General features: G+C 46.2%; 2 protein-coding genes and 1 pseudogene across 9 annotated transcripts in view; 2 read left to right on the plus strand and 1 right to left on the minus strand.

Annotated features, from left to right (window-relative positions):
- The first annotated feature begins 1,686 nt into the window (after window positions 1–1,686).
- On the plus strand, window positions 1,687–106,517 carry NUP93 (nucleoporin 93). Of its 2 annotated transcripts, XM_040498062.1 has the most exons (22): window positions 1,687–1,779; window positions 21,188–21,380; window positions 31,334–31,451; window positions 70,321–70,383; window positions 75,758–75,886; window positions 84,417–84,491; window positions 86,535–86,624; window positions 88,356–88,495; window positions 92,194–92,326; window positions 94,013–94,170; window positions 95,329–95,494; window positions 95,764–95,857; window positions 96,628–96,819; window positions 97,415–97,541; window positions 97,655–97,727; window positions 98,037–98,081; window positions 99,714–99,830; window positions 100,602–100,720; window positions 101,600–101,717; window positions 102,162–102,245; window positions 103,684–103,812; window positions 106,266–106,517. In XM_040498062.1, exons 2-22 carry the CDS (start codon window positions 21,202–21,204, stop codon window positions 106,374–106,376), a joined length of 2,460 nt encoding a protein of 819 aa, XP_040353996.1. In that variant the 5' UTR covers window positions 1,687–1,779; window positions 21,188–21,201; the 3' UTR covers window positions 106,377–106,517. The 2 variants fall into 2 exon arrangements, with proteins under 2 accessions (XP_040353996.1, XP_040353997.1); XM_040498063.1 differs by lacking the exons at window positions 1,687–1,779; window positions 21,188–21,380; window positions 31,334–31,451 and adding an exon at window positions 55,413–55,809.
- A 15,297-nt stretch (window positions 106,518–121,814) lies between these two features.
- The window catches only part of SLC12A3 (solute carrier family 12 member 3), a 39,624-nt gene continuing 19,299 nt past the window's right edge, over window positions 121,815–142,139 (plus strand). For 2 of the 7 annotated variants that reach the window (XM_040498064.1, XM_040498067.1), the window contains exons 1-18: window positions 121,815–122,139; window positions 122,576–122,722; window positions 124,030–124,105; window positions 125,067–125,162; window positions 125,468–125,607; window positions 125,949–126,059; window positions 127,063–127,174; window positions 127,375–127,505; window positions 132,557–132,641; window positions 133,615–133,769; window positions 134,062–134,169; window positions 134,863–134,986; window positions 136,960–137,061; window positions 137,956–138,111; window positions 138,811–138,910; window positions 139,626–139,737; window positions 140,153–140,293; window positions 141,660–141,766. In XM_040498064.1, the coding sequence (XP_040353998.1) occupies window positions 121,858–122,139; window positions 122,576–122,722; window positions 124,030–124,105; window positions 125,067–125,162; window positions 125,468–125,607; window positions 125,949–126,059; window positions 127,063–127,174; window positions 127,375–127,505; window positions 132,557–132,641; window positions 133,615–133,769; window positions 134,062–134,169; window positions 134,863–134,986; window positions 136,960–137,061; window positions 137,956–138,111; window positions 138,811–138,910; window positions 139,626–139,737; window positions 140,153–140,293; window positions 141,660–141,766 (2,285 nt within the window). In that variant the 5' untranslated portion in view covers window positions 121,815–121,857. The remainder of the gene's footprint in view (window positions 122,140–122,575; window positions 122,723–124,029; window positions 124,106–125,066; window positions 125,163–125,467; window positions 125,608–125,948; window positions 126,060–127,062; window positions 127,175–127,374; window positions 127,506–132,556; window positions 132,642–133,614; window positions 133,770–134,061; window positions 134,170–134,862; window positions 134,987–136,959; window positions 137,062–137,955; window positions 138,112–138,810; window positions 138,911–139,625; window positions 139,738–140,152; window positions 140,294–141,659; window positions 141,767–142,139) is intronic. The other 5 variants (XM_040498066.1, XM_040498068.1, XM_040498069.1 and 2 more) reach the window with 5 other exon arrangements.
- LOC121010088 (uncharacterized) lies at window positions 141,205–141,328 on the minus strand (annotated as a pseudogene).

Consider the following 142,139-nt stretch of genomic DNA (forward strand, 5'->3'; position numbering starts at 1 on the left):
GACGCGGGGCTCGAACTCACGGACCGCGAGATCGTGACCTGAAGTGAAGTCGGACGCTTAACCGACTGAGCCACCCAGGCGTCCCAGGTCTGGTTCTTTTTTACCATTATGCCTGTGAGATTCATTCATGTTCACTCTCTTAGTTACTGCAGTATTTTGTTATGTATCTGCACCATAATTTATCCATTCTTCTGTTAATGGACATTTTGGCTGTTTCCGCTTTTGGGTTAGGGTGCTATCAACTTTGTTGTGTATGGCGTTTGGTAAAAATATGTACACATTTATGCTGGAACTAGAAAGATGGATCCCATGAACATACATATATACACATGTAAAATTGTTGGGTCCTGGAGGACGTGTGTATTTAGCTTTCATATATTTTGTGAGTTTTCCAAAGCGGTTGTCCCTGTTTCCAACCCTTCAGTAATATATGATGGTCCCAGGTGCTCCACAGCCTTTCAAAAATTTTTATTCTCGTGTTAAAGACCCGTAACATAAAAAATATACCGTCTTAACCATTTTCAAGTGTACAGTTGAGGGATATTAAATATTTTCATAATGTGCAACCGTCACTACCATCCATCTCCATAACTCTTCACTTCATAAAACTGAAACTACTCATGAAACAAGAACCCACTATTTTCCTCCCCTTCCATCCAGTGCCTGGCAACCACCCTATCCTTCCTTCTCTCTATAATTTTGGCTACTCTAAGTACTATAAGTATAAATAGAATCATAGCATTACTTTTTTTGCAATTGGCTTGTATCAATTAGTGTGTCCTCAAATTTTATCTATGTTGTAGAATATGTCAGAATTTTCATCCTTTTTAAGGCTGAATAATATTTCATTGTATGTATATACCTCATTTGATTATCTATTCATCTGTCGCTGGACACTTGAGTTGCTTCCATGTTTTGTTTGTTGTAAATCATGCTGGCTGCTATGAATATGGGTGTACATATACCTCTTCGAGACCTTCAGTTCTTTTGGGAATGTACCCAGAGGTGGACCTGCTGGATTCTATGGAAATTCTATTTTTAATTTTTTAGGAACTTCCATACTCTTTTCCAAAGGGGCTGTACCATTTTACATTCCTGTTCTTCACACAACAAGCTTGTTTACCCATGGAGCTTTCACTCTTGTTCGTCTGCTTGGAGTGCTCTGCAGCCAAGACTTTGCAAGACTAGCCCTTCCTCATCATTGCGTTTCAGCTCGGACAGCACCTCTTCAGAGAGGCCTTGGGACGGAACAGGCATTCTCATTCTCATTACCCTGCTTTTTTTTTTTTTTTTTTTTTTTTTTTTTGTCATAGCCCTCCTTACAAACTGGCAGGTATTTATTGTAATTTTGTTTCTCCCACCAACTCCATTAGAGCAACTCCATTAGAGCAAGGATCTTGTCTGTCGTGGTCACCACTGTGCTCCCAGCGCCACTGTGCCCCCAGTACCTGGCACTAGGATGGTGCTCAATAAATGGTTAGAAACCCGCGCTAGAGATTGTGCATTCGCTCTCAGCCAACTCTAACCAGGAGGCAAGGCTGAGGGCCAAGGCTACGGGCTAGGGGGGCGTGGCAGCTCAGCCGGAGGCCCCGGCCACAGCCCCGCCCGTGTCCTTGTTCTCCTCCGCGGGTCTCCATAAAGTTTATTTGGCTGCGCGCCGCGCGAGGGCTTCTGGGAGGGCCGACTTCGGCCAATCAGGTAGCGCGGGCGAGCGGCGCGAGAAGCGGCGGCCGCGTTCTCCCGCCGGGACCTGAGCTGCTGAGACTCCTGCAGTGTCAGGTAAGGTTGTCGGTGTCTATGTCCTTCCCACTCGGGGCTTGTCCTTGAACCAACCCGGGGCCCCGAGGCTGGGCGGAGTCCGGTCCGCACGCTCGGAGCCACGTTGCTCTCACTTCCCGTTCGCCGTCTGGCAGCCGAGCACGCTTGACGCCGGCGACTCATCTCCCTGTCGAACTGTCCCCATTATAGTGTCTGGCAGCGTCCTGGGAGTGCCTTCTATCCGCTCTCTTTTTGAACACGGAGCTTTGGCCTCCTGACTCCCCTCCTCCCTTACTGCGGCGCTCTGCCGCGGCGCGTCACGCCCACACCCGCACCCCCACCCCCACCCTGTGCACAGCGAACCCACTCTGGGTTGGGGCGGCGCCCCTCTCCGCCACAGCACTCCGCCTGCGTGCTCGCCCCTGGGGATGTACCCTGTCCTCCCTCCAAGGGCGGGGGTGTCGACCCTGTTAGCCTTTCCCCACCCTTGGCCTGTCTGCTGTACCCGCATCCAGGGGAATGCTGCTCCGCACGTAGGGACACGCAAGAGATTAGAACCTGGAGATGGCCTGCACTTTCTTGGCCCTCGCTGCAATGCCTGAGTTTACTGGGTTTCTTTAAAAAATTGCGGGACGGACCCCAGGGATCTTCGGTCAGAGTTTGGACCACCCTTTCACAGATCCGATGGTTTGCCCTTGTCAAGTGAGAAGGAGATTTGGGTTTTTTGTTGTTGTTTGTTTTGGCCGAATTGCTTTTCATCATGAGCAAGGATCACCTTTTGTATTCTGTCTGCGGAACCTCAGAGGGTGTCCTTGGGCATCATAGATTTTCTTTCTTTCAGCTGTTCTTTGTGCATTTGTATTTGGGACATTTGAGTTTCCATTCATGATGAATTTCTGTTCAAGGCTCATAGTTTTAAATACTTACGTATTAGGTTAACAGATCCTCTGTTTGTATCTCCAGTGGGGGCTTCTCCCTCGACATCCACCCAGCTACCTATTTTCTATCCCTACCGAGATGGATGTTAGTGAACTCAGACTGCACCTGTCAAGAGAGGCCTAGCAAGCTTCCCATCATCTCCCCTCCCAAACTGCTCTTCTTTTTGTTTCTGTTTTTGTTTTCTATCTCGGTAATATAAAAGATCTAGACCATAACCTTTGAGTCACCCTTGACTGGTCTTTTTCTTTCCCATTCCACATCCAGTGCTTACCACCCTGGGCCAAGTCACCACCACCTCTCACCTGGATTATTGAAATAGTCTCCCAGCTGGTCTCCCTGCTTCTGCCCTTGCATTCATGCCCCATTTTTCAGCACAGCAGCTAGAAGGATCCTTTTGAAACGCAGGTCAGATCATATCACTGCTTTGCACAAAAACCCTCCGGTGAGTTTCCGTCTTATTTAAAGACAGATGCCTCCTAGTGAGCCATAAGGCTTTACATAATCTGACCCACTGTTACTTTCCCACTCTCACTTTCTGCTGTTCTCCCTTTCCAGATGTCAGACATGCTTTGACCTCAGGGCCTTTCTGCTAGGGGTTCAATATCCATGTGGTTGGCTCCCTCACTTTTTTCAGGTTTTTACTCAGGGATCATGTAGTGAGGCTTTCCCCAGTTTCTGTCTTCATTTCTGCTTCACTTGTTCTTCTTAGCAATTATATTTTAGTTATTCACCTTGTGTATTGTCTTTCCCTTCCAGAATGTGAAGGGCAGAGTGTTTTTATCTGTTTTGTTCCCTGATAATCTTCAGCACCTAGATCTGGCACGCAGTAGGTGCTCAATAAATGCTAAATAAACGAATGTTCCTGGCACCTTTAGAGACTTGGAATACAGTGATGAATTAAACAGTCCTGCCCTTGTTGGACTGATGTTCCTATGGAGGACACCGCCAGCAATAAACAAACAAATATAGAGTGTAGTATCAGACTATTTTTAAAAGGAGGACAAGGATTTCTGAACAGATTGAAATGAGAGAGCAAGTGATGGGAATATCTGGGGCGAGAGCATTCCTGGAAGGGGAATACCAAGCGCCAAGACCCTGAGGTGGGAACAGTTGCAGAAGTGGTGAGCTTGAGTGTCTGAATCTGTTTCTTGATGGACTGAAGTAGAACATAAGGTAGAAATACAGATGTTCCAAAGAGGGGGAGAGGTCAGCAGAGACCCAGAGGTGAGGGTCCAAGGGGTATTCAGGGAACAAGCCACTTTAATTCATCAAACATGTATTTGGTACCTAGTTAATGCTAAACTTGGCTGCTGAGGGTTCAGAGTTGAGCAGTCTGCCTTACAGGAATTTGCCATGTAGAGGAGACAAACATGGGAAGAAATAATTACAACTATTTCACCAGAGAAGAACAGTAACAGAAGGTTCAGAATAGTGTGGGAGGGGTGTGGGATGGGGAGGACTGCCCTAGCTGACTTTGCAGGATACATAGGAGTTCCCCATGTGACAGTGTAGGCTTGGGATGTGTTATAGCAGAATATGCAGCTGCATATGCAGGAGTACGAAGGGAGGAAACAGCGAGAATCACCCCCAAGAGTAGAGACTTACTAGGGTATCTTTGGGGGAAGGGGAGTGAGAGATGTGGATGGTAAAAGTGACAGTGTCAGAATGCATGCATTTCCTCCTGGAGAGGATGGAAGGTGTCCCTGGTGAGATTAAGGCAGGGGAGCATTTCAGAAAGACTTCTTGCTAAGGGGAGGGTGACTTAGAGGAACAAGAGGTGGTCAGGAGAAAAGCTTGAGGGTCAGACGGGGGGCGAGAGAGATGAGGATTGCCTTTCGCAAAAGGTTTGAGAGGTAGACCTGGATATTGGCTGGATGTTCAGGAGCAGAGGAAGGCGACCCTCATGTGATTCCCTGGCTGACTTGCTGGATGCTAATAGTTTTACCGAGAGACTGGGAGCCCAGGAGGAGAAATTGGTGGTGTTGGTAGCTAAGAGGAGAGAGAAGTGATGAGTTTGGTTTGGGACATGTGTAGTTTGAGGCACCCATGGGTCATCCAGGTGCAGATGTCAGGTGGACAGTTGGAGGTACTAGTTCAGGGGAGAGAGCTGGCCTGGACATAGAATAATTTCTACCAAACCCTTGTTTTGATAAATTAGGTTTCTTATCTGGGCCCAGATAGTCCTCAGGGGTCTTTGGGTGGCCTTTTGGAGGAGGGGTCCTACGAGCCTCCTGCCATTGTATCTTCAAGAGTGTGTGTGTGGTTCTGTTATGTGCACATGTGTACACGAACATTAGACTCACAGATGTCTGTGGCCATTCGAAATATTAATAATCACTGGTAGGGGTTCTAGTTGAAGCCATGGCCAAAGGTGGATCTTATCCAGAGAAATACACAGTGTGGGAAGAGGAGGTCCAAGGATAGAAGCTTGGCATTTAAGGGATGGATAGATGTAGAAGCCACAGCAGAGGAGGCTGAGGGAGGGAAAAGCTGGGAGAGCAGGAGGCGAACCAGGGAAAGGTGGCGTCTTCAAGTCAAGGGAGGAGAGTGTTTCAGGAAGAAAGGAATGGTCAGGGTGTCAGAGGCTGAGACGAAGGGTTGAAAGTCCATTGGACTTAGCAGTTAGGTCAGTGGTGGCTGCAGAGAAATGGGGAAAACAGTGAGGCAAGCAGAAGTTAGGTTGCAGCGGGTGATGTGTGGATGAGGCATGACAAAGGATGGCCATCTTTTTTTGAAGAGAGAGTGAGAGCTGGAGGAACGTGTGGGATTGAGGATTTGTTTGTTTTTATGTTTGTTTATTTTTTGAGAGAGAGAGCAAGAGCGCATGTGCACACGCATGAGTAGGGGAGGGGCAGAGAGAGAGAGAGAGGGAGACACAGAGTCCGAAGCAGGCTCTAGGCCCTGAGCTGTCAGCACAGAGCCCAGTGCGGGGCTCAAACACATGGACCACCAGATCATGACCTGAGCTGAAGTCGGATGCTTAACTGACTGAGTCACGCAGGCACCCCAAGGAATTGTTTTTAATCTTTTATTTTTTTTTTTTTTAATTTTTTTTTTTCAACGTTTATTTATTTTTGGGACAGAGAGAGACAGAGCATGAACGGGGGAGGGGCAGAGAGAGAGGGAGACACAGAATCGGAAACAGGCTCCAGGCTCTGAGCCATCAGCCCAGAGCCTGACGCAGGGCTCGAACTCACGGACCGCGAGATCGTGACCTGGCTGAAGTCGGACGCTCAACCGACTGCGCCACCCAGGCGCCCTGTTTTTAATCTTTTAATTTTAGAATAATTTTAGATTTACAGAAAATATGTAAGATTAGTACAGAGTTCTCTGTACCCCTCACCCAGTTTCCCCTACTGATGAGGAATTATCTTAGGAGAGGAGACACCTGAACTCTAGGAGAAGCCGCCAAAGACAACCATCATTTCCTGAGCTCTGGCTGTGTGCAAGTCCCCGCCACGGGCTTTGCCTGCATAATCTAACGTCATCCTCACAACGGCTCTCTGATGTCTAAATCTGTTCCCTTCCTGGTCTTTCTCATTTCAGTAAGTGGCACATTCATGCTCCTGAGTTACTTACTTAGGCCTAAAACCTCGGCATCGTGTTCGACTTCTTTTCTCTCACGCTCTACATAAGTGATTCATATTTACGCGAAATCTATTCTTAAAATGTATACGTGAGTCAGTCTCTTCCGCCACTACCATCCTGGTCCATACCACTCTCCTGTATCACATCTGGGTAGTAAGAGCAGCCTCCTGACTGGTCTCCCTGTTTTTACTTTGTGCCCTTCCTCCCTGCAGTCTGTTCTCCGTGCAGGAGTGGGAATGAGCCTTTGAAAAGGCTTAACCCTTTGGTAGTTCCCATCACACACAGACGAAAATCAGACGCTCTTATTACCATGTGCTGTGAAACCTACACCACGGAGCCCCTGCCGTAACTCCTCTCCCACCACTTTTCCCTGTCATGTTGCGCTTCAGTCATGTGGCCTCCTGTTCTTCTTCACATAGGCTAAATTTGCTTTTGCCTTGAAGCTTTTGCAGTCGCCGTTTCCTTTGCAAGAAGATTCTTCCAGATATCAGTATAGCTCACTCCTTTATTTCATTTAGGTCTTTGTTCAAGTTTCCTTTTTTTAAAAGTGTTTATTTATTTACTCTGAGAGAGAGAGGAGAGTGCAGGTGAGGGAGGGAGGGGCAGAGAGGATGAGAGAGATTCCCAAGCAGGCTCAGCAGCTGTCTGCGCAGAGCCCAACACGAGGCTTGAACTCACGAACCATGAGATCATGACCTGAGCCAAAACCAAGAGTCGGACGCTTAACCGACTGATTGACCTAGGCCCCCCCCGGAGGTTTCCTTTTTAAAGAAGCTTTGCAGAACACGCCAGCTAAAGCAGTCCCACTGTTCATTCTGCCACATTTCCCTGTTTTATCTCCTTGTGAGCACTTACCAATACCTGGCATCATTTGTCTATTTGTTTATTTTAACTGTCTGTCTCCTAACAGACACAAGTGTTTTGAGTCCCAGAACCTTGTCTGGTTTTTCCACAGCTCCATCCCCAGTGCCTTGAACAGATAGTACCTAGTGCATGGGAGATGCTTAATAAATATTTGTTACATGAAGGAAGATGGGGCTGTGACTTTGGTGGACCCAACAAGGTCAGCATAGGAATTTAAACAATAGGAGTCAGGCTGGCTGGGTCCAGGGACCCAGAGGAGGTCCCACAGGACCAGCCAAGAGGATTCTTGTCTTTCCATCAGATAGAAATCAAACATGAGCCGAGAGGACGTGAGAGCAGAGTTTCCTGAAGACTCAGAGTGCAGATACAAACGGAGCATCTGGGAGACTCAGAAAGGAAAGACGAGGGAGTGTCATCTATGCTGGGGGGCTGGGGTTCTTACTGAGGATTGTGATCCGTTCGTTGTAAGTGCTTCTTTAGGCATCTGGGAACTGGTTAAAATGGACAAGTATTTAGGTGTCCTCTATCAGCCGCTTATGCCCTGGGGCCAAGGGTCTTGGTAAGTCAGTGGTCTGGAAAACATACATAACAGCCTCGCTGGTCACTCCTTAGATGTTGTCTCTTGTGCTGGAAGACTCCAAAGAAATCATTAACTCAAGAATCATTAAATCAAGAAATCATTCACAAGGAGGACATGCACTGTCTGTACTATAAGACGTGTGTAAGGCGGGGGCTCAGGTCTTAGCAAGAATGAAGGCAGCAAAAACGCAGTCTTTCATGGGGTCCCTTCTGTTTCCCTAATCTCAGTTAGATATTCTTGGCAAAGTTTGTGGAAGTTTATTCTGTCAGTCAGTGACTGTGTTGGGGAATCTAGCTGCTGTTCAAGGACATTGTCGGAGTTAAGAAAAGTAAAGCTACAGAATGCTTTAAACTTTAGGCTTTTTGGAAGAGATGGAGAGTCTTGATATAAATAGACAATAACATAAAACAAATGAAGGAGAGTGATATCAGCACAATGGCAAGCTAAGAGGTCCTGATGCCTGTCTCTGCATAAAAACAACAGAACAACTAACAAAAACCACATATTGACAAAAATAGGTCTGTGAGAGCTCCACAGTGACACAAGGCAGCTGCAGACACCCTGTGGAGCACCAAAACTGAGGACTGGCTACATGGAAATCTGTAAGGCAGATAAATGAACAGAATTTAGGTGAGAGGAGATTTTTGTGGGATGGATATTTAGGAAAACCATTTGGTAGGTAGGACTTGAATTGGTGGTAAAAATAATAGCTGAGGATTATTGCGTGGTTATTATGTGGCCTGTGAAGAAGATATAGCTCTTTTTCCATTTCACAGATGGGGCCTAGCAAGAGTAATTAACTTGCCCAAAGGCGCCTCACCGGAGAGTGGAGGGGCTGGCTGGAGCTCAGGGGTACAGTGGAAGGTGGGGAAAATGGCATGAGCAGGGCGTACGTAAGGATGGTTAGGAGCAGAGTAAATCGGGTAACTGGTACATAGGGTTTAATCAAAAGCAGTGCCTCGTCTGCATCCCTGTGAGTGGAAGGCATTGAGGCTTTTGAGCAGGAGCAACATAGGGAAAGTGATGGTGGAAAGATTGAGGCAGCCACAGCAAGCAGAGTGACGTGGGAGTGGAGTGGGAGGGGCTCGAAGACATCCTAGTGTCTCTCCAGAACTTGGATTTAAAAGGGTGGAAGTCTGGCCTCCTGTAATGGTGAATAAGATAGAAGCAGCAGTTAGACTAACTTCATTGTGGTCGTCATCTCCCAATATGGGCAGAGATACGCATGTTACATTGTAGATCTTCAACTTACCCGTTGTTCTGTATCAGTTATATCTGAATAAAGCTGGGGGAGGAAGGCAAGTACCTTTTGCTATCTAAATCTGTTAAGTAATGAGAGTTGGGATAGCAGATTTGGAGAGTGAAGGCTATCTTGTCATCTGAATCTAAAGTATTCGGTTTCCTGAGTTCTTGTTAGGGAGGAACAGTGGTTTGGATAGTGAGAAATACCTGTCTGCTTTCTCTCAAAAAATATATCTGCATCTCTTTGGTTTCTGAGTCTGGAAGTCAGAGAGTACCTGTATATAAACCATCTGAAGTCATGCGCAGATGTAAAGGAGAAGGGCGAGTTAAAACCAGAGAGAGAGGGAGTGAGAGCGAGAGAGAAGCCAGGGGACAGAGTGAAGGAGATGAGGAGGGCATGTCTTGGGCGGGGGGAGCTGGGGGGGGGGGCCGGTTACTGCATTTTGAGATGTGCCAGATGTGACAGTTACGTGCTCGAGTGGAAATGCGTAGGCAGTGCCTGGAAACTCTGGGTTGCAGTGTGAGTGCAGGGCACAGAGTGGGAGTGTGGATTTGATAGTCATTGCCATCGAGGACTCAGGGCCACTGGTGAGACAGACGCTCCGAAGTAGGGGATGTACAGCAATTTAGAAATGAACGAGTTGTTGGGGCACCTGGGTGGCTCAGTGAGTTAAGCAGTTAAGTGTCTTACTTGATCTCAAGGCTCGTGGGTTTGAGCCCTGTGTCGGGCGGGCTCTGAGCCTGGAGCCAGCTTTGGATTCTTGTCTCCCTCTCTCTCTGCCCCTGCCCCACTTTCTCTCTCTCTCTCTCTCTCTCTCTCTCTCTCTCTCTCAAAAAGAAATAAACATTAAAAATTAAAAAAAAATTAACAAGTTGTTTGAAGTTAGACAAGGTCACATATAGCCATGGAAAAGAATTCAGACTGACAGAGGTATAAGATGGAAAATCCCAACTCTTCCCTTTGCTTTCTGGAGGTAATGCTAAGGTACATTTCTTGCTATGTAATGTTTCTTTTCTGTGAATTTTCTGTGAATTATCTTAAGTGTATAGCTCAGTGAATTTTTACGTATTTATCCAATCATGTGACCACTAACCATATTGAGATATGGAACATTTACAACGTGAGCTGCCATAATAAAATACCATAAACTGGGTGGCTTAAATAGCAGAAGTTTATTTTGTCACAGTTCTGGAGGCTGGGAGTCTGAGATCAGAGTGCCAGCGTGGTCGGGTCCTGGCGAAGACCTGCTTCCTGGTTGTTAGATGGCTGCTATCTCACTGTGTGCTCACATGTTCTTTCCTGGTTGAATTTGGTGGTGGGGTGGGTAGGAAGCAAGCTCCCTGGTGTCCTTTAGTAAGACACTAATCCCTTCATAAGGGCCCCATCTTCATGACCTCATCTGAACCTAATTCCCTTCCAAAGGTCCCTTCTCCAAATACCATCACATTGGGTCTTAAGGCTTCAACATAGGAATTTTGGAGGGGCACTTTATAGTCGATAGCACCCGGAAAGTTTTGTTCTCCTTTCCAATCGGTTACTCCCGTGCCCCCACCCTAGAAGAGCCAGTGTTCCGATTTCTACCACCATAGATTTAGTTTTTTCTGTTCTTAAAATCCATTTAAATGCAATCGTGCAGTATGTGTTTTTTCTTTAAAATAAATCTGGCTGCTTTAGTTAACCACCGTGTCGGCAAAATGTATCCACATTCCACATAGCTGTAGTTCAGTCTTTCCTGTTGCTGTGTGGTATACCAGGGTATGAATATGCTGCCATAAAAATCTCAAATGCGATAATTCTTTTTTTTTTTAATTTTTTTTTTCAACGTTTATTTATTTTTGGGACAGAGAGAGACAGAGCATGAACGGGCGAGGGGCAGAGAGAGAGGGAGACACAGAATCGGAAACAGGCTCCAGGCTCTGAGCCATCAGCCCAGAGCCCGACATGGGGCTCGAACTCACGGACCGTGAGATCGTGACCTGGTTGAAATCGGACGCTTAACCGACTGCGCCACCCAGGCGCCCCTCAAATGTGATAATTCTGTCAACACAATGGTGTTTTTCGTTGTTCATTTGTTTTGTGTGCGTTTTGTTTTTTTAAAGTGACATAGCATTTATTCAACTTTATTTTATTTATTTATTTTTTTATGTATAATTTATTGTCAAATTGGTTTCCATACAACACCCAGGGCTCATCCCAACAGGTGCCCTCCTCTGTGTTTTAAGATTATTTGGTGGTGGTGGAGGGCTCAGACTTTTATTAGAATCTGGTAAAAGCTGTAGTGCTTTTCTTATATTAAGAAAAACAGAATACATGTATTTCCTGGGTTTCCTAGTGACTTTGATGTCGGTGTCATGGCCTTCAGGACAATAAGCTTTCCTTGGTTTACAGCAGGGTTTCTCAGCCTCGGCATTATGTTTGAGCCATATAATTCTTTGTTGTGGAGGCTGTGCTAGGCATTGTGGTATGTTTAGCTCCACCCTCGACCTGTACCCTCTAGATGTCAGTGGTATGTGGTCTGTCTCCCTGAATTGTGACAACCAGAAATGTCTCTAGATATTGCCAGTGACCTCTGGGGAGGCAAAATTGCCCTCAGTTGGGAAACATTGGTTTAGAGAAAAAAGCCAGAGCCAAAGACCTTTTAGAGGCTGATTTGGTAATCTTCCCTGCTTATGCCAGTTGTGAGATGTGGCCGGTGTCATTAATTTCCATCACCACTCAAATGAGGCTGCTCCTTCTAAGGACACATTAAGTGAGTTTAGAGACTGACTAAAGGGGCGCCTGGGTGGCTCAGTCAGTTAAGCATCTGACTTCGACTAAGGTCATGATCTCACGGTTCCTGAGTTTGAGCCCTGCATCAGGCTCTGTGGTGACAGAGTGGAGCCTGCTTGGGATCTTTTATCTCCCTCTCTCTCACTGCCTCTCCCCTGCTTGTGTGCTTTCTCTCTCTCTCTCTTAAAAATAAACATTAAAAAAAAAAAAAGACTGACTTAAAATCTCTACATTTGTAGGAGCAGTCTCTTAGGAATTACCTGAGCCAACCCCATCACCTCAGTGGTGATGAGACTGCAATCCAGAGAGGGGGAAGGGCCAGCCCCAGGGCCAGAGACTGATGTGGGGCAGAGCCAGTGCACAGTTCTTCCATTCCAGGCCCAGCTTCTACTCTGCTATTGCACTGGACAGCCCACTGGACTGCTGAGAGTTTATCAGAAACTTCCCTGGGAGATACTTGATGTTTTTATATGATGCCAGGTTGCTCCTCTTTGCTCACTGGATATGAAACAATACAAGGGGCATTTTATGTATCAGGAAAGCTGATACTGTGCCTTCTTTACTGCAAACACCGAGTCACCCAGGCCAGTGCTAGTCCCGAATCACCCAGCTCTTTCATTTCACTCTGTCTAGGGTGATTTGTTTTAGCTCTTTGTTTTCTCCAGAAGTCTACCTTCTGAGTAATGATCAGATCCAAGTCTCTTTTACTTAGTCTCATGGGACTAGAAAGAATTATCTAACAACAGATTTTTTTCATCCTTTTCCTAAAGGCATCTGAAACAATAGTATCTGTTAAGATGCAGTTTTTCTCTTTGGTGGTTGTTGTAATTGACAGCTGACAGATACTGCAAAAAGTGGAATGATAACCAAGGTTTACATTTTCAAAAGAAGGGAGGAAAGCAGCACCAGTCTTAAACTTTTGATACCTCGGGTGAGGCTTTACTCATTAATCTTTGGTGCTGAATATGGAACACACTTCTCTTTCGTTTTAATCCTATTAAGCCCAATTAATAAGAAGGTTTGAGGGCAAGATTTCTTCTTGAAATTAAATGCTAGATTTCTTTTGAATCACACCTTCATTGTGGAAACTTGAAGTTCTAATAAAAACCACATTTGATAGCAGGTAATATACATTTAAAAATTGTAACTGTCTATCAGAAGGTCTTACTGAATGATAATGAAGTTGTGCTTAAGTAAGTTATAATTTAGTATCAAATATTTACTAGAAGATTTTTTTGAAGCAGAGATGTTTATAATTAAATGACAAAATGTTGCCAAATTGGCAACTTTGGAATAAAAGCTAAAATAACATTTTACAATGATGTAAATCAGTAGAGTTTATAAAATCCTTTCTGTGTATCATCAACCCCTTGAAGTAGTTAGGGATTATCATCCTCTTTTTATAGATGAGGAAATTGAGAGGAAAGATTTGGATTTTATCCCAGGGGTAAATCGACCTACTTTAAGCCAGTAAGTGAACATTGTAGATTCAAACGAGGTGCTTCAGAGTCCACTCTTCTCCTGTCTACCCATTCTGTTTTAAATATGTATATGTATGTTTTTACTTATTTTACTGTCACATTAAAACTTTTAAAAATAATTTTCAAAAAGGAGTAACATTGTTAATTGTATATTTTGAAGAGAAGAAAAGAGGTGTAAGTAGCACCAGTTATTTCCTCTGAAGTATACAAAAAACCCTCCCCCCCCCAAAGCATCTGCAAAATAGAGCAGGCTAAAAGTGCATTTTTTAGATTCCAAGATCTTTGTAGTTGAAAGAGATAATATTTGGGTGTGTGGTAAGATTAGAATTTCACAGTGAGTACTTAGAAGTACTGCTTGAGTGTATTGACCTTCTGCAGGGAAAAGAGTTGGGGTCATTTCCCTGTGCAGTCACCGAACTGAGAGAGATTCCTTTAAGACTGAAGGAAAGACAGAGGCCCTTGCTTTGTCTTTTCATCTCTTTGTTACCCCTTCATATTCCTTGGATAACTGTTCTGTTTGGATTGTGGGTGATAAGGAAAAGGGAAAATGCACATGGGTTTGATATGTTGCCCTGTCCTTGAAAAGGGCAGGGAGTTCCCTCTAGTTCCCTCTAGCATTCTGTGCGTTAGGTCAGAAGAACACTTTCTGGATAGATTTCATCATTTACAAAACGGATTTACAAAGCAGATTTCCCCCAAATCTGCTGTCTAAATAAACACCTTATTTAGGGAAGGAGGATGACAACAGGCCTGTTGTGTTAATCTTTACACGGTCGTGTTTTCACTGCTAGTGAGGGAGCTGTGCCAGAGGCATATAGCCAGTAAGCGTTGAACCTGGATTTACTTACCAAGTCTCGCTCAGATTTACCTAGGCAAAATAGGGGTTGGCAAACTATAACGTGTAGGCCTGAGAAGCTAAAAAGGGTTTTTACATCTTTAAATTGTTGGGAAAAAAATCCAAAGAAGAATATTTTATGACAAGTGAAAATTATATGAAATTCATATTTGAGTGGTCATGATTAAAATTTTATCGGAGCACAGCCATGCTCATTTGTTTACCTATCATTCAGTTTCAAGCCCAGCTGTGCAGGTGCAACAGAGAATGGCCCACAAAGCCTAAAATGATTTGCTGTCTGGCCCGTTACAGAAGAAGCTTGCTGACCCTTGCCCTAGCATACCAGTCTCAAAGACTAGAAACTGGAAAAGAGTTTGGTAGACAGGATGGATGGCTATGAGGCTCTTTCACTCTTTCCTTTGTTTTCGGTCAGCTTTGAGGTACTAGAGGTGCTCATTTATGGAAATATATCCTATAAGTATAATGGGTTCACAGCCACCTCTGAGATGACCCAGTGGTTTTTAAACCGTGGTTCCCCAGCTTGGGGGTCCACAAAGCCCTGGGAAAGTGGGAAGGCACATTCTACTTGTGGCTGATGCTTTAGAAGAAAAGACACTAATGAACTAATAATTAATACCAGAAAACAGATGTGTAGACATTTCAATACAATAAGCATGAATACTGTAAGAAACTGAGAATCAGACCATCTGCAGAATCCTGAAGGGGCCACTCTGAGAATACTGATTTAAAATGGTCTAGAAGTGTTGAGCAGTTTGAATATTTAATATCCATTTGGAAGGGAAAAATACCCTTCGTGTGTTTCCTTCACTGTCACACTACTCTACTTCACCACCACAGCGCTTCACTTTTGACACCCAGTGTGTGGGTTTTCCACACATCAGGCAATTTTCAGATTGCCTGCGCACCAGCTGGCTGTTACAGTTTAACTCACTTCTGGCACCGTGTACCTGGAGATAGCGGCAGATCCCACCAGTTAAGGGTCCAGTCCCACAGAACCGTGCCCACCCCCCACCCCCTCTTTCGGAAGCCAGTTGCAAAGCCAGGTTGCTACATGTGCTTCTGACCTACCGGCTCTAGAGCTGGGGTTCCCGCAACCCTCTCCTCAGGTTCGACTAATTTGCCAGAGGGGCTCACAGAGCTCAGAGAAACATTTACTTACGTGTTTACGAGTTTATTATAAAGGATACGGATGGACACCCTGATAGATACTTAGGGTGGGGTCTGGAAAGGGCCCCTGAGCACAGGAGCTTCTGTCCCTATGGAACTGGCAGGCACCACCCTCCAAGCATGTGGTCACCAACCCAGAAGCTCAGCAGATCTCATCATTCAAGAGTTTTTGTAGAGTGGCCGGGGCTGAGAGTTCCAGCCCTCTCTAATCGTTTGGTCTTTCTGGTGACTGGCCCCATCCCAAGACTGTCCAGGATGCCCCATCCCCAAGTCACCTCATTAACATAAGCTCAAGTGTGTTCAGGTGGAGCTCCTTGTGAGTTGCAAAAGACTCCCAATCTCAGGATATTCCAAGGGTTTTAGGAGCTTTGTGCCAGGAACTGAGACAAAGACCAAATAAATTAAAAAAAAAATTTTTTTTTTCAACGTTTATTTATTTTTGGGACAGAGAGAGACAGAGCATGAATGGGGGAGGGGCAGAGAGAGGGAGACACAGAATCGGAAACAGGCTCCAGGCTCTGAGCCATCAGCCCAGAGCCCGACGCGGGGCTCGAACTCACAGACCGCGAGATCGTGACCTGGCTGAAGTCGGACGCTTAACCGACTGCGCCACCCAGGCGCCCCTCAAATAAATTTTTTATTATACTACACTACTCTTTTCTGGCTTGATTAAATATTTAACATGGCTATATTGCGATTGTAAAAATCACCATATTTTTCATAATTAAGACACATCTTAGTAGCAAATAAACTGAAATTATTTGATGCATTTTTGCTCTGCCTTTTTATTTAGTTCATCTCATCCTGTAAGCAATTTGGGGATTTTTTTTTTTCCCTCTCGCTAAAGGATGTGTATGTGTCCAGAACGGGACAGTTTTTGGGCAGCGAGTGACAGGTGAGTGCTGACTAATTTGAGGAGATGGAAGTCCGCTCAGCCCTTGATTTCACCTGTAGGGAAGAGCTGTCTATAAAGCTGTGGGCTCTAATTTTTCCTCTGCTTAATTTTCTCAGCATCCTCTAGGTGTGGTGAAGAGATCTGGATTACAGGGACTTTGCACTAAGAGCATTCTTCTAATATAGTGGGGTGCCCTACTGTGGCCTCTGAAAAACCTTGGGTTATTGTCTTTCCTTTTGGGAGTAACTTTTTTATTGAAATATGATACACAGTCTGAAAAGTACACGAATCATGAGTCCAGCTCAGTGAATTTTCTCAAAGTGAATACACTGTTAAGCAGCACTCAGCTTAAAAAAACCAGAAAATTAGTCCCTCAGAAGCCTCCCTTCTGTCTCCCCCCCCCCCCCCCAAGAGTAACCAGTCTTGCTTTCTAATAGCAGTGATAAGGTAGCCTTTCATTTTAAAACTTTTGGTTGCCGGTGTCTGAGGAGGTCTGTGGAGACTCAGGAAGACTTCTGCTACGAAGCATGGGAGAGGTTTGATGCTCAGGGCCCTGGTATCCTGCGATGCTTTCTGAAGCACCTGTCAGTGCTTCCAAATTCCTCTCCTGATCAGGCTCAGTCATTGCTGACAGAGGAGCCCTGGTGTTGCGGCTTTGTCCTTGCTGGCCGTTTCCCATCCAGCCCCAATTTTGCTGCCTTGACTGTTCGACGTTCCACTTCCATGGGTCCTCTGTGTGGCATTTTCCTGTCTCCCTCTTCCATACCTCACCAAGGATACAGCTGGCATCCAGTCTCTGCATGTGTCTTGGCCAGATTTTCCAACATAAAGCTTGGACTTTGTCCCTTCCTACCGCCAGTTCTCTCTTGGACAAGGTTAGTAAGGTTATTTGCTTGATCATCGTTCAGTATCTTGAGTCAAAATGGATATTTGGTTGGTTTAACCCACTTATTTTATGGCTAACTTGATATTTATTTTGTGGAAGAGATAAAGTTTTTCTTATATTTATGATATTAATTGTGAATTAAAAATTTTTAATGAAATGGGATGGGATGATGACTACATCGCAGTATAGATTTGGAAGCCCTCATAACGTTTTTATAAATTAATGTCCACTGGTTGAGTTATAATGCAGGATAGATCCAGTTTTTCCCAAATATGGCATTAAATATATAGGTCTTTTCTCTCAGACAGACGTGGAACAAGCTTATTTTCAACTCTGAAGTTGAATAATGATATTTTTTCTATATATTTATTCTTCTGGTTTGGAATTCTGTTCACCTGAAAACTGAGCTGTTTCTTCTAAAATTCCACTGGTTTTTGTCTGGGTATTTAGAGGGAAAGTACCAGTCTGGACCAAGTGTGATCTGAATTCCTGGCATTTGTACTGTCACTGCCTTATGCTGTGCAGCCTCAGAAATGTTAAGTATCAGTTGGTAGTCGGAAGGGAATGTTTTTGCTCTGGTCTTTGCTTGCCAGTGGGTGCTGATTTGGCAGGAGAGTGCAGGAAGCCTTCAAGAAGAACAGACTCTCCACAAATGGAAGAATAAAACTATTCATTCCACAAATGAGCACCTACTATGTGCCAGGTGCTGTTCTAGAAGCTTGGGATCCATTAGAGAACAAAACACACAGAATCCCTGTCCTTGTGCAGCTTACGTTCTAGCAGGGGTGACAGTCAGATGGGGGAGTGCTAGGGACAGTTGCAGCTTGCGCTCCTAAATATTTTGTTCCAGGTTGGCATCAAAGGCCAGGTGACAATTGAGCTGAAACAGAGAGACAGGGAGTCAGTCAGGAGTGAATCTGGGAGAGGAGCATTCTAGATAGAGGAAACAAGGGGTAGAAAGGCTCTAGGGCAGGAATGTGCTTGACCCGTTGGGGGAGTAGCACAGGGGCCCCAGGGGGACTGGAGCCCAGGAAAGGAAAGGGGGACAGGGCTGGAGATAAGTCTGGAAGGTAAGAGGAAGGGAGGCTGCTTCTGTAGGGCTTCATTTTGTACAAAAGGTTTAAGCAAAGGAAGGATGTGGCCTGACTTTGAAAGGATCAACTAGACTGTAGGAGGCAAGGGCTGAAGCAGGGAGGCCAGGGAAGAGGTGATAGTGACTTGAATGGGTGCGGGTGGTGGGATGAGGTAGATTCTGGGTGCATTTTGTGGGTAGACTTGCAAGGCTTTGTTGGCCTGGATGAGTCATGGAGGCCTTCAAAGATTTTGGCCCAAGCAGCTGAGTAGTGGTGGCTCCACACAGAGAAGGCCAAGGAGCGCGTTTTGTTGACAAGAGATTAGAGCTCAGCTTTAGACATATTAAGTTTAAGATGGTGTTTTTAGAGATTCAGCTTTTAGTTTATCATGGTCAAATAATTCTGTTAACTTTTAAAAGTCTTATTTTTGGGGCCATATTAAAGTAAAATGTGACTTTTATTTTGCATTTATTATTTACACTCATATCCATCATTCTACGTCTTTGTAGGGGCACGTCATTTGAGAAGTTGAGCGTTTCCTTTGTCTGAATTTGTCTGACGTGGATGCAAAATGTTAGATGTATTTTTCCTGTTTTTTTTTTCCTTTTTTATTCGTTTCTTTTAAAATATTTATTCATTTTCTGAGAGAGAGAGAGAGCGAACACAAGCAGAGGAGGGAGAGAGAGAAAGAGAGGCAGACACAGAATCTGAAGGAGGCTCCAGGCTCTGGGCTGTCAGTATAGAGCCTGACTGCAAGATCATGACCTGAGCTGAAATAGGACACTTAACCAGCTGAGCCACCCAGGTACCCCTTTTCCTTCTGTTTTAAACTTAGAAAAGTTTGTTTCATTCAGTTCTTTATTAAAGGAGCTACAAGATTTTCCTTATGAAAGAAAAAAAGTATTTCCTACTCCTTGGCTCTGTTAGACGAATTATTTTTATCTTAGAGTAAAAAGGGGTGGGGGGAATTGGCGGCATATTACTTCTCTTTTCCCTTTCTGGTGAGCGACCATGTTTCTGCTAGTTAGTAGAATGTCATTGGCCCTGTTGGTTTCTGAGGGAAAACATTTCTCTATCAGACAGGAGCCGTTGTTTAAAAATACTCGTTTCAGGGGCACCTGGGTGGCTCAGTCGATTAAGTGTCTGACTCTTGATTTCAGCTCAGGTCATGATCTCAACGATTCGTGAAATTGAGCCCCAGCATAGGCTCTGTGCTGACAGTGCGGAGCCTGCTTGGGATTCTCTCTCCCTCTGTCTGCCCCCCCCCCCCAAATAAATAAATATATATTAAAAAAAAAATACTCTTGTTTCTTTCTTCTGTCCCCGAGAACAGAAGAAAGTTCTGCCATCCCCATTTTCCCACAGGTAGAGATGGCCAATTACAGCCTCACTTCATTGGTTCAAAACAAAACAATGGTTATCTAGAAACTTTAGGAAAAAGAATTAGCATGTATATGACTTTTTGCCTAAAGATTAAAAAATACCGAAGTGTTTTTATGTTTACCCCAACTGAGCCATATTTGTTTTAACCTTGTGCCTTTGCCTATAAATTTAATATCCTTTAATGTCCATTTAAGAAAGAAATGCTCATTTTCCTCCTGTGGATTTATGGTGATAACCATGCCTTTTTAACATTCACCTGTGCTTCATAGCTTAGATATAATTACATATTACGTTACTGTTGTAACTACCATTCTAGACTAGTGGCATTTCAAAGGTGCAGTGAAAGCCACGGGTTTAAAACAAAGAAGAAAAGTATGATCAACAAGGGCTACTGTTTAAAGATTGAAAAAAAATTTTTTTAACGTTTATTCATTTTTGAGAGACAGAGAGAGACAGAGCATGAGTGGGGGAGGAGCAGAGAGAGAGGGAGACACAGAATCCGAAGCAGGCTGTAGGCTCCGAGCTGTCAGTGCAGAGCCCATGTGGGGCTCAAACTCACGGACTGCGAGACCATGACCTGAGCTGAAGTTGGATGCCCAACCGACCGAGCCCCCCAGGCGCCCCTAAAGATATTTTCTAATAAATAATTTTGTCAGTCTTTTAGCAGTGTAAGTTTTTTTTTAATGATAGTGATACTGTTTACGTTCTGTTGATACAAATAGCGGTAGGAGTTAAAAACATGCTCTTGTTCAAGAATCTTACGCAAGGGGTGTACAGTATGTATAAGATTCATAAAGGTGTAACATCCATTAAATAGTAACACTGTTCATAGGACTTTTTCTCTGTCAACTGCTGGACAAACAGGTGGTCTTGTTAATAATATTTGTGATCTAGAAGCCAGCTGCTATTTATATTAACACAATTATTAGTAACAGTGGCATTTCTAAAAGTAGTAGGTACTGTAACAATGGAGTCTAATATCCTGAATATCATCTATCACCAGCAGACATGGATCTCTGCTCTCAGTAACCTCGTAAGTGAAAGAATGTGTGAATGGACTCTTGAACATGAATTTTAAGACTGTCTTTTAGGTTAGTGGAGGAACAGATGTGTGAGAATGACACGGGATTAGTCAGGAGACCTGTGTTGCTGTGTTCGTCCAGCCACACTGCAGCTGAGAGTGCTCATGAGCTCTGTGTGGACTGGCCTTGCTTCTCCTGTCTACTCAGGAGCCTCGTAGAGTTGTTGAGAGTCATATGACATAAGGGCCTCATTATTTGCCCTGCCGTCTGTGGGTGGTGGGGTTTTTCTGAGACAGGTGGAGGAATAGGAGGTGCCAGGGTGATTGTTCTTTAGCCTTCCCAGCGGGGGCCACCGTGGTTCCATTTCCTTGTTGGCTTTGAGTCTGTGGAAGGAGGCAGGAATTCTGTTCTGTAGCTCGGTATCTTTGCATTTGTTCTCGTGTTAGAAATCAATCTTGGGGCTGTCAATATGCACAGAAATGATCTATTTCTTCACAGTCTGACTCATTTTCTCTGTCAGGCCTGTTCTTGGGCTCTGTTCAGGAACAAATCCTGCTTGTTGATGAGCTGTCTCCTTGTCTGTTTACAAAAAGTCCTCGTGTTCCCTTTAGCTTGTAACAGACTCAGGCAGCATTCGAAGCCTGTCTTTCCCTTGATTTAGGTCTCTTTCCTCCCCCATCTAGGATCTGCATCTCCAATGGATACTGAGGGGTTTGGTGAGCTCCTTCAGCAAGCTGAACAGCTTGCCGCGGAGACTGAGGGCATCTCAGAGCTTCCCCATGTGGAACGGAACCTCCAGGAGATCCAGCAGGCGGGCGAGCGCCTGCGTTCCCGCACCCTCACACGCACGTCCCAGGAGACAGCAGATGTCAAGGCGTGAGTACTGGTGGGGAGGCAGCACAGCTACTGGGTGGCTCAGGGGCAGGATCCGATTCTTTCCTTCCTTGAATTAGGATGCAGTCTGTAAACGACAGACACAAGCCAGATTCTTGGGAATTCAAGAGGTTTTGTAAACAAGTCAGCAGCCTTGCTCTGTCTCCCTGCCCCAGGTTTTCCAGCCTGTCTGCCTGACCAAGCCATGGTCCTGTATCACAGGCAGAGATGATTAGGATGGGAAAAGGTGAAGAGTTTTATCACACAGAAGCCCGTTACAGTAGTTCCTGATTGGGTTTGCTGACCACAGGGTCGTATTTATGACCGGCTCCCGTAGCTGTATTAGTAAATGCCGTTACACAGATAAGTGTTCCCTTCAAAGCCAGGGAGCACTCCGAGATGAGCAGACTTTTTGAGAGCACTCAGAAGAAATTGATGGGCTGTCAGTGACAAAAAGCCATTCAAGTGAGGGGTGATTCTTTCTGGTCATTGTTGGCACCCCCAACAGCTGCTTCTGCAAGGCCTTGCACGTGCAGTGCCTGCCAGTTGCCCATAGAACAGGAAAGTAGGTGGGCCCAAGAGAGTGCAGCTGAAGAAAAGTGCTGACTGGCTGTCCAGCCAGTGGCTCCTGCTGCCACACGGCATCCGCCAGGCTGTTGATTGCACAGTCGGGGGTTGGGGCACCACCAGCCAGTCCCGGGCCACTTCTGGCGCTACAGCCATGAATTAGATGTGGTTCTTGCCCTCAAGGAGCTTGTAATTTGGGGAGACAGGAAAAACAAAACAAAACAAAACTTTGCTGCTTTCCATAAGTACTGTGATTTCCTGATTACTTGTGTCAGAAATTTTACTTAATCCTCTCAACGAATATTAGGGCTCTTGTCCCCTCATTACAGTTGAGCAGCTAGGGCTCAGAGAGGGCAGGTAACTGTCAGTTCACAGACCTGGTGAGTGTTGAGCCAGGATTCAAATCCAGTAAGGCTGACTCCAGAGCCTTGATGGAAGGGCCGTGGGGGGATGGAGGGGTGCTATTACTTGTGACCTTGGTGGGTCTGGAAAATCACTGAGATTCTGTGTGGGCGATGTGGGAAATCGTTAATCGTCTGTTCAGTCTTCATTGTTTGAACTTGAGAAAGACCCAAGTACTGATGTTTCCATGAGGATGTTATTTTGGGTTTGTAACAAATGTCACAGGAGTGAGTATAAGTGCTACATTCTTCTCCCAACTAATCTTGAAAGCTGAGTGCTTTGGCTGCTCCGCTGAGTTAGTAAGGACTTTGTGGAGATTCTGTAGGTCTCCCCAGAATTTTTATTTAAAATGCTGGTTAGTTTTGATTCCATTGGTTTTGGTAAAGGCAAGTCAGAAGGACGGTGGCAGGAATATCTTACCATCCAGCCAGGTGCTCTTCTGCACTGTTTGCCAACACCCCCGCCAGCCTTTCGACAGATCTGCTTACTTGCCCTCCTCACAGGCTCCTTACTGTTGCTGCCGATCGCCTGCCGTTACCCTCAGTCTTGAGCACGCAGGCTCTGTGCTTGTGTGCAGGGATGCTGCGGGAGCGAAAAGACCGTGATGCCAGCTGAGTTGCTATAGTTATAATTTAATTGCATCAGCTTTACAGCCTATTAAGAGCAAAAAGGGAAAATGTTTTCTTGGTAACAATTATCAGTCATGCTCTCTTTCTTGTAAATTTCCATTCTTCCTCATCTCTTTCTACCTTAAATTCATTATTTTAGGGAGGAGGAAGTTGGAACATTGAAAGAATGGGTATAGGGTGGGGCAGGTGCTTAAAAAGAAACCAAAGGGCTGATGACTGTATTTTTCCACCTTGATAGGCAGACATAAAGTGTGATGTGAATATTTTAGTACAGGGTGAAGGCAGAGAAGAGAACTGAGTAGGAAACATTTTCTTACATGAAATAAATTTTGAAAGAAAATGTGTCTTTAAGATTTTAGTTCAGATTAAATTGTAGATTTAAGATTGAATTGTTCTGTGCTGAATTCATTTGTTTAAATATACTTTGTTGGATTTTTCATTTCAGGGAACAGATTTGAAAGCTTTTTTGCATGTGTGTTTGATATTTTTAAATTGTTAAATTTCTTCACACACAAAGAATATGCATAACATACATAAAGGTGTAAATCAGGGGTTGTCAGCCTGTGATCCATGAGCCAGATCCAGCCCGCTGCCTGTTAAAGTCTTATTGGAACATGGCCACACTTATTTATGTATTGTCTGTGCTGCTTTTGTGCTACAATAGCAGAGTTGAGTGGTTATGACAGAGACCGTATGGCCTGCAGAGCCTGAAATATTTACTGTCTGCCTTTTACAGGATAAGTTTGCTGACTCCTCGTGTAAATAATAATAAAATGAATTGCACGTTGCACAGTGAAGACATAGATATCGTCAGTATCTGTGAAGCCCTCCCTGGGTACCCATTTTCAATCTCATCCCCCCTCCTTTCCCATCAGAGATGCCTCACTGGATTTTTCCAGTCAGATTCAGAAGCCAAACAACTTAGAGTTGTACAAAGAGAAAGCCAGCAATCACTCTCTGTCCTTAACTTTATCCCCAGAGTAACCAGGGTTATTAATTTGCATATTCTTTCACACTTGTCTCCATGTTCATGCAAAGCATAGATGCACATTTATGTGCCCACAGTTTCTCAGTAAATTATAAATTTACTTGAGGTAATACCACTAAGCAACCTTTTTGAGCACTTGCTCTTTGTCAGGCATTGTGCCAACCACTTTACATGCGTTATATAATTTCTTCTTAAAATAGCCCTGTGAAATAAGTGTTTATTATCTCTGTTTTATAATTGAGAAACGTCAGATAGCAAGGGCCAAGCCAGAATTCAAATGCAGCTTGGTCAGTACGAATCTCTCCCATTCCTGTGGCACTTTTCAGTTCCCAAAGAATTGTCATAGGCGTTCTCCTGGCTGATGGTCACGAGCCTGAGAGGTGAGAGAGGCAGAGATTTGTCTTGACGTTTGACAGGAAGAAAATGAAGCTTGGAAAACTGATGTGTCTAAGATTTTCAGGCAGTAGTGACAGGTAAAACTTGAACCCAGGCCTCCTGACTTTGTTTCTATTCCCCGTGTGCTCCTAGAACACCTTTTGTCCTCCTCTTCTGGGACTAGAGTGTTTGACTCCAGCCTCTGTGGTTCTTTGCTCAGGAGAAGCTGCCTGGTTTGCAGAAATTGGGGCAGGTATAAGGCAGGGAGCCTTTGGATTTTCTAGCCTTACAAGCTAGAAGTTTCTGGTACAGCCTTTATTTGTAAAGCCGCTTGTTACCCTAGATTCCCTGCTCCTTTCCTCAGTTTTCAGTCATCTCCCTTTCCCCATCAAGGCTTCTGCCTGTGACTGGACAGTTCCTGTGGGTGCTACCCTCTCAGATGGGACCTTTCTCTTTGGACTGTTCTGATAGCTAGGTTTTCCATGTCAAGGCTGTCAACCCTTGTACACCTTAAAATTGCCTAGGCATTGGGCACATTCCCACATACCACGGGTGGAGATATGGCACTTGTGGGACAGAATTTGGCAGTCCCTCTTCCAGCAGTCCACCTTCCAGGGTCCATCCCAAAGATACACTGGCAAAACTATGAAAGACGTGTGCCCAGCAATATTCATTGTGGCATTATTTGTGATAGCAAAAATTGGAAATGACTGAAGCATCTGTGCATAGGGAACTGGTTGGATAGATGTGGTATGTCTTCGTAAGGGAGTACTTTTCAGTAGTACAGAAGGATGAGAGTGTACACTACTATGGAATGACTCCAGGAGATATTGCCAAGTAAAATAGAAAATAAGGTGGAGAAATATGTACAGTACTCTTACTTATTTAAGAAAGCAGGTAAAAGACACCCAGTGTTCATGAATTGGAAGACTTAATATTATTAAGATGTTAATACTTTCAAAATTGATCTGCAGATTCAGTGCAGTCCTTATCAGAATCCCAGCTGGCTTTTTTTTGCAGAAATTGACAAGTTGATCCTGTAATCCATGTGGAAATACAAGAGACCTAGAGTGGCCAGATTTTTAAAAGGCAGAAGAAAGTTGGAAGGCTTATAGTTTCAATTTTGTAACTTCAGACAAAACTACCGTAATCGACACCATGTGGTACTGGCATTAAGGACAGACAGTTGAATAGAATTATGAATCCAGAAATAAACCCATGTGTCTATGATCAGCTGATGTTCAACAAGAGTGCCAAGAGCATCTAGTGTTTTTTTCAACAAATAATGCTGGGACAACTGAGTATCTATATATATAAAAGAATGAAATTGGACACCTTAACTCTAAATGGAATACAGACCTAAATGTAAAGAGCTAAAGCTTTAAAACTCTTAGAGGGAAACATAGGTCTAAATCTTTCTGACCCTAGGTTAGGCAGAATCTTGTTAGATAGGAAACCAAAAGCACAAGCGACCGATTAAAAAATAGGTAAATTGAGCTTCATCAAAATTAAAAAATTTTGTACTTCAAAGGACACAAGAAAGAAAACCCACAGAATGGGAGAAAATATTTGCAAATTATTTATCTGACAAGGGACTTGTATCCAGAATATTGTTAAAAACTTACAACACAATACAAACACAACCCAATTTAAAAATGAACAGAAGATCTGAATAGCTGTATCTCCAGAGACGATGTACAGTCAACAAGCAAATGAAGATATGTTCAACATCACCAGCCATCAGGGAAACGCGAATCAAAACCACAACATACTGGGGCGCCTGGGTGGCTCCGTCGGTTAAGCGTCTGACTTCAGCTCAGGTCATGTTCTCACGGTTTGTGAGTTCAAGCCCCATGTTGGGCTCTGTGCTGACAGCTTGGAGCCTGGAGCCTGCTTTGGATTCTGTGTCTCCCTCTCTCTCTGCTCTTCCCCCACTCATGCTCTCTCTCCTTGAAAAATAAATAAACATTAAAAAAAAAAACACACAACATACCACTTCACACACACATTAGGATGGCTATCATTCAAAGACAGACCATAGTACGTGTTGAGCATGTGGAAAAAGTTCAAACTGCCCTATACTGTTGGTGGGATGATTAGTGGCCCAGTAGAGGTGGTGAGGTATTGACTCTGGACTCATTAGTTCACGTTTGAAATTTGCGCTCATGGTCTCTTGGAATTTGCTAACCTTGGGAGGGGCCGTCCTTCCGATGTCAGCAAGGCTCCAGTTGTGAGAGCATCAGATACAGAAAATAAAAAGGCATGATTAATACAAAAAGTAAACAAACAAAAGGTTACTTACTGGAAAGGGAGGGAATAAAGTAGAGAAAACAGGGACTTTTTTTTTTTTAAATAAATTTGACTTGGGAATTGTGTAAATATTTTACATTATTATAAGACAAAATTAAATTTCAAAAAAGGAGTTCCTAAAAAAGGAAAGTAAATGCTTAATCCAGTTGGTGACATAACCACACATAAAGGAGCAGTTCCAAGTGATATCATAATCTGTCTTCAGTCATCATGTCGGAGGTGTTGTTACTGCTGTTTTGGGACTGTTGTGTGTATAGTATAGGATAAAGCAAATAAGTAGTTAGGGTGGTGATGTTGAGAACTGGAACTTTTAGTGTGGGAGATGCAGATAGAAAATCTGTGAAGTTAACCCCAAACTTTGTGTTTTAAATTTTAAATTGGAAGCATCAGTATAAACTCATGATGTAATCTATCTTAAGAAAATTGAAACAGAAGTAAAAACTTCATGTCTAGCTCTGCTTATGGAAAAGGCCTAGAAAGAGTGTAGCAGTGAGCAGGCCTAGTGCCTCTGAAATCTATTTTTTTTTTGTTTGTTTATTTATTTTGAGATAAACCAAGCGTGAGCAGGGGAGGGCCAGAGAGACAGGAGAGGGAGAATGCCAAGCAGGCTCCACACGGTCAGTGTGCAGAGCCCCACTTGGTGCTCAAACCCATGAAACTGTGAGATTATGATGTGAGCTGAAATCAAGAGTCGGACAGATGCTTAACTGACTGAGCCACTCAGGTGCCCCTAAAATCCATTTTTTTTTTTCAACGTTTTTTATTTATTTTTGGGACAGAGAGAGACAGAGCATGAACAGGGGAGGGGCAGAGAGAGAGGGAGACACAGAATCGGAAACAGGCTCCAGGCTCTGAGCCATCAGCCCAGAGCCCGACGCGGGGCTCAAACTCACGGACCGCGAGATCGTGACCTGGCTGAAGTCGGCCGCTTAACCGACTGCGCCACCCAGGCGCCCCTTAAAATCCATTTTTTAATAAAAGCAGCTGGGGCTCTTTGGAGAGTTAGCTGACTCCAGGTCTGGGGCAGGTCTGTGTAAGATGAACATGAGACACCTCGTCATATCAAACAGAGGGAAGTTATGAAGGTCTACCTGAGTCGTGTCAAAAGAACTCAGAAACCATCTTCAGAAGGTCTCTACTGGCTAAAGAGACAATTTGAGCATCATAAGGGTAGAACTACAATGGATTGAAACACATCAATAAGTGTTTAATATATTCCGGTTCATATATCTATGAGTATCTATGAGTTCATAATGACATTAAAACGAAACTCATCAGTCACTTTGAGGGTGCTGGAGAACGATCTCCTAATTCAGAGTAACCATAGTGGATGAAGAGAGTTTCTCTGAAAGGAAATATTCTAGCTGATAAAAATAGAATACCACCATTTTGCAACCCCTTGGGAATTAATGACTCTCAGCAGTGATCACCAGTATCTGCCTACATTCCGAAAGAAATAACCAGACATTGCAGACTTCTTGATCAAAATCTCAAGTAATCTAAGCAAAAAATAATGCCACCCAAATCCAATCAGACCTTTAGAGCTTATTTTCAATCTAAAGGAAACACAGAGGCTGGAGGAACATGTTAAACAGCATGTGGGGTTGCAGTCAGTAAAACCTGTTACGGGAGAAACTACGCCCTTGCTACTTTTAGTGTAGTCCCATAGGTAAACAGGATTGCGAGCTTTTTAGAAATGGAGAATCTCACGCCCCATCCCGGACCTACCGAATCAGAGTCTACATTTTAATATGCTTTGCAGGTGATTCACATGTACAGTTCAAGTCTGAGTTGTACTGCTCTACAGGACAAATAATCCAGAGTCTCCAATAAAGAAATTGTAAGAAAAAAAATGAGATGGGGGAGCAACCTGTAGATTAAAAAGGATTTAGGAAGCATATCGTCATTCACAAGCAGAGACCCTTATTTGTATCCCATTCCAAAAAAGCCACACATTTTTAAATTATGAAATAATTGGGGAGTATTTTAGATCTACTTCAGAATAATCTGGGTGGTGGAAAGAGGAAGGTAGGTAGGGATTCACATGAAACGGAGTAGGCTATGACATGTTAATTGTTGAAGCTGGATAATAGGTACAAGGAAGTTTACTATTTTAATTTTGTATTTAAAATTATTTTTCTATAAGTTAAAAAAATTTTTTTAACATTTATTTATTTTTGAGAGACAGAAAGTGCGAGTAGTGGAGGGGAAGAGAGAGAGGGAGACTCAGAATCTGAAGCAGTCTCCAGGCTCTGAGCTGTTAGCAGAACCTGATGCAGGGCTCGAACCCACGAACTGTGAGATCATGACCTGAGCCGAAGTTGGACACTTAACCAACTAAGCCACCCAGGTGCCCCGTGTTTTTCTATAAGGGTTTAAAAAGGAGGGCCCACTAAGATGACTATATTCAAAAAGGTAATAAATATTGGTGAGGTTGTACAAAAAATTGGAACCCTTGTACATCGCTGATGGGAATATGAAATGGTATAACTGCTTTGGAAAACCATCTGGCAGTTCTTCAGAAGGTTAAACAGAGAATTATTGTATGATCTAGCAATTCTACTTCAAGGTATATGTATCCAAGAAAAATGAAAACATATATTCACACAGAAACTTGTACTTGAATGTTCATGGCAGCATTTTTCATGATAGCCCCAAAGTGGAAACAGCCCAAATGTCTTATCAACTGATGAATGGATACATACATAAATATAAAATGTGATGTATCCATATAATGGAATACTGTTCAGTTATAAGAAGAAATAAAGTGCTGATACAGGTTACAACATGGATGAATCTTGAAAAAGTGTTATGCTAAATGAAAGAAGCTAGTCGCAAAAGGGATGTATTGTATGATTTCATTTAGATGAAATGTCCAGAATAGGGCAGATCTGTAGAGACAGAAAATAGATGAACGGTTGCCAAGTGTTGTGGGGAGTTTGGGAAGGGACATGAGGAATGACTGCTGGTGGCTAGGGTTTTGGAGGGTGATGAAAATGTTCTAAAATTGTGGTGATGGTTGTACAACTCTATGAATACACTAAAACCCATTGAATTGTATGGTATGTGAATTATATTGGAGTAAAGCTATTATAAAAGGAAGGAGGGTGTTAACGCTGATAGCCATGCTCCAGGCTTCACCCAGCACTACTCAGAATCATTGGGAGGAAAGTTGCCTGGGTGATTCTAATGTGTAGCCAGGGCTGGGGACTGCTGTATTAGAAAGTTAGCTATTACGGATTATTAGAAGAGAGCTAAGATTGCCTATCTGACATGGTAGCCTGGAGGAGAAACCTCAGAGATGGCATTCTAGTTAACCCCTCTAACATGGAAGAGACAAAAATCTACAGTGGGGAGCCCTCTGGGTGCACACCATCTATTTCTGTAGTACTTAGAAGAATAGAGATAAACACGGAGTCCTTTCTCTTCTCCAGTAAGTCTGTTAGTTCAGGACTGGAAATCTTAGGTGTCACCCCTATAAGTGTTAGGGTTATTTGTGCCGCCAAGGGGTCTAGCTTCTTCTCTGTTAGAAGGGACATGAACTTTGTCGGTGGGATTTTGGATACTAAATCATCATCCAGGAGAAATGGTCTAAGCATCCAATTCTAAGTTTCTTTCTTCCAGAGAGTGTTCTAGATATTAGAAAGACTGTGATTTATAAAAAACAAACAAACAACAAACAACTTTTCCATTGTTACATTGCCCCAGGTGAGTAGAAGTGAAACCAGCCATATTTTTCCCATCTCTCTTCAAAAGCATTTATTAGGTGACAGGCTCCTGTATTATTGGACTGGGCAACAGAAGATGTGATAGATATGACGTTTGGCATTTATTTATTTATTTAATACTTATTTTGAGAGCGAGTGTGTGCTCGCACCTGCACAGGAATAGGAAAGGAGCAAAGAGGGAATCCCAAGCAGGCTCCGTGCCGTCAGCACAGAGCCTGATGTGGGGCTCTGTCCCACGAAGCATGAGATCAAGACCTGAGCCAAAATCAAGAGTCGATTGTTCAACCGACTGAGCCTCCCAGGTGTCCCTTGTGTTTGGCTTTTAAAGAGAAGCCATGGGGAACCAGCCTTGGATTTGGGTTTGACTGCACTTTGCAAATCATTGATGGCCCCAGACTTCGTTTTCTCAGCTGATGAATAAAGTTTCTACTGGGTTACTCCTGAAGCTTCTAAAATTTGTGGTTCACTATAATCTGTCTTTACAGACACTGTGAATACAGGATGGCGATAAGAGTTTGTGCTCTGGAGCCTGATGACCTGGCTCTGCCGTTTCCTGGCTCTGTGACTTTGGATAAGTCAGTCAACCTCTTTGCGCTTTAGTTCCCCCATCTGTATGTAAAATGGGGATTGAGAATAGCATTTACCTCATGATTTACTTTGCTGTAAAATGTTTGTAGTAGTCTAGCCTATCATTTTATTGATATTCTATCATTTTATTTAGGCAAGTTCTTTAGTGTAATTCAGGCATGATCAGAACTATCGCTTATTACCAGATACAATACCGTGTCTGTTATTCCATGTGATAGATCTTTATGGAAAGGCATAAAAAAAACCATATAAAAGTGTCTGGGCTGTACATAGGAGGTTTTGAATAAAAAAATTACTCTCTAATGTCTTATGAAGCATATTAGATGTCCTAATCCTGCTTTTTTCTCCCTGCCCTGTATGCTCATGTAGGTCAGTTCTCCTCGGGTCTCGGGGACTTGACATATCCCACATCTCCCAGCGTTTGGAGAGTCTCAGTGCAGCCACCACCTTTGAGCCTCTTGAGCCTGTGAAGGATACAGACATTCAGGTAAGAGCTGCCAGGTGCCAGGTCTGGTGCGGGTGGAACCCTAGCATGCAAACCAGGCTGAAGGCCCTGGACCTTTGTTGTCCAGGGCATGTAGGAATTTTAGATTTCTTTGTTAATTCTCTTCCCTAGAGATTAAGAGAATGGGAGACTCTGCTTTGGAGATATGGTGGGGAACATCGGTTACTTTCAGAGTGCTCTGAGAGGCTGAATTTAGGAAAGCAATTCTGACCTGTGCTTTTTAGATTATTGTAATTATGAGAACAGATTTTCCTTCCTTCCTTGGGCTTAATCCAAGGCACAGAGACATTAGTTATAAGTTTCTCTTGCTTTCTGTGCTGGATCTCAAATAATTTTACTCTTTGTCTTCCACATTTCTTTTCTACATCTTACTTGTATTGGTTGGCAAAGAGCTGGGGAAAACTTAGAGTACTGTTTACTGAAATGTACTCATCGATTTCTAGGAAGTATTTGGCTGCATTAGAGGCACCAGGAAATGGTCTAATAGAGCACTCCAGTCTCATTTAACCTAACATGCCACTGGCATAATTGATTGCTGTTTTAATCTAATCAGAAACTGGTATGTGCGTGTGTGTGCACGCACACACACAGATTGTTAAGGAAAACCTTGTGATTCATTTAGTTTTGAGGAATTGGGAGGCTGCATTCATGTTAGAGTGAAGGGACAGTGAACTGCCATTTTAATCATTGATTCACATTTGAAATGAAAGGATGCAGGTTCTACAAAGGCAAACCATTGTACAGATGGGTACTAATTGTGTTATTATTTGGGCTCAGTTTGAATTAATACTCTCTACCCACTATCCTTCCCAAGAACTATTTTTATCCATCTAATGGCCACCGTTCTACTGCATTTATTCCATTTCAGTAACTGAAAACCCTGTGTTTGTGTTGAGTTAAATAACTATAGATGTTATTTTTCCTGTTATTGATATGTTTCCATAGTCTTCAGTTTTTTTAAATCTTGTGTACTAAATCATATTTGCTTGTCACCTTATAGATGCCTGCTCATTTCCATGTAATCTTTTTAAATGTTTTAGTGTTTTATTTATTTTTGAGAGAGAGAGGGAGAGAAAGTGTGTGCGCTTGAGAGTGGAGGGGGCGGGGGCGGCAGAGAGAGAGGGAGACACAATCTGAAACAGGCTCCAGGCTCCGAGCTGTCAGTACAGAGCCCTACGTGGGACTCAAACTCACGAACTGGGAGATCATGACTGAGCTGAAGTTGGACGTTTAACCAACTGAGCCACCCAGGCGCCCCTCCATGTAATCTTAAAATGGCATGTGTGTGTAACTGTTGTTTCTGTTTTATTTTTAGCTGTACCTTTTTGTCCCTTCTCTTTTACTGCTTGATGCTCTATAAACTGATACTTATAACAAGGATGAGGTGGGCAAAAGGGATAGAGCTCAAATTAATTTGAATAATCATATATTTTGAAGAGAATCCCTAATAGTGTGGAAGAAGTGGCACTCGCTATAAGGTTGTGTGTGTGTTTTTAATGTTTAACATTCCAAAGAAGTTTTGTTTTTTTTTTTTAAACCACCAGCTTTTAAATGTTCTTTAACATATCTGTAATACATATTTGGAGTACTCAGCACATTTAGTAATGCACTTCATGAATTCCCTCTGATGTGGTACTCCATTTTTTTGATTTGAGATATTAATGACAGGTTTATAAATGTATCGAGTCATGATGATCTTCTAACCTTCTGTTTAATGCATGAACACTCTGCTTCAACACCCCCATTAGATGGTTTCCCAGCAGTGGATGCTCGGTCACATCAAAGAGAGTTTCTTAATTTGGAATGAGCATGGCTAAGAGTTTTGGTCCTGCACCACTGGGAAATCTTTGAACTTTGAGAGGAAGCGTGCTTCCATTTCAGAATTTTACCTCAAGCCTTTTCCAGAATAGCTCCAAAAATGCAAAATGGTCAATCCAAGAGAACTTTTGATGAATTGGGAATTGATCATCTAGACCTAAAGATTTAAGACTTACTATTTTCAAAATATTCTGTTGATTTCATCTTCTTGCCAACAAAGGCAAAGGAGAACTCAATTTAAGTTTTAAAGGGCTGAGGCCTTGGCTTTATCTGAGATGGTTCTAGTATTGATAGGGGTTAGAAGTTTTGTATTGTGGGGCTCACCCCGCCTGTACTTAAACCTCCTGTGCATACAGTATCTTCTTGTTTAGTACAAGAAGTGCACTTCTTGTTTAGTAGTTAGATGTAAGTGCCAAGTCAGCTTTCACCCTGAACATGGAGCATTCTTTCTTTTAATCCTTCTCATTGCATTGTTGGTGTTCCAAGAAGAGTCAACTTGGTCATTTTCAGTTTTTTGCTTTTACAAAAGCCAGATGTACTTTTCGACAGACTTTTTTTCTCATTTAACAGCTTTATTTATTTTATCTTTTTAAATGTTGATTTATATTCTAGAGAGAGAGTGTGCACGGGCATGAGGGAGGGGCAGAAAGAGAGAGGGAGACGGAGAATCCAAAGCTGGGCTCTGAGCTGTCAGTGCAGAGCCCACCTTGGGGCTCAAACTCATGAAATGAGATCATGACCTAGGCTGAAGTTGGACACTTAACCGACTAAGCCACCCCTGCTCCCCTTAACATACTGAGATACAGTCCACATACCATAAACCTAATGGACTTTTGTGTATAAATTTTTCCAACCAGGGCCGTTTTTGAGATGCGAATGCATCTTAATGCCACATGCCGAGTATCAGTCAGAGTGAATTTATTATGTCAGTTTATAAATTCGTAGAGGGAAATGCTGAAGGATCCTTTGATGGATGCTGTCCGAGACTTTGTACCACCCATTGTTTATATTATTTAGAAGGCTGGAAAGGCATTTCCCCATGTGTAGATATACATATAGATACGTGTGTAGTCCTTTTCCGTTTGATGAACATTGATTGTTTCCTTCTGTTTCTCATGGAAAGCGTGAAATTAATAGAGGATTTTCACTGTTGCTGTTTGGTTGTTTGTCACGACTGATGATGTTGGCATGCACTGAACATGCAATTTTAAAAGACTGTAGTGGCCAGCAAAAGTAACCTATTAAAAAAATTTACTTAAATCTGTATGTATGGCTAACGCTAGGAGAATTTTTTAAAATATATATTGGTTTTCTTTTTTGGAAATGGTTATAAAGAAGCCTGCATGTTTGTGTAATAGAGGTGAAGAGCAATGGCTGTTAACAGAGCAGGGCACCGCGATGACCGTACTGCTCTGTCCTAAGTTACTTCGTGGTGCTTGCAAGCACAGGCCTTCTCACAGAGATCCACGTGCTCACTTCTGTCTTTGGAAGAAAAATGCCAAGGGCAGGTTGCACATCTTTACTATGATCTGAACGGACGTAATGTACCACGGATGATGTGTATTATATAGTAATAAGGTGCGAATTTACACAGTTTGGTTGTATTGTGGGCTTTTCACTAAATTACATGTATATTTCAAGAAGGCTGTGCGGAAATTGCCTGAGTTGGCCGTAAAAATGGGAGCTGCAGTTTCTCTGCATTAGGCTCTATTACTTCCAAATGGCATGGGACCAAAATATAATAATGTTATTGCTAAACTTTATTGTATTAGATTCCTAGGGCGGTCACAACAAGTTTCCACAAACTTAGTGGCCTAAAACGTTAGCAATTTCTCCTCTCACAGTTCTGGACTCTAGAACTTTGAAATCAAGGTGTTGGCAACACCATGCTCCCTCTGAAGGCTGTAGGGGAGAATCTTTCCTTTTGTAACTTTTGGTGGCACCAAGCTGTTTCTTAACTCCGGTGTCTTCCTCCATCTCCACAAGATTTTCCTCCTCTGTGTCCAGTCTCCCTCTCCTTTCTCTCATAAAGACACCAGTCATTGGGTGTAGGGCCCATCCTATATCCAGGATGATCTCATCTTGGGATCCTTATCTTAATCACATGTGCAAAGATCATATTTCCAAATAAGGTCATATGCACAGGGACTAAGAGTTAGGATTTACACATGTCTTTTTGGTGGGGGGGACACAGGTCAATCCACTACACGTACAGTGCCAGAATTTTTAAGACTAAATTAACCATAATTAATGAAACATCATCAAATCTAATTCTTTCATAGCTGTATGGAGTATTGGGCTAAGACATCTATTGCTAGTTGTTCCAGTGATTGCAGACCTCAACCAGATATCTGATCTCGCCCTCATCATTCTCTTTGGGGCCTTTGGGAGGACCCCTATCTGACTTCAGAGTTTAATAGTAGTTACTCTTTCCAAACAGACTAATGCTCCAATGCGTTTAACATCTTCCGTTTTCTTTCCTTTTCTTTTAAGTTTATTTATTTGTTTTGAGAGAGAGAGAGAGAGAGAGAGTGAATGAGTGCGCGTGAGTGGAGAAGGTCAGAGAGGGAGAGAGAGAATCCCAGGCAGGCTTCATGCTGCACGGGGCTTGATTTCATGAACTGTGAGATCATGACCTGAGCCAAAATCAAGAGTCAGACGCATAACTGACTGAGCCACCCAGGCACCCCAAGATATATCTATAGAGACTTTTTTTTTTTAAATTTTTTTTTTCAACGTTTATTTATTCTTTTGGGGGACAGAGAGAGACAGAGCATGAACGGGGGAGGGGCAGAGAGAGAGGGAGACACAGAATCGGAAACAGGCTCCAGGCTCTGAGCCATCAGCCCAGAGCCTGATGCGGGGCTCGAACTCACGGACCGCGAGATCGTGACCTGGCTGAAGTCGGACGCTCAACCGACTGCGCCACCCAGGCGCCCCTATAGAGACGTTTTTAAAATAGAAACAGTTTACTTTTCTAAAGCATTACATACTAGTGTTTAGAGTATGTATCGGTTGGATTAACTTGTGATACTTTACTGCAGTGTGGGGAATAAACTTAAGAATTCCCTGAGCTTGCACCAATGGGTTAACAAGGCATAAAGAATTAGACAACCATAGGATGTACACACCCAAGTTTGGGTAAACAAGATTAGATAAACGGGGCAAAGGCCCCCAGTATAGGACAAAGGTATAGGAATAGGGAATCTCAGGATGAAAACATCCAAGATGAGGTACACAAGATTAGGTATTCTGGGTGGAAACACCCCCCAACTTAGTACAATAGCAGAAAGCTGCTTTCACTGGAAGGAAGGACCAAATTAGGTAAATGGGTAAATAGGGCTATAGACTGCTGCAGGGCGAAGTTGCCCAGAGCAGAGCTAGTTAGCAAAAGAAAGGTGCCTTGTTGACCCTGAGGTAGCATGCTTTGTCTTTCTTGTCCCCTAGACCAGTTTAGGTAAACAGAGGTGGTGCCTCACTTCTGCTGTAAGTAACCTCCCGCCTGTGCCAGGATTTTCTTTTGTATTAACCCAAACCCTTAACACCACCTATCTTCAAAACCCCCTTTTCCCTCACACCCATGAGTTAATGTTCATGATTTCATTGTTTCTTTGTGCACGCCCATCACCACGTTTGTCACCACATTTCTGTCTTCTGATCCTAACAGAAACAGAGCAAGGACCCTTAACTCGGGGCTCTTGTCTCCTCTTGGACGTTAGCCTCTCTCGCATTTTTAATCCTGCATCCCGCTTTCTTGCTGGACAAGAGAGAACTCCAGACTCAGAGTCTGCAGTGGTAGCCAGTGGTAGCACACTGCAGTAGAAGGAGCTGTCTTGTGTGTGTGCATGCATGCATGTGTGGGTATGTGTGTGCATGTGAATATTTGGACTTCAGCCACCTGTCTTTAGCCTAGAGTAGTGCCTCTGAAATGTCCAAGGCCTCACTTGTGAGGCTCTCCTCATGTGCGCCTCTTTCGCGGCCTTCTCAGATCTCTCCCCACAGCCTACAAATGCAGTGTGTCCGTTTTATTGCCTAGGAAAAAAACCAAAACTTTCCAAATGTTTCCCCACAAAGTAAACAGAAATTGAGCTTATGTTCGAATTAATTTAGCAGTCCATTTGGATCTTACATAAGTGATTCTTATCTATTCAGATCCTTCTACCAAAAAACAAAAAAACAAAAAAACCCCAAAACACAAAAACCCAAAAAGACAAAAGCAGAAAGAAGGATCCTGTACGGAAGTTCTTCATAATCTGTGTAAATTTCCAGATGGAAATCTGTCCTGCCCTGTATGAGTAAAGAGAAAATGAAGTCTTAAATGGTTGATAAAATAACTGTATCAAAATTGGAGCCAGAGAAACTGATTTATCAATTACAAGGCTAATGATGCAATAATAATTCACTTGTCAGACACTTGTCTTGCCTACCACATTGCATCCGTAATAAAATATTCATTGTTTCCTTCCTTTTTCTGCCCTTGGCCTTGGCAATGTAGAGTATGCTCAGACCACTCTTAGCTTATGTTTTATTTATTTATTTTTTTTAATTTTTTTTTTCAACGTTTATTTATTTTTTTTGGGACAGAGCGAGACAGAGCATGAACGGGGGAGGGGCAGAGAGAGAGGGAGACACAAAATCGGAAACAGGCTCCAGGCTCTGAGCCATCAGCCCAGAGCCTGACGCGGGGCTCGAACTCACGGACCACGAGATCGTGACCTGGCTGAAGTCAGACGCTTAACTGACTGCGCCACCCAGGCGCCCCTCTTAGCTTATGTTTTAAATAATCAGAAGAAACTAAATAGCTTTAGTAAGTATAAAAATGAATCACTGCTTGTGTAACCCATTATCACCTAAATTGTTATTTTCCCGGTTTATCTTTTAATTTTATATCTTCGGAATTAAGAGACTGCTGCTAAAATGGAGCTATATATAACAGCTAAGCAGAAAAGTGGTTGTGTTGCTTACTAATTGTGTGTTTGTAGTACTGGCAAGTTGTTAGTGGGGAATTGGTTCCAGAAATCCTGTGGCAGTTTGTTTTGTTGGAAAGAGGGTCAGACTTGCCTAGAGTGATTAGTGTGCTAATAGCAGCTCTTCAGGAATATTACTGGCAAAATATTAATATTGAGGAAGAAGTGTGGTAAGCTTTCCCTCGCTTAAGCCAACTGCGGGAAGGTGCAGTCTGAAGGGATGAACGATATCTGAACTCTGGGATTATTTTTAAGTAGCCCTTTTCATTCGTTTCTAGAAATTGAAACTACTGAGCATGCATACCGAGGACAGGTCTGACCAGAGCTGCTTTCGTAAATTTAAGGAAGAGATGGGGTTCGTTCATTAAGAGTTGCATCTGTTTGCATGCTGATAATTTGTGTAATAGTCCTGAGAAATGTTTTAAGTGGGCAAAATATACCTAGCTCCCCTGTTGTTTCAGCTGTTAGTATGCCTGAGCAGGCTTTTCTGTGGTGGTGATCTAGCCCACATTGGATGATTAGAATTTTTGAATTGATGGCACCCTGAAGGAATGAGATCTTGCTCTTTAATTGTTCTCACGTAATATAAAAATATAAGAGAATCTAAGAGCGTGAAGGTTTTTAGTTAAGCATTTGTCTTTATTGACCTATTTGCTTACATTTCTCTTGCCCCTAAAAGAGTCAGTGGGAAGTTGATGGTAACCTTTCTTTTGAATTTTTAGAGGACTTTAATGGATATTTGAATCTTGCCCTTTTGGAGCTTTGTAACAGCTGCTTATCCTGGACTTAAATCAAACAACCTATAGTTAATGTCTTGGGTTCACACTAGCTAATGAATCCAATTCTCATGGGATCCAAAGCCCTGCTAGCTGGAGAGAAACCTTTTCCTGGAACAAACACCAGGTACGTTTTAGGCCAGCATTCAGTTGCAGTGGCCAGACTGCATATGGAAAAGACCTCCATTTCACTGTGCCTCAGCTTCTTGTTCAGGGCGGTCATGGCGCCAGGCTTTGTCTCTTGTGTGAACACTGCAGTGTCCGCGTCACTCCCACTTAACAAACATATTTGCTATTCCTTGTCGCTAAATCCTGACCCAGGGTAAATCTCAGAGCTGGTAAAAACCAGTAAACATGTAAAAAAGAAAAAAATAGTGTCTTCCCAGAAGCCGGTTAATATGCCATCCTGTTTTGTGTTTGTAATTAGGTATTCTGATCCTGATTACTGGGGTAAGTACTGAAATGATTTAATTTTTCTGCCTGTCTGTGATAAGGGAAAAGGTAGGCATTGTGGTCTGGTGGAAAATATGCAATTACATTAAAGTATCCTGTGAATGGAATTAAAAATGGTAACTTTGGAATAAAAATGGGTGTTAAAGGCGTCGTCTGTGGAAAATGTGAAAAACTGCTTTTATGTGAGCCAAGGATATAAGATTTCAGCCTTTTTACTTATCCATTCACACTTACTCCTGAATGCAGGGCTTTCAGAACAAGCAAGTAAATGGATGCTGAATGCGTTCTGAGCAAGCAGGAAATGACAGGCTTCTTTGTCTTCTCAGAGGTTTCTTATATCCTGTAGTGAGCAAGGGAATATCAATTACCAACTAAAGAAGAAAGAAGTTGGAATGGTTCTGTAGAAGTGTTTTAGAAGAAGCCCATGGCTAAAATATTTATCTAAGAATTTAATAGAGCACTTCAAATATTGGCCAGGCCCTGGTGCCTTTGAACCAGCGTTGAGTCATCCCCTCCCTCCTTCATGAGCTGTCTCTTAACCTGCCGATATCTATTGATGCCCCAGCACTGTGGAGACGGGGAGCATATATTGTCATCTTCAGTCTGGTGTCTTTAAAAGTTGCTTGGTTTCAGGAACCAGAAATGGGCATGTCTTTTCATCTGCTGACCTATTTGATACTGGAGTGAGTGTAATTTAAATGGGAGTTAAAACCTCATTGAATATCGAACACATTACTGTAGACCAGTCCGTCGTTCTCAAATGGCAGCCCTTGACCCTGTGTATCACTTTGATCCGCTTGCTGCGGCACCCTGTGATCTCTTACTTCCGTTTTGGATTGTTCGATCTGAAGCTTTCCAGGCCGGTAGCCTGATGTGGCTCCTTCCATTGTTATCAGTTGCAAAGTGTGGTTCTTCGGTTACAAAACTCTGGGGTCCAGGTTCCTACTGTATCCACTAAAAATCCACATTCTGTGAAGGAAGTGAGAGGGAGCTCAGACAGGGGAGACCCCTGGTTTTGCTTCTTTTTGTTTGTTTGTCGGGGACCAGGAACAGAAGAAGCTGGGAGAAAGTCTGGGCAACATCCTTCACGGACAAGACCTGTATTAGAATTTCTTTTGCTGCAGAGCTCTCAGAACTAGTATGTATTGCTTTCTTTTTAAGCTTTTCCCCCGTTTCACAGATGCTTGGCTTCCATCTTGTACTTCAGATATGGAGAGGTTCAGTGAGCCCCTCAAGCTCAGGTTGCTGGCAGCCGAGCCGAGACTAAGGCCCTCAGTTCTGACAGCCCCAGGTCTGCAACGCTAACAACGCCACTTTAATTATCTTGGAGGACGGAAGGGCGAGGCCTTGCCTCTCACCGTGGAGTGGCTGTGAGGCTGAGATGCCATCAGCCAAATCCTGCCTGTGCTTTTGAGAGAACCGCAGCCCTGGAAGCACTGCCCAGAGGCTGCTGCGCGGGGCTGGGCGTGACACGGCTTCCAAGAACTTGTACAGAAAGAAGCCTGGTCATATGGAACATATTTACAACCAGCACCAGGCAATTCATTTAATTTATAAAACAAAGGGGAGGATTAGGCCAGCAGAATGCAAGTGGGAGGGTGGATTTACTGACTGATTTTTATTATTACTACCTGATTTGGTCTCTTTCTTTGAGTGACATGAGCAGGATATGAGGGAGAGTTTCCTGTACTCCTCCCTTTTCTTAAAAAAAAAAAAAAAAAGTTTGTGTATTTTAAAATGCTGTCACTATCTTAGGGACAGGCTGAAATGACCATGAAGGTTATAATGTGCTTGATTTGTTCAAGGTACCAAAATAATCTGGTGTGGTATTATCTGGGAGCACTTTGTCTTCTGCCAGGTTTTCTCTTATCCACGGTGCATATCAGTCTCCCATATTGTATCAGATAGGACCAGCGCAGGACCTGGGGATCCTTGGTTCATGGGCATTCACAGTAGCACTTAGTTCTGTGACGGGGTCCCAAACTGTCCCAGCGGTCTTCACGGCGAAGAAGTATAGTGGTTGGTGTTTTTCTTTTGGAAGGTGTTTACTGAATCGGTGCCTCCCAAATGAGTTTGTCTTAGGCTGAGAGATGCTCTTAGAAAAATACAGTACAAATGAATTACTAGGAGAAAAAAAATGAAATAAAAGACATGCGAAGGATAAGCCTTAGTTTTTCTAATTAAATTCAGTAGACATAAAATTACTCCATCAGCTTGCTATAAAAGTTCTAAATGCTTATTCTCTGTTTTTGTACTTACCTGCTGCAGACCAGGCACCACCTATTTGGGGACTGGTGCTCCTTCAACCACACTTTGAGTAGCGCTAGTTTAAATAGTTGTATTTCCACCCCCCCCCCCAACCTATCCTCTTTCTCCCTTTCCTTCCTTACTTTTCTTCCTTTCTTTAGTTTAAGTGTTTCCTGCTGGCGTAGTGAATCAGGGCACTAAAGACAAGTTTTAATTCCTATCTTCTGTTTTAGCCCAGCTAATATTGAGGAGGCAGAGCTAAGGTTTACTGAACATTTATTTTGTCAAGACACTATACTGGGGGGCGCCTGGGTGGTTCAGTCAGTTGAACGTGCGACTTGGTTCTGCTTCAGGTCACGATCTCAAAGTTCATGAGTTCAAGCCCCATATCAGGCTCTGTGCTGACAGTGCAGAGCCTGGTCGAGATTCTCTTTCTCCCTCTCTCTCTGCCCACCCTCTGCTTGCGGTCTCTCTTTCTCTCTCTCAAAATAAGCAAACTTCCAAAAAAAAAAAAAAAAAAGACACTGAACTAAACACTTCCTGGGTTTCTGGTAACTATTTCAGGCGTATACTATTGTCAGCTGCATTTCACTGATGGGGAAACCTAAGGCCTGCAAAGGCTAGATATGCCAGACTTGAACTCCCTTCTGTTGGTTTGAGTTCAGTACTATGCCCTTAGTCCCCTAGGTTTTAAATTTCATTTGTAGGTCAAAGCTGTTTGGTAAAGAAGTGAATTTTCAAGATATATTTGAAAGAGTAAAGTAGTTGAAGTATTTTAGTAGAAGTACTGCTCAGTGATTGCTCATTTAGAGCAAAATAAAGGCCAGAAAGCCTACAGTGAATGGATGTGGTGGGTATCGCACTTATTTATATATGCTTAGTAGTCAAATCATGTTGACTGAGGGACAAAGCTGGAACATGCTTTCTAAACCTTTACACAAATCCCTGCTGGTTTGGGGTGTTGGGGGTGGTGGGGGGGGGGAGAAGTTTTGCAGGAAGGCCAAACCTGTTTCATCCGTTTATCTCCAGGTGCTTGCTTTTTTGCCATAGTTTTGTGCTTGCTGAGCTGTCAGTTTAATTTACTGTCTAAAGCTCAGCCTATTATTCCTCGGGTTTGCTGCCCTACAGGTATACTGTAAAAGGTTTCTGTGAAATCCTAGAGTAGCTTTTAGTTTCGAAATGCCAATGCTTTGTGCTTGTGAAAATAGGTTGTGTTCAGCTTCTTGCTTGATCATCTTTGTTTTGTTTTGCTTTGCTTCTGAAGCGGAGCTCAAGTTAGAAGAATGATGCTAGAAGCAATTTAAAGGGCACATCCAGTTTTTTACTGTAATCCTGAACTATTGATTGTTGACTTATTTGTAGGTTTAATGCAGACCCATTTCCTTACTTAGCGTCTGACTGGCCATTAAGCTCTGGCAGTGTGCCGGAATGTTGAAATCTTGCATCTTATAATATGATTTGGCTGTCTAAGGGTATTATGTGTGTTTGGTTTTTATGGACACACACAAGGCCCTTAACTCTGTGTGTGCTCCAGAATACAGGAAAGAATTTCTCTACAGCGAAATTACTCCTGTCTAGGAGACAACACAACAGTGAGGTGACCTGGAGTCGTGTAGATTGGTGCTCTTTGGACTACCTGGCTCTTGAAAATAAATACAGACTAACATAGCGGAATCTCGAGGAGAAGGCCAAGCAGGGAGCTGAAAAGACATGGTGGTGATCCATAGTAGGGCACAGTTAGGCACTCCCGTGTAGGTAGCCCTCAGCGTGTGCCTGGTGCCACTCTCCTTGTATGAAGTCGGAATTAGAGTCTAGCCGAGGGGCTGGTAAAGAAAGTGTTCTTACTGAGGGAGCTAGGCTTAGAGAGGCTGGAGGAGAAGTAATCATTGTCTGCAAAAGACTTTTACCCTCCTCTTTCATGACCTAGACACCTCTTGACTGGAAGAGAGGGTGAAGCCCGAGGGAGTTAACTAACAAGAAAACATTAAATTTGGGATTTTGAGAGTGTGAATAGGAACTGAATGGCTTTAGAGAAAATCCGGTTTTCCCCCTAATTAAAAAAGTAAGACATGCTTAATTCAGAGAACTTGGAAAATGGCCCCCAAATACACTTTCTTGACTGGCTGTATTGCCCCTCCAAGTTGTCCGAACAGCCGGCATTTGGAAGTGTTGGATTGTTTTGACCAGGTAGTTGAGATTATAGAACATCAGTTTGAAGTGACAAGGAAAATTGATTTAATGGAGAGATGATGGATTAGTCCATGAAGTATGTGTTAGAGATCGGCTGTAAAAGTGACCCTCATAGTTCAGAATTGGTCAATTCTTCCAAAACGACATATGGTCCTTTCCTTTATTCTGTAAAAGTAAAGCTTCCTAACGTGTGAAGGGGGATCTGAGACATGGCCGGTTTTATGAATAACTATTATGTCATTTTACTACTCCCCTCAAACCATTTGAAAGAATGGTTATCTGTGACTTTGTCCTAATTTGGAAGATGTAGGGGAAAGGAACAGGCCAGGACTATTATGTGAACTTTGAGTGGTACACCATAATAACTCTTCCATTTGTGTGATACTTTGCAGTGGGCTTTGCCCATCACCGTCTTCTTTCTCGTGGTGGAATGGGTTGGATGGGTGTTGGCATTCTGTTTATTTAGAAGGAGAAGATACTGAAACCAAGATGGAGAGTTTACTTACTATGTAAAGGTAGAACTTGAACCCAGACACTTTTTAAAAATTATTTATTTATTTATTTATTTATTTATTTATTTACTTATTTATTTTTTTATTTATTTAGAGAGCACAGGCGGGAGAGGAGGAGAGACAGAGGGAGACACAGATTCCGAAGCAGGCTCCAGGCTCTGAGCTGTCAGCACAGAGCCCGATGTGGGGCTCAAACCCACCAACCGTGAGATCATGACTTGAGCTGAAGTCAGACACTTAACTGACTGAGCCACCCAGGCACCCCTGAACCCAGACACTTCTTAATGCATTGCCCTGTGTCCTTTTTTTTTTTCTTTAAATGTTGTACTTATCCTTGAGAGATAGACACAGCATGAGTGAAGGAGGGGCAGAGTGAGAGAGGGACACAGAATCTGAGGCAGGCTCTAGGCTCTGAGCTGTCGGCACAGAGCCCGACACGGGGCTTGAACTCACAAGCCGTGAGATCATGACCTGAGCCGAAGTTGAACACTCAGCCAACTGAGTCATCCAGGTGTCCCTTGTCCTGTGTCGTCATTATTGTGCCTTGTTCAGGAAGGCATGGGATGAGGGTAAATTGAAGTTTGTTTTTTTGTTTGTTTGTTGTTTTTGCAAAGACACTAAGCTAGGTCTTTTGTCACTGGTCATTTCTTGATGTTTTGGTCTTATCTTTCCTTTCAGACCTTTCTTTAGCTGTTTCTTTGAAGTTGCGTTTCTGTTTATTCCTTTCTGTGTGGAAGATTTGCAAGTTGACTAAATCAGTTGTAGAGACGAAAATGTTAGAAGAGTAATACCATAAACTGAATGGTGGCAGACCTCACTTTTCCCATCTGCGGTACACTTTGGAACAAAAACGATACTGATGTTTGTTGCTGCTGCTGAATAGTTTCCAAATGCCCTTTCTGTGAAGGGGCTCAGTCCCTTGAGACTTGTCATACTAGCTAGAGCCTATCAGCCTTGTTTTTACTGTCTGAGTAGGTCTTTGGTGCCAAGCAACTGCCAAGTGGCCAACTGGAACGCATGTCATATTTGAAACTTCGGGTGGATTGGACTCTCAGAATTGAGAGCTCATTAGGGGTGAGGTTTTCTGTTTTTGTTTTTGCCAGCTTTTGCTTTCTATTCTCCCTCCCTCCTGGTTTCTTTCCTCTTTAGGCTATCCTCCCTTCCATTGTTGTTGTCTGTTCTTTTTATCTTTTCTCCTCTCTTCCTTTCATTCTCACTTTGTTTCTGTCCTTTGCGTCCCACTTTCTCTGCTCCTCTCCCCCCGAACGTTTCAGACTGGCTGTCCCATCAGGAGCAGCTATTGCTAATGGGGCAGTGTACCTCCTTTTCCCCAAGCATCTATTAGCTGTGAAGTCGTGGCTGTTAGGATGGTTCCTGCAGCCTTGGAGCGTGTACGGCCACAGCTGTCTTGCAGTAGGGAGCGAGCCTGGGCCGGGTGAGAGCTGGGTGCTGTGTGAGCCTGGCCTTGCTGGCTGCCTCTACCTCACATCTCTCATTACTTCTGTTTTCAATTGCATTTGCAAACCCCCAAAGAAACGGAATTTAGTTTTATCCGTCTACTTAACTTGCTTATATTTTGCTCTTTTAACAGAGCAAGGCTGATGTTCAAGTGCATTTCCTTATATTTGGCCCTTTCCTATAGCCTCTGCTGATACTCTGCTTTTGTTTGTTTTATTTTTCGTGCCTGACTCAGTTTGATATTGAAGATATGTAAGAATTTTCTCTACGTAGCGAACTAAGGTTTTGGGTGAGGGTGTTACAACCTTTCATTCTTTTTGAGGATTGGTTTTACATTAAAGCCAGGTCCTAAGAAGAGGGAGTTATGGGGAAGAAAATGACCAAAAGAAGGAGAATATTTGAAATTCTTTCTCATGTTTCGGGAATTAAGTTATAAATTAATCTAGCTCCCAGTTTCATATGTGTTCTTCACCATTTGTTAACTATTCATCCAACTAGCTCATTTCTTGGTGGGGGAGGAGGAGTGTTAGGGAATGGGGTTTATTTTGGAGCAGCAGACATATTGCAGAGCCCTTCAAGGCATCTAAGTTTTTCACTGGGGGTTAAGAAGGGAAAGGAGCTGCAAATCTCATCTCTGTTTTTGTATTAGCTTTCTGCCTCAGGTTGGTTTTAATTTCCTACTCCATTCCTCTCATGCCCTGAATGCCTTTGGCAAACAGAAAGCCTTTGTTGGTTATTCTAAAGGGTGGTGCCCAGACTAGCAGCATCAGCATCACCACAAATTAATTAGAAATGCAGATTCTCAAGCCCCACCCCAGACCTACTAAATCCAGATTTCTGGAGGTGAGGCCCAGAATCTGTTCAATAAGCCCTCCAGTTTGAGATGGACCAAATTAAATGATGACAGAAGTCTAGTGTAGGTATATCCTGCTTCCCTGGCCATCCCTGCCAACTTTTAAACTTCATCCACCTGTGGACCAACCCTGAACTTGGAGCCTGCAAAGCAGTGTGTTTATCTTTTCAGTGTTTGAGTCCATCAAGAATTTGTAACCACCCCTGTTTGTATCTTTGTTTCATGAAGGACACAATGATCAGTAAAATATATCTGAAAAACATATATATATTAAAAACTTATGACTTCTAATTGGTCATTGATTACTTTTTCACTATGGAGGTATCGACTCTGAGACTGAGGCTGTAGCTCAAAATACACTGCCTAAAAAGCAGTCAGAGCCCAGAGGGGAATGAAGAAGAGAGGGAGACAGGAAAGGGAAGTGGAGGGATTAATAATCCCATCTTTGTTAATCATCATTATCCTCTCTGATCGCTGTGAGCGGATGTGCTGTTGCTTCTGCAGATGTTAATAATTCATGGATGGACTATGCCAAAGGGAGGCCTTAAATCTGGTCTCTCAGCAGATTAAATACACCGTCTGCCATCAGTAGGAGCCAGGAGAGATGAAAGATGGACTTGTTGTTTTTATTCATTAACCTGATTTTCTCTGCCTTTCTCTTCAGCTCCTCTCATCCTCATTTTGTTTACCTTTTCATTTGCTTCTCTATGTGCCCTCCTCCTGCATTAAGTGAGTCCTGGGGATCTTGGTTGGGTCTATTGTTAATGACATTAGATTTTACTTTTCCTTCCCTGCTAGTAACAACAGATGCCGTGAGAGAAAGCAGAGAGGCAGAATAAGTATTTCCTTGGAAATGTCTAAATCAGTCTGCATATTTGAAAAATGTATTAAAATGTGCAGCCTGTGTCTTAGAAATCATTTGAAATGGCTTCTCTTTGTTTTGAAGAGTAATTCTATTATATAGGCAGTTGAAGACACACATAACATTCTTACTCCACGTAGGTCTGGTGTCATTTCCCCGTGTTATAGATGAGGAGACTGAGACACGAAGTGAATGACTTGTGTAGGGCTACCTAGAAGCCGGTTCTTAACTCCAAGACCAGTACTTTCCACTAGACTTAATTACCTCTTCCTTTTAGAAATCATATGTAGATAGCCTTGAGAGACGTTTTATCAATATTTCACCATATTCATTTCGTTAGTAAGGCTTAAACAGAAATTAATTAGATTAAGTTCGAATAATACATGGGTAGCCAGCTTCATAAGGAACACTTCCGATTAAACTCTAAATGTACATTTGCCAAGAAGCACCACAGTCAGAGAAGGTTGATGACAGTCTGCACTTGTGTAAACATTTCTGGAGCTTCTGATTAACAACCCTCAGCAATTTATAGGTTAATCAATAAATATATGATAAGCACTCAACCCTGTGCATGAATGAAGCTTTGTTAAGCACCCTAAGTGGATATGAGACAGTCCCTATCTTTAGTGGATTTTCAGTGTTTTAGGTTTGCCTGAGGGGATTTGCTTACCCGCAATGCCCCACTATCAACTTAAGCGTGCAAGATGGCAAAGTAGTAGAACTGGAAATGTTGAAGCCACCACGGTAGCTTGCTGGAGGACTTAGTGGTAGGAAGCATGTTAATAAAACTGGACCATTGTCTTTAAAATGACTTCCACCCATGTCACTGCTGGAAGGCTGGTGGAGAGAAGAATGGTATGGGAAAAGCAGATTTTAAAATCAGGCTAATTTTCATAAAAAATTTCAGAATTGCAGGTCCTTTGTGTTCCTGTTGTAGAGGTGAGAGGCGTGCAGCACAGAGATGAAAACCTGACCGGGTGTTTTATAAGGCATCATAAGTTCCTGGGGCCGAGACAGGGCCACCTGTCTCGCTTGCCTTTGTTGTCTGACCTGACCTGGAGCGGTGGGGGCCTCCTCTCCCCTCGGCCGCCCCTGTTGCCTCGCCGGCATCCTGTGGGGCATCTGCTTCACATTCATTCTGCTGCTATTCTCATAAGTTTTCCCCTGGTTATTTTTTGTTTATAATTTTCTTAAGGGTTGCATCCTTGAGTGTAATTTTATTATGTCTTAATGCCACATTTTGTTTATTGCGTTGAGGAATGCCATAGTCAACTTTTTGATAGGGTTAATGAAAAAATAGAATCCTGCCTACAATTTTCCTTCATAGAAAAATTTCAGGAACTGTATTTTGTATGGCAGTGAATTTGAAACCCTGACCAGATAATGGAATGCAGGTTTTTCCTGTTTAAGTCATTGAGGATTGAATAATTTTAGTAATCCTTTTCTTTCTATTGAGGAGCCTTTTTTTTTTTTTATCACTTTCTGATCTTATCAGTGTTTTCCAGCTAATAGTAGAAATAGAAAATATGTGCAGAAAAAAAATTACATGAAAGTTAAAGTTTTAGTGTCTCTTATTTAAAATAATAGTAACAATATGATGAACCTTGCTTTAGTAAGCAAATCCAGACTCTGAATATCTGCATTTATAAAGGAAATCTTGGGGCGATATTTAGCTTTAGAATTCCTTCAAATAACAGCTTCCCTACTGAATTAAAAATAGAATTTGTTTAAAAGAATTCTATTTACAATCAACCTGGTAAGAAATAACATCTGTTGTGTAAAGTACATTGGTAACAAGAACTAGTAAGCTAGAAGCCCTTCTTTTGTATCCACCATTATCCCCATGTAATAACTTAAGATGCCGTGGAATCTGGGACTCAAGCACATACTCGAGCAGTTTTGCTTGGTACGGTGTCTCATAGTGCTGTGCAAAGAGTTCTGTAAACAAGAAACCCACATCCTGAACCCAGGACCTAGACCGGGTCGCTGTGTGACCTTGGCCAGAATCTGAGTTTCTCTGTCCCTTATTTTCTTAATGTGTGCCACAGGAAATAAATGATATAAAACTATATACTTACATATATATAAAATGTTAAATTATACATATATATAATTTTTTGATTGAGGTAGAACTTCTTCATATAGTCTGCTCGTTCTTGTCAAAATCACTTGCTTCCTCTATCTAAATACTGAGGCTGATAGATGCTGTGTGTGTGTGTGTGTGTGTGTGTGTGAGAGAGAGAGAGAGAGAGAGAGAGAGTGTGTGTGTGTGTGTGTGTGTGTTCGTGTGTGCGTGTGTGTGTGTGTGTGTATGTATGGGACAGACAGACAGTCACAGACTGATAGAAAGCTCTCCTCATTCTGAGTTTCTGAAATCTGGGACGGCAGTGAATTGCCCTGGAGGAATATTTAAGGAGAGATCCTTCCTCCTTCCACTTTAGCCTATTCCCATTAATGACTGCATTTACTGGGGAACTACTTCCTGAAAACGTGTTTGAAGGGGAAATCTTACTTCTGAAATTACGTTCACCCTGGTGTGTTAAGTTTGGGCCTGCTTCTACACCCTTCTCCCACCCTTGTTGGTTTATAGGCATACCAGAGGCAGAACTGTATTCTGGGGCAGCAGAAACTCCTTAGCTTCTCCGTGCAGAGGGAGCTTTCTTTTCCCTGTTTTTTCTTGACCCCTGGGCAGATGAGTTTGCATATGACCATCAGAACCTTAATTTGTTTTACTGCTAAATAATGACTTGCGGAAGTCAGCTGATTTCTATTGACTGCCTAAATCTAGGCCCTCACTTAAAACAATACTCAAGGTGAAATGTCATTGATAAAATTAGCAGATTGCTTTTTCATTCTCAGCTGATTTGTCAGGACAGATCAGCTGTGAATGCCACACCACTGACTTTGGGCCAGGACCATCTCATCTTCCCTGAACCTCCTTGGCACTAGATAGATGCAACGGAGAAGGAAGCCGACTTTGGGAATTGAATACTGTTGGTCATGATGCTTAGTCACAGAGTAGAGTTCCGTGCCTCTGCACTTTGGCCAAGAACCACCTCAGCATCCGTCTTACTACCTAAGGCTGCAGTGATCTCAGGGAGCTAAAGAGATTTGAAAGAACAAACAACAAGCAAAAGTAATATTTAGGTCCTCTTCAAGTAGTTGCCTGTATCTGCCTGGGTGGGGTCTAGTGAACACTAATACAAATCAGTGAAGTGGTTTTGTTGAGTGTCCACTACGGACAGCACTATGGTAGGCACCGATGTAATTAGAATAAACATAAATTCTGGATACTGTCCTCTGGAAGTTCATCCATCGTCTTCTACCTGGAAATTCAAGACTGACCAACATTTCTATAATAGGACCAAGCTGTCCAAGGCAGTGTAAAATGATGGACAGAATTGAATGGGAATGATAAGAGGTTCTCCATGGCTTGGGACTTCAGAGGAGAAGAGTGGGTAATGATGAATGAATTCTGGGGTATTGGGGAAGACCCCCACCCCGGAACAGACAGGATTTGAATGGGCCTTTGAAAGATTACATGGGCATAGCTTGCAGGAAGTGAAAGAGGATATGAGAATAATAGCCTGACCAAAGTCAGGGAGGTGAGAACAGAAGTTATGTGCTAAGAAATGAAATCTGTCAGGGAGGGGGTATCAGATGTGGAAGGAGTGACTGCCAAGCAGTGGAGTGTAGGCAGCACATGCTGTTGAAAGTTTTGGAGCAGGTAAATGTCAAGAAGAAGGGGAGGGGGGTGTGGAGACCCATGGAAGTTGGATTGGCCAGTGGAAAGGATACCTGCTGAGGTGGTGTTCAGAGACAATTGTAATAATCCAGGCATGGTGATGACACCAGGACCAGGTGGGTTGGTGAGAAAACGCAGAGGAAAGGATGTGTGAGAGATGCTTGGAATGAAACATCTGCCACACTTGGTGCCTGATGGGCTTAAGAAGGATGTTCAGAAATAACTTGAAGTTTGTAATGAGGAGAAGGATTGGTGCTGTCGGTCGAGGCAGAGAAGTTAGGAAGATTAACTGGTTGAGTGTTGAGATTTCATTTCAGCTTTTGATGTTCTGGCAAGACATCCCATAGAAATGCCCCTGAAACATTTAGAGATAGGATAAGAAGCACTGTTCAGAAAATAGCTCCCGACAGAATTTTCCAGAGCCTCTGGTCTAGAGGTAAGAATTATGGCAGTAAAAATGAATGTATGGGAGGGGGAATATTTAGCACGGGGCAAGGGAACAAGGTCTCAGTGAGGAGAGAGGAGGCAGGAGGAGGTTGGTGATGGAGGGGAAGGGAAGCGGGATCCAGCTATGCCTTAGAAGGCTAGGGGGTAGGGCACAGTAATTGCCCAACCTCACATGGCCTCTCATTCCTAACTCTTAAAAGCACTTACCCACCAGTGATATTACATTATCTTCCCAGCAGCCCAGTGAACCTGGCAGAAGGTAGAACAGAGCTCACCAGGGATCTGTCAAAGTCTGATTTCTGCATAAAGCCCTGCATATTGTCATGGTACTTTAGAGCTTTACAGTGGTTCACTTGAACGTGGTAATTTCACCTGGCGATTATTATTATAATTCTACCTGAACCACAGAATTTCAATGGCTTGCCTTTTCTGTTCTATAATCTTATTTATTAATGATAACAGGTGAAAAAAAAGAAGGAATACTAATGCCACACCTTCAACAATGTCTCATCCTTGCTGGATTTCAAGTGTAGGCCTAAGGAAATTGGCCCCCTTTTCTTCCTACTCAGAAATCTTTCAAACCATTTAACTATATGAAGGTCAGAGAGACTTCAGCATCTGGATGCCGTAAGTTGGATAAAGTGTTCCTACTTTTTTAAGGAAAAATCTTTGTCCTATACCTGTTTTTTGCTGAGAAGTTCTTTCATGGACTGATTGGTAGGATCTGTAGAAAGATGGATATAGAAATAACAAACTTGAAGCTTTTCTATCAAAGAGTCTCATTATAATGAATTCTAAGGAACTGTGTAAAGGCGTGCTTTGTTGGATTTTGCATAGAATACTGTTTGAGAATCCAAGCCCTCACCTGAAATTCGGAGATCTTTCAAATACACAGAGACCTAAATCCACTTTGTGGCAGTAAGCTCCATCTGTCTTTACACTTTTGGGCGTCTAGATTTTTTATGTAGTGTGTATCTGGTGTACAACTAGCTGTTGTAGTTGGGAATGGTGTGGTGCACAGAGGGTTTTGAAATGTGTCGATCCCTTTGGTCGGAAGGATCAGACATGATCTCCATTTGTATAAACAAGCCCATTTTTATCCCTTATATTAATAAATGCTGGGTTCATTAGTTGTCTACCCTTTTTATTCTAGTTTTTGATGCTTGGGTCTATATAAACCAAAACAAAAATAAATAATAGACTACCGAATAAACATTTAGGAATTGATCACTTTATGTTCAGCTAGTGATAAAACAAGTAGAGAAGTGCCTCCTTTGTAAGGTGGCTGCTTTTCAGTGTTTTTATGATCTCCACGTACGTATTCAGGCCCCTGGGGTCTGAAGCAGGTTAGTTAACGCTTCTCTGTACCCTCTGCTCCAGGGTCCTTTGCAATCAGAATATTTCGCAATTCATCTGGTTTCCTAGATTGGAGGAAGACAGAATCCGAGCTTGTTTACAATTTATTCTAGCGTAAAGGAATATCCTGTTAATTTATTTGTTGGCCGTACTGTTGGAGAAAAATGTCTTAATAGTGGCTCAGTGAGGAGGGTTTTTTTAGTAATGAAAGTGGGTTTTCTCACTCTCCTGTAGTGAACTTCAGATGTCTCCCTTGGGAATAGGTTTTAACCATCAGTAAAATGGTTTGACTTAACCACACGGGGGGTTGGGGGTTCTTTTTTTTCTTGCCCCTTCTGTCCCCAGGCAGAGACTCCTATTGCATACCGACTGGGCTCCAATGCAGTATTTATTTGATCAGAAACAAAAGAGTTTGCTTCTTGCACCGGTTCAGAGAGAGGTCCCCCAGGATTGTCTTTTGTTCGGTAATTGGAGCATAAGCTGAGCCTGGTTAATTTCAAAGCTACCCCCAACACACGTTCCCTTCCCCCCTCCTCCCTTCCTTGTGTGGTTTCTGCGCTGCTAGTGGTACCTTGTATTGGGTCTGGAACAACAACAACAAAAGCTTGAATTGTTCAATGTTAGCTACAACTGCTGTGATACCTGCTATGGCACCTAATAGCACTGTTGGTGCAGTTAATTTTAAGTTAGGGGAAGAAACAAAACTAGAATGCTCTTCCGCTTTACAGTGCTTGTTAACGCATGCACCTCCAAATTATGCACTTGGTGCTATCACAGTGAATAAAACAAAGGAAATCACGAGTTGATTTTTATGTTAGTAGCAGAAGTTCTTTCATCGTTATGCACTGTTCAGACCCCAGTGTGTTCCTATGTTCATTCTTTTTCGGTCATGTTTTTTATAAAGGCAGAAATGTCTGCAACATCTCAACTCGGAGCATTTAATTGGCTAAAGTTCTGAAGTAAGAAGTATAAGTTAATTATATTAATTGTTTTTCTTTTAAAGCAACAAAGTCTAACTTGGTTCTGCTTCTTTAAATACCAAAATGATGACTGTAGATGAATAAGAAGCCCAGGTAGCCAAATTCTAGATGCTAAGTAGCCAAGTTAATATTTGTATAAAAATATATTACAAAATTGGCAAATACCATGTGTCATTCTGGTTCTGCAGTATAGGTGTTGGTTTTGCAATCAACAGATTGCAATTGTAGGGTTTGTGGTTTTTGGTTTTGAAGATGGAAGGGTATTTCTCTCGATTTTTTTTTTTTTCCTGCAATCTGCACCATGATAATGATGGTCCACTACCTGACTAGCCTGACTTTAATCATCTGATGCATGGTTCTTCGTGCAGTTTGATCTTTGCTTTTTCACAGGCTTTCTTGAAATTGCACAGTTCTTTGCTGCATTGAGTTTCTTTTAGTGACAGTGAAAAGCATATGTTAGTATTTTAATGTAGTCTTTGATTTTCAGGTTATACATTAAAACACAGAAGAAAAAAAAAATCCTGTCTGAGGAGCTCTTTTAAAAACCATTACGGTAGAATGGGAATATTCATTACTTACACATCATATATTTTTCCCTAAATGTTGTACGAAGAAGTGACAGTTGAGCCGAGCATATGTTAATAAAAGGTCTGCATTTTCCTGTGTCACTGACAGTTTCATTGGCTGTATATTCCTGAAACGCAAAATAGCCTCAGTTCTGTTCAAAGCTATAATTAATCTGAATAGTTATTTAAACAGTATTGAAATCTTTTAACTACTGAGAGGCCAAACATTTAAGATGGTGAATGTACTGTTCTGTTTGAAGGATGGTGCAGTTGATGAGGGCACGGCGATCTGAGATGCTTGTGTATGTTGGATCTACACATCCTGTAGGCTAAAATGGCAGAATCTGTCTGCTGCTGTATAAAATCTTTTAACTACCATTTATTTTAGCATCATGGCATGTGCAAATTCCTGCTGCTCAGTTAAGGGACCAGCTTCACAACTGGTGTTACAATCTGTGGCCACAGCATTGCATCACAATGCAGCAAATGCATTTTCCACATTAACCAAACATGACAGCTGAAGCGATTATTAACCATGCAAGATGTCGGAAGTCATCAAAAATTCACATCAGAGTAATTGCAGTGGCTTGGGTCGAAAAAGAAAAAGTATCATAGCATTCCTTGCCTACATGTTGTCTCTCCCCCTCTTAAATCTTAACTTGGTACAGTCCGTTAACAATAAAATACCCTTCTGTAACCTATAAACTGTTACTCCCATCAGTTTGTGCTTTCAAACTGATAGCTGACTTCTCTGAATTTGTGTGGAGCAGCACGAAAGATGACGCTGTGCCCCTGGGGCTGCAGGACACCCTTTTTAAGGGGACCCTGCAGTCTCATTGTCTAATTGGACTCTTTAATGCTTCAGTCATATCACACTTGCAGGGTGTTCTCTTTTCCTTTTTCTTCTTTCTCTCCTCTCTCCATCTCTCTCCTCTCTCCCTTCCTCTTCCTCCCCCCCCCCCCAAAACACCCCCTGATTTCTGGCTGTCTGGAGTGGGAAAAACTTGAGCACTGGTTCCAACGGAGCTCATCCCACATAGAAGGTATGGAAGAGCTGCAGTGACCAACAGCATCGACTGGTCTGTAACTCCTAAAATTTGAGAGCTGCAGGTAGGATTACCTATGTTTTGTAAAGAAATTAAGATAAATGCACCCTAGTAAATAGACTGACAGCATGTTGTTGCAGTACCTTTGAAAGACGAGATCTTGGCTTGTTTAAAATTTCAAGGTAAATTCAGAAGATTTAACTCATTTGATAGAAAAAGTACTTGGTTCTCCTGAGAATTGTTCAGATTTGTGCCTTGTCATTCTAATATTTTTCTTAAAAAAATCCATTGGGTGGGGCAGAGAGGTATTTGCTTAAAGATTTAAATAGTTGGTTATTTTGGATTTTTCAGACTTCATCTTTAAGTAATAAGTAGTATGGACTTTGTAAGGTTTTTTTAAAAAGATGCATGTGAAGTGTAGAATTCTTATATGAGGTAAAATATTAAAATAGAATTTCCTTTTGATAAAACCAGATCCTTTGGGATTGTAGGTGACTCTGTGTGTGTGTGTGTGTGTGTGTGTGTGTGTGTGTGTGTGTATTATGCCTTAATCATTTATATTTTGTTATAGGGAGGAAGTAATATTGGAAGTATTTGGGATTATCTCACAGGAAATGCTTTAGCATAAAGCTTTAAATAAGAACTAAATAATAACATCAAAGATATGGGTTTTTAAGTATTATCAGGTAGGCGATTTAAATTAAGGTAGTTACTTTTTCTTTCTTAAATTCATCCTCAAAAGAGTACGAGTCCTTTAAGTATATTTCACATTTTTGGTGTAGAGAATGTGATTTCAGTACATGAGATGAAAACTTCCTAAGTCATGTAAGCATTATCTGGAGGGTAATAAAATTATAAATGTTGCCTATAACACTTTTAATACCTTGATTAATATCAGAGTTGAAAATGCTTTTAATCAGCATTAAAAAGCAGCTTGCTTGTTGCCTTCCCTTACAAACAACAGAAAAAGACAGTGATGTATAGCTTTTTATCCCAAGGAATGTATTTGTATCATGGGACCTGTAGGGTCTAGACTTCTTTCTGCAGCAGGGACTTGGAAATTGCTCACCTAGTTGAGAGATTAAGCTCTCTTCAGAGGTGGGGGACTTTCTGTACTCTTAACAATAGGAAGATTTGAGGAGCTGTCAAGTGGGGAATGGAGGAGAGCTGCTCAGGGAAGGGAGAGGAACTGAGAATTTTGCTCATCTCAGCATTGGAGATCTGGATTTGCCCACGACTAAGATTTCTTTAAAACTCTGACCCAGTGCAGCATTGCAAAGAATTGATTTGTGAGATGAGACAATGAGCTGTGGTTTGCATTTTGTAAAGATGGAGGAAACCTCTAACACTGACCCTGTATGGGAGATGACTCAATTATCCGTGCCTTGGTACAATTGCAAATTATTTTCCTTTGTCTGAAGTGGGTGGATGCCAGCGCCTTCATCAGAGCTCCTTAATTTAATGTATGGAAAATGTCTCAGCCACCATTTTTAACAATTAGCTGTATCATGGTTGAGGTGAGCTGCATTCTGAAGGCAGCTGCAGGGCCATTTCATTTACATTCGGCTCTGTGGCACCAGAGCTTTGTGACTGTAAAACTCAGAAAATGAATTTGCATACTGCATAGAAGAGTTCTCTAAGAGGGTGGAGAATATTCTCAGAAAGAAAATGGAATCCTTTTGTCTACGGTAAGTATTTCTCATATACTCATATAGCGGGGAGAGATTGAAAATTTGTCTTTGGTTGAAAGGGCAAAATAGACTTTTAAATGAATGCTGCAAATATTAAAGGTGTAACAGAGGTTCTTGGGTGTATTTTTTTTATGTGTGTGTCAGAAACCAAGTGTAAGATATATATACATGTGTATGCATATATATGTTTGGAATATGGGTTCTATGAATGATTTTAACACATGTTTTCAATTCATTATTTGGTAATTTAAGTTAATGAGAGGTATGAATCTATCACTAGTCAAAAGGTGAAAATGACACTTGGGATAAAAAAAATCCAAATATGCTATATTTAAGAGTTCAGGCATCTTTTCACGGTCTTTTACAAAGAGTTTGTTTTTCAATCCTGAAGAAAATTGCTGGATTTTAATTTAGTTTTTGTTTTGTTTTGTTTTTAGAAGAAAACCCTTCCATGTTAATGATCTGTAGTAGCTGATTGAAATATATAAGAAAAAGTGTTTTAACAAAACAAGATTTTGTCCTAAAAGATCAATAGATTGAGACTTTCACTCTCTTTAATGGGGATAATTCTTAGTGTCTTCTGTTTAATTAATAGTTGTGACTTCAAAGCTACTTGTGGAAAACTCTTGTTTGTGATTGTAAGCTTAGAGATCTTGATTCTTAAAATTAATTGGATTTGACTGGCTTATTCCTTTGTTCCTTTATGCTGTTCCTAAGAGAAGTAAGTGGATTTTAACTTCGACTTCTGTGTTTATTTTTTTAAAGGCACTTAACCCTGAAGAATGTATAGTAAGTGTATTTTACAGTAAACTGTACCATGAAGAATTTGCTCAAAATGCTTTAGTAGTTGTTTCAGGAGTTGAATCTTCACAGAACTGAGTATCCGAGAATCCTTTTAACTTGATACCAAATTTATAAAGCCAGCTGTTCCTGCAAGTCCTACTGCTCTAGCTGTTATTCATCCTACTCACTGAATGCTGGTTTTCTCTAATTGATAGATGTTTTTGAAACTAAGGGAGAGGAGGATTTTCACATCAGTCTTTTCATTGAAACAGGAAGGCTCACTTTCCTGAGCCCTGTTCAGAATCCTACAAAGATTCCATAAATCTTACATAAATCTCAGGGTTGCAGCATAAGAGCCTAGATCTCCGTATAATTTTTGTAACCCTGGGAAGGACATTTAATATATTAATTGTTTAGATGTGTGGTAGAATGCAAAGGGATTCCTTCCCCTTGATTTTTACAAGGCTTGCACTCAGAAATAAAAGAGTTCTGGGGCAGCAAACTAGAACTCCCATTTTAACTGCAGCTTTGCTTGCATAAAATGGTTGGTTGGATGGCTTGACGGGTATCACAAAGCCTTCCATTGAAATTTTTAAAGTGAAACTTGGTTGAAAATTCTGATCTTATTTTCTTTCTCTGGCTTTATGTAAATCACATACAAGGTACTCTGGGGAGATAGCAGAGACCCAGTTGCTTTCCGGGTCTTTGCCTCTACCATGGTCTACTCAAGTTTGGCTCCTGGGAAGAGGCTCTCCTTTCTCATACTTATAGGGGGTTCCCAAGTCTCTTCAATCTAGAAGCTCTTTGGTTTTCTCATGCAGTTTTAGCCTAGCTGCTAATAAAGAGTCAGGGGCTCGCTCTTTTTGCTACAAAAAAAAATATTCATATCAAACCTTTGACTGCTCTGGCAGTGCCATAATGTAGATAAGCAAGCATGTCGGCCAGCCCGCTAGAAACATTCCGTGGCACTAAGATGGCAGTGAGGAAGGAGTAAAATGGCGTCACCACGAACACTGTGATAAGAGGTGGAGCGCATGAGTTATTTTTCTTTAATCAAGTTTGAGGACACCTCTAGTAGCACTGCTTTGCCAATTTACAGTTATTTTTTTATTCTGTTAGAAGATGGAAATTTTGAGATTTTCCTGAAGTAAAAGACTTAATTAGCATTTATATCTAAATAGCTTCCAGTTGTTCCTTTTAAGAAATTGGTGACAGATATGGATAAAATACATTTTTAAATATTTTATATTAGTGCTTTTGAAACTCCTTGCTTTGTGTTTTCTTCTTTCTTTAAAAAAAAAAAAACGTAGAAACATAACTTCTTCCAGTAGAGGATGGATTTTAGAAAACAGGACAGTATGAGTCTCCTTTATGACAAGATGAAGCCAGCATTCCTATGAAAAGATGTTATTTGTTTTTGAGTCTGTTTTCATTCTAGCTCTGTGTGGGCTTTGGTTATTTTATATATAAAATATATGTTGCCACCTTCAAAACCCAAGTTCATTTCTTTGTGGTTCAAGGTATGGATTATTTTGGAAGTGAACTGTAGTCATGGTAGTAGGACAATGCTAATTTCTTACCTGTTCCCATGTCTCATGGAGTTGGAATTTCGGGAGCCGGCCTCAGAGTTTATGAAGTATTATCAGCTCATCTTGCAGTTAGATAAAGTACGGTTTACAGTAGTTAAATAACTTTCTCAAGGTCATCCATCTGGAAAGCCGTTGATTTTCCCTAACTTCAGGCCACCTAACTCCTTATCTTTGCTGTGCTGTGTATGCTACTGTCTACATCTGATTGCCTGTCTTTCTCTTTGTGGGCTCACTGGTGACTGGTGGCCCTAATGGATTGCGCTTTCGGCAAAACCTATATTTACTTCAGCCGCTTAACTCGTGGAGATGTTCCTACTCGTCTTGCCAGAAATGACTTAATTGAACTGTGCCTGGAGTCTTCCCGGGCCTGTGTTGATAGGCATTTATAAATTTATCATTTATAAATGAACATTGAAAAATAAGACATTCTGCAAGTGGAGCTTTTAGGTCCATTATGTTGTCTCAGCTCAGAGGAGGAAGTGCTCATCTCCTGGGATAGTCATGAGCGTCACGTCCGTCTGCCCCGAGCTTCGATGGAGCCGGGCATTCTGACGGCCCCTCCCAGCAGATCATTCCTCCAGCTGTAAGGTATGAGGGATCCCATAGTGCAGGCTTGTCCCTTTTCCTAGTAAGGATGGGCTGGGCAAAAGGTCAGTTTCAGGCTGTTTGTATTCGTAAAGTGGTCTTGCTCTCTCTCCTGTTTGTATTTGCCACTCCAGCTAAGCAGTGTTTTCTGTTTCCTGTACCCATGGTGATTAATGGTGAATGGTGTATCCTGGGGTATTCCCTCAACACTGACAGGGTGAAGTCAAAACGTTTCCAAGCTTGAGGTTTTAGAGAGTGCAATCCCAACGACTGTTAGCAGGGCAGAAGCGTACCGTGGCAAATTCCATGCGAGACAACGGAAGTTAGAAAAGTCTCTGGCTCGTTTTAGTGGACTCCAGACAAATGTTTGAAAAAGAATTTCTGAATAAGAAGAGACTGCAGCAACACCAAAGCTCCCTTTTCTGTGACGGCCATGATGATCCATCCCATAGGCATAGGCAGTGCTGCATAGTGGGAGGGGCTGTGATTTCCGACTGCAGTGTGAGTGACTGACACCGTGTGCCAGTAGGGAGTTAATATGACACGTGGTTCTCAAACATGGCCTTCCCCAGCGGCGCGCCTTTTGCTTGCTAAGTAGAACTGGATCTTGAGCGCTGTGGAAACGGCCTGGCATGGCCTGGCCAAACCCACTAGGTTCCCACCTCACCGGCTTGGAGACACACCCTCCGCTGTCAACTCTCACAACCCCCCAAATTTGCTTTTGTTTCCTGTTTCCAAAGGGAAAAGACACTAGATAGCAAAGCAGGGGATCTGTGGCTTGTTTTTTTAATACAATATGAGGTTGTTTTAGTGAGTTCTTTTAGAGTGGGTTTGGGGGATGGTGGGGGCAGCGGTGGCCATGATAAAGGCCATTATTGGAGCATTCCCATTTTATACCGCAGTGCGTTTTGAGTACCCAAGGTTCTTTGAATGTGGACCGATCCATCTCCAAGATGGAAATCAGTTCCTCAAAGACATATTAAAAACATTTTTATCATCCCTTAATGCGTATCCTCCTTTTCTTACCTTCCTGTCACGTCAGGTGGCTGTGGGATTAATATTTTTTCGATCTGTTCATACCCTTGAGTGAGGAGAGGGTTCTGGTGCTGGTTTTTAAAGCCAGACATACTTTGCCACACTGTTACATACCATTTGCAAAACTACATTGAAGTTTTCTTTTCAGAATCCCCCCTGTTCTTATGTCCCCAAAGGTTAGCCCTAGCAAGTGCACTAGTTTTTTTTGGTGATGGTAGGGAGGGGGGTGCGCAGGGAGATAAAATGTTCAGAGTTGCTGACCTTGCTTTCTCCCGTGGGGCCACCTCAACGGTCTGAGAACAGTTGGCTGGCTGCCCTCCCTCCATCTCTGTCTTGGCTTCTAGTGTTCCTGTTCTTCCCTGCCCCACTTCTAGTAGTGGAGAGAGAAGAGGATGGCCAGCAGAGGCCCAGCCACTGCAGCGTGGCACTTCCTGCCGCATCATGGCCTCTTTCACTAGGACACAGGCTCTGGCTTGTTTTTCATGAAGTGGTAAGGTTATCAGCACTGAGCAAGCCACATCATCTCCCCAGACCTCTTGTGACCAGCAGGGGAAACTCATTTATGCAACCCTGAAAGGTTACTGCAGGGCTTTGCTGGATTTGGGAGGCGGGGAGCGGTGTTCTGCCGAAAACATTTTTTCTTCCCTAGTGCCTAAATCGCCCTCGTTTACGATCCTACTTATTTATATTGTGCCCTTACTACTTGATCCCCCTCTGCACGTGGCCCCCAGTGACTGAGCTGAACAGATTGCTTTCCTTTCCTGGATGGCCAGAGGTAGGTAACGTAACAGGACTGCCCTGGGCTCCCTGCAAGGGCACAGCTGGGTTTGCAGCAGTAGCACAAGCGATTTAAATGGCCCTCACAGGAGGGACAGCCCTTACTTAACCTCAGCCTTACTTTGCAAGGACGGTAACTCAAAGTGCTGATAAGCAGCCCTTGCTTCATGACTTGGTGTAGAAATAGGAAGAGGCATCTAGTAGTTATGTGTCTACATTGTGTTGACAAGGGAGGTGTGCTGTGCCCTCCTGCACCCCTCACTACCGCACACAGGAATGGCATGTCCCTGTTCTCAAAAACCTTCCCTTCTGGGTCATGGTGAGTCCCGCCTCTTACATTGTCTTTCTTTACTCAGTACTGAAAATCTTGGAAGTTGGGCTTTTGTTGTATGGTAATTCCTTTCCCTTCTCTTTCTCTTCTTCATTCTTCTGTGGGCTGGAGAAGATAATAGGAAGGGGTCCACAAAAGGCAGTAGGTGGACTCGTGTGAGTGGCTCTCTCAAAGGCCTGTGGCTTTTCCAGACGGCACAGACAGGTGAGATGGAATTTCATCACGCCTGGATTGGCATGCCCTTGAAGAGACCAGGCATGCCAGCCCCCTTAAGTCAGTGCTGCCCGGAAGGCCCTAGGCAGATCCAGAAGGAGGCACTGCTCAGAGCTGTGTGTTCTTAGGTTTAGAATCTCCTTGGACACATTGGGTTAGATTTAACCTGTGAGAATTTGTAGACCATTCTTTAAACCAATTTGAATTATGGGAGCGACTGATTTGTTTTGCCTTAATGGACCCAAATCTGTCACCTAATTGCGTGGTCCTTTGTTTAGCCCAGTAGTAGAAACCAGGTACAAAATGGGACCCTGAGGCCTGACAGTGACAGATGGCCTGGTGCCCATGCGGCGCCATGTTACAGCGACAGGGTTTGCCACCTGTGGCTCCAGAGCTGCCTGCAGGCCTATGGATCTGCTGAGCTGGCAAATGGTGGGACTCACAGCCACTCTTGCAGGGTCTGCTGCCACCTGCTGAATGAGAGTGGCTAGACTTTTGCATAAAAGCACAGTGAAAGATCCTACAACAGCATTAAAAACATGGTACAGTTGGTGATGTCAGCTGCCAGCTTAGCACTGCTTTTTGCAGGGGGATTTTTTTTTTTTTTAACACTTATTTTTGAGCAAGACAGAGCGTGAGTGGGGAAGGGGCGGAGGGGGTGGGGGTGGACACAATCCGAAGCAGGCTCCAGGCTCCGAGCTGTCAGCACAGAGCCGGACGCGGGGCTCGAACTCACAGACTGCGAGATCATGACCTGAACCAAAGTCGGACACCCAACTGACTGAGCCACCCAGGTGCCCTGCAGGGGGATTTTTTAAAGACCTCTATCTATGCATCTGCTTTTTAAAATATGATGCGGTCCGTGAAGAACAGTTTAAAGTATTAAGTTTTGTAGAAAACAAGCTATGGGATTGACTCTAAATACCCGAGTTGCAGGATAAAGCCTGGATTTGCTATTCATATCGTATTCCTTGCAAAAGAAGATTTCACTGTCTCTTAGGTGTTTTAGGCTGACATTTTATGTATTCTTACTCTATTGCATTAAATATTTCTCTGATGAAATAACCAAACATGCTATAAGACCATATGAAATCCCCCCGAATTTTAAAAATGTTTAAATTTAAAAATTTCTCTGTTCATCTTTTAGGCTTTATCAGTAATGAACATCTCTTTGCACCTGCAAATTCCTCGAGGCGTTCTCCGTGGGCACCACAAGGGAGCTAATGAAAAGCGTGTCCACGCCATCTGATAGGCCCAGCGGCTCTGAGCACTGGCAGGGTTTCCTTTGTGCCCATCTGAAAACAGCATCTTGCTTTGTCCTTCCTCACTTTCTCCTCAACTAGCAGTTTTACTTTTGTAGAAAATTCACCCAAGAGAAGGTTTCAGAAGAGGTCATTTGTTCAGAAACTGGGAAGATGGGAAATTTAGGAGAGGTTAAGGGAATAGGTATTTTACTCAGAATGAGCAGAAGCAGGATAATGGGTATAACTCACACTCCTGTCTTTTTAGAAATCAGACACTTCTCCATTTCACTATCTAAAGGTAATGGCTACTTGCCGTGCTTATCGGAATTCTGGTTTCCATCTTGGAACAGACCCTCTTGAGGATTCCGTCTGTTAAGCTTATTTTTTGATCTGCTTAGTTTTCTTTTCCTTGTTTCATTACCTTCTTAGCTGTTGCTTATATCTTGGCAATGTTTTTTTAATCCACAGTGACCATTGTCAACTGTCACTGCTTGCTTGTGTTATTATTTTGATTTGGAATATTGGTTACAGATCTATTAATTTGTACATTGTATGTATTAAATGAGAGAAGATACAAGGCTTTTACAGCACTCACTATGTGTTTTGGTCAGATACCTTCTCGTAGGCAGTCTGGCCTGCTGTGGGGGCTTCACTTTGAATTTTTGACAGAGTAGATTGCAGTTGACAGTTGATCTTTTGAAGGGGAAGAGACACGGAATGGTCTTTTGTGTTTTGAAGGGGAAGGACCATGTAAAATACGGCTTTTGCCATATCATTGTATCTTTTTTGTTTAATTTTTTAACGGCCAGGAAATCTGTGTTCAGAGTCTTCATTTCAAACTGTTTACGTAACTGTCCGGCAGAGGACTTCTTCCTTGTAGACGGGAAGCACTTTTCGCCATCTTTCCTAGCTAAAATGGACACCAGAATTCTTCTCCCAGAGACCCTTATTTCTCACAGTTCTCACTTTTGGGAAGCAAATAAGCTAAGAGAATTTGGCCATTTGACAAAAACATCCCTGTGCCCACTCCCGTCTTCTGCAGTAGGAGTTAGCTGCCACTTGTATTCTGAGACCCAGTCTGCCTGGTGACTAAAAATAAGGCCGTTTCATGCCTGTCTTTCCCAACGTGCGCCATTTCAAAGCTCGTTTGGCTGTCAGGTACCTGAGATGTAACCACACGTTTTTTAGGAGAGTTGGCTTAGCTTGCGGTTATGTTCTGGGTGGTTCTTGGTTAGTACAGGTGTCCTTTGCTTTTCAAAAGTTTGTGTTATGCCACTTTGCTTTTATAAAAGACCTACATTAGTACCTGTGTGCTAACCAAGAGGAATTCAAAGAGGACTTTTGTTTTTATGAAAAAGGTGAAAAGCAAAAATAGCCTTCAGCATCTGTTTTGTAGCAAGCAGTTAGAGAGGCAGTGTGCACCAGGCAGTGGTGGCGAAAGCAGCATCACCAGACTCCTTCCCTGGGAGCCACACCGGCATCGCGGCCTCGGCCTCAGCCGCCAGAGCTCTTTGAACTGTGTCTGTGAGCATCTGTGCTTTCTTTTGATTTATTTTGTGCATCCATTAACAAGATGTGCCTCAAGGTATCAGAAAAGCCTAAGAGAGTTTATTTTTGGGGTCTGGGAAAACTCGGAATTTTTTGCACAGGTGTTAATGGTAATTGCTTCTTCGCTTTCTTTCTTTTTAACTTACGAAAGGGTTCAAAGGTATGTTCTACTTCCAAATAGCAGAAGAAACCTTTATACATTACAGGGCAGCCCACTTCCTCTGTTAAAGATGGAACACGTGGCTGGAGATCTTGGACAGCTGTACAGTGTGTATTGTTCCACAGCAATAAACAGTAATGATATTTTGAGACGTCATAGAGTTGACATCTAGAGCAATGATTTCCAGCTTTTTGTCTGTGATCCTTAGAAGCATTATATTTTACACCATGACCCACTTCATACATATAAATGCTTGCAACTCTATAATTGAAAGAAAACTTTCACAAAACAGTGTTTACGTATACCACATATCTCTGTTGCATTTTATTTCATTAAAAAAAATGCTAATCGATTTCATGACCCATTTACCAGTTCTGACCCACATTTTGAAAAACACCATTCTCAAGGAATGCCACAAACTTGATATTTATTTGTTGTCTCATTCTTCCCGTCACTGTGTGACATAAGGGGAAGAAATGAGTAAATATTGAGTCATAAAATATGTTTATTCTACCTTGATTTGCTGTGATAGAGACAGTATGGTAGGATGGAAAAAGGTAGAAAAGGGGTCAGAAAATTTGGTTTCTAAGTCTAGGCTTTGCTACTAAGGAACTAGGTGATCTAAATAATATGGAACCACAACATTGTAGGGTTGATAGAAGCTCTAGAAACCATCTCGTTTGGCCCTTTCAACGTTTAAACCTACATTAATTAAGGACATGCATTAAAGTATGATCCAGTTAGGCAGCCCTGAGAAATAGCTTAGTATTGGGTTAAAAACAAGGACTAGACCCAGATATGTGTAACGCACACCTAGCATGGCGTCATCCCCATAGCCATGAAAGGGTTCGCCCTTACTTGTACTGGTATAACAGAATTCTCTGAGCCCTCAACTCATCATTTGTAAAGGGGAACTAATAGGGGACAAAGAAAACAAACTAAAGATACTTTGCTTCCCTCTTGGACTCCCACCTGTTTAGAAAGAAAAGGAAGTTTTTCTTTATTTTCTCGATTTAGAAGAAAATAAAATATAGAATAAATAGAAGTACTATTCCCTAAGTATCTCGGTAACATTTGGTCTCTTGAGAACTGTGTTTAAATTTTGCCTCTTCCTTATCCTTGTTGGGGTCCCTTGGTCCAGTTAGTTAAATGCTCAGATTCTGTTTCTTACCTGTAAAATGGGGAAGGGGTGGATGGGGGCAGGGGGAGTGATCATGCCTGTTTTTTCATATTGTTAAAAGATTAGCCATAATGTCTTTGAATTGCTTAGAGCAGCGTCTGGCCCTTAGTTGCTTGCTGAATGGGAGCTATTATATGTTACAGAAAGCTTGAAACCAAAATGCATTCAAGGAGCCAGTTAGAAGAGGGTCAGTTTCCAGGACTCTGGCAGTGAGGAGCAGTATACAGATGGGGAAGTCAGGAGTAGTTATCTTACTTAGCAGGCCAGTAGATGTTTGTGGAGGGAAACACTGAGCAATTAAAAAGTGCTTGTTGGCAAGAAGAGGGGACATTAGGGATGTGGTGCTCTGAGGGTCACAACTAAATGACTGGCATCTTAGTGGGAGGTGACCAGGGTCTTCTTTGTAACAGGGAGCCCCACCCGATGAGAAAAGGCACCTTCAGTTCACCCTTCATGCCCTCAGTCCTGCAGAAAGCCCATTCTCTGATGAGCTCTAAAGGCATGTCTCTGGGATGCTAGGTGTTAGAGGTGCCTCACAGAAGGAATTGGAAGGAAAGGAAACATGTGGAAAAGGGAAGTCAGGGGAGAGATCTGTGCGAAACTTGGGCTGAGGCAGGTATTTTTCTGCCCGACTAGTTCTTTAATTTGTTATTTTCCCTTGAGGTGTGTGTTCTTTAAAGGAAAGTAACTGCCACTAGATGGCACACGGATCCCGGCACTATTCCCACTGCATAAATTATTATTCTTTTAAAGATTCTTTTCAAAAGATAGGTCACCAGTGTGTTGTTTTTGAAAATCAAATATGATATGTAGCCTTTTTTTAGTGTTTCATTTTAGAGAGGAATAAAGGATTAAAAATTGAAATTCAAAAGCTATGTATCTTGGGGGTCTAGTTTGCGCTATAGAAGAAAGCTCAGTTGTTGAGGTATGTAATGGCTCATGGTCTTTGTTCATAGGAAGATGATGTGTAAAATGTGATGTTCATGCACAAGTGGTTGATTTACTTATCAGTGAGACTTTTGGAATGTAGGTTTATAATGAGTATTTTCAAGAGGAGTATAATCTGCCCCTAAAGCAACATCTGTTTTTCTTTCTTTCATTACTACTTGACATTTCATCTCTTAGAAAATTTGGAATTGTGTTTCTTACAGAAAATTATGTTGCTTTTAAACAAATGTATCTGATTATTGCTTTGCATCTGTGTTTTAAGAGTGTGTGTGTGTGTGTGTGTGTGTGTGTGTGTGTGTGTACACGTACCTGGGTTAAATGTAGACGTGGCTACATTGAAGGAATTGGATGGATGGGCTGGTCACTGGAAAGAGCAGAGGAAGTCCAGAGGGAGCACGGGGTGCTGGGCACAGCCCCTCCCACCCCAACTAAAAAGAAAAAAAAATGACACCAGGCCTGGTTAGGCAGTGGTTGTCACCCCCCTACCCCAGAGGTGGCTTGTGTGGACAGTCCACCTCCCAGAGCAGCAGCCGGGAAGAGGTGCAGCAAAGCACAGTCTATGCCTACTCTTTGTTTGCAAGCAGCATTCAGTGACAATTCCATAGCTTTGTTTATAAACTGTGATACTAAAACCTTTAGCTTTAGCCAGTAAAGACTGCTTGTGAAAGGGAAATTACAGTAAAGGTTTGTTGAGTTGATTCATTTGCTGGGAAGGGTATAAGGATCTGTTAAAATCCTCCCCATCATCTCGTGTCTGGTTTCCCATCATCTCACATCTGGCCAGAGGCAGGGATGTGGTGATAAGCTGCCTCCTTCTGAATGCACCACACAGCGTCCTAACTTTATGTGCTCTGGTTTAGTGAGGCCACTGCATTAGCAAACAAGTGACAATGCCTTTCCCCACCCCACCACCAAATAGCAGTGTAGGTATTTGGAGCAGCCTTCGTGTTGTGCCCTCAGCTGCCACAGCGACTGCCCAGAGCAGCCTGTGAGGGGAGCATTTCCTGGGCTCCTGGCCATTACCCTTGTTCATTCCAATGTATTGCCAGATTGGGGTGTGACAGGTGTGGGAGAATCATGGGCGACTACGTAAGAGATCAGGGAAACCTAGAACATTAGTAATATTTTATTTAAATTTATATGCCCAACTATAGTACCTCTCTCCCCACCCCCCTGCCCGCACTGTTTTTTCCCCCCCATAAGAATCAGCAACTTCATATCTGGGACTGCTTGAATAACATATATTAAAATGTTATAGTTGTTAAAATATAATAGGTGACCAAAAATTAACCATGGGGAGCCTGGGTGGCTCAGTAGGTTAAGCGTCTGACTCTTGATTTTGGCACATGATTTCGTGGTTCGTGAGTTCGAGCTCTGCATTGGGCTCCATGCTGACAGTGCAGGGCCTGCTTGGGATTCTCTCTCCTTCTCTCTCTGCCCCTCCCAAGCTTGTGTCCGCTTTCTCTCTCTCAAAATAAATAAATAAACTTAAAAAAAAAATTAACCATACAGTAAATTTTTTAAAACTCAAATAATGGTTTTTTTAAATGTAGCATATCTTAAAATCTTTAGCTTAATTCTACTCTGTATTATGTTCCCTCAGAGAGTTCATATTTTTGGGCATTTCTCTCTTTGATGTCACCAACAAATCTAAATCTAATTGATTCCAATAATAAAGCTATATGTATTAAACCTTGAGTCAAGCACTTGATTGCATTATCTCATTTAATAATTCATTTTACATATGAGTAAACTAATAGAGAGTTTGGGTGACTTTGCACAATTCATGCCATCAGTAAATGGAGGCACCATGATTTGAAACTAGGTCTGCATTGTGTTACTGTGTGGTTGTGTTTTGTAGGCATTTAGCCCCGTGCATATTTAACCAGACTTGTGGACTGTCTTCTGTTCCTCCCACTCATATTAAACAAGCAGCTGATATCATCGGACCTGAGATAGGGAGTACACATGGCAAAACCCCAGAAGAAATGTGTAGATTTTGGGGGGAGGGTATCCCAGCCATTGACGAATACGTGGAAAACACCTGGATGAATGAATGGTGATGCTTCTACTGCGGTAGGAAGAAACTGGAGAATGCATTGAAAGCAATAGAGAAATCTAGACCAAGAAGCACTGTGAGTGGCCGCATAGGTAAAGCTATATCTGTAATGTGGGCCGTTCGGAAATACTGAAGAGCAGTCTTGACTGTTCATTCACATTTGATATGTTTACAGGACGTGGACTCATGCTGCTGTTCCATGGGGACTTTACTTTCTAACGGCCATCATGTGCTTCCCACAATGAAAGGAACTAGTAAACATCTGGAAAAACCATCTGTTCTGATGGTTTTGAGTTAAGAAATTTCTGTCAGGGTGAAGGTGGACAGGATAGTACATATCCTTATAGTTATTTTTTCCCCCTACAGTATACTTTTTTGATTACTTGAAGGTTAATTTTAACCTCAGTTGTGTCATTTTTCCCCCTTTCCTAGGGTTTCCTGAAGAATGAGAAGGATAATGCCCTGCTGTCCGCCATTGAAGAGTCTCGGAAGAGGGTAAGAAACGGCCCTAGCTGAACTGTGAGGGCATAGTGTATACCCGCAGTACAGGTTCTGGAAGCTGGAGCCTGTGTCCTAGACCCAGCTCTCCTACTTAGTTAATTCACCAGAGGGAGTTCTAGGGAGTTGGAGGAAGACACGATGCTTGTATCTGTGTGTGTATTTAGTAACTGAAATGCATCTGAAACATAGATTCGCCAGTTAATTATTAAATTAATCCTGAAGTGGAAGGGTCAGACAATTCATTATTGCAGTATAAGTGGTATTTTGATTTCTACTGAATCAGCAGTTCAGAAAAGCAGGTATGACCATCAATAATTTTCCTTTGTTTCTTTTCCTTTTTTTTTATCATACAGTTTGACTTTCTGTGTTACCTTTTATATTAACAATTTCCCCAAGCTCTTAAAAAAAAAAAAGGCTTGGAGCTTGGTGCTCCAAAGGATGATAACTAAGTCGGTGAGAGCGGCAATACTTTGCATCAGGCATTCCCTCAAGATACTTCAAGATTGTTTACTAACATGTGTTATCTCCATTTTTTTCTGACAAGAATTAAAAGAACAAAACCTCTCCAAAACATCCCATTATGGAGTGAGAGATTTTTTTAGGCCACTGGAGTCCTTTACGGAGGGAGGAGGAAGGTTAGCAGTCATGTGAACTTGGTTCTAAAAATGCAGCTCTTCCCCGGAAGGAGGCTGGAAGGGTTCATGCCAGTCTGCCAACGGTGGCTATCTTGGCAAAAGTGAATTAGGGGTGAGGGGAAAACCTCCGTTTTGCTGTTTACTTTATAACTCTTATATCAAGTAAAATATGTTTATGTATTATTTATGTCGTTTAAAAAAATAATAAAACATACGCTTCTCAGTGTGCTTCATTAAAATGTTCTTTGCAGGTGGAAATGTCTCAGGAGGGCTGACGTGAGTGAGATAGGGCAGCAGGGGAGCTTGCCAGCTCTAATTTATAAGAAGATGTTCCGAAGGCATTTCTTTAAATGACCAAAAATTTTAATTATCAGAGTAAAAAAATCCCTAAAATTTTATTAAGTATATTTTTGGCAATAGTATTTATCCCTGGAAATAGAGGAATTCACTTGATTCAGATTTGAAAAAAAAAAATTTTTTTTAATGCTTTTTCTTGTTCACACTTCAGTGAGTTACTCACCAACATTGATTCTCCTGCTGTAGAGAACCAATGAAATTAAATTAGGATTGTCAAATGCCACTGAGCCTTATTAATCCATTTACCCTGCGGAATGTGTTTCTGGAATTGGCAGCCTCTGAACGTTGTGCCATACTGAGACTAAATGTGCAGCCAGCCAAAACATTTAAGTGACATACCACAGTGCAAAATGTGTGCATATATATTTGTGAGGGAGATGTTCCGGTGTTGGGGGCCGGCATGGGGGGAGACCTTTCACCTCTCTGGACACCAAGAGGCTAACCACTGAGCAAGAATTATTTTCAAACAAAAGGTGAGCAGCTTCCTGGCATTTTGGTGGTAATTTCATGTTTGAATAACTTGCCAATGTCCTGCTGAAATGCCAAGAAAACAAGCTACAAATCCACAAATGTGTCCTATCTTTTTCCATTTGGTGCATCCCAGCAAAAACAGAACAACATTATCAGAACATATGTAGAGTTTCTAAAAGCCAGCAACAGCTCAATAATAAACGGGTGTGAAGTCAAAGCATATTGCCCTCTTCCCTTTATGAAATTGGGGTTCGAGTGCTCCCCACCTGTTTTTAATTCAGTTGCCCAGTTCTCTTCCTGCCTTCCTTTCTTAACTGTGTTCAAAGAGATTTACACACGTAATGTGAAAGATTCCAATTTAATTTATAATTTCTCCACTGCTCTGTCATTTTCTGTGGTTTGTCTTTCCTTCCTTTTAATTTTCACACATCCACACAGCCTTTGAGGTTATTCCTTTTCACTTCCCTTGGATTTCTTTCCTTCTTGTCCCTACTGTTCCTACCTTTCACTTTGTCTCAGACCCTCACTGTCCTTCTCTTAGTTGTCAGTTAGTAGCTCTGTCGATCCTCTCTCACTAGCTCTTCTGGTTGACACTCTTCTTTGTACCTAATCCAGTGGTTCAGATGTGGGTCTAAAGGGAATAGGCTGGAATAGGGCAGATGGGTGGCTGATCATTCCTGATTAGCCCACAAATTCAATGTTCATTAGCTCTAATGTAATTAAGATAAGCTGGAGGTTGCATGGTCAAAGGAAGAGAATTTTAATGTTGGGCCATTTATTTTTATTGGAAGCTCCTTATCACACTAATGATGAATGGAACCACAGTGCTGTTCATTCAGGTTGTGGTGCTGTTTCTGAATGAGTAGCCTGGCATACTGCTCAGATGTATCTGAGGATTTGAGCCCAGAAAACTGCCAGTTTTCAAAGGACTTCCCTGTGTTCTTGAAACAGGAGTTCTTGGCATGTAGGTGGGCAGCCTGATGAATAGGTATTGCTTAATTCCCACTCTTAATTCCCATTAAGGGTCACTCTGACCCTTAATTGGTGCTGGAAATGTGTCCCCACCGTCCTTATCAACAGGGTCTCTGGGTAGTATATTGTCTGTTTTCTTCAGCTGCTTTTACTATCCTGCCTTTCTTTATCAGCCAGAGGGCTTATCCTTAAGAAAAACTCTTGCATCAGTCTGGTGTCCTGGGTCAATACCACAGCTTAGTGCCTCACCTGTTGCAAGCTCAGAAAGCTGTACGGTCTGTCAGCCTTCCCCCACCTCCTTATTTCTGCCTGCCCTGGTCCTCGTGCCACATCACCCTTCATTTTCCGTTGCTGGGAGAGGCTCACCGCTGAGGGAGTTGTTGGTTTGACCACTAAGTGGGAAGAGTTGAGAAGAAATTGCAGTTCACTTGTGCATGATTTCTGGTTATCTTCTAGGGAAATCACCTCTTCTCTTACCCTGCCACCGCCTTTCTGTTCCAGCGTACTTCTCTCTCTTCAAAATGTGGAACTCTAATATTTCAGTTCACTAATGTAACGAGACAAAGTGATTTTTTCCTTGGATATTTTTTCACTCCAGGCTAACTGACTGGAATGGTTCATTCTGCCTGACTGCAGCAAGAAGCAAGCCAGGTGGAAGACTGTAAAGTTTATGATTATAATTTCTCCTGTGTCTTTAGAATACATATTAGAGAAGAGTTTCATTGATAAATGGGCCAAAATCAGACTTGCAGGATATGCCAGCCTTCTTCCTAATCATTTGTGTGTGTGTGTGGTATCTACCTCTTTCACATTTTAATAAATATCGGTCCATACTCAAACATCCCATTGGTAGGAAGAGTGTATGTGATTTTTCTAGCAGTTTCCCAGAGCTCATGTATATGGGTATTATCAGTATAAATTATGTGTTGCCAAAAATAAAATAGGCATCGCTAATACTCATTCCCTTGGTGCTGCCTAATTAGATGCCAATCTGATAGCAAATGAAATGGCTTTTTGAAAAGTGGGCTTAAGCTGACGGGAGACGTGGTCTGCCAATTAAAGAATAATAGACTAAGAACTTAGGTCATGATTTAGTGTGTCTAGAAGTTGCTTTCACTGATCTCTTCAGAAGGTTTTGTTTTGTCTTCTTCCTTCCCTCCCTCCCTTCTTTTTTGTCTTTCTTTCTTTTTCTTCCTTCCTTCCTTCCTTCCTTCCTTCCTTCCTTCCTTCCTTCCTTCCTTCCTTCCTTTCTTTCTTTCTTTCTTTCTTTCTTTCTTTCTTTCTTTCTTCTTTCTTTCTTTCTTTCTTTCTTTCTTTCTTTCTTTCTTTCTTTCTTTCTTTCTTTCTTTCTTTCTTTCTTTCTTTCTTTCTTTCTTTCTTTCTCCTTTTCTTTCTGAGCACCTTTATTGTGGCAACAACCTGCTGTATCACTACTAGACAGGAGTGAGGTTTGCCAGACATTTCAGTAGTGACTTTGAGCACAGTGGTAGGAAACCTGATTGTAGAAGGCTCTGTTTTTGTTTTACTGATTTGCCTCCTTCTATGAAAATATTACTTTCTCTAAAAAAAATAAAGACACTGGGAGAATCTTTTGTTTTTGTCTTTTCTTAGATGCTTATTAAAAACCATGGATTTATATAATCCAATTAAAAATACTTCAGTTTAAACTGTGACAATTGTAATATGTAGCCTTATTTCAAAGGTTTAAAATATATATTTATCTTAATGAGTGAATGAAAAGATGTTCAACATTGCTAGTCATTAGGGAAATGTAAACCAAAACCATGAGATAACAACTCACACCCATTAGGATGGCTACGGTAAAAAAAAAAAGTCCAGAAAATAGTAAGCGTTGGCAAAGAGGCAAGGGTGTAGAGAAACTGGAGCCTTTTGCATTGTTGGTGGGAATATAAAATGATGCATCCTCTATGGAAACATGGAGGTCCATCAAAAAAGTAAACATAGAATTACCATGTGATCCAGCAATTCCACCTCTGGGTATATACCCCAAAGAACTGAAAGCAGGAGCTTGAAGAGAGATCTGTACATCCATGTTTATAGCAACATTACTCACAATAACCAAAAGGTGGAAGCAGCTCAAGTGTGCACGGACAGCTGGATGAACAAAATATGGCATGCACATACAATGGAATATTACTCAGCCTTAAAAAGGAAGGAAATTCTGCATACGCTGTATAGCACGGATGACCCTCGAGGACATTATACTGAAGGGAATAAGCCAATCACAGCAAGGCAAACATTGTATGATTCCACTTATATGAGGTACCGAGAAGTAGTTGAAGTCCTAGAGATGGAAAGTGGTGGTTCCCAGGGGCTGGGGGAAAGAGAAAATGGAGCGTTAGTGTTGAATTGGGGACAGGAGGGGCGCCTGGGTGGCGCAGTCGGTTAAGCGTCCGACTTCAGCCAGGTCACGATCTCGCGGTCCGTGAGTTCGAGCCCCGCGTCGGGCTCTGGGCTGATGGCTCGGAGCCTGGAGCCTGTTTCCGATTCTGTGCCTCCCTCTCTCTCTCTGCCCCTCCCCCGTTCATGCTCTGTCTCTCTCTGTCCCAAAAATAAATAAAAAAATAAAAAAAAAAACGTTGAAAGAATTGGGGACAGGATTTCAGTTTTGCGAGATGAAAGGAGTTGTGGAGTTTTACGGTGGTAGTGACTACACGACAGTTTGAACGTACTAATATCCTGAACTGTACACTCAAAAATGGTTAAGAGGTAAATTTGTGCGTGTATTTTACCACGATTAAAACAATCTCTTTAACGTGTTAGACGCTAAGGATAATTTTTTTAAAGTAGATTGCTTTTGCTCTACCTATGGAAAGATGAGAATCTGAGGGACTTTTGAGTTTCTGTTAAACTTTAAAGGAAACGGTGTTGTTTTCCTGTTGGGGTCATCTCCCTCTGTTCCTCTCTGACAGACCTTTGGCATGGCCGAGGAGTACCGTCGAGAGTCCATGCTGGTTGAGTGGGAGCAAGTGAAACAGCGAATCCTCCACACACTGCTGGCATCAGGAGAAGATGCGCTGGACTTTACTCAAGAAAGCGAGGTAGGTTGAGTCCAAAGGATAAGCCACTGCCGGGGCGCCTGGGTGGCCCAGTCGGTTGAGCGTCCCACTTCGGCTCAGGTCATAATCTTGCAGTTCGTGTGTTCGAGCCGCACGTTGGGCTCTGTGCTGACAGCTCGGAGCCTGGAGCCTGCTTGGGATGCTGTGTCTCCCTTTCTCTCTGCCCCTTCCGTTCTCATTCTCTCTCTCTCTCTCTTTCTCTCTCCTCTCAAAACATGAATAAACGTTAAAAAAAATTAAAAAAAAAAAAAAAGATAAACCACCGCTAATAAAAATGTGACGTCAAGGAGTGCTTATCTGCTAGACTACTGGCAGTCTTGGCGCAGGTGATCACTATCTTCTCCCTAGAGACACTGTCTTCACTTGGCCTCCAGGATGCCCACATTTGCTGGTATTTCCTTCAGCATGTCTGGCTGTTTCTGCTCAGTGTCCTTTGCTGAATTTTTCTGACCCCTTGACCTGTAGATGTTTGGAGTGTCTGGGACTCAATCCCTGACCTGCTCTTTCTCCCTCAGTCACTGCCCTGTTGATCTCATCTGGGCATGTAGCTTTAAATACCATTTCTATGCCGAAGACTCAGATTTACCTTGCAGCCGCAAACCCCGGACTCATTTATCTGGTGGCCTCTTGGTTCTGCTAGCATGTTTCGTGGCCATCTCAAGCTAAACGCGTCCGTACCTGAGTCATGATAGCAACTGCCCGCCACCTCCCTTTCCATGCCAGCCTTCTCTCCCCACAGAGTTTATCCTCTCTACATAAATGGCAATTCCATTTTTTCACTTGCTCAGATCAAAAACTTCAGATTCAGTTGTGTAATAATGTGAGCAACTGACCCATAATGGCCATTCCTTACTATTGTTATAAAAAAAAGTAGTTTCAGATGACTTAGAGGTGCAGATTCAAAAGTATAATGTGAAAATTACCATGTAAGACATTTCAAGTAATATTACCAATGCTTCCTGGTAAATCTTTTTCCTACAATTTGTTTCATGGCTAGCTAGCATTCATTTCTCACAACAGATAGGACACCTGAGGGTCAGAGAGACATGTAATATACTGGTTAGACTCAGGAGTATTGGCTCTACACCATCATTCTGTTGAAGTCTGAGTTTGAGGTGAGTGGCTTGGCAGTTTATCATGCCTACGGGGTAATAACTGTATACATCCCATATCTACACATCTGTTCCTGACTTAAAAACCAGTTTTTTCCATTAAGTTAGCCCCCAAATAAATGCTAAAGACCTTTCTGTTAGGAAATTACTTATTAAGGATCCTGTTCCACATTTCTTCCACTCAAAGACTTCAAAGACTAAGATCAGAGTCTTCGGGAAAGAATTAATGTATAAAACCCTTGGTCAGCCTAATGTTTCATTCTCTATTTCTTGTGAGTCTGAATAGATAAGTAGAACAGCTCATGGTTTTATAAACTTCATTTTTTAAAATGGTGTTAATAGGTTGTGGTCTGTATTGGGATTTGGAAGTAATTATAAGCTGCTAATGAGATGTTCTTTTTTGATTGCTCTTTTCTTAAAAATAGGTTAGTCTATTTAGTAGAATTCTCTTCCTTGACCTCCAGTCCCCTTGGAAGAAAGTTATCGATAGTTTTGCTGTTCTCTATTGTGACACCTAGCAGAATGGATAGCTTTGCTGTAAAAGCCGGCAAGGGATGCGGATGGTTCTCTCTTCAGATTACCTAGGGAATTGCCATTTTCTGGAACCTTCTAGGTTTTATTTGTTGCTGTTCTTTTGAACTTCTTTCCTGAAGTATAATATATATACAGAAAAGTGTGCACATTGTAAGTATGCAGTTTGGTGAATTAACACAAATGGCACAGACCCAGATGAAGAAACAGATGACTACCAGCACCCCAACAACCCTCCTTGTGTGCCTTTCCAGTCACTGCCTCTCACCACCACCAATGGAACCACTGTCCTGACTTCTAACATCATAGTTTAATTTTGCTTGTTTTTTTGAACTTTATATAAATGAAGTCATACAGCATATGCTCTTGTTCCTGGCTTCTTTTGCTTGACATTCTATATATTGTTGCATGTAGTTGTGGGCCATTCATTCTCATGGCTGAGTAGTATAACTACAATCTATTTATCTGTTCTTGGGTTGATGGACATTTGGATAGTTTCTGGTTCTTTGCCTTTATGAATAGTGCTATTGTGAACAATCTTGTAGGTTTCTTTTGGTGAACGTATGTTTGCATCTCTGTTGGGTACAGCTAAGAGGGGAATTGCTGGGTCAGAGGATATTCAGCTTTGGTAGGTCCTGCCAGACGGTTTTCCATAATGGTTGTATTGATGTACCCTCCCACCAGCAGTATGTGAGAATTCCATTTGTTCCATACCCTTGCCACACTTTTTTTGGGGGGGGGGGTTGTTTTTAAAATTTAACCATTTCTACAGGCTTCTCCCTTGTAATTTTCTTCAAGATGATAGAAAGGTGATGCACGTCTCCATTTGGGCAGACATTTTCCTCTACCCTATTTGTAGAGTCTTCATGATATGAAGGCCAGAGATAGGCTTTGGAATTCCCGGGCCTGAGTGTCCTTATTATAAATGGCCTCTCAGGAAGAAGTGTCCTAAGGAATGTAGAGCATGTGCACAGTATAGTGCCTCGCCCGGAATGGCAGAGAATGTGCACGCAGCACATCCCAGCAGTCTTTATAGTGGGTGTTCGTGTTTGGTAAGCTACACATTAAGTTTATTTTAATCATTTCAATATGGATTTGTCCCTTTTTAGGGATTTCCCTTGGTTTAATAAAGTATCTCCAGGAATGTGGGGTGCCTGGGTGGCTCAGTTGGCTAAGCGTCTGACTCTTGATTTCAGCTCAGGTCGTGATCTCATGGTTTGTGAGATCGAGCCTGGCGTGGGGTTCTGTGCTGGCAGCACAGAGCCTGCTTGGGATTCTCTCTCTTCCTTTCTCTCTCTCTTGTCTCTCAAAATAAATAAACATTAAAAAAAAAAAAAAAGAGAACACATGTGCTTTGAAGCAAGGAAGAAGCTTTTGGAATCCCTGTGCTATACTTGCATGTGGTTAGTGGGAGGAAGAACACCCCCAGTGCTACACTGCTTGCATGACAGCACATGGGGTTTGAGCAGTGTTGGGAATCCTTGGTGTATCTTAGCCAACTTTTAAAACAGTATTTAAAAGTCAACTTTTATCTAACTTCTGTACAGTCTAGTGCCTGTGTTGGTTTTAGACTTAGTCAGTAGATGGGTCTGTAATGTATTGTCTGGGAAATGACTGAGCCTAGCAAGCAACAGGCTCCATTGAGAAGCTAAGTTGTAGCTTAACTGCAGAGAGCGAAGGTAACATTTCACACCGTGATGTGCGAACACTGTGTGTTGAATATAATGTCTCGTTTTGATAATGGACTTAATACCAAATTTGTTCAATTCCTAGTCACAGAACTCTTCTACATTTTAACATCTCTGAAATTAGGGTGTGTCTTAAATCCAGTGTCATAATTTAGTTGACAACATTTTTTCTTTCCTGGTGGTGCATAAATAACATGTCTTAATAGTAGATGATGTATTAAGATTCAATGCAGTACAGTAGAGACCAACAGAATTTAATTGGAAAACTCCAGACTGCATGATTTCAAACTGTGTTTTATGACTCCCTGGTAGTTTCCTGGGGCCGGGAGGTGGGGGAGGGATTTGTTTCACATATCAGAATTTGAATAGGATTTCAAGTATAGAAAGAGCTCTGCAGTTCTTTCAAAAAGAGGTTCAAAAAATCCAAACGGGCCCTGGGGCACCTGGGTGGTTCTGTTGGTTAAGTGTCTGACTTCAGCTCGGGTCATGATCTCGCAGTTCATGGGTTCCAGCCGTGTGTCAGGCTGTGCACTGACAGCTCAGAGCCTGGAGCCTTCTCTGGATTCTGTGTCTCCCTCTGTCTCTCTCTGCCCCTCCCCCACTTGTGCTTGCTCTCTCTCAAAAATAAATAAACATTAAAAAAATTCAAAGAGACCTTTCATTTTAACATCATGCTGTATCATACCTGAGCACCTCCTTGCACAGTATGCTAATGGTAGAGAGGTATGGATACACTTTTGAGGACTCTGCCACCCCCTCCCTCCTCCCTCACAAATGTAACCTCCGACAGCGGTGCATGTGCTGTCCCTGCCAGTTCCCTCTCACGTATCCATGTGCACATTGGTCCATGTACGTTCATCTGATCAGTATCAGTTTATTCCATAAATGACACCATTTTATGTATTAGAGTCTATAACTTATCATTATGTTTTGATTTTTTTGAACTTATTTTGGAGGCTTTTCTAGGTTAGTACATGTAGGTGTCTGCCATTTTTTAGTGGCTCTACAGGTTTCATTATTTAAATGGCCCAAGTATTCTTCCCACTTCGTCCGTGAAGAATGAGGCTCCAAAGAAGTTAGAGGTCATTACCAAAGGTCACGCAGTTAGATTGCATTTAGAACCTCGGTCCTCTGGTCCCCAGTTGGTATTTTTCTTCCTAGTAATACTAGGCTTCTGTGTACAGATTTTATAGCCAGCTATTGTGAATTAATCACTGTAGTTCCATTTTGCTTGTGTAAAACCAGACATTCCACTTGGCAATTTTGTGTGTGTGTGTGTGTGTGTGTATGTGTTTTAACTCCATACTTCTTTTGCTAGGAATGCTAGTTACATTCCTTCCTCCCTAACTAGAATGTGCCCTTCTTGGGAAAAGAGTTTATTTATATCTGGAGAGTCTTTGTACAAAAGTAGTTGCTTAATAAAAGCTTGTGATTCCCTCCTGCCACCCTCCAGCCACTTCCTACCTGATCTGGAATGCTCTCTTACTGTTTTGGGAATATCGTCTACTCTGAGAAGACTCTTCTCATGTCTGTGCTCCCAGAGGCTGCTGTTTCTTCACATATCGTATCTCTAGACTCCTGGATGAGTCCCTCTCTGGCCCTGCCCTCTCATCTTCTCTGCCTTTCTGGTCTCTGATTCCCTGCTCCTGTCGTCCTCACTTGGTGCCATCAGGCCCCAGTGCAGAGAAACCCAAATGTCCAAGGGGTTCAGAACATTACTCCCACACAGCATACTGGTGGCTGCTTGCCCAGCCCTCAAGCAGCTCCTGGGTTTGAAATTCCAGTGAATGTTTGCTGGTTCCTCAGTTCAGGAATGTGCGTGTACACATCCTGTTTCTGGGATAATTGACTTTATGTGCGGTGAGATGGAGACTTGGCCAAGGGCAAATGAAGGAAGGCTACCCTTGAAAACAAGAGCATTAGGCAAAATTAATTTAAATGGAAATTTGAAGGCTGAAAACCCAACTACTTTTTAAATGGATAATTTTAAAAATTAGGTTTTAGTACTGGAAAATATTTCTCAAGGCTGTTTATGTATATGTAGCTGAAACAACTATGTCCTTGCAGAAATGTTTTAGTGTTGTGTTCCCGTTTTTATCCTCTTAGTCATTCCCCTTGATTAGGCTACTGGAATTAACAAGTTTAGTGCCCTGTGTTTTTAAAAAGACTTTGGGATCATCAACATTCACGCGGTTAGTTCTGTTCTGGAAGGGTGGCTGGCTGTCGAATAGAACAGTCCTCAACTATGTGTTACTGGGAACCCTCAGAATTAGCAGAGAAAATGAGCTGCTGGGGGTTCTGTTCATGCAAGGATTGTGTTTATTTTAGAAAAATGACATGAGAATTTCCAACCAGCACAGACTGAAATATTTTAGGTTATGTTTCTGTAGTGTCCATATCTATCCATTGGTGTTCAGTATAGGATTTATTCCTGCGTTCATTATGGTTGTTTATTTTGTGTTTAAAAAGTGGTAATAGCTAGTGTTTATTGGCCAAGTATTTGGCCCTGTGCTGAGTTCTTTCTACTTATTTCTCACAACAATGCTGTGCGGTAAATACTATTTTTCTCCTTGTTTAATCTTTACCACAAACCCAAGGTGGATACCATGACCTCCCCCGTTTTATAGCTAAAGAAACCGAGACTCAAAAGAAACAGTATATGCAATCAAGATCACATGGCTAGTGAGTAGTGGAGCCAGGATTTCTAACCACTGCTCTCTGGTTCTTTGATGGCTGTCCTTGGAAAGTTGCCCTGGGCTGCCCTGGCAGACATTGCGGGGCCAGAATGTGCACTCAAACCATGGCTCCACTGCCTCCTATTGGAGTGACCTTGTACAGGCTGCTTTCTATGTGCTTTGGTGTCTTCATCTATAAAATTGATAGAATAACAGTATATCATCTTACAGGGTCGTGAGACTTAAGACAGTGCTTAGCATATAGTAGTGCTCGGTAAGTGTAGCTGTTATTATTATAACCTGGTGGTTTTCACCAGTTCTGTGTTTCAGATAGGAATGCTTTCAACTGTGAGTAACAGAAAATCCGTTTCGGCGGCTTGCCTAAGGATTTCTTTTTCTCACCTAACAAGAAGTCCGTGGGTGTGGAGAGTGTGGGCCTCCATTCAGTTGTTCTGCAGTGCCGTCAGACATGCAGCGCCTCTCTTTGTTCAGCACCATCCTCGGCACATCACTCCCTTGAGGCTCACAGGATGGTTGCTGCAGCTCTACATACCCCATTTACATTGGGAGAAGGTGGGGGCGTTGATCGGCCATGCGAGGCTCTTCGTGCTCCCTTTACCAGAAAGAGCAGAAGCTGTCCCCAAAATGTACTCCAGACTTGTGCTTCATCTCATGGACTGGAACTAGGGTTCTCGGCCACTCCTAGCTGCAGGGGAGGCTGGGGAAGGGCATATTCAGTAGCTTGTAGAGGTCAGCTCATGGGGCCTGTTGTTAAATTTTCAGAAATTTTGCTGTCTATCTGATACTCCTTGGGATAGCTTGAAATCGGTCATGGCGGGAGTACTTATATCATGGAAAGCAGCCAACGCTATAGATCAGGCCCCTTCCCCAAGCTGGTTGTTAAATATTTACCAGCACACTGTTAGGTATCTTTAACTCCATATGCCAGACAGGGAGTGGAGGTGAGAAGTAAGGATTTGAAATGGTCGTTGGGTCATCAAGCCAGCAGCATCTGCCAAAGTCAGTAGACTGTTTAGTGTTTTTAATAGCAGTGACTGCAGAAAATCAGAGCTGAGGAGGACCTTCCGAGGTTGTCTAGGGCATCGCCTTCATTCAACTGATGGGAACCTGAGGCTCTAAGAGAATGTGCCCTGCCCCAGACCCCAGAGCCAGGGAGTCAAATGGCCCTCCTGGAACCCAGGTGTCCCAGTTCATTCTTGAGAACTTGAGGGCTTACATCTCACCTTTCTGCCTCCTGCCCTCTCTCCTCTCTATGCTACTCCCAGTCCTTACTCACACAAATATTCCTTTTACCAGCTTTGGTAGTGCCAGGATGTTTTGCTGCTGTCTTGTCAGTTTTCCAGAAAACCTATTTTAAACTCTCCCACCTTTTTTTTTCTTTAAGATTTTAGAGAATACAGCATTGAATTTTTTTTAATGTTTATTTATTTATCGTGTGTGTGGGGGGGGGATGCTGAGAGAAGAAGAGAGAGAATCCCCCAAGCAGTCCCCACGCTGTCAGCACAGAGCCCAACATGGGGCTTTATCTTAGAATCATGAAATCATGACCTGAGCTGAAAGCAGGAGTCGGCTGCTTAACCGACTGGGCCACCCAAGCGCCCCAGCACTGAATTTTTTTTTTTAATGAGAGAAACTTAAAGAATTTGCTGTAGCACAGTATAAACTATAATGTAGTGGAAATTTCAGAATATACCTAATGGGAGATACCTGATTTTGACCCATGCTTGTTTACACTAGGGAATGGAGCTTAGCTGAAGATTGATTTTAGTCTTTCTTTAAAAAAAAAAAAAAAATGTAATCAACTTTTCCCTATGTTTGTGTCTAATTGTCCCCATAGATGGTAGACTCTCTGGGGACAGGCTCCATACCCATGGCCTGTTGTCATCCCTGTGGCCGTGGCACTTGCACTCAGCTATACGGGAGACAGACACTTCGCAAACATTTACTTGAAGCAATGAATGAATGAGTGCCCAATGTAGACTAGCTTCATATCTTCAGATGTAGAAAGTTAATCAGCAGCTGTTCTCTTAGTGTGGATTCTGGATTGGAAATGCCTGAATCTCCATATTGTAACCCTTTAAGCCCCAGCCCCTTAACTGATGTGACTGATGGAAGGAAACAGGAGGCCCGCAAATAACAACAGCTTCGCTGGTGTGAACACCTAGAGGGAGAGGATGGGGTGGAGATGGGGCTTGGGATTGAACCGATTGTTGGAAAGATATGCATTTCCAGGAACAGTCATTGATGTCTCCTTACAGTTTATTTAGCTTCCTGCTACTTTTGAGTTGGGTTTCATGCCTGCTCCTTTCTTGTGTATTCATAGGAAGGGAGTATTGTCTTATTGAAACCCCTAAAATCATCAGTTTGAGGAAGTCTGACTAGGCAAGAGACTTCTCACAGCTTAAAGATAAACGTATGTTTATAAGATTTTTTTCTTTACATGACTAAATGCTGTTCTTAACGCTGCCTGTGTATTTACCTACAGCCAAGTTACATCAGCGATGGGGGACCCCCTGGTCGAAGCTCTCTGGATAGCATTGAGATGGCCTATGCCCGGCAGGTGAGCATTCTCTTAGAGAAGATCAAAACCAGGAAAATTCTATGTGAGTGCTCAGGGGAGTAAAAGAGAACCAAGACTTCATGTGAAAGTCAGACCCTGAAAGCAAGTTGGGGTTTTGTTCAGAGGACTGGCTAATATTTTACCACCTCGGTCCCTGGAGAATTCCATCAAATTGGGTAATAGAATGACTCACATTTGACTTAGGGAAATGGAAGTCTGCCCTCTCCCCTGACCCAAGGCGTCTCATTTTGTATTTGGCAGTAGGCCATGTACAGTACAGCCTTGAGTAATTGCACTGCTTAGCAAATGGAATTCTCTATTAACCTGAATTACCTAGTAGGCTGATGGTATAATCAGAAATCTTTCTTCACCCCTTGTGGTTGATAGAAGTTTCCTAAATGTTTTTCTGCCTTGGTAGGCATAGTGTATTTACCACTCTCTAATATTGTCCTGGAGAAGCTCATGATATTTTAGGGGCTGTGGCTCTGGTTGTATGTGATGGTCACACAGTGGCGTGGGGGTGGATTGGGATGCTTTGTGGCGAGCACAGGGACTGTTGGACTGAAGCTGCCCTAAGGAGACAGTACAGACCTGGAATTGACTTTTTGAATAAAACAGCGCTGGCTGCCTGTGTGTTTTATTCTGATTTGCTGCTTTCCTACACAAAATAGTATCAAGAAGGAGAAACCATCTTGTTTCTTGAAGGGTGAGCTTCAAGAAACAATGAGGGTGGTGAGCTTGCACCCCTTTGTTACGAACAGTTTTCTAAGTCTCTCTCCTTGGGCGTACCATTGCCAGTCCCTCTCCTTCCAACTCCCTTGTGTTTTATTAGTAGGCCTTCATTTATTTTCTGCTCCATGTTTTAGATTGCTCTTTCTCCCTGCCACACCTCCATCCTTTAAATTTCACCTCCCTCTGTGGCTGACTCCTCCCACTACCGCGGCCACCACCAGAGTTCAGGCCTCATGAAGTTATAAGCTTGTGAGCAGGGAAGCTGTGCCTCTTCTCTGTGAAAGTAAGACTCCATGAAACTAACATTTTCCAGACTCGGAGCACCATGTCCTGTTTATGTGGCTATCCCACCAGAGGAGAGAGTGAATCTTTATATCCTATGTTGAACAAAAAACCTTGCAGAGGGGAGGCCCTTAATAAATGCACAGTGAGTGAATAAACTCCACCTTACTGTGTAAAAACCATTTTATTTCATCCTTATAATGCCCCTGGAAGCTACACGATACTGTCCCTCATACAGAGTAGGGGGCAGTGAGGTTCAGTGGAGTTCTGATCTGTCGTCTGACCTCACTACTGTGTTTAGTCCTTGGTAGGGCAAGGACTTCACAGGCAAAGAGGAGAACCTACGAGTTCTTAATGTCATTATTTTAGTTCTTTTAAAATAAAATTCTAAGTAATAGTGGTTTTCCCATACCTTAAACACCACATAGTTCCCTTTTCTTGAGAAAATTTTCCTAAGGAGCAAGGATTCTTTCCTGGAGAAGTGGGTACTCCAGACACACGGCGACTGCTGTTCTAACCCATGTGGAGGATTGCAGCCTGACACTCTTTACTCAGTCTACTAGCCTTGGCCTAGAGCCATTCAGTCCTTTTGCCAGCAAAGATAACCAAACTTTGCCTCAGGTTCTTAGGAAAGCAGCAGCCGAAGTCTTCCCATCGTCCTGTCTTCCCCTTTGGTCCTTGCTTGCTGGAACTGGGGATCTGCTGGGTGGAGAGGTGCAAAAGTGCCTGTGGTCTCCTCCACCAGGACCACCCTCCTTCCATTCTTCAGCTGTTAGGAAGGCTGGGGTAGCAGTTAGTTTGGGTGTGTTGATGCTGCCACCCAAAGTTAAAGGCACATCTGGGAAGCTGGCCAGAGGCCTTGACCTCCAGGCAGTATGGGTAGCTCAGCCACACTGAGGAAGGAAAGGTTGGCTGAAGCTTCTGGTGCTGACTGTTGGGCCGAAAGCTGGCTTCAGAAGTGCCTTAAGGGGTTTTAAAAAGAAGAAGAGAAAATAGAAATTGTGCCATTTCCTTTGCTTTTCATTTCAGATTTATATCTATAACGAGAAGATTGTAAATGGGCACCTGCAGCCTAACCTCGTGGACCTCTGTGCTTCCGTTGCAGAGCTGGATGATAAGGTAGCGCCCGGAGCTAACCCAAGGGGAGACGCGGTGTCCGGTGTTCAGATGGGATTAGCAGCTTGCTGACTGGGCAGAAACGTGCTCAAGAGACACCCTGCTCTGTGGAATAAAATGTTAACTGTCCTTCAGAGTTTCATTTTAAATAGCTTTGGGGTGGTTTTTTGATGATGATGCTATGTACGTGTATTTTTTTTTTTTTAAGGTTTATTTATTTTTGAGACAGGGAGAGACAGAGCATGAACAGGGGAGGGTCAGAGAGAGGGAGACACAGAATCTGAAGCAGGCTCCAGGCTTTGAGCCATCAGCCCAGAGCCCGACGCGGGGCTCGAACTCCTGGACCGCGAGATCGTGACCCGGGCTGAAGTCGGACGCTTAACCGACTGAGCCACCCAGGCGCCCCTGTACGTGTATTTTTAATGCATCTTCAGAAGACCCAGCCGCCGGGATCAGTTAATGGGCACAAGAGGTCTCCTTAAGATGTATTGCTTTGAAGTCCTGTCAGGCTTCAATTCTTCCCTCACCAGTTTCCTTCCTTAGACTAACGGACTCTTTTACAAGAGCTGAATTGTAAAGGTGATGTGGTTTTTACACCCGGGAGCCCATTAAACTTGACTCAGATGTGGTCTTTAGGTGCATTTTTGTATGCCGCTGGCTCCCACCCTCTCTGATTCCCCATCTTTATTCCTGTAGGTGGATTGTTAGGTGGCCAGGAGGAGTGGGAGAAGGAGAGAAGAATATAGTGAAAGCAAACACAATCTTACACAGATTATAAGTATTATTATTATTTTGGTCCTTAAAAATGCATCCAGCTTTTTTTTTTCCTTAATAATAAAATACAAGGCAACACAAGGAAATCTAAGGAAGAAAGTTAAGAATCCACCTACCATCTCACCACCAAGAGTCACGTTTGGGTGGATTTTCTACAGTTTTAGTTTCTGAGAACATGAAAACAGGATTTTGTCTCTTTTTGTGGGAGAAGTGTAAACCTGCTTTTCTCATCAGTGCTCTCTTCTAAGGATTCTTAACTTTAGAATATTGCAGAGCATTCAGGGAATCCATTTTTAAGGAGAGGTTTACAGACAGGAGGATTCTTGGGAGAGGGAGTCCCATATGTGTGGTGGTAACACAAAGGAGAGAATGCCCATTCCTTTCCTGGGAGGCTCTCATGGAGGCGTCTTTTGAAGGGAGTGAGTGGGAAGGAAAATGGGAGACTGTGACACTCACAAAATGGGGTAAGAGCAGCGGCCCCTGGAGAGTCTCTGGGAGGACAAAACCTATATATTATTTAGGTTAAACTCTTTATTTTAAGCCTTAAGAAACTCAAATGACCTTGTAAGGACTGAAATGCAGCTACTTGAGTTTAAACTCCTGGAGCTTTGGACAATTATAAATGTATTCACTCTCTTGTAAGGAATAACCCACTGAGATTCAGTGTTCCTTTTACTGTTGTGTGGTCTCAATTATGTGGGTGGTTATGTCAGACCTGGAATAGAAACTGATCTGAAAACCAGCTCGGGACAGGAAGGTGCTCCTTGGAAGATGGAGTCTAGCAGCTGGCAGGGCACAGGCGCATCTTCTGTACTGAGCTTAAAGCCTGAGGGCCTCAGACGGAGGACATTAACCTCTTCCCCCTCCTTACCTTCTCTGCCTTTGCGGTCAGAGCCTCGAAGAGCCAGACCGTTTCTCCAGCCCTGCAGCGTTGTCACGTGCAGTTTCATTTATGCGCAGAACATCTCTGACATGTGGAACATGGTGAAACAAATGACGGATGTGTTGTTGGTGCCGGCGACTGATGCTCTGAAGAGCCGCAACAGCGTGGAAGTGCGCATGGATTTTGTCCGGCAGGCCTTGGCTTACCTCGAGCAGAGGTAAGGCAGCCCTGGCCTAGCGGGGCTGGCTTCAGAAACCCCCAGAAGTCAGCCTTGTCTCGTGTCTAGTAGTCCTTGGGCTGAGTGCCCTCTCTCTGGTATAATTTAAACAAGGTTGAGCGAGGCTGAGGGATACAATCCTGCTTTCAGAAACACTTCTTTACCGGGCCTGTTTCTGCAGCAGTATAAAGTCATGGTGAATGGGAGTGCTGTTAGACTTTTCATTTTCTCTTTCTCCACTCTGTGTCCCTTGGTATGGAGACATCATGATTATTAGGCCATGATGCCTTAGGTCAGGATCCTGTTCCCTAATGTTGTTCAGCCGTTACTTCTTAGGCTCTTTTGTTCTCTGAGCATTTTAATTTTTACAGCTGGCAATATTATCACCTTCCAGCCTTAGGAAGAGTCCTTGAACCTTTATTTTCTTTCTGGCTCTATTCTGTTAATCCCTATGCATCTGGATCCTTCCCAGCTGCTAATGCCTGTGATTTGTGCCTGGCTTTCTTTGCCACCTCCTCACTAAGTGGAGTCGGTCACTGAGGGGGTTGTGGCTATGCCCTTGTGCCCTGTCGTCCCCTTCATTGGTGGGACCTATGCCATTCATCCCTCCTTGTGGACCCTCCTTCCAGCTCTGAATTTGCCAGCAGGGGTTGTCATGAGTGTGCAACGCACCCTCTTTATTTCAGAGACACGGTGCTGGGCCTCTGCTAGTTCGAGAAGAGAAAGCCAAGTTGAATACACTTGCTAAATTGCAGTTCTTTGCCAGTGAGCTGTGCAGCTGCCAGTCCCCTTATAGTGTGGTTGCCCTTTATCAACAAAATAATACTTCATTAGGAAGTCCTAAGATTTCCTTGTGCATTAACTGAGGTGATTCAGACTTGGTATAGCAGAGAATAGGTTTTTATCAAATACTTTAATAATTATATAATAGTCACATGAGATGAATGCCATCAGGCATAAACTTCCCTTATTAAGAAAAATTTGGAACTCCAAATGTTTTTTATTCTTTTTTACATAGGCACAAAAGAGCTTATAGAGTATTATAATAGGCTTTTGCTAAATTTTTTAATGTAAGTTTTGGGTATATTGATATGGAGCCATAAAGATCCTAATGTGTATGGTAATATTGCTACAAGCAGCAGAGTAAGAGTCAAAATTTCTGACAGTATATAAAAACCTTTAGGATTCAGTTTTTTATAATGTTTGATTTTGAGAGAGAGAAAGAGACCGAGTGCAAATGGGGGAGGGGCAGAGAGAGAGGGAGACACAGAATCTGAGAGAGAGAGAGAGAGAGAGAGAGAGGGAGGGAGGGAGGGAGACCGAGTGCAAACAGGGGAGGGGCAGAGAGAGAGGGAGACACAGAATCTGAAGCTGTCTCCAGACTCCAAGCTGTGAGCACAGAGCCTGACGTGGGTCTCAAACCCTCAAACCGTGAGATCATGACCTAAGCTGAAGTGGGACGCTTAACCGACCGAGCCACCCAGGCGCCCCTAGGATTTTGTTTTTTTAATGGGTATACGACTGCTCGTGACTGCTTTTTCTTTAGTAAACCCACTCTTCAACATTGGTGCTTGACTTCACCAATGGTACAAGGCTTTTCTTGATTTTATATCTGGTAAGCCATCCCATTTAATTTATTCTCTTCATTTTGCTTATTTAATTTTACATATTTATTTGTCTTAAAAATTCTTTTTTTTCCCCCCTTAATTCCTTTGGCAGCACTTGGGAGCTACTTGGAAAGTTTGCTGTCCACAATTACTGTCACCCTATTGCCCTTCTTTTCTAGGGGCGTCACTCCCCACCGGTATCCTTTTCAAGGATTTGTTGTCATTTCTTGATAAAGGGACTATTTCGTGATAATTATACTCACTTTTTAAAGTAGTTTTGCTGGTGCGAATCCTGATGGCGTGGTAAAGTAGACCCAGCCCCAAATGGTTTTTTGCAGATAAGGCTGAAAATGTTGAGAAGATGTAGGACTGGTACAGAAAAATGCCAGAGGCTCTTGTACCTTTTCACATTTCCTACCCCCCCCCCACCACCACTTTTTGATATGGGAATATTTTGTTTGATTTTGTTTTTTGTAGTTATGATCCAAATGTGTACAGTATGTGGTTTTATGTAGTTTGCTTTTTAAAATCTTTATCAGTATCATTTTGCATAACTGCATCGAATTCCATTGAGGTGTGTTTTTTTTTTTTTTTTTTGTAATTGACATTTAGATCTTTCTCTCTCTGTCTCTCTCACACTCTCATTCTGTTATTTTACTTAATCTGGTGTTGAATATCTGTGCATATGGAGCACCTGACTTTTTGAGTTAGTCTGTTTTGTTTTGGACAAGAAACATATTTAGAAAGTTCTTTATTCTGTTAACCCCATATCTGAATATCTGTAACTAGAACCAGTTAATCTTAGTATGGAAGCACCTTAAAAACACTACAGGTTTTAAGGAATTGCACGGTTTTAAGAATACTAGCAAATAAGTGAAAAAGAAATGATACAAAATTTTTTGCAACCATCGGTGTGGTAATTGGTTCAGCAAGGACATCAGTGGAAACTGAAACCATTCAGTAGAAAATTGTTGGTGAACAGAATATTCACATGGCTTCCAAGTATTACCCCACGGGGTACTTATCAATTTCAGAGGGAAAGGTACTTTTACAAAAGGTGTTGAAATCTGGTGAGTGACACTTTTAAGCAGGTGATCAAACCAAGTATTACCTGGGGCTCAGTGGGCAGTACCAGCATCAGCTGTGTGGGATTCTTGGCAACAAAGTTGAATCTTAATTAAATCATGAGGAAACGGTCTAGGCTGTGGGACATTCTACCCAACAGCTGGCCTGGATTCTTTTTAAAAGGTCAGTGTCATGGAAAATGATGGTAGAATTACCCTAGAGTACAGGAAATGGAAATGGCATGAGAACCAAGTGCCATGCATTCCCTTGACTGGATCCTAGACTTGGAGGGAGAAACACAAACCATAAAGGGTATTATTAGGAAATTTGAACGTGGCTTGTATTTTAGATAATAGCAGTGTGTCGATGTTCAGTTTCTTGCTGTCATAATGGTATTGAGGTTGGGTAGGAGAATGCCCTAGTTCTTCCAAGGTACATAGTGAAGTATTTACAGATGAAGTAGCCCCTGCTTTCTGTATTTGTATACATTTTCAAATGGTTCAAAAAACAAGTGGGTGTGTATATGTACACATGTGTGTGTACGTGTATATATGTATATATATATGTATGTATCTACATAGAGAGAAACATGTGCACAAAGGCTAATTAATAACAATTGATGAATCTCGGTAAAGGTTATATGAGTATTCATTGGGCTATTTTTTTTAATTTTTCATAGGTTTGAAATTTTCCAAAATAAAAAGTTTAAAAAGAATGCACCAAAGCATTCGGTTGTGAGCTGAAGCAACCTGTACATTAGGCCTTAATGCATTGGAAGTCTGCTGTTATGTTCCTCGAGGGGTGCTTTTGAGCATCCACAGTGATGAAAGATCTGTATGGTGGTCTACTCCTCACTGAATAAGTAACATAGTTTGCTTCATGAAGCATGCACTGTTTCCTCCTCTGCATTAGGTTTGAAGTCCAGGCCCTGTCCTGTAGAGTTCACAGTCTAATGTCAGGGATGTGGATACAGATACCTGTATGTGTTCTCAACCTTTTTTTTGTTTTCCTTTTCAATTTTTCCAGTTATAAGAATTACACCCTTGTGACTGTCTTTGGAAACTTGCATCAGGCCCAGCTAGGCGGGGTGCCTGGGACTTACCAGTTGGTTCGAAGTTTCTTGAACATTAAACTTCCAGCTCCCTTGCCTGGACTTCAGGTACTGGCATCTTTCTCTGTGTGATGAGTTACACGCCTGGAGTCGTCTCTCTGAGATAGGCATTGGCAGCGAAGATGAAGCTATGTGTGGAAACTGCTGTATGGAAAAGAGACCAGAGTGGGGCTAGGAGAAAGGCTGGGGGGACCTTGCAGGAATCCAGGTGATGAGCAGATGGTGGCTGCTCAGCTCAGTGGAGGAGGGCGCAGGGGGAGGATGTCATTGGATTCTTGACGTGTTCTGAAAGTAGGCCCAGTAGGACTTGTTGAAGACTTGGATGTGGGAGTGACAGGCAGAGTCAGGGATGACTCTTGGGATTGTTGGTTCAAACATCTGGAAGAATGGAGTTAGATACAGTTCCTAGAATGTGACACTTTTCAGCTCATACATAGTCCAGTTGGGGGAATTATTTTATAGATTTAATACCCTGTGCAAAGCAGCACTAAGCTGGAGCTTTGTGCCAAGGTGGTGGGATACAGAGGAAGCTGTCTTCATAAAGGAGGTGAGGTTCACACTGCGCTTGAAAAATAGGGGCTCACCTGCCACAGGTCTTAGAAAAGGGTGTTTAAGGTGGAGGGAACAACATGAACAGATGCGTGGAGGCAGGAAAGAGTATCTAGCATAGCATATCGGGTGTGAGGTAGGGCTTGGCAAACGTGGGACTGGTAGGTGAAAGCCTTGAGTGCCAGGCTAAGCACTTTGTTTTGTGGTTTTTTTTTTATTATTTTTTTTAACGTTTATTTATTTTTGAGACAGAGAGAGAGACAGAGCATGAACGGGGGAGGGTCAGAGAGAGAGGGAGACACAGAATCTGAAACAGGCTCCAGGCTCTGAGCCATCAGCACAGAGCCTGATGCGGGGCTTGAACTCACGAACCGCAAGATCATGACCTGAGCCGAAGTCGGACGCTGAACTGACTGAGCCACCCAGGCGCCCCAGGACTTTGGATGTAAATACCTCAAAGGGGTTCAAGTGGAGAAGTGATAATGATCAGATCTGGTTTTAGAAAGAGCCCTGTGGGGGGAAGGGTTGAGGGACCAAGAAAGGAAGTCTGAGGCCCACCCCTCTGGAGGAGCTGGAGAGAAGCGGAGAGAAAAGCAATCCCAGGCTTCCGTACAGATGATGACAGAAGCATTTGGAGGATAGACCAGCTCCGGTACTGGGACAGCGGGAGTGGAGCTGCCTTCTCAGATCCCCAGTGTCGAAACAAAGATAGTCAGTGAGTGAACAGCCAACAAATGAATGAAAGTGCCAGTGTCCATTTGACTAATCATTTGTAGTTAACACTTTATATAAACTCAAGTATAGTAATGGTAGTCTCTTACTGGTCGGTAAACTTCAGCCCTTGCTTTGCGGGGGTTGCAAGAGCGCACGTCTGTGAATTATCACAGAGCATGTTACCCAGTTACTGGCTACTGGGATTCCAAGGTGAATCCACAGGCTGGCTTTCAGTCAGGTGGAGCACATGGTGTTCTCAAGGAAAAGCTCTAGAGCCAGGCTGCATTCACCAGCTTGGACAAGGTACTTAATGTCCCTGTGCCTCAGTTTCCTTGTTTATAAAACAGGGAGGTCCCTACCTAACAGGTGGTTGTGAAGCGGAAGTGACTTAGTATGAGAAGAGGTGAGTGTATCAGAAAGCCATCAGTTAGCTTTGTTTGCCTGCTTATTTGAGCATCTTTCCTCTTTTAGGATGGAGAAGTGGAAGGCCATCCTGTGTGGGCATTAATTTATTACTGCATGCGCTGTGGGGACCTGCTTGCCGCTTCACAGGTGGTTAACCGAGCCCAGCACCAGCTGGGAGAATTTAAAACCTGGTTCCAGGAGTACATGAACAGCAAGGACAGAAGGTATGGCGAACGAGATGGTGCATCCAGAAGACGCCACGTGCAATCAACAGGGTGGCCTCCACCGGCATTTGCTCTTTTTGCCCCGTGCATGGCTCAGAATAAGTTTCTGCTTGGGAAAAAAATGAAGTCTAGAAAGCAAGTAGAACTTGCCTGAGAGTATAGGTTGAGAACATTAAAAGAGCCCCATTCTGATACTGAAGCGTTTGTGTTCGGGGATTTTTCTGTTCCTGTGTGGGAGGGAGGCACTGTGGTTAGGAGCACGATTTTACATATCCTGTAAATCCCGGGCATATCCAGGATGCTTTATTTAAAAACTCTGCTGCATTACACTTCATTTAACACTCAGTGCTTTTGTGGTTGGCCCAATATGAAAATGTGTTGTCACACACTTCGTAGCTCAAAGGCTACAACGAGAAGTTAGTCATTTTGAAATGCAATCATTGAAACTCGGTTTTTTGTTTGTTTTGTTTTCAGTTCTTTTCCATTAAGGAACTGCTAAGGATTAATTTTTCTCTGGGTTTTAATGTACTTGGGCTAAGTTCATATTCACTGAAACCCAGTTTAAATATATGTATTTGTATTTGAGACGAATAACGGTGGTTACCCTATTTTCTCCTGTGGAATACTAGCGATACTTTTCAAGGCAGGTTTTTAGACAGTGTTAATGATGCCATGTCCAGAGGTTGTCGTAAACCATAAGCCTCTCTCTTTGCTCGCATTAGTGAGTTCAAAGTAGGGTTAATGGTGTAGAGACCCCGAAGCAAGGATCTGAGTGCAAGTAGTTTATTTTGGAGGTAATCTTACATGTATAAGGGAGCAAGGAGGTCAGAGTGGGGGCCGAGACACTTAAGGGAAGGACTCACTTTTGTCCATCATGGCTTGAGGGTTGCTGGGGGAATGCGGTGGAGTATTAATTCCCCAGCATTTCTGACGTGCCCCTGAAGGCCTCTGCCAGAGGAAGCCGGCAGGCGGGGGAGACGAAGGTGTTGGGGGCCGCACGTTGGATGAAAATGGTGGTAGCGGGGGATGTGGCTGGGGTGGTGTCTGTGAAGGAAGGCTGCGCAACTCTGCTATGTGGTTGGGACCCGGGGTGCTTTCAGGTACCCCTGAGGGTCTTCAGCATGTGTATCTAAGCTGTCTGTTCCCTTGTGTCTTTAGGTTGTCACCAGCCACAGAGAACAAGCTCCGACTGCATTACCGCAGGGCCCTCAGGAACAACACGGACCCCTACAAGCGGGCCGTGTACTGTATCATTGGCAGATGCGACATCACCGACAACCAGAGCGAAGTAGCTGACAAAACCGAGGACTACCTGTGGCTGAAGGCAGGCACCGCTTCCCTTGCCTGAGCAGGGCGTTAGCCCCTTCCCTCTGCTTGTGTTCCGCACACACATTTTACCTGCTTAATGTGTGATGCCAGTAGGGTGATAGGGCTAGTGGATTTCCTGCCTCTTGACCCCGTTTTTTGTTGTATAGTTCTCAACCAGTAACCACAGCCATTAGCACAGCCTCGAGCTGCTGAGCAGCGACAGGTCTGCATGCCTGGCTCAGGAAGTAGTTTGTACCAATGCATGTGTTTCTCTTGGGGGTTTAGTTGAACCAAGTGTGTTTTGATGACGACGGCACCAGCTCCCCACAAGACAGGCTCACTCTTTCACAGTTCCAGAAACAGTTGTTGGAAGACTATGGTAAGATATCCTGAACAGAACTACTTTCTCTGTCTTGTCCACCTAAGGTCACAACTTAGCTTTCCTCTAGGAACGTCCTTCGTCTCTGAACTCCGGATCTTCAGAACACAACACAATACATCAATGATTTCAGATTCAAGTAGAGGCCATGTGAGCTCAAGCAGTGTGTGTGACTTATATGGTCATATACAGTAAGCTATTTTACTCCAGTTCTTTGAACTGCTCTGGTAGACGTTTGCTCAGGGAGAGACAGAGGCAGGACTTGGCTATTGCTTCCTTGTGGATCTCGCAATGACTGTATCTGAGCATAAATGAGGGGGACATAGCTCTCCCTCCTCACTGTTTCTGTTTAAGAATTCTGGGAGCAAAAGAAGGTCCCAACTAGTGGCCAGCATTTATTGAATTCACATACCTGTGAATCTGAGTGAACTGAAGTATCTTTGAAATCTTCATTCCTCTCCTTATCGAGTGACTCTTCGCAGGGCAAAGGAGATAAACAGCCTCTTTTATGTATTGTCCTAAGGTCCTGAACTCTGTTTCTCTCCCACTTACGCAAGCGGTTTGGGTTTTACAGCACGACCCCACTCGCCAGTTGTGTTGTGAGGTCTGGAGAAGGTTGTGGAACCAGGTCATGGTTCCTGTGGCAGTCCACCGTGCCCAGGGCCCCCTTCATCCCGTCAGCAGGTCCTCTGAGCACACGGGGCTTCTGCCTGGGGTCGGGGCTGCTGAGAGCCTGGCTCCTGAGTCAGCTTCGCCTCCTCCTCCCCCAGGCGAGTCCCACTTCACGGTGAACCAGCAGCCCTTCCTATACTTCCAAGTACTCTTCCTGACGGCACAGTTCGAGGCTGCCATCGCTTTTCTCTTCCGCATGGAGCGGCTGCGCTGCCATGCAGTCCACGTGGCGCTGGTCCTCTTTGAGCTGAAGCTGCTTTTAAAATCCTCGGGACAGAGTGCTCAGCTCCGTGAGTATTTGTTGGCACTGGTGTCCCCATCGCTCACCCCCTCCCCCATCGGGCGGCAGCACACACGCACCTGCCACCACCAAGGCTTTGGGCACACGGTACAAATCGTGTCAGGGCAGTGGAGGTAGCACTGTGTGGAGGGCTAGCTCTGTGGCCAGTCGGTCCGACCGCCCGGAGAATGGAGCGGGAAGCAGTCCCTGGAGTCCTGAGTCACATTCCGTCAGGGCCCTAACCGGAAACCCCAGCCGCCACTTTCTGTGCCCACCTGCCCGGGGCGGGAGAGTCTGAAGAGGGGCAGAAGACGAGTGTGGATGAATGCCTGCAGACTCCTTAGCAGTGCAGCCAGGTCTCCTCAGCGCGTGCCGTAACGGTCAGCTGTCTCCACCTTCCAGTGTGAGAGCAGCACGCTAGTGACGGACTCCAGAATGCCATTTCCCCCACTCTGCTTGGAAAGCAGCTGAGGACAGGGTGGTGCAGCTTACATTGGCAAACGTTGGCCAGGCTGCAGGGTCTTTGGATTCAGCTCCCATAATTCCTGGTTGCCTGGGTCAGAGGGGCAGGGTGGTCGTGACCGGTTCTGTCCCCCACGGTGCAGTCAGCCACGAGCCTGGCGACCCTCCCTGCATGCGGCGGCTGAACTTTGTGCGGCTACTCATGCTCTACACCCGCAAGTTTGAGTCCACAGACCCGAGGGAGGCACTCCAGTACTTCTACTTCCTCAGGTAACACCCACTTTTGACCGTTGTCTTCGGCTGGCTTTCATCTCTGTCATCCTGAGAACGATTAGAGACCTCAGCTCCACGCCAGAAACCGTGTTGCTTTTGTCCCCTTCCAGGGATGAGAAAGATAGTCAAGGAGAAAACATGTTTTTGCGCTGCGTGAGTGAGCTTGTGATAGAAAGTCGAGAGGTACGTCGGTCCCTCCTTTCTCCCACCCACGGTTTGCAGTGCACACACCCGTGCTGACGTGATGCTGTGTGGTCACGCTAGCATGGCTGTGGCGGATGAGGCCCGGGGCGGGGTTAGCGGGGGGTTCGGTTGTCTCTGCTTTCTTGGTTTCTGATCGCGAAAATACCGATTCAGTCTCACTGTTTTCTGATTCATGTAAAACTTCTCCTGCCTCCCCTGTTTTCTTCCTCTCTTTTGTGTCCAGAGAATTGTGGATTGTGTGTATATCGTTGTCCAGTAAATTGAGTACACTTTTTTTTGTCTCCACAGTTTGATATGATTCTTGGGAAACTAGAGAATGATGGAAGTAGAAAGGTGGGTTAAATGTGCCTCTAGAGATGTGTTAGTTTGCAGTTGGGGATGTACAATTGTCAAAAGAATGTAGTTAAATCTTAGGATTCAAAGTAATAAAGTTGCAGATCTTAATGAAATTGTAGTTTAAGCAACAAAGAATGGCCACAAATGATGCCCTTGATCTTAACACACATTTCTATTTCTCTAAACTATGTAAATGTATAGCGAGATAGCTTTTTTGTTCTTAGTAATCTCTACATCCAGTAGGGGGCTTAACCCACAACCCCGAGATCAAGAGTCAACAGGCTCTACTGACTGAGCCAGCCAGGCGCCCTGATCAGATAGCTTTTTTATTATGTGCAGAGGACTCATCTGTTCATGCCTGCTGATTTTTGAGCTAAGAAGGCTGCATTTCTGTCATTCTTGGCTCAGAAAATAGGCAAGAAAAGGAATTATTTACTGCACCTACTCTCCCCAGATAACAAAGTTAGAAATATGCTTGACCTCTCTCAGAAGGTAGTTTCTGGAGATACAGCTGTACCTGTGACCTTAGTGATTCCCTGAGACCTGTCGTGCGCAGTGGGAGCCATAGCAAAAGGGGCAGAGGCCCTGGTGCCAAAAACCAGTCCTGACCCCACACAGGCATTCTCCCGGTGGCTTTGGGAACGTCACCTGCCTCTCTCAGGGACTCCCTTTCCTCACTTGTAAAAATGGGTGGTTTGGACCCAGCAATCTCAAGATGAGCTCACAATGTGCACACCTTCCAGCTCAGAAGAACGGACAGTGACAGTACTGGTGACAGTGGCCATGCTTATTGAGCAGTGACATTTGCCAAGCACTGTGCTGAATGCTTTATAGGTATTTTTTAACTAATCACCACAATAATGATCCAACAAGGTGGTTTTCAAATAAGGAAAAGAAAACAAGAGCAGTTCATTATTTCCCGCAGGATCACACAGCTAGTACGAAGGGGAGCTGGAATTTGAACCCAGTCCTTCGTGACTCCAGAGCCCATGCTCTTCACTTGTCTCCTGTGCTGCCTCCAGGGTGGCAGGAGCAGGTCACCCCGACTTGGTCTAGTGCTGATGGAAAATCAGAATAGCCTGTCAGATGTCACTCTGTCCACACTAGCTCTTCTGTGGTTCCTAAGGCCTCTCGTGCTCTCCTGACCATTTGGTTGCTGTTGAATGTTAATGGTGATTTTTTAAAAAAATATCCTGATGCCATTTGCCATATGTTTTTTCAGCACCGAATTTCTTTTACCATCTGTCTTAGAAAACCAATCCAGAACCTTTCAGATATTTTCTCTGAGCCTCCTGGTTTTTCCTCCTAGTGCCTACGCATCAGCAAATTTAAAATCATTGACTCTTTCACCTACCCTCTGGATCATTTTGGACAATTAGGCAGCACAGACGTCTTATTGCTGACTCCTCAGTGCTTCTTCATCTGTAGTTTCCTTGGTCCCTTTCATATGTTTAATAGGACCTTACATCTTCCAGAATGCCAGAGTCTAGCAGATGAAATATATGCATTGCCTAGGGCAGGCATTTTCAGTTAAAGTCGTTTTCAGATCCCAACTGCTTCTGTGTGTTTAAATTAACAGTTCTGTGTACCCATCTCTCTCCTCCTCCCCTCTGTAATTTGTCTTGTCAGCCTGGAGTCATAGATAAGTTTACTAGTGACACAAAGCCTATTATCAACAAAGTTGCTTCCGTGGCAGAAAATAAAGGACTGTTTGAAGAAGCAGCAAAGCTCTATGACCTTGCCAAGGTAAGACATGCCCTTTTCCTTCTTCTGTACTTAATAGATCCGTCGGCCTTTTGGCATTAAATGCACAAACAGTTTGGCAATGCCACTGTTGCACTGCTGTCCTGATGAGGCATTTTCTCCTAGTGCTTGGCAGTTAATGATCTGGTCAGGGTGAAATTCCCATTTTACAGAGTTACCTCTGCCCATAAAGGATTTCTGGCCAAATAAGAACAACATATTGCCCGGATATCCTGTAGGCCTTGAGCTCTCATCTCACTTGGCAGCAGAATAGGCGTCCATCACATTTCGATGGTGAAGCTTTGGGACAAAATGCCTTCGTGCTTACCCTTCTGGTCGCCACAGACACTCTCGTGAGGCCTGTGTGTTAGGGAAGGCGGTGACAGCTGAGGTGCTTCGAGAGAACTAGAATAAGTACTTCGACGTGAGGACATATGGTGACTGCTGATCATTACGTGGCCTAAAAAAGATTATGCTCTTTCTTTTATAAACTGAGAAAAGTGGGCCAAAAGAAGGTTTATAATTCATTTTTTGTTAATTCAAAGATGTTTTGACTGAGTTCTAATTAAGATGTGGAAAAATGTGCGGACATTAAGGGTCCAGCTTGATGAGCTTTCCATAGGTGTATATCTGTAACCATCATCCAGATCAAGGTGCAGAATGTTTTAATCCATCACCCCAGAACGTTCCCTCTTTTGGTTATTTTGTTTTTCCTTTTCTCTTTTACTGATTATTTATAATCGATTCCTTCCTTAATTTTAAAAAATGGAACAGAATGCTGACAAGGTGCTAGAGCTGATGAACAAACTGCTCAGCCCTGTTGTCCCCCAGATCAGCGCACCACAGTCCAACAAAGAGAGGCTGAAGAACATGGCGCTCTCCATCGCAGAACGGTAAGACCGAGAGCTGGCTCCGAGGGGGCACGGCGCCAGTGCCAGGCCGCCCGTGCCCACCACATGCGTCTTCAGCTTTACTAGTCACATCAGGTGGCCTTCCAGAGTCTCCCCATCCCCCCAGCACTGCTTGAGAGTTCTTTTTGCCTCACATCATAACCAGTGCTTGTCACTATCAGACTTCAAAGTTTTGCTAGAAAGAAGGGTATGAAAGCATATGTCAACATTCTAATCTTGCTCATTAAGTTTAACTCTGGGCATTGTACTCATCTATACACAGTTATAAGCCATCTTAAAGACATTCTGGAGCGAAGCTAGTGATAGGTGGATGGGGGAATTCTTAGAGATGGTAGTGGCCAGTGTTTAAGAGCCACCTTCTTCCTTCTTTGGTGAGATAACGGAGTTATCAGACTTTATTTGGTGGAGCTCCCAGGCTGAGGCCACAGTCATTACCGTTTGTGCTCTCTACAGATACTCCTAGTAAAGTGACTTAGAGAAAACTGGGTTCGAGATGCTTTCCTGGGGTAGCACAGAAGAAGACTCCTGATCAAATAATCCATTTAGCAAACACTCTGCAGTGGTAGCCACTGGACTTTTGACCCATCAGAACCTTTTTATCCTTCCTGGAGATTTGGATGCTTAATGGTGGCCGAGGCTAGAGAGCCATGCTTCATGCAGAATATTTACAGATGGATTCGTGTCAAATCCACCATCAACTTCTTGGCCATTGGAAAAGAAACGCTATTTTCCACTCCTTAATTCACCTCACCTAGAGATTTCAAGAGGTTTTGACATTTTTCAAATGCTATCCTAAAGTTACAAATTGCATAGAAATTCATAATTATCCCTGTCCCCTCTTCCCTCTTTTTTGTCTTTCAGGTATAGGGCTCAGGGAATCAGTGCAAATAAATTTGTGGACTCCACGTTCTATCTTCTGTTGGACTTGATCACCTTTTTTGACGAGTATCACAGTGGTCATATTGACAGAGCCTTTGATGTAAGTTTTAAGAGGGCTATTTGAAGTGCAGGTTGATGTATGCCCTTGGAAATCCAAAACACTATATGGGATTCATCTAAAACAAAGGAAATGTTACCAACGTGCCTGTTTAGCAAAGAAGACAAGTATGACCCTGGGACTTGAAAGGGGATTTCTGTGTTGCTCTTTTTTCTCTCCACTCCCCATTCCTTTCCTCATTAGTCAGAAACTGGAGAGATTTCTTGGAGTAACTTGCAATCTCTGAATTTTAGAATTGCCTCAGAAAATGTGGTTGGGAATTCAGTCAGCAAATTAGAAAGACCAAAGCCTTTGTGTGTTTGAGGGAAGGTAGTATTTTGTATTAAAGAGCCCTTTGTAACACGTGAGATGCTTACTGTCTGTCTAAGGAGACAAGATGACTGATGGTTATTTCATATGCAGCCGGTGGGGTTTTGTTTTAAACAGATCATTGATCGTTTGAAGCTGGTGCCCCTGAATCAGGAAAGTGTGGAAGAGAGAGTGGCTGCCTTCAGAAATTTCAGTGATGAAGTGAGTCCTTTTCTTCCTGCATTATGGAATTTTTTTCCCCACTTCTGCTGAAAGCTTTTGTTTTAGCGTAGCTGATGACGTTAAGAGTCCCAGTACACTAACCATGTAGACTGAGTTTTCTGAGGCGAGTCCAATTTCAGATATTCCTAGGTTGGTTTTCTGTGAGTACACATATCCCTATCAGGTCATTGTCCAAATTCCCGACTCAGAAAACACAGTCTCTTTAGTGATTAGACATGTTCTTGGGGGCACAGATTCCTGGTTGATCCTGTGTGGTCTGGTTTAAATCTGTATTATCCACTTGTTCTAGAGGGAATCTTAGTGCTTAACTCTGATCTTCCTTAAGTAGTTCCATTGGGTGTATGACACATGCACCATGATACCCCTCCTTCTTTCGCTTCTCTGAACTGTTTGTCTTGAGAAGCAGAACAGTGACCGTGGACTCAGTTGCCAGCCCATGAGCCCCAGAGCCACTGTCTCTCTGCAGAGTTTCTAGCACATTGCCACCGTCTAGCCCAAGGGTGCGCAGTTGAGCTGCCCGCTGGAATTTCTAAGAGAGCTGTAACAAATCTTCATACCCAAGCCCTACCCCAGAAATCCTGGCTTCTGTGATCTGGACTGGCCCAAGACTTCTCTGGTTGTTCCCACATGTAAAAAACTCTTGTCTGGAACCACAGACACAGGGCCAGCTGCCTGGCCCTGAGATGTCACTAGCTGTTTCCATTTAAAACCGCTACACAGTAAGCAAATACCTCTTGGGAAGACATGTTTCTGTTTTAGAGGAAGAGGAAGGCTAGCTTCTGCACGTGGGGGGCTGTGGCCTGCTATGGTACTCAGCTTAGAAGGCCTTGCCCCTTGCCGACCTGCCTTTCTCGCCTGCTGTCACTTCTACCCCAGCCACTTCCCCTGTTGTTGGTTCTTGCCTTCCCGGGGGTACACCGTTCACTGCATCAGGGAACGAAGTGGTGCACCAGGGTCTGCCCTTGAAGACGCTCCCAACGACTCTGCCAGGGCCGGGCAGGTTCCGTGGAGACAGTCTGGCAGGTCTAAGATAGTGGGGAGTGGCGGGGCCCGGAGAACCAGTGTGCACATCCCTACCGACTGACATTGAAATCCAGACTTCTTACGGTAATCACTGTTCCTGGCCGGTCCAAGCCTATGTAGTGGCCAGATACAGTCAGCACGCTTTTGGCTCGCTGCCCCTCTTTGTGCCTAGGAGGAATGGCATACAGAAAGGAGAAGAATAATCTGGCTCACCTGATCAGCATTGCCTGCGCTTTGCTCTCATGCTTGCCATGGCAGTGCCATTGGCTGCTTTTTGGTGACCCTGTAGTTCTCTCCCTGGCAGCTGTGGGACGTGACGTGCCTGGACATACACTGGTTGTCGGCCCCAGGGCTCGGTGCTTTTTCCTTACTTCATGTGTTTTTCTCTGGGCAGATCAGGCACAACCTCTCAGAAGTGCTACTCGCCACCATGAACATCTTGTTCACACAGTTTAAGAGGCTCAAAGGGACAAGTCCGTCCTCGGCATCCAGGCCCCAGCGAGTCGTCGAGGACCGTGACTCTGTAAGATCCCAGCGTTGGCCAGAACCATCGCTGAGAACAACCTTTCTGGTCTGCTGTCCTCGGCACCTCATGAGACCCCTGCTCATGACCCCAAATGCTCTTTCCTTACTGCCTAGCTGCTGAGTAAACCTTGTGTCAGGCTCTCAGAAGAAATCGAACATTAACGGGATCGCCGCTGCTCTCAAGTTTTAAAAAAAAGTGAAGTCTGCAGATACTACCTTTTAAAAAATCAAACAGGATACTAATTTGTGGTGATTCCATAGGAATTTCATACACATTTTGAAATTGGAAGGTTATTTTGTGAGTCTCAGCTCAGCATTTTCATCAGAATCATAAGTACTTCTGGTCAACAATGAATTTGATTCAAACCTTGTTTCTGCCCTCATCTGAACCTCTCAGTGACCCCAGAGAGGTACCTTGAGGCAGTGATTGTTATCCCCATTTTACAGCTGAGGGAACTGAGGCCCCGGGTCAGGAAGCCGTTTGCTTTTGCAGGCCCCTCAGGTGATGGTGAAGGAGCCGTGTCTGGAAGCTGAGCCGTCTGACATGCGGCCAGGGCTCCTTCCGCTGCCTTTGGGGCCTCCAGCATCGTGTGGCTCAAGCCAGGTCCAGGTGGATGGGAGCCTGGGGCTTGCACGGCATATGTTGTCCGGTTGATTTGACAAAAGGGTGTAGGTGCTTGACCCCATGAAAACTACCTTTCCCTTAGCTTCCCCACTTAATGTTTGAAATCCTGTCTTCTGCCTCCAAGGGTGTGTGGGGGGGCTCTCTCAGCTGTGACCCTACAGGCACTGTCGTGGCAGAATTGCTGTCTAAGTGAGTGATGGTGGAAGTTTTCACCATCAGCAGCGTAGGTGGCAGTGCTCGGAATGGTCCACTGAGTGGTAGGCCCATCCCCGGGTGCCCCAGAGGCAGCTGCTGGTCTGCCATCCACCCTTTGGGCAGGCTAGAACCTGGACCGCATAAAAGATACACGTCAGGAGACGTGCCAGCAGTGGCTCATTGTGCCTGGGCCTTGGCAGACAAGTGTTGAGGTGGTGGACATTTCCGGTGCACTGTGGGCTCCTTATAGGGCGGCGGGGCGGGGGGGCGGGGGGCTGCCCCCACAGAGAGTGCCGCTGTGGCCTTGCAGGCCTTTTCCCACATGTGAAGGGAATAGTTTCAGGACCAGCTGAACTCACGTTCTGTGTGTCTCAAGCTTTCTTTTTTAGACCCTTGGTTTTCACATACCATGAATAAAGCCATTCTCCTGTCTGCCTGTCACCCACTACACCTTTTCTCTGAAAGCTAGGGATGAGCAGGGTCACAGAGAGACTTCTGTGTAAAAGCTCCCTGCCCGAGAAGTGGCTTCGTGCTGTAAAGTGCAGAGCTGCCCGTTGAGGGGGTGAGTCCCTCTGCCTGAACACTCCTAAAGTTCACTTACAGTAGCTTCAGATGACGCATGAGAGCCCGTGCACTGTTGAAGAAAATCTAATGGGTACTCTCGTCATAAAGTAAAAATTTATTTCGGTTTGGACATTAATTAGGATATATGCTTGCCAGTTTATTTCATCTATCAGGTAAAAAGCCCGTGGCTTTCAGATTTCTTCTTGAATGGTCCTTAGGAAGCCTAGTAAGTGACCCCTGAGTTATCCTTAAAAGTCTTGTTACTGGTCTAAAAGAGGTTTGTAGACTCCTTTTCTACTCCAGGTCTAGTTTCCTTTCTTGCTGCTATAAGCATCCAACACATCTCAACACGGGGCAACCCAAAGCTGTTCTTCTAAGTTTCTTTATTCTGTATTTAGTAATTTATCCCCTGGAAATCAGGGTGAAGATTGTCTTTTTTTTTTTTTTCCCCCCCCGTTACTGGAATTACCTGAATTTAAATCTTCTTCCCTCCTGGAACAATCTAGGAATCTCATAAATATTATCACCGAGGAACGGAGGGCCCAGCGCTTATGTCAGGAAAGAAGAAATGGGAGGCATGGGAGGAAAGAAAAGGGAAGAAGCAGGAGAGGAAAAGAGCCAGAATGTGAAGGGACCCACTTTGTGGAGAGGTCTGAGAAGCTCAGACCCCCACGGAGGCAGGTGGTCAGAAACCAGCCAGGAGAGAGCAGGAGGCTCGGAGCGGGAGAGCAGGCCGTCTGAAGCTGGGCTTCAGCTGCAAAGCGCCTGCAGAGTGGGCTGTGTCAGAAGCTGGTCCCGTGTGTCAGGCGAGGCAGCTTGTCTGGCAACCCCGTCTGTCTTTTGCTTAGTAGAAGGGTTTTGAAAGTGGGGCCTCAGTGGACCAGCTTTGCTTAAGTCTGAACCTTATGGGTAACATGACATTTGAGGGTGAGACTCTCATCCACTCACCAGAAAGCTGCCCCCTGACACCAGGGGGTAGAAAATGGAAGAACACGGTGGTTGTTCCCAGGATTGTACCCAGACGCAAAAGCTCACTGGTTTTCTTCTCTTCTTTCCCTTTTTCTCAGCAACTCCGAAGCCAAGCCCGAGCCCTGATTACCTTTGCTGGGATGATCCCCTACCGGACGTCTGGGGACACCAATGCAAGGCTGGTGCAGATGGAGGTCCTCATGAATTAAGTGCAATGCTTTGCGGGGCTTCTGGGACTGCACGCTGTCAGTACCTCAGGCGCGTGGGCCCGCTGGGGTGGGGTTTCTGGTTTTGTTTCTGTTGTGTTGTGTTTTGTTTTGTTTTTTGTATTATGTATTTTTGTCAGCACCCAATAAATTTCTTTGATTTGTATTTCTTTTCACATTCTTTTATTTTCATTTTTTTTTCCTTTGAAATTTTGTTTCAATTTTTATTTGTGTGGGAGGAAATGTCTTCACTAGTGCTTGGGCCAGAGAATGCTAGGCTTATATAGGCACCTGTGATTTGGTTAAAGTTGACCTTAAATGATTAAAAAAACACCCAAAATGAGCAAGGAAATGAAGCCTTCGGGAGTTGCTTTTGTTAGATACAGTATCCCTATGGCAGGGTCACTGTCCGTGTTTTACATTTTCATTTGTGAAAGCCACCGTCAGCCGTGGGCGACTTAGGATCTGCGTGTGAACTAGCGAGTGCTCCGTGGCCCCTCTTCTCCCAGATGTGCCCTGGGGTCCGGGTGATCCAAGACCATCCCCCAAATCATCTGCTCTGATTCCAAGATTAATTAGTTTGCTGTTCAGTTGGAATCCCACTGGAAAGGAAAACAGCCCTAGAAAACATAGCTTTAAAAGGGACCATTGTAGGTTTCTCGGCTGGAGCTTGAGGAAGGGCAGACCTCAACAGCTTCTCCCTCTGTAGCTGCCCCGCCGAGGCGCCCGTGTGGGCCTGTGCACTCCCCTCTTCCAGAGGACTTCTAAGCTCTCTTTTCCCTCCTCTGGTGGTCGGTTCCTCTACTTGGACAGCCCACCTTTCCCTCTCCCCCACTCACGGAGCCCAGTGGCCGGGCAAGCTCACGGGTTGCGTTCTGACTGCTGACGTATGGAATGCAGACACCATTGGGCATCAGCACTGAGGGTGTGCGGTCCCTGAGCAGAGGTTGACCCCCATCGCTGACTCTTGTTTCTCCCACCGCCAGTCCCAAAGCTCTGTACAAAACCAGAGAGGACACGAGAATTCCAGGCGGGCTGCAGGACGCCAGGCAGCAGTCGGGCCAGCTCTCCCAGAGGGAGGTTAGCGGATCCCGGAGTCTCCACAGGTGCTTTTCCTCCTAAACAGAAGTCTCTCTCATCACACGGCATGGTTATCCCTGCTATCCTGTGGTGGTTAAAATAGTTGTTAACTTTCCTTTGGGGAAAGCACTAATCTTTCCCAGAATAATAACGGGGCCATCTGCTGCTCATCAGTTGGATTCCACTATCCATCAAGGACGTAGCTCGAGGGTTGGCAGGGGCTGCGGCTGCCTTCCTCCTGTCCCACCTGTTCACCCTGGAGCACTGGTCTTCAGTTGATCGTCACTAGGAAAGTGTTAAAAGATGATCCCCGCAGGGGACTTGATTTAGTAAGTTGTACCCTGTTGATAGGTGCTGATTTATATTTTTTAAAACAAGTCGCCAGTGCTTTAACTGCTTTTTACAAAAAGAGTACTCAGTGGACTTTGCATCAAGTGTGACGTAGTGTTCTGCTTGTAAATATTGGATCTTCCTCGCAGACATGTGGCAGGGCCACAGACGTGAGGAGCCTAAGGTTAAATGCGTGTTTGTTCCCTGGTTCACCGCTTGTTCGTCCTTCCCACCACGGGAATTACCTGTGAATTTGCTGTTCCTTGCATCGTGCAGCCCTGCTAGCTCCAAACAGAACTGCCTGTGAGCCCTGCATGGGGGGGTGGGGGGGCTCCACCCTTCAGAGGAAAGCAGTCCCTGTTTGGCACTGAGGACTTGCCCAGAGAACCTTGTGTAGGAGAGATAAGATAACTGGAATCACACCAGAAGGATCAGACTCCCGGAGCAAATCCCAGGGCCTGTCCTGTCGGCCGGTTCTGTGGTAATGCACGGCCTGCTCCGTGTAGAGACGTGAGAGATGGGAGCCTGAGTCTGCGAGGCATAGAACAGGTTCCCGTGTACCCATGGTTACAGCTTGTGCCCAAAAATCGTATCCTGTAACAGGTCGTTAGTAAACGTCATCCTCGGATCACCCATTCAGGGAACTAAATCCTCTCCCTCGGTGGTGGTCTGTGATTTTACCACTTGTGCAGAGAAGCAAAGAAAGTGGAACTGGGAACCTTGCATCTTCTAGGGATGTGATTCCAATCTTTCTAACAAAATCAAGGGCACTTGGAGACTGACAGAGTTAGTGCTTGCCTTAGAGTGGCTCACCGTCTTAGACACTCAGAGGGAAGTACAGACTTAATCAGGGTCCTTTTCAGAGACCTTGAGATTTGATTTCAAGGATTCTGTTCCTTTTATTCATTTGTTTGTTTGTTTTAACGTAAAACAGCCCCGGCTGCCTAACTTCAAAGGGGGAAACAAGAGGAGCTGGTGAGCTCTCTGAGAATGGATCCTTCGGTTTTGGCGCTGGTGTGCTGGACGGGCTCCTCAAAGAGCAGGCAGTGCCCGTGCACACTGGGGCCAGGATGTAAGCCCTGCTCCTGCCTCTCTAGAACTTACGGTTTAACTAGAGACTTTTAATGGTAGTATAGCAGCCATTGTTGTTATTCTTTTGATGCACCTACACACTGTATTATAGACTTTCCCCCCCACAGTATCCAGCACTGATGATTTAAAAAAAAAAAAAAAAAACCAAATGGAGGACTATTCACTCTGGATTATCACCCCTGCCTGCTCTGAGTAACCTCTCCGGGCCAAACTCTTAATACTAAATTTAGCAGTTACATGCGGATGTGCCCGTGTCCTACCACCATAGACTGGGTCTCCGCAATCCTCGTTTCTCCGTTAGGCATCAGAATTTTGTCCAGATCATTAGGGAACTCCTATCACTGCCAAGCTTGCACCACTCAGGGGGCGACTCCAGCGTGCCAGACCCCTGAATAAAACCCTAGGCTGGTGGGTTGCTCCAGGCCTGCCAAGGTGCTGGCGAGCCCCACACTGACTAGACTCTCACTTAGCATCAGTCAGCCACAGAGATCGGGCCCTGCGTCCAGCAAATTGGGAGAAAATATGCGTTTTGTGGCATTATTCAAAGTGCTCACTTTATATCCGTAAAATTAGGTTCTTGCACCTGTGTTTTGGATATGTCAGGAAGAAGTCAGCAACTTATTAAAACAGGAATTGTGTGGCCCTCAAGAAAAATGAAGCTTTTGGGAGGGGTGGTCCCCCATTTCTTCATTCTTCCAGGCTGAATTCAGAAGTCACCTGCATCCAGCCCATCTTCGGACAGTTTCGTAGTAAATTCGTACCCCTCACAGGGCAGGGAGAGGAGGGAAGTAAATCTGTCCTCCTGCCAGTTGTTTCTAACTGCAAAGGTTGGTGGAAAAAAACTTAAAGCCACTAACTAAAATGTTTTGAAAATTAAACGCAAACGATTTATTTGTGCCTTTCCTCACCTTGTTAGCTAACTGATGTGGCTGGCTAGAATCCAGGGCCTGGTTGAACAAGCCCAAGGTATCTGCCAGCCCAAGTTCAGCTCAGCAGTTACAAAGCCCCTGCATGTACTGGGTGGGGCTCTGTCACTGGGGATAAGCCAGAGTGCTCAAGTCGCCCTCCCAGAGTGTGCAACAAGTCTAAGAATGTGGGGCTTTTTTCTTTCTAGTCCTCTTTTTGTCACGATCACCTAAGTGGAAATACCAGTGGTTTGAAGTTGCTAACCCAGGAAAGGAGGAAATTTTTTGTCCTAACCTTGATTGTTGAAATAGCTTCTGTGTGCCTTACTGGGTGTACAGCCCACGATGGATTGCTCAGCAAATGTTTGAACAGATTCTTTGCTTTGGCTTCCTGTGCCAGCCCCCTCCCCACATCCTCTCACCAGCTCCATATGCCTGGATTCAGACTCCCTGTTTCCTACTAAAGGCATTCAATCTGAAAGAAGGTGGAGAGGAGTGTCTCTTGGGGTCAGATGAAACACAGCTGATCTTTGCAAGACGGAAGGGTACAGAGCCGCACGGTATGCAGGGAAAGTTGGAGAGGAAGGAGGTGGAAATGTGATTTCCTGTTAACAGTAAAGGCCAGATAGAGAAAAGGGGATAGGGAGGGCCGGCCGAAACCCAGCATTGCATTGGCATATTCTCCTCCTTGTTGCCTTTACCCTTGGGATTTTTGAGAATCTGTTTTGGGGGCATGAGAGGGTAAAAGAGTGTCTCAGACCGTGACTTCTATTTGAGCAGAAAGTGGGGAGCCAGTGATCCCAGAGAGGACTTCTAGCAGGGAAATAGGCATACCCATAGCCCCTTTGATGGCCTCAGCCTAGCTGGCCTACACAGGCTCTCAGGTGGCATCCAAGGCTGCATGACCTACAGCTGAGGTCCCTTCATCTCGGGGCAGATGTAGCAAATAAAAATACAGGACATAGAGTTAAATTTAAATTTCCGATAAACAATAAGTTCTTGGTTATAAGTATGTTCCAATTTTCTTTGGCTGCCCTATCCAGGCACTTGCCTCTGCTGGCTTCTGCTGCCTACAGGCTTCCAGGTTTGGCCGGGGCTCCAGGAGCTCTCCAGCTAAATTGGATTACCCTGATTTGTTGCACTGTTTGTGCTTCTGCTTGTGGGCAGCGGAAATGACAGTGAGATATGAAGTCACTTGAGAGAGGGCAGTGACTGGAATTCAGTTTCGATGAGCCAGGCAGGCTGGCTGCGTGGGAGATTGTGGGCACCGGTTGACCCCAGCTGCTATCATCTACTGGGTAAATTTCCATCAGGAATTTCAAGTGTGTATTTTATAAAGAAAAGAGGGAGGCAAAGTACAGCCTTTTCTCACTTGGTCAGTAACTTTTATTAGAATCACAGTAGGGAGAATTCTTTGCTTTATTCAGTTATTTCCTTTTGTCTTTGCTTTTCTGATCTTGTCGCTGTGTGGTGTTTGTGGGGAGAAGGGCAGGTGGGAGAGTCAGTGTATGTTCTGCATGTTCCTTTCTCGTTTTGTTTAGGATGGTTCTTTCACCACTGCCCCTGTCTATAGCCAGTAAATTTCTGGAATGTTCTCCCCAAATGCCATGTGCTCCCTTTGTTCCGTCCTTCAGTGGAGCTGAAACCGCTCTTGGGCCTTCTTTCCCGGGAATGTTCTTAGCCGAGGCACAGCCTGGGGCTCCTCACAAGGCGGCAGAAGTGCCTCTTTTCAGCCTTTGGGGATGACTGAGCCGGGCCCCTTCTCCACTCCTTGCAAGGAAGGCTACGGCCTACCCGGTCCCTGGGTCTGCGAAGTCCCCGCAGGTCTGTGTAAGTACAGGACTCCCATACCAGCTCTGAAGTCTTGCTCTCCCCTACTGGCCTCAGAGCTCAGACCCCTGGCCAGGGGTCAGAGTCTGGCTGGAGGTGTGGTGGGGTGATGATAAGAGCATCTGGTGATCAACCCAGCATGTGGCATGCGTTCTGGAACTTGGAACTGCTAAAAGTCTGTGACTTTTTTTTTCACACTCTCAGTGGAAAGCATTTTAAATGGGAGTTGAGGGCCGGTTATTGGCCTTGGGGAAGGGGACCTTGGGGAAGGGCCTTGGGGAAGGACTTGGGGGGTGGGGCGCTATGTTTTGATCAGATGGTGGGAGAGACTTGGGCCTGGTCACAGGACAGATGTCTCTTGCTCTCTTGGACAGTATCTGCCTGCATTTCTGACCAGGAGGGGTGCTTTCGGGGTCCGGGTGTGGGATTTGGCTTGGGAATATGCAAATGGCTGAGGAGGTAGGAGGTGTCCATCTCTGTCCACCACGGGGACCTTGTCCTGGAGAGAGGCTCTGAAGGGATTCTGCTCCAGCTGCATGGAGGCTTAGGGGTCCTGTCCCAGAGGGGCTTCAGGGAGAGTTTCAGCCCATTCCCTTTGCATGGGGTCCCTCAGCTTCTTCTGGCCCCCGGGGCTTATGGGAAATCATTTCCTGATGAATCACCTGGGAATTTGGGCCTCATACAGGTGCCCCACACCCCATTGTTGGGTTTAATGGTCTGTCCCAGGACCCTGTAGCACCGCCTGGAATGGCTCACGTGAGCCTGTGGTTGGCGAGGGAAACTGTGGAGGGGGTTGGAGGCAGATGGAGAGGTGGCCCCTGTAGCAGAGCGTGGCCCCGTTTTCTAGGTCTCGGAGTTAGAGGTTCTACAGCAGAGCCCTCTGTTTAAACCTTGTAAAATGCCACCCGAGTGGCAAGGAAAGATGACAGGGCCACTGGTCACCCCACATGAAGACCCACTGTGGGTCTGTGAGTGAGCTTTCATGCCGATCAGCCTGACAGATAAACTGGCATGTATTTTCAGGAAAGTTAAACCAAACCATAAAGGGCACCTGGGTTCCTCAAATACAGATGTTTGCCCATGGCCCTCTGGTGGCCAGCGGCTGTCATGAGCACAAACTGCCAAAGGATTTCCAGGCTTCCCTGACGACTCAGTCCTGCAAGGGAAGAGCTCAGCAACAGTGGGGGTGGGGAGAGGGCAGGGTGAGGAAGATTGGGAAAACAGCCCCAAAACTGAAGGCTTTCAGCGCACAGAGACCTGAACAGAACGAGCCGGCAGCGGCTCCACCAGGCCTCAGGTCCCGGAATGTTCCAGAGACAACCACAAACTTTGGAGCAAGACTGAAAGTTGGGCTAAAGCCCCTTCTTCATCTTTCGGTGATCGAATGACGGAGGGAAAGTCATCTGACCGCTCTGAGCCAGTTTGCTCAGGTAGAAGGCAGGGACATCAGTTCCTATTCTGCCAGCCTATTAGGAAGATTTAGGCAGTTTATAGAAGTCACCTACCTATTGCTTATCACAGCGTGGGACCTCAATAAAAGTTAATGTTGGCCACCCTGCTCCCAGTCTCGTTTAGACGGGTCTCTAGAGTTCTAGGCATGTCCTCTACTATTTGGCTTCTGTCCTTCACAACAGGTTTTTCATATGGGTGTGGGGTAGATCAACTACCCCCACGCCAGGGATGGCTTTTTTTTTTTTTTTTCCCCAAGAAACAACATTAGGTCCAAATTGGTAGGCTAAAACTTTGCTCTTAGGTGACAGACATCGTCATGTCAAGTTCAACTTGTGATTCCTGTTGATTCAGTGGCTGCTAAATGGAGAATGTGGGAGCATCTATCCCGTGCCCTGGGCACACAGTGATGAAAAGAACCCAGGTCCCTTCCCTCAAGGAGTTTACATTTTACTGGAGTGAGACCCACAGCAAAGGTCCTCTTCCTACAACCTCTCGCAACCACTCAGCACCCAACAGAGCTGTGGGGCAATTTCTGGACTGAGGCACGGTCCCTGCTCTCTTAAGCCCACAGTGTGGTTGGGGATAAGAGATAAGCAGGTGTGTGTACTTGTGCCCACAGACCCACCATAATAAAATAGGAAGCCCTAAGAAATGCCGCAAGAAAAAGCCAGATCAAGAAGATCCAAGGCGGGATTTCCTGTGGCTGGGGGATGTGGGAGCCATCTGCAAGTGACCAGGATTCAGACCCGCAGACATGGGGGGTGTGGTGTGGGTGTGGCTGACGTGCTTGCCCAGGACACAGAGAACAGCAGCTCGTCTCTTAGCCGCATACCAGTGGTGTCATGCAACTGTTAATCTCTCCTACGACCTTGAAGCAGGAGCAACGCAGGACTCAGGTGAGTTGAGGGGCCCTGGAGCCAGGTGGAGACCTGCCAGGGGCTGTAGGCCTCATGTTCAGCCCATCCTGGCCAAGCACCTTGTTCAAGAGGTGAGTATGTGGGACCGGGGTGGGGTGGGTGGGGAGAAGGGGGCCGTGGGGGAGGTATGGTCCCTAAGGCAGAGAGATGGGGGGGTGGTCTGATTTGGGAGCACACACTTGTCTTACAAATCAATAATTTAAAGGCTACTTGCTGGCCTTGGGCAATGAATTCAGCACAAAGGGCTGGTGGCCTGCTTATGTATCCACAAGTCTATTCAGGAGAAAAAGCTTTCTAGAAACATTTTACAACATGGAAGATAGTTTTTAAGAAACCCTAAATCAGCATTACCTTTACTGAAGAAGACCCAGACTCTGGGCTGCACACAGGCTCAGTCAACACATCTTTTCTCTAGCTCACAGCTCGGGCTGTGCCGGCCTCAGCCCTGGCTACATACGCGGATCACCCTGGGAGCTCTTAAAACTGCTGTCCACACTCCTGCCCCCTGAGCTTCTGCCTTAGTTGGACTGGGGAGGGGCCTGGGCAGTAATTCAGGTTTTTTTTAAAAAGCTCCCCAGATTATTCTCCCTGGGTCAAGAACCCTTGTTCTGACTGAACGCAGGGAGTAGAGAAGTAGGCCTCCAGGTCTAAGTGTGGAAGCCCCTCCCCCACTTTTCAACACAGGTTTTCGATAAATCCTAGAATGTCTGAGATGCACTAAATAGGAAGATAAAAATTATAACTGGTTAGGGAAACTATGCATCGTACCTAAGCTCACTAGGTTAGCTTGCCCATTGTGTACCCACCAAGGTCAATGGCAGTTGTCCAGCCTGGTCTTCGATGCCAGGTGGTTAACCAAGAAAAATGGCCTCCATTAAAGAGCATCACTGGGTGTGTGCGGTGGGGGTGGTGCACATTTCGCAGGAAATCACAAGTGAATGACCATCTGACGACTCTGATTGAATCTCTGCTAGTGCCCACCTGCCCCTGCCTTCCTGCGCTCACCATCAGCAGGCACATGCCTTGACTGGGGCTTGCCCGAGCCTCTCTAGTGCACGTGCTCAGTGGTGCTGCTAACTGAGCTCTCTAGGGGTAGAGACTCAACTTCCCTTCCACATACAGCCCCTCAAACTTCCTGCTGGGGGGCTCCATACCCTGCGGGACCCCCACTCTGCCATAGTGACCCAATCTGGAGGGGAGATTTCCCTAGGATCCAACCCCTGCCCCACTTCAGCACAAATGCAGCCTGAGTGGCAAGTGCCATCTTGCAACCTGACCCCCGGGGTGCTGGGTGACTTCGGCAGAAGATCCTTTGGGATTCTGCCTTGGGATATTAAGGTGGCCAGCAGCTTATTTCAAGTATCCGGGGAAGAGGCAACCATTGAGGGAGAAGCCTGCCTCACTCTGAGCTTCTAGGATCCTCTGAACATGTCCTGCCTTTTTACACGCAACTTCTGTCAAACAAATCCTGAGCTCTGATGACTGCAAAAGACCAAAACTGACTCTCTGGGTTTCTGCTTCCTAATGCTGAGTGACTCCTCCCATCACTTCTCCCATGCCCCAACTTTTTTTTGTTGTTGTTTCATAAACTTTAGCAGCTGCCCTTACCAGAAAATACTGCCTTAAACAGTCGAGATGGGTTGGTTTTCTCCTCCCTTTCTTTCCTGGTAGCTAAGGAGCTGAGATAAAATTATATACATATCATTTACATTGCAGAGTGGTATTAATATCCTCTGAAATGCTTCTTTTACTCCCTCTCTTGATCATCAAAAAACCCACTGACTGAGAGGTATTCTCCATTTGATGATGAAGCTAAGGCACGCAGGGACAGGCCTGAGGTCCTGAGGTAGGGGCTACAGAGCCAGGCCCAGGCCTGTCTTGGCTCACATCCTTCCCACTACCTCCCTGTGTGGGCTTGGGGGACCGGGTGGAGGATCTGAGCTTCTGAAGACAGCTCTGTGATTCTAGACCCCTTGATCCCCGCTGTGGGAGCTCCCGGGCTCCATTAAAGAGGCCATTAAAGAGTATTCTGATTAGAAATACATGTGGAATTAAAAATCGAACAGAATACCCATGTTTCCTATTGCTTTCAGGAAAGGCAAAAAGTTGGAAAAGCTAAAGGTGTATTTAAAATGAAAGGCTAGTCTCTATAGTTCAGGGGTTAGAACGCTGATCTTATAACGTGAGAGGCTGGAGGCAGGAGAGATGATGGGTTTCTTGGTCTCTTGGAGAGCACGTTGACAGAACCTGCAAAACAGAAGGACGTGTGGTCATATCTGTTACTACAGGACTGAATTTGTGTTAGAATTCTAGCTTTAGTTTGTGTTGGTGTGGCTGGACTGAGCTTGGGCCACTCCCGCATTGATGATCCTCTCAGCTAAGCCTGGAGGGAGGGGTAAAGAGTTGATGGAGATTCCTTTTCCTCATGAGAAAAGGAAGATGGGGGAAAACCAAAATCTCACTCTTTCATCAGATAGTGACTACTGATCATAATTGTGCTTTTTGCCTTGCCTGCCAGGAAGCTCCAAGCTAACATATGACACTCTCCCTCCTTAAACGACTGCTTATTTCTTTTTACCTTTGTCCTAATTGTGCTATTTTGTATATCCCATGGCCCCAGCCAGAGGCAGCCGTCACTTCTCTGAACCCAGGTAGCATTTTATCCAGGGATTTATGCCATTATGCCTTAGGTTATGGTTACTGTTGGCTTTGCCTCTTCTGATGAACTATATGTCTCTTAAAGACAGAGATCATGCCTTGTCCTGTGCATCCTCCAAACTCATGAGACTGTGTCTAATACATTATTAATATCTACAATTGTAGAATGAATGTGGGCTCAATAACTAAAAAAAAAAAAAAAAAAAGCAAGCCTGACCATGAAGAAAACGAACAGGAGCCCTTCCTTTAACAACGAAAATATCTTACCAAGCATGTTTCCCTTTCTGCTTTAGCTGCCAGCAGCCTCGTGACACTTCAGTGTCCAGCTGCTATAACCCTGGTAAAAGGACCAGGACTGCAACAGACACGCTTACGTGGTCCGTAAGGCCCGTGAGAAATCTCAGTTTCTTGGGCCTGGTTGCTGGAGAGGTTGCAGGTTGCCAGTGCCTGGTTCCCCCGTAGCCGTTCTGTCCCCTGCACTGTACGGGGCTTTGAGCGTGCCCTCCTCTTCCCTGCTGCCATCCAGTCTGTGAGCCCCCCGCGGGCAGGGACCCTGCCTCCATCCGGCACCGCCCCGGCACCGCACTGGCCCCGGGCGGCCGTCGGTCGGGGAGGACGCTTGCATGGGGCTCGTTGCCATCCCAGAGCCGCGGAACCACGTGCAGAGGAGGAAGCCGGCGGAGTTCTGGTATCGTTGCTGCAGCTGGTGTTGTGAATCAGGCCGACGAGCAGCGCATCCTCTTACCCGGCTATTTCACGACACCAGGGTTGCATCATACCCATCCTCTCCAGGCGAGCCTCGTGGGACCGGGCGGCCACGGACGTGGGGACGGGGTGAGGTGGGAGCGGGGAGTCTGTGTGTGGAAGATTATGGTCTTTAGCTCCCCGGATCTCAGGACGCTCCTCGGGATCCCCCGGGGAGATGCCGGCCCCCAAGCCCATAGACTCTCCAGGCTGGGGTCACAGAGTCAGCGTCTGTTAGGAGTTCCGGTGTGATGCCCGAGACCGCGTGCAGTCAGGGGACGGCCCGGGGGCTCCTAAGCCAGGCTGCCGTCTGTTCCTGCCTGGCTGTTGCGGTGACCCCTCCCGACCCTCCCCGGCCTTGTTCTTTCTGCCTTGCCCTGCTCGCCAGCGGCTTCCCAGAGACAGGTGGCATCTCGCAGTCCAGGCCCCTTACCCTGGCACTGCCAGGCTTCCCTGCTCAGCAGCGATGCTGCCGTTGGCCCCATAGGGTCCTTCCTGGGCCCTTCCCTCCAACTGCTGCTCTACGTGAATCCATGCGCTGGGCCTGTCAGCTCTGCCTTCACAACACACCTCAGGTCCCAACAGTCCTCCCCCCCTGCCACCCACAGCCGCTGCCCTGGCCTGGCCGCCACCACGGCGCACCTGCGGTAGTCCCCGACTAGCCTTGCCGCACCTTGCCTCCCTCAGTCCATTGTCCATCCAACAGCCAGAGTGATTTCTGGTAAATGGGAATCTGACCGTCACATGATGGAATATAAACCTTCTGACCCTGGCTTACGAGGCCCAGTGATCCCTGCGTGTCTCAGACCCCAGCTCCTCAGTCCCTCTGCTCAACCACACCAGCCTTCTTGCTGTCTACACTCCTATCCTAGGGCCTTTGCACATGCTCTCTCCTCCTTCTGGAAGCCCTGAACTCATTCCTGCTGGCATATGGGCGGCTCCTTCTCATTGCTGGAGCCTACCTTGAATTTCTCATTCTCAGGCCTAAATGCCCCTCCTAAAAAAATTTTTTTTAAAGCTTTGTTTTCTTAATAGCACCTACACTGAATGTATCATAATGATTGTTTGTTTACTTACTGTCTGTCTCCCCACTAGAATGTAAGCTCCCAGAGGGCAGGGTCCTTGTCTTGTTCTCCATGGTGCTTCCTTTGCCTACCACAGAGCCTGGTATGCAGTAGGCACTCAATAAATGTGTGTGACTGAAGAAACACCTCACATTCCCCCCTTTCTTCCCTCCTCCCCTTACCCCCATGGCATTGTGTGCTCCAGCCCCGGCCACCTCTTCCTTGCACTGACCCCAGGCCCCAGAATCCCCGCCCTCTCCGGGGCAGCTGCCCCCTCTCCTAGCCAGTTGCTGGTTTGCCTGCCAGGCTAGGTTGCGAGTTCCAGTGCCTGGTATGCAGGAGGAGCCTAATAAATGCTTGAGTGGCTCTGTGGCCTCGAAGACAGGAGGCTCTGAGATGCAGAGGTTGCCTCAGGCCCTCCTGTCCTCACCATATCAGCCCTGTGGCTATAGTTGTCGCTCCTAGGGAGTTTCTCAACCACTGAGTCAGTTCCTTTCCCCCTTCTGTTCTCCATCCCCCTCGGGAGACGCAAGGAACCCGAAGTCTCTCTGCTGGGGGTTGACGCTGGACAGGTGAGCCACCAATGACCCAGGGCAGGTGGCTTTCCCATTTTGCTGCTGAGGCAGCTGAGGCTCACCTCAGTCAGGTGACGTGCTCAAAGTCACATGGAAACTGAGGCCTGGGGTGTGAGCCTGAGACTCACATCACAGGGCTTGGTTCAGGGTACATCCGACTTTGAGTCCTGGGTCCCAGACCTGCAGGACTCTGGGGCCCACATGGAAGCTGGTGTCCCGCAAGGCAGGTGTTGTGTCTGACCCAGCACTGTGTCCCCCACCTGGAAAGTGTCTCCAAATGGATCACTTTCCATCCACGTATAAGAATCCGCTTTCCTGGGGGTCTGTGCTTTGGGACCAGGTGTTCTGACAGTCCCTTCAACGTGGTCTTTTGATAAGCCCTTCAAGGTGTCCTGTTTAACTCTCACCTCACCCCAGAGAGATGCAGAGGGGCAGGAGCGGCTTCTTGAAGCAGCTGCGGGGCTAGAAGGGACCTTGGGGCTCCTCTAGGCCTAGGTGTCATGGAGGGATGAAGAAGTGACTTGCCCAAGATCACCCAGCAATTCTGTGGCCCCTCTCTCTGCCTGTGGCCCCTGTGCCGCTGGAAACCAGTCCTGGCCCCTCCTGGCCTCTTCCCCTCCTGAGATGGGAATCAGGAAATTTCCACAGCTGCTCCAGGGTGGAGTGTGTTGGATGGGTGGAAGGGGGTGTTAGGCAGCTGTGACTTTCAGTTTAAAAGTGAGAGGGTGATAAGATCTGCCCCCAAGGCCCCATGGGACGGAATGAGTAACCTGCCGGCCTCTCCCTGCCCAGACCTGCAGGGAAGGTGGAAAACTGACCTGGAGACCTCACCTCCTAGCTTTCGGCCCCACTGGGTGGAGGTTGGAGACACACTTCTCCAGAAGCCTCTCTGAGGGGCAGCTAGAAATCCTGGGAAGGGGGTAGGCAAGCCGGGGGCTCGTTAAGAGGAGCCCTGAGGAGAGTTTCTTAAAAAAAAAATGAACACATATGATGAATATATAAACTTTGCAAACAGATACACAGTGATCATAACCTTTCGGGTTTGTCATCGGGGGCCTGTCATCCTCGGCTCACCTCCATGTCTGGCTGGCTCGGCTGGGAGAGTGCCAGGAGCTGCCCCTTACACCCCTGACTCAGGCTAAGACTGCCAGCCAGGGGTTTCTATGGCAGCCGCTCTTTGCCCTCTTGGCTTCTGGCTCCCCCTTCATTACCCGTCCAGCAAGCATTTATGGAGTACTTACAGCTCTTCTAGCTGCTTGGGATTATCTGTGAACGAGATAGGCCCAGATCCCTGCCCCCGTGGGCTTAGCTTCTAGCAGCCAAAGGTATGTCCCCCTTCCCAGAATAACGCACTTAGGTATGAAAACTTGTCCACAACTTTGTGGGGCTCCCGGACCCCAGTCCAAGTACCCTCATCTTGGAGGGTGACTCCTTAACCCATTTTACTATCTAACACAGTCTAAGCATTTCTACCTGCCCACTTCTGGGAGGGAGGGAGAGAAATGTGTCCCTCTTTGTCCCTCCCAAGGATGGCTGGCCCCTGAGCAGAAGCCCAGCTCAGAAGCCTGGAGCTGATGGTGGCCTCGGGGTCTCCGTCCATCCCCTGCCTCCAGAGAAACAACTCGTCCTCCAAGGCTCTGGTCAGGGGTCTGTTGAGTCCCTGCTGTCCCCACCCTGACCCTCCTGCGGGGGAATCTCTCCCACTGCTACCCTCACTACACAGCCAGGCCAGTCCGTTTCCATGTCCCTTTTCCCCACTAACTTAACAGCACCTTGAGCACAGGCACCCCTTCTCTCTGGTGGCACATCTGGGTGCCCACCACACTAACTCATCTCTCCTAACCCTCTTCTGATTTCAGCCCCCACCCCTGCAATGGCTCAGGTGCCTCTGGTGACCGGAGGGCAGCCTGCCCCCCCCCCACCCCCCCCCCATGCAATCAAGGCATGGCCTCAGGGCAGCTGACCTGGGCCAGCGATGAAATGGGGCCTCTGCTCGCTGCTGTCCGCCTTGGGAATGGGGGGCTCTTTGTCTGGGCTGGGCCGGGGGAGGCGCTGCTCCCTTGGGCTCTATAACTCAGGCTCTGCGGTGCATGTGCAGGCTGGGTACCCAGTTGCACCGCAGGCCCCTGACCAGCCACAAGTCAGCCCCAGGGGCCCTTCAGGCCCCAGGTGGCTACAGATCACACCTATCGCATGCTGAATTCTGGTCTGGGGGTGCTTGCACATAATGGCTTATACACTCTGAGATGTCTTTGGAAGGACGGGCACAACTAGGAGTCAGAGGTCCAAGAGAGAGAGACTAACCTTTTATATACATGTGTGCATCTTTTTAAACATCATACCATTCATCTATTCACAGATACTAGGTAAATAAAAACTAAAACTAAATACTAGGTAAAATGAGAGGTTTTTGAACCTGCATAGGGTGGGGCCACAGGTCATCAGGCTGTCCCTAGGGTCCCTCATAGGGTCCCTAAGAGTCCCCTCTGGTGAGTACTGCTTCCTAGGGTCCTGCAGACGTCCTCAGCTCTCAGACTCAGAAGAGCCTCTCGGGGACCCAGGGGCTGGACGTGTTTGCCCCTTTCCCGCTCTGCGTCTGGCTGTGGTCCAGCCCAGCCCTTCCGGTCCCAGGCCAGGCTGCTATCTCCGCGATCAGGTGGCGGGCAGGACAGCAGTGGGCACGTGCTCCACCTCCCACCCCGTCCAGGGACCCTGCTCGCCAGCCATGGGCGGTTTGGGCCAAACTCCCTGCCTCCTCCCCGCTGTGGGCCAGCCTATAAAGCCACCCAGCACATCCCCGCCGACCCTGGCCCCCTCCCCGGACACCCAGAGCCACCATGGCAGAGCTGCCGGGGTCAGAGATGCCGGGGGACCCCACACTGTGCAGCGGGCGCTTCACCATCAGCACGCTGCTGGGGGGCGATGAGCCCCCGCCGTCGGCTGCCTACGACAGCAGTCACCCCAGCCACCTGACCCACGGCAGCACCTTCTACATGCGCACCTTTGGCTACAACACTATCGATGTGGTGCCCGCCTACGAGCACTATGCCAACAGCGCCCTGCCCGGAGAGCCCCGAAAGGTCCGGCCCACGCTGGCCCATCTGCACTCCTTCCTCAAGGTAAGCACCATCTCAAAGACTGGCCACGGTCCTGCTGTGTGACCTTGACACGGGTGCTTAACTTCTCTGAGCCTTGGCTCTTGTGCCCCGGGGACAAACAAGTGTCTTCTTCATGGGTCAAGAGGCCTCAGTGAAATGTGAGCGTGGAAGCTATAGAGCTCGGGGCACATGTTGTAATGTTTATTGTCCGGGCACCGATGACCCAATCAAGCAATCGTAGCCTCCTAGAGAGGTAATGAGCCACGGCGGGTGGAGGTGCGTGAACAGAGGCTGCACGCACCTGAAAGAGGTAGGGAGGTGGGAATGAGGAAGGTCTGCAGCAGAGAGGAGGCTTGCTGGGTTTGCTGCCTGCGGGGCTGGACTGTGGAGGAGGCGAGATGGGGGGCTGGAGTGTCATGACCCCCGCCTGCCTGACCTGTGGCCTCTGGGCTTCCAGCAGGAAGGCAGCCATCTGCACGCCTTGGCCTTCGACAGCCGGCCCGGCCATGAGATGACTGACGGGCTGGTGGAGGACGAGACAGGCACCAACAGTGAGAAGAACCCTGGGGAGCCCGTGCGCTTTGGCTGGGTCAAGGGGGTGATGGTGAGTAGGGTGTGGGTGGGATGCCCAGGAATGGGAGCGGGAGACAGAGTTCCATCCAGGCTCAGCTCTGACTCTCAGATGTCAGTGGCCAGGGTAGACCCAAGGTCCAGTCTGGGCCTCAGAGATTTTCCCTGGTTTTGTGCTTCTCAACCCCCAGACTGATACCTTGCCCTAGGAAAGATCTGTGTATATTCACTTGTTCTATGGCCTTGGACAAGTTATTTAACCTGTCTGTACCTCAGTTTCTTCATCTGTAAATGATGTGCGTTAAATGAGTTAATAGACGGGAATTGCTTGGATCAATGCTTCTCCTGGAATTATTAGGAGACATTGTTTTCCCCCACAGCCACCAGGGGGCAGCACGAAACACACAGTGTGAACGCATGTTTTTCTCATTCTCAGTGATGGGCAGGGGAAGGTTTCCTGTGGCCTAGAGCACCAGTAAGTTCTCAAACAGCAAAGAATCAAATGAACTTGGCTTTGCAAGGCATTATGGGACCTTACAGAGGGGATCACATGAGAGTTAGAAGAAGGCTTTGGTCCTGCTCTGGAAGGCGGGAGGCCTGGGTTCTGACCTCACTCTGACCAGCTGCCTACTGGCTGTGCCTCCGTTTCTCCATCTGAACTGTGAGCTCCCCTCTACCCCAGCAGCTCGTATATGGCGTCTGAATCTTCCTCCTGAGCTGTGGCAGCCAGAGCCTGGCGTGGCCCCGTTCAGTATCTCGGAGTGTATAGAGGGTCTTAGAGGTCTCCCTGCCTTGCAAACGCCACATGTTCCTGCCCCTCCCCAAGACGTGGCTGGGGCCCAAGACCACATCAGCACCCCCACCTCTGTGAAATTTCAGTCTCAGCTGTGGCCTCTGGCTTTGCTTTAAATTTGGAAGCTGAAGTCACAGCGACCTGAGTGCTGTTTCTGCTTGTATGTGGGGCATTGGCTCAGCTGGCATTTGCTGAGCTGCCCCTGGATGCCAGGCCCTGGGCCAGCAGCTGGCCACTGGGGCCCCGGCTGGGGCTGCCAGACACAGGATCCTGGGCTGGGAGCCCGGTGAGAGGTGATTATGCTTGCAGCCCATCCTCAGACCCCAATGGGAGGGCAGAAAAGTGAGTCTCTGGGTACCCCCCCTCCCTGGGTGCCCCAGTGAGTTAGAGGGGCATTGAAGTAGGAACCCATTGCAGTGAGTAGAGCCAAGAAAGGACCCATGTGTCCCCTAGGCCGTACCATGCCATGACTGGGGACAGAGACTTGTATGTTTGGCTTTGGGGTATCCGGCCCACCCAGGTGACCTCCGACCCCTCTCTCTTCCCAGATCCGTTGCATGCTCAATATCTGGGGCGTGATCCTCTACCTAAGGCTCCCCTGGATTACAGCCCAGGCGGGCATCGGTGAGTGTCACCTCCTGGGGGAAGGGGAAGAGTGTGTCTGAGACCTTATCCTTCCAGGCCACAATCCTGAACTTGGGCTGCAGAGCCCCAGGCTCCTGCAGTGACAGAGGTCAGGGAGGTGTGGCAGGAGAGTCTGCAGTGGAGTCAACAGACCTGAGGACTCTCCCTGACCCTGTTTGCCCTCAGACAATGTCCCTGAACCTCTCAGAGCCAATCTCTCCTGCATAGCATCCAGGTTAGGAACTTCTGCTCTGGACAGACACCAAGGTTCAGATGCTAGCTCTGATGCTGTGTGACCTTGGACAAGTTTCTTAACCTCCCTGAGCCTTGATTTCCTCATCAGTAAACTGGGAGTGATAACTATCCCTACCCACAGACCTATAATAGGGTTTCTATGATGCATGTAAAACACCATAGGATTTGGTACCCAAAGGGTTCATCAAGTGGTAACTATTAATTTAAAAAAATTTTTTTTAATGTTTTATTTATTTTTGAGAGAGAGAGAGAGAGAGAGAGAGAGAGAGAGAAAGGGGCAGAGAGAGAGAGGGAGACACAGAATCTGAAACAGGCTCCAGTCTCTGAGCTGTCAGCCCAGAGCCCCATACGGGGCTCAAACTCATGAACCACGAGATCATGACCTGAGCCAGAGTCGGACACCCAACCGACTGAACCACCCAGGTGTCCCTACATTACTTTTTATTACTAAAAGAGGGTACCTTCCTTCCATACCTAATGATCCTTTATGTACTGGCTGTTCAGAATATACCAGGAGGTAGACAGAGACCCATTTTTCAGATGAGAAAACCAAGGCTCAGAGAAAACCAAGGCTCGGTGACTTAGGTGGCATGGCAAGCCAGCTGGCTAATTTAGGTTCCTCACATGGCTCCCCACCTGGGAAATGCCCCAGCTGAGTTTCCTGGTAATCACATCCCCGCCCCGGGCGGCGGCCCCCCCCCCCCAGTCCTGACCTGGATCATCATCCTGCTCTCGGTCACGGTGACCTCCATCACGGGCCTCTCCATCTCGGCCATCTCTACCAACGGCAAGGTCAAGTCAGGTGGGTCCCACCCCACCCCGAAGGCCCTCCTCTTTCTTGTCGCTCACCCCCGTCTCCTCCCCGGGAATGGGTCTCCAAGCCACTCCCACCCACCCCACCCCCACCAAAACAGGGACTCCCCAGGCTGCTCCCTCTGGTTCCAGGTGAAGGCTTTGGGCACCCACAGATGGCCTCGGTTATCTCCTGTGCTATGGGCCCCGTGGGTCCCGTGGTTACCCTTTCCCAGCCTCGGCTTCTGCCTGCCCCAAGCCCACCCCAGCCAGCTGATCCTTTGGTTTCACGGATTCTGGCTCTGTCCTTAATAGGTGGCACCTACTTCCTCATCTCCCGGAGTCTCGGCCCAGAGCTCGGGGGCTCCATTGGCCTCATTTTCGCTTTTGCCAATGCTGTGGGCGTGGCCATGCACACCGTGGGCTTTGCAGAGACCGTGCGGGACCTGCTCCAGGTAAAGCTGGGGGCTGGACCCCAGGCAGAGGGAGCCCGGGGAAGCCTACCTCGCTCTCCCCTCCCCCCACCTGGGCCAGGCCTTCCTGCCCCTCTGCCCCACTTTGCCTGCCAGGCCGCTGTCTGCTCTCTGTGGGTGACTGGGTGATCTCATCACATAAAGACCATTCCCAGAAGTCCCCTTCAGGGAGGTGTGTTGCCTTTAGGGCCAAACTGTCCAGGCCGATACAGCACGACTGTGGATGTTCTGTGGGTGGGCGAGGTGGCTGTGTTTGTGCTTTGCTGAGAGGGCACCTGTGATGGAGGGGTGGGGTGTGCAGCCCGGCCTGTGCCCCGCCCTAGGAGTACGGCACGCCCATCGTGGACCCCATCAATGACATCCGCATCATCGGCGTGGTCACCGTCACCGTGCTGCTGGCCATCTCCCTGGCTGGCATGGAGTGGGAGTCCAAGGTGAGGAGGGGATGTTGGGAGTGGTCAGGTGAAGAACATGAGTCGTGAGGCCCCGGTCCTGGGCCCGGCCCTGCCTCTTCTCGCTGTATTAGCTGGGCTTTCGGCTCTGCTGTTGTGACAGAGACCCTGAGGGCGGGGACTGGAGCAGGACCAGTGTGTTTTTCTCACCTGTAAAAGTCCGTGTGTGTGTGTGTGTGTGTGTGTGTGTATGTGGCTCCCATAGGCTCAGGTGCCCAGACGGTTTCTGTCCTGTGGCTGCTCCATCCCTGGGTGTGGCCTCCGTGCACCTGCTCCACGGCGGCCACGACCACCACGTCTACAGTCCACTCAGCAGGAAGGGGAGAGGGTGAAAAGGAGCGAATTCCCCTTCCTTTTCCTTTTCTGGCACCATCTGGAAGTTGCTCATGTTCCTCTACTTCCATTCCATCAACTAGAACTTGATCTCTCGGCCACACCTAAGCTGCAAGCAGGGCAGGGAGACGTGGTCCTCACATGAACCTGTATCCAGCCAGAATTCAGAGGCTTGGCACCGTGGGGCGAGGGCAGCAGAAATCTCGGGCGTCAGCGGGCAGACTGGCCAGATCTGCCGCCGCCTGCCCTCTCTCCCCCTCCCTCCGGCTTCCGGCTCTGTGGCCTCCTCGCCGTTCTTTGAGTGTCCCAGGCTTGTGCCCCCAATCATTCTGCTGTCACTCATCCCCTCCTTTAGGACCCTTGAAGATACCTTTGCAGGCCACTCTGCTCCATAGCCCCACCCACAGTCCCCATCACACCCTCGTTCTTCCCCGGAGTCGTGTTCCTTATTCATCAGCAAGACAAGCCAAGAGCTTTGCTATGTGGTCGACTCCCAGCACGGGACCTGCAGCATAATGGGTGATGAATGAATGAATGAATGAATGAATGAATGAATGAGGACGGGATCCTGGACAGGTTCTGACCTGCTGGGGCTCCCTGAGCAGGTAGGGCCAGGCCATCTGACCTCTAGGGTCCTTTACCCACCCCCCAGGCCCAGGTGCTTTTCTTCCTCGTCATCATGATCTCCTTTGCCAACTACTTAGTGGGGACGCTGATCCCCCCATCTGAGGACAAGGCCTCCAAAGGCTTCTTCAGCTACCGGGGTACGTGCAAGTTGGGGCCCCTGCCCATGGCTCTGGGGACAGGTACAGTCTGCCCACCGGTTGGGCCCATTCTGTGAGCATGAGGAAGATGAGACCCACCCCCCAACTCCCAGGGCCAGGAGCTGCCAGAGAGGAGCCTCCTGCCTGGCTGGCTGGGCCCAGCCTTCCAGGCATCCCTGATTCAGGCTTTGGTCTTCCAGCGGACATTTTTGTCCAGAACTTGGTACCCGACTGGCGGGGTGCAGAAGGCAGCTTCTTCGGGATGTTCTCCATCTTCTTTCCCTCGGCTACAGGCATCCTGGCAGGGGCCAACATCTCTGGGGACCTCAAGGTGAGCCAGGCGCCCCCCCCCCCGGCTTCCTGGCTGTGTCCCGCTGGGATCTCCCACTGGGCACTGAGCCTGGCACAGACACCATGGAGTCAGAGCTTCTAAAATCTAGTCCATTCCAACCCAACTCAACCCCAGTCAATCCAAACCAGGTCCGTTCATTCTACTCGGTTCTGAGGTTTGTTGATTGGCACCAGCTATGCTCTAGGCCTGGAGGACTAATGACTAAAGCGGACCAGTCTCCTCCCTGGTTCCCGGGAGTCAGCCTAAGGGGAAGACGGAGCCAGCTCGAACTTCCAAACCTGCAGCTGGTTCATGCACATCTTGGCTGGGCTGACATCTTCCCAGGGCCCCCCACCCTCCTGATGTGGGCAGTTTCCTAGGCTCAGAGCTCAAGGTTCCAACCTGCCAATGCCATTGCTATGACCCCTGCCCCAGTCCCGAGGACCTGCTGCTGTCTGTCCCTCCTCCACGTCTTTGCCTCTGCTGTGCTCTCTTCCTGGGATGCCCTACGCTTGTTTTTTTAACCTTGAGAAGTTCTGTTTCTCTTTCAAATAACGCTTCCATCCTTAAATCTCTCCTGGTCCTTCGTGGCTCTTGAGCATAAAGACATCGGGCCATTTACGTGTCTCTTCGCCCGTCCCGTTCTCTTGAGCTGGACAACTGGGGCCTGCCTCTATGTCCCGATTCCCAGCTAAGAGTCAGACAACATGCTTATTGAGTGGATAGAGGGTGAAACGTACCAGATGGGAGGCTTAGAGTGAAGTACAAACTGCTAGAAGGTGGGAGAGAAGGGCAGGCAGATGTTGGCAGGGGCTCCGGCAAAACCCTGGGTGGAGGTAGGGCTGAGGCTGGGCTTTGAAAGCCGTGGGGTCTTTGCCAGAGCAGGATCAAGGAGATAGATGGTGTGTATGTGGGGTGATCGGTGAGAGCCTGGCTCTGTGCTTGGAGCCTTTCCCCCAGCCTCCAGTCCCACTTGAAAGGTGCTCCTTGATGCAGTTTTTTAATGTTTATTTATTTATTTTTGAGGAAGAGAGAGAGAGAGAGAGAGAGAGAGAGAGAGAGAGAGAGAATCCCAAGCGGGCTCCACACTGTCTGCACAGAGCCCAACACACGGCTTGAACCCACAAACTGTGACATCATGACCTGAGCCAAAACCAAGAGTCGGACTGAGCCACCAAAGCGCCCCTCCTTGATGCATTTTCTTAAATGACTTAAGAATTGTGCCTTGGGGACAGTCTCCGCCCAGCCTGGCTCTAACTGGGTATGCCTGGGCGGTACCCAGCATGGCCTGGGAATCCCAGAGTGGCTGTGTTTGTCTGGTTCCTCTTCCTTTTCTGGGGAGCGGCCAGGAGAGGCCTGGTCTGCCTGTCTGTCCTGAGGTCCCTGCAGTGGCCAGTCGTGTGCTCAGACAGCCTGGTTCCCCTGCCAGCCCCGTTACAGATCATCTCAGCCTAGTGATTTATCCAGATACCTCGTCCAGCTTCTCGGGTGGCAGGCAGCTGTCCCGGACCCAGTGGGGAGGGGTAGAAGGGGGGTGCACCTCCACTCTGTCCTAAATGCCCTCAAGCCCCCAAGCGGCCCTTCCCTCCTGCATCCAGCCCTCTGCCCATTTTGTGAGACAGTAAGTCCTCAACAGGAGAGAAGCTTCCATTCATGGAGACTTTATGCAAGTCCCTTAAAACTTCCCTGGGCTTGGGGCGCCTGGGTGGCGCAGTCAGTTAAGCGTCCGACTTCAGCCAGGTCACGATCTCGCGGTCCGTGAGTTCGAGCCCCGCGTCAGGCTCTGGGCTGATGGCTCAGAGCCTGGAGCCTGTTTCCGATTCTGTGTCTCCCTCTCTCTCTGCCCCTCCCCCCGTTCATGCTCTGTCTCTCTCTGTCCCAAAAATAAATAAACGTTGAAAAAAAAAATTAAAAAAAAAAAACAAAACAAAAAAACAAACTTCCCTGGGCTTTAGCTTTGCCAACTGTAAAATGGGACTAACAGCCCACCGCCCCCTCCCCTTCGCAGAGCAGGGAATAAGGATTCCATGTGCTAATTTATGTGATGTGCTTAGAACAGTGCCCAGCATGGAGAAAGTACTAATGGCTAGTAGTCAAGGTTGTGGTAATTTTTACTATGTGGCCGCCGGGTACATTATACTCAGGGGGCTCATGCCCTCATCACCCCCATGTTACAGAGGAGCAAACCAAGCGCGGAGAGGGCTGGGGTGGCCCAGGGCCACACACACACAGGTGGCAGAGGAGCTGGAATGCAAGTTTCTAGAACAAAGAGGCCTCAGCGTCATCCTAAGTTTATCATTCAGTGGATATGTTTTGAGCACCTGCTTTGTGCCTGCATCTTGTGGACACAGCGGGGAACAAAACAGGCACAAGTTCCTGTCCTCATGGAGCTGACATTCTCGTGAGAGAGACAAGGCACCGAAACATAAGGAGGACATGGAGTGAGAGTGGCTTGTGGGTGGTGCTGGGGAGAGAAATGAAGCAGAGGGAGGGTAGGGAATCCCTGGGGGCGGGGGTGGAGGAGCTGGTACAAATTGGCACAAGGTGGCCGGAGACCTCAGAGAATGTGACATTTAAAGGGGTGACGTCAAGGGTGCCTGGGTGGCTCAGTCCGACTTCAGCTCAGGTCATGATCTCGCGGTCCGTGTGTTCGAGCCCCGCGTCGGGCTCTGTGCTGACAGATCTGAGCCTGGAGCCTGCTCTAGATTCTATGTGTGTCTCTCTCTCTGCCCCTCCCCTGCTTGTGCTCTGTCTCTCTCTCTCTCTCAAAAATAAACATTAAAAAAAAATTTTTTAAGGGTGACATCAGAGTTACCATCATATTAATCCCTCACACCTCCCTGACCCTTTAGCACTGACAGAGCAACCTCGTGACCAATGTCTCTTCACAATCAGCCTGTGCTATGACTGAGGAAAGATTTACTAGCTTAATTTTCTGATGGGGAGGCTGAGGCTGAGAGACAAGGGACTTCCAGGTGACAGCTGTGGGGTCTGTGCTGCATCTGTGGTCCCAGCGCGTGTCCCCGAGCACGACACAGTCCCCTCTCCTAACTGCTCACATTTGTGGGTGCTGGCTGCGTGCCACGTTGGGTTATCATCTCACAGATCAGGGTTCGGGGCATCCCTAGGCTCAGAGAGGTGAAGGGGCTTGTCCCAGCGCACATACCCCTGGGAAGAGACGGGCTGGGATGTGGGCTCGGCTGTGCCTGACTTGTGAGCTGGGCTCAGAGATTTCAGGCCAAGATATAGGGGTAGGATGGAGGCCGGGTGTGCCCACCGCCCACGGCTGCTGTGACAAACTACCACAAACACAGGGGCTTAAAACAGACACTGGGGTACCTGGCTGGCTCAGTCGGTTAAGCTTCTGACACTGGCTCGGGTCATGATCTCACAGTTCATGGGTTCCAGCCCCGCGTCGGGCTCTGTGCTGACTGCTCAGAGCCCGGAGCCTGCTTCGGATTCTGTGTCTCCCCCTCTCTCTGCCCCTCCCCTGTTCATGCTCTGTCTCTCAGAAACAAACAAACAAAAACCAAAAACAAGCAAACAAACAAAAAATCCCAGACGTTTATTCTTGCACAGTCTGGAAGCCAAAAGTTCAAAACAAAGGTGTTAAGGGCCACGTTCCCTCTGAAGGCCGTAGGGGAGAATCCTTCCTTTCTTCTCCCAGCTTCTGGTGGCTCTGACATTCCTTGGCATGGGGCTGCCTCTCTCCAGTCTCTGTGACTGTCTTCAGCCAGCCTTCTTCCCTCTGTGTGTCCCTCCCTCTTCTCACAGGAACACTAGTCATTGGATTTAAGGCCCACCCAACTGGGTATGACCTCATCTTAACTAACGACATTTGCAAAGACCTTATTTCCAAATACGGTCATAATCTGAGGTTCTGAGCAAACACGAATTTTTGGAGATACTGTTCAACCCACTGTAGGTGGGAGGGGAAGTGGAGGCGGTCCGTTGGCCTTGGGACCAGGGGGACTCTGTGTGTTGACCTAGTCAGGCCATCCTGGTACCCAAGGAAGAGCCGCCGGGCCCCCCAAAGCAGACACTGCAGCAGATCTGGAAGCTCCAGGTCCCCCAGCCTCACTCCAGCAACGCATCTCTGCTTCCGCTTGGTTCTGGCCTGCCTCACCTTTCCTCCCACCCCAGGGCCTTCAGAGCCACCTCAGCCGTCCCCTCTGCCGTGAGGCCCTCCGTGGTTGCTGCACGGTGTGGCTCTCCCTCCTTCCCCTTGTTCTCCAGAACACTTCAGGCTGTCCCATGACAGGTGCCATCCGCCCTGTGTTGGCGGGACCTCCTTCCCTGGGGCACAGGGTCCTTAAGGGCGGGGTCCGGGGCTCGTTCATTCATCACTGAGTGACCATCGATTCCAACTCAGGCTCCTGAGTGTCTGAGGCAGGGAACTGGCTGTTGCCAGCTTTGTCTGGACCTGCCTGTGACGCTGAACAGTGTCGCGGTCCCTCCAAGCTCTGTAATTTGTGGTTCTACCTGCCAGCTGTGGGAAAGCTGGGGAGGTGCACGGATGTCCTTCCCAGTGCCTGTGTGGCCTGCCCCCGGGGCTGGGGTCTACACCTGGCGGGGGGACCCTGCTGTAAGAGTCCCTACCTGTGTTGCACCACTCAGCACCAGCACCCCCAGGCCTGAAGCTGCGGACTTGGTGTGGTCAGGACAGAGCCGCCCCTGGCTCAGCCGGCTGGGGCCTCCGCTCTGCTTCCTGGCCTCAATTTCCCCGCCAGCAGGGTAGGGACACCCTGGCCACTGCCCAGGAAGTTATGTTTGAGGAAGTGTCTGGAAGAGTGGAATACCCGATGTGTGCATGTGAAGATTTGTTATTTCTGCTAGGAAAATGCCAGCAGAGAGTTTCTCCTCAGAGGAGAGAGAGTTTGGGGCTTGTCTGTATGTTAATTGCTGTGGAACCACACAAATCAATGGGTACCTGACGGTGATTCACACACAGCCAGCAGTTCCTGGCCCATCCGGGCCTCAGACAAGAGAAGGGCCTGACGGAGGCCCAGAGGCTAACTGATGCCTTCTCTCTCTTCCTCCCCCTCCCCCAGGACCCTGCTGTAGCCATTCCCAAGGGAACGCTCATGGCCATTTTCTGGACCACTGTCTCCTACCTGGCTATCTCGGCCACCATCGGTGAGTAGCCAGCCCAGACCGCCTGAAGGGTCACACGGGGCAGGGGGCTCAGCTCTCTAACAGGGAGAGCATGGTGACCTCAAGAAGTGGACCCTCAAACCTTCTTTTTGGGGACAACCGGTGGTGACCAGAACATCTTCGCGGGGGGGGGGGGGGAGGGATGGTCGTTTGTGGTGGGGATGGGGACGGTCAGACCAGGCTCCTCTGGTCCCTTCAAACCTGAGGTTACAGATTCAAGAGTGGGAAATTCCTAGAGGACAAACTATACTCTGACCCAAGGACGGGTAATAATAACAATAATGATGATGGTGGTGGTGGTGAAGACGGCACTAACCGCTGACTCAACCACATGCCCAGCCCTTGACATGCCTCACCGCATTCAATCCAGGCACTGCCAACCCGCCATTTTACAGAGGAGAAAAGCAGGGCTCAGAGAGGTTAAGCGACCTGCCCAGGGTCACACAGCCACTGAGTGGTGGAGCCAGGTTTGAACCCAGGCCTGGGCTGTTGACCCTTGCCTCGCACTGAGATCCTCACAGGCGCTCTGGCTGCCCGCCACCCCCTTGTGAGGCGAGCCGCTCACGGATGGCCGAGGGACACGGCCCCGGTCACAGCCAGCCAGGTCTCTGCTTTCAGAAGGACATGGTGATCTTCACGGGTCACTGTAGGTCACCACGCCACTGTAGAATGGCACCGACAACGAAAGCGATGGTCACACTTGCTTCCCAGGGTTGTTTCAAGCGCTTAGCGGAGCGCGTGGCACGTCGTGAGTGCCTCTGCACGTTAGCAGATTTCATTGCCGTCCTCGTCATCGTCGTCATCATCCATTAGTAGTAGCACACGCTAAAGGGAGAGCTGGCCCCTCAAGCAGCATCTCGCCCTGTGCAGAAGCGGCCAGTGTCTGGGGTGGGAGGAGAGGAGGAAGGAGGGAAGGGCGGGCGGGAGGCCTCCCCAAGCCCTGCTGCCCCTTCAGGCTCCTGCGTGGTTCGCGATGCCTCCGGGGTCCTGAATGCCACGGTGACCCCCGGCTCGGGCGCCTGCGAGGGGCTGGCCTGTGGCTACGGCTGGAACTTCACAGAGTGTGCCCACCAGCACAGCTGCCGCTATGGCCTCATCAACTACTACCAGGTACGCGTGGCTTCTGCCAGGGAGTCTGGCCCAGCAGACGAGGGGAAGGACCAGACAGAGGCTGGAACGGGCTGGGACAGACACGGTTTGGGGGGCTGGGTCCCGGGCGCGGGGGAAAGAGGTTCAGGCTCGGGTGGGGGGCCCCTGGGCCCAGTCCCTGACTCGGTGGGCACTGGGACCTCCAGGCGAGGAGTGTGGACTCGGGGGCCTCAGGACCCAGCCCCTGCCTGAGGTGAGGACTCCGGGCGTGAGGGGCCCCACCATGAGGGGCCCGAACCCCATGTCCTTGCAGACCATGAGCATGGTGTCGGGCTTCGCTCCCCTGATCACGGCCGGCATCTTTGGGGCCACGCTCTCCTCCGCCCTGGCCTGCCTCGTCTCCGCCGCCAAGGTCTTCCAGGTGAGGCCGCGGAACGGGGCCGCGAGTGTCGGAAGGCCCAGTGGAAGGGTCCCCAGGTGACCCCTACAGAGGCCTGGAGGTATCATGGGACGGGGACGTCTAGACTGAAGGAGAAAGGGGGCTAGTGAGCAAACCCGCAGGAAGCGGCCCCCGTCCCATGGTGTGCTGCAAAGGGCACCCGCGTTTCCCTCCCAGAGTCTCCCTTGTGCAGCCTGGCGCCCTGCCTGCAATTTCTCTGACACAGTCTCACCCCCACGCGGGCCACCCCCTCTCTTTGCCCCCTTGCTAGCTCCCTGGTGACGTGGGGGTGGGCAGGGAGATGACTCCCTTTTAAGAGACAGAAGCCAGGGGGCGCCTGGGTGGTTCGGTCAGGTAAGCGTCTGACTTCGGCTCAGGTCACAATCTCACGGTTGATGGGTTGGTGCGCGAGTTCGAGCCCCATGTCGGGCTCTGTGCTGACAGCTCAGAGCCTGGAGCCTGCTTCAGATTCTGTCTCCTTCCCTCCCGGTCCTTCCCCCACTCATGCTCTCTCAAAAATAAACGTTTAAAAAAGAGACAGAGAGAGAGAAGACAGGACCCAGACTGGGGCAAGTAGTCTGCTGAGGTGGAGGGAGGAAGCAGGGCCAGCTGGGGCTGCAAGGGAGGGGAGGGGGGCGCCCAGCCTGGGGTGAGCACGTCTTCCTGTGCCCACAGTGCCTGTGCGAGGACCAGCTGTACCCACTGATCGGCTTCTTCGGCAAGGGCTACGGCAAGAACAAGGAACCCGTGCGCGGCTACCTGCTGGCCTACGCCATCGCCGTGGCCTTCATCATCATCGGTGAGAGGCTGCCAGGGCACAGAGGCTTGTGAGGGCTGGCAGGGCTCCTCTCTGTGCCTCTCACCTTGGCGCCCAGCGCCCAGCCAGGCCTGGCAGGGAGTGGGCACTCGTGGAATAACTCTTGAGCGAGGCCCTCTATGGGAGAACACTCGGGAGGGTCATGCGGTGCCCGCCCCTCCCCCGCCTCCAGACAGGGTGGCTCCCACACCACACCAGGCAGGTGGACCGTTCGATTTTGTTAGAAGGGACCCTACTTTCTTTTCCTGCTTCCGTATTCCCGTGTCCTGGCAAGTTGCCCGCACCCCCCAGACACCAGGTCTGAATTAGCCCCCGGGACAACTTTGGAGCACAGGACAGCTCGTGGGAGCTGATACAAACAGCTCAGTCAGTATCTCTGTAGGTGTCTAAACTCATTTCTCCACCCTTGAGCTGCCAGCTCCCTTGGACTTCAAGACAGAAGATGCCCGAGGAGACAGATCCCAGTGAATCAGTTAGTTAGATGGACTTTCTTTTCTCTCTCTCTTTTTTTTTTTTAGATTCTTAAAAAAATTTATATTCGTTTTTGAGAGAGAGAACAATTGGAGAGGGGCAGAGAGAGGGGGAGACAGAGGATCCGAAGTGGGCTCGGTACTGACAACAGAGCCCAAGGTGGGGCTCGAGCTCACGAACTGTGAGATCATGACCTGAGCTGAAGTTGGACGCTTAACCGATGGAGCCATCAGGCGCCCCAGATTGTCTCTCTATCCTGGCTTTGCCATAAGCCACCTTATTGCTTTGGACACATCATTTTTACCTTCCTGAGCCTTGGTCTCATTTGCAGAATGGGAGAGAGAGTGCAGAAGAGGTGTGTCATAGATGGGCAGGAAGAGACCGGTGTGCACACATATACACACACACATGCACACGCATGCATTCGTATACGCACACACTCCCCAGTACTTCCTGGTCTCCTTAACCAACAAGGCAGAACTTGCTAGAAGAAAGGTGGCCGCACCAAGCAAGGGCGGTGGCCACGCTACGGCACTCTGACCCTCCGGCCCCTGCTCTCTATGCAGGAGCAGGGTGGGGGGTTCGGCTGGTGGTCCCGTGGTCCTGCTACTCACGCTGGCATCAGCGATCCCTACCAATCTACTCACGTCCACTCAAGGGAACCTTTCCAGACACTGGCTGCTCTGGATCCTGAACCAGATGAGGAGGCAGCAGGGCCGCCCCCGGGGGATGGAAATGACTAGTCAGGCCTGGGCTTCCCCAGACACACCTCTGCTTCCTGCTCACGGTGCAGTGCCGCACCCCCCCCCCCCCCACCCCAACCCCTGACTCAGATTTGATGTCCTTTTATCTGGGCGGTTTTGATTGCACTTCAGACTGAGAACCATCATTTCAGATGCTCTGGGGCAGGGCTTTTGTGGCGGATTCAGTGGAATCGTGCACAGAGGCCCTGATGCATAAGAGGTGCTTGTCTTGTTTTGGGATCCCCCAGAAGCAGGCCCTGAGACAAGGATACACATACACAAGTTTGTCTGGGGTTTCTCAGGGCAGTGGCAGTGGAGTGAGGCAGGGGAGGGAAGGAACTTGTTCTTGAGTGGGTTTCTACTGCGGGTGGAACTGTGTGTGTCTTATGGTCTCAGGGTTTCAGATAAAAGATCGTATAGGTCCCGTGTCTTTGGTCACGCTGTAAAGTATATTTCCTACTGTAATTTGTGTTACAAAAAAAAATGTGACAGCCACTGTCCTTGTGATCCCGTAGCCTCTCCCACTGCTCTCCATCCTCTTAAGAGCTGGCATTTTACGGTTAACGAAACATCGGCCCCTTGAGTGTCACAACACGATGGACCCATTTCACAGATGAGAAGGCCGAGACTCACTGAGCCTCTGTGGCCTGTCTGGAATCCCCCAACTGCGAGGGAGGGTGCCAGGTGGCTCCCTGGCTGGTTGCCCAACAGACTGTCCTCTCTCCCCTCGGGTCCTTGAAGCTGAGCTCAACACCATTGCCCCCATCATCTCCAACTTCTTCCTGTGCTCCTACGCCCTCATCAACTTCAGCTGTTTCCACGCCTCCATCACCAACTCGCCTGGTAAGCAGCCCCCTCCACCCTTCTGTGGGAGGAAGCACCTGGGGCGGGGGCATGGGTGGGGGAGCGGAAGGCGTGATGCAGGTGGGCAGACCAGAGTCACCTCCCAAATCAAAACCATCAAGGAACCATTGAAATCATCATCATAGTAGCTATCCTTTCTCAAGCACGGACAGTGTCCCCTGTATGTGGATTCATACACTGTTTCCAGGGTGCGGAGATTTTTCTAGTGCCTTCCTGCACCAATCTTACAGGAGCCAGGAGTCTGACTCCCCAGAAGAGGAAGAGAATGGCCCAAAGTCACAGAGAGGGTTGCTGTAGGTTGTTTACTCCACAGCTCTTGGGGTGCCGCCTGTTTGCATCATCGATTTCTATGTTTGTCCTGAAAAACTTCTAGCAGATGGCAGTAAAGAGTCTCGAGAAAACCTTTTTCTTATTATTATTAGGCCCCAAATCCCCAGTGGGCTGGTCGTCAGGCCACCTTTGCCTTAGACTGGGGGCTGTGGTGCCCCACAGTCGTGCCGTGGGGCAGCTGTCAGTAGTGGTGGGCCGGGCACGGCCTGGTGGCATGGAGCCCCGCAGAACCACATCCTTCCTCGTCCTGTCACCCCCTTGGCTCCCCGGGAGACACAGGAGCCGGTGCTGTTGCTGACACATGGCCGTATTTGGCCAGAACTGGATGCCTCCTCCTTGGAGTAGCCTGATGTGGCCAAGTGCCAGCCGAGGCGGGCAGGCGGGCGGTCCTCCCTGGAGCCTCCAGGCCCATCCCAGGAGACCCGGGTGGTGGGCACAGCCCGGGATCCCGGCTCTGGGCTCTGCTGGTGTTGCCACCCAGGCCCTGCCCCAGCAGCACCGGCCCAGGAGGAGGCTCGAGTGTGACCTGTGTCCCCCGCCCAGGGTGGAGACCCTCGTTCCGGTACTACAGCAAGTGGACGGCGCTGTTCGGAGCGGTCATCTCTGTGGTCATCATGTTCCTTCTCACCTGGTGGGCAGCCCTCATCGCCATCGGCGTCGTTCTCTTCCTCCTGCTCTACGTGATCTACAAGAAGCCAGGTGTGCAGTCTCAGGCTGCCCAGGGGCCCAGGGGCCCCTTCTCCCCCTGAGGGTGCCAAGCACGCCATCGTGCCCTTCGGCCCGGCTGGAGGGCCTGTGTCAGGCTCTGTGCTCTCAAGGGCCCTGCTCTGACCCTCCAGCCTCGTCCCTCCCAGTGGGGCGAGAAGCCTACGGGAAATGTGTCTGCTCAGAACCCACATCTCTGGGTCCGGACCACCCCCGCCGGCACCCAGGACCCAGGAACTGCCTGCCCAGGTCCATCCTCTTGAAAAGGCCGGCCTGCTGGTGTGCACACGCAGGACTGCGGGTGGCCAGGGGCTGGCTGACCGTAGGGCAGGTGGACACAGAGTGGTGCCCACATACGCGCAAGTGCGGATCCAGGGGTGACAGTGGTCTGGGGACAGGATGCAGCAATCCGGGAAGGCCTGGAATTCTAAATTTCAACCTGGTTTTCCAGGTTGTTGTCTGCTTGTCAAGGGAGGAGAATATTTTATAGAGTTTGATCCTATGAAGTATAACTTTTAAATATGTAGCCATATGACAATGTGCAAACATCAGGAAGAGATCTGTAGGCTGTCCACCCACCAGCCAGCCCAGCTCCTGTGGTGCTCGATTCCTAAAGAAGGTCAACGTCCCCTCCCTTGGCACGTCTGGCTTCTCCCGGGGATTTCTAATCTTGTGCTCACCCCTCCTGCTCAGAGGTGAACTGGGGCTCCTCGGTTCAGGCCGGCTCCTACAACTTGGCCCTGAGCTACTCGGTGGGCCTCAACAAGGTGGAGGATCACATCAAGAACTACCGGTGAGCAAAGCCATGTCCCTGCTCTGGTAGGCTCCAGGCCAAGACCCGTGCCCCTGCCCCGGGGAAAACCCACGGTGGGCGCGGTCCTTGCTCAGAGAGGGAACAGAGGTGGAGGAGAACCGCCCTGCGGGGAGGAGACGAGGTTGACATTGCTCAGTGGGGACCAAGCAAGTCTAGTGACCTCTCTGTACCTGAGTTTCCACAGCAGGATCTGCTCTTTGAAATGCAGAAGGCTCTAGAAGGGCGATGGGTGTTGCCATCCCTGCCACAGGTGTCCGTCAGGCTGACTATGACGAACCTCTCCTTAGAGGGAGACTCGGGTGTCCTGGACCCTTTCCCACCACACCTTAATAGCTAACAGTCAGCCATTAAGTACTTACGTTGCATTGCTGCACAAAGTGCCATCCGCCGTGTCACCACAGCCCTCTGGGGTGTATGAAATGACCGCGGTCACTGATGAGAACGCGGAGGCACAGAGAAATTACGTAGCTGGCCTACGGTCACACGGCTGAGGAGTGGCCAATTTTGGCTCCAGCTGAGTGTGGCAGCGGCCCTTGACCAGAGGCCGAGTCACCCACCCAGGTGACACAGAGATCTTGTAAATGCTATGCCTCCCCACTCCCAGTCTTTATGCTTCCCGGCACCTGCGTTTTGCACCCAGACCCCTGTGGGCTCTGTCCGGATGGCTCATGCCCTTTTCCCTTCCCCTCCTCAGCCCCCAGTGCCTGGTGCTCACGGGGCCCCCCAACTTCCGCCCAGCCCTGGTTGACTTTGTGGGCACCTTCACCCGGAACCTCAGCCTGATGGTCTGTGGCCACGTGCTCATTGTGAGTGGCCCCTGCAGGTGGGGTGGGCACGTACCCTTGGAGGAGCCCCTGGGCATGAAGTCCATACTTGGAAGGGTGGCAGGCAGCGTTGGGGGCCGTGGGGGATGGAAGGGCTGTGGAGAAGCAAAGCCTACCGGACCCTGCTGTGGGCCTGGTTCTCTTCCCTCCCCTGTTCCAGTCACCAGCTTCTCCCCACTGCCCTACCTCTCACCTCTTGCCTCCATTTTCTTTCCCCCACCCTGCTCCCTCCTTCCCTTCTCTTCTTTCCCTCCGCTAACTCCATATGGGAGAATGGGCACCTCTGGGTGTGGCTGAGCCCATGGGGCAGCCTCCAGGGAGGAGAGGGGCTGAATCTCATTCAGGCCAGAGGGTGAAGGAAGGAGCCCCTGAGGTCACCTGCTCCCCCCACCTGCAGGGACCCCGCAAACAGAGGATGCCTGAGCTCCGGCTCATTGCCAATGGGCACACCAAGTGGCTGAACAAGAGGAAGATCAAGGCCTTCTACTCAGACGTCATTGCCGAGGACCTCCGTAGTGGTGTACAGATTCTCATGCAGGTGCCGTGGCTTTGGTGGGACAACCCGGAAGGCAGGATGTCCTAAGGGGCTAGTTGAAGCTCCTACTCCCACAGGAGTCTCCTACCTTCCTCACCTTTCCAGATATGCTAATTTGGGGCACTTTCTCAGGGTCCCCAGGGCCTAGGGGAAACTGACCTGGAAGTCTGTGGGGATGGTGGGAGCTTGAGCCGTCCTTGTTTTTCTTTTCTGATATAATTTACAGACAGCAAAGTGAAAAAGTATTAAGTGTATATAGCCTGATAAATGTTTACGTAAGCAGATACCACCCAGCGGTATGATGCCACCGCTCAGACCAAGTTCCGGAATGTTCTACCAGGCCATTCATTTTACTGCTCAGGATTCTCATCTGTAAAACGGGATAAAATAATAGGTGTTAATTCTGAGTCAACATTGGGAGTCCTTTCTAATAATTCTAAATATTTCTCACGATTTTTAAAATTTTTTTTTCAACGTTTATTTATTTTTGGGACAGAGAGAGACAGAGCATGAACGGGGGAGGGGCAGAGAGAGAGGGAGACACAGAATCGGAAACAGGCTCCAGGCTCTGAGCCATCAGCCCAGAGCCTGACGCAGGGCTCGAACTCACGGACCGCGAGATCGTGACCTGGCTGAAGTCGGACGCTTAACCGACTGCGCCACCCAGGCGCCCCTTCTCACGATTTTTTAAAAAAGAACATATAGGGTCTTTTGGGGGGGGTATGAAAATATTTTGAGAATAGATAGCAGTGATGTTTGCACAACATTCTGAATATCTTAAATTCCGCCGAATTCTATACCCTTTAAAATGGTTAATTTTGTGTTATGTAAATTTTATGTCCAAAATTTTTTTTTACATTTTTATTTTATTTATTTATTTATTTATTTGTTTGTTTATTTATTTATTTATTTTACAGGGGAAAGCGCGAACGCAGTCCCCCACTACCACAAATTATGCAGTCGAGTTTCCCACATTTGGGGATTTTTTTTTTTTTTTTTTTAACATTTTTAAACACTGAAAAAAGAAATACAAAAGATGGGCAGGTGAGATGGCCTGGGGATACTCTAAAGCTTGACATCCAAATTCAAGTCACTTGTGACGAGGAATAATTTGCCGGAGAAGCAGGAACTGGAATAATGCAGAGCTAACGGGGACGGTGCGGTGATCGTAGCTTCTGGTTGTCACGTCACCTTTCTCGCAGGTGTGTCCAGACAGGCAGGACCCTGAACTGGCAGGATGGGATTTCTGAGCCCTCGCCACCTGGCAAAGAGGTCAGCGGGGGCTGAGAGAGCCCCACCCTCGTCACAGCACAGAGCCCCCGTGGGGCACGAGGCCTGGTCCCTCACCCCAACCCCCTACCCCTTGCAGGCCACAGGTCTCGGGAGAATGAAGCCCAACATTCTGGTGATTGGGTTCAAGAAGAACTGGCAGTCGGCTCACCCGGCCACAGTGGAGGACTACATTGGCATCCTGCAGTGAGTGAGGGCACGAGGGAGGCAGGGCCTGGGGTCTCTTGATTTGCGCCTTGGGAGTTTCCTGGGCCTTGGGAAGCAGTGGGTGTTAGAAGAAGGCGGTTCAAAGCTCAGGAAGAAACAGACCCACTGAGGGCTCGCCACTCTGGGGCCCGGACACCAAGATGGGCAGGGGCAGGCAGGGAACACAGAGAAGGGGACCGGCCGGGTGTGGGACGATGGGGAGCGAGCTGGAGTGAGCAGCTGTCACTTGGCTGCAGCCAGCCGTGCCCAGGCAGAAATGTGGGCCCGGGCCCAGTGTTGCCCAGATCTTCTGGTTTTTCAGAGAAGTTGAAAATGTGGGTTTTTAGGTGAAAACCTTGTGCTCGCCTGTGGG

Source organism: Herpailurus yagouaroundi, unplaced genomic scaffold (assembly GCF_014898765.1).
Source record: "Herpailurus yagouaroundi ecotype Mexico unplaced genomic scaffold, PumYag 190, whole genome shotgun sequence".
Classification (NCBI taxonomy): Eukaryota; Metazoa; Chordata; class Mammalia; order Carnivora; family Felidae; genus Herpailurus; species Herpailurus yagouaroundi.

What these genes read in the sequence shown, in the direction of transcription:
- NUP93 (XM_040498062.1), top strand. Translation starts at nt 21,202, where the DNA reads ATGGATACTGAGGGGTTTGGTGAGCTCCTTCAGCAAGCTGAACAGCTT. An exon ending in CAGTACTTCTACTTCCTCAG is followed by an intron (nt 97,542 to 97,654) that starts GTAACACCCACT and finishes GTCCCCTTCCAG; the next exon opens with GGATGAGAAAGATAGTCAAG. An exon ending in AGCTCTATGACCTTGCCAAG is followed by an intron (nt 99,831 to 100,601) that starts GTAAGACATGCC and finishes AAAATGGAACAG; the next exon opens with AATGCTGACAAGGTGCTAGA.